General features: G+C 37.8%; 14 protein-coding genes and 2 pseudogenes across 23 annotated transcripts; 8 read left to right on the forward strand and 8 right to left on the reverse strand.

The window, feature by feature from the left end:
- Positions 1-5715: 5715 nt before the first annotated feature.
- Positions 5716-13842, forward strand: LOC121743913 (RNA-binding protein BRN1-like). Of its 3 annotated transcripts, none has more exons than XM_042137301.1 (13): positions 5716-5950; positions 6031-6113; positions 6184-6235; positions 6314-6439; positions 6577-6656; positions 7188-7367; positions 7522-7864; positions 7974-8117; positions 8197-8327; positions 8645-8735; positions 8917-8998; positions 9104-9148; positions 13590-13842. In XM_042137301.1, exons 1-11 carry the CDS (start codon positions 5806-5808, stop codon positions 8994-8996), a joined length of 1455 nt encoding a protein of 484 aa, XP_041993235.1. In that variant the 5' UTR covers positions 5716-5805; the 3' UTR covers positions 8997-8998; positions 9104-9148; positions 13590-13842. The 3 variants fall into 3 exon arrangements, with proteins under 3 accessions (XP_041993235.1, XP_041993233.1, XP_041993236.1); XM_042137299.1 differs by lacking the exon at positions 13590-13842 and adding an exon at positions 9307-9982; XM_042137302.1 differs by lacking the exons at positions 8917-8998; positions 13590-13842 and adding an exon at positions 9307-9435 and having other exon boundaries at positions 9041-9148.
- Positions 13843-27987: 14145 nt separating this feature from the next.
- LOC121745973 lies at positions 27988-28332 on the forward strand. Its single transcript, XM_042139921.1, has one exon. It carries the CDS (start codon positions 27988-27990, stop codon positions 28330-28332), a length of 345 nt encoding a protein of 114 aa, XP_041995855.1.
- Positions 28333-34868: 6536 nt separating this feature from the next.
- Positions 34869-35714, reverse strand: LOC121744103 (histone H2AX-like). The gene is made up of 2 exons (XM_042137543.1): positions 35428-35714; positions 34869-35180 (listed from the first exon to the last, which is right to left on the reverse strand). Exons 1-2 carry the CDS (start codon positions 35629-35631, stop codon positions 34959-34961), a joined length of 426 nt encoding a protein of 141 aa, XP_041993477.1. The 5' UTR covers positions 35632-35714; the 3' UTR covers positions 34869-34958.
- Positions 35715-39747: 4033 nt separating this feature from the next.
- LOC121745128 (protein SLOW WALKER 1-like) lies at positions 39748-41608 on the reverse strand. The gene has a single exon (XM_042138914.1). The coding sequence runs from the start codon at positions 41523-41525 to the stop codon at positions 39933-39935; it is 1593 nt and encodes a 530-aa protein (XP_041994848.1). The 5' UTR covers positions 41526-41608; the 3' UTR covers positions 39748-39932.
- Positions 41609-42151: 543 nt separating this feature from the next.
- Positions 42152-45418, reverse strand: LOC121745974 (annotated as a pseudogene).
- A 6612-nt stretch (positions 45419-52030) lies between these two features.
- LOC121745975 lies at positions 52031-54349 on the forward strand. The gene is made up of 2 exons (XM_042139922.1): positions 52031-53387; positions 53451-54349. Exons 1-2 carry the CDS (start codon positions 52031-52033, stop codon positions 54347-54349), a joined length of 2256 nt encoding a protein of 751 aa, XP_041995856.1.
- Positions 54350-58996: 4647 nt separating this feature from the next.
- On the reverse strand, positions 58997-59891 carry LOC121745545 (histone H2AX-like). The gene is made up of 2 exons (XM_042139499.1): positions 59618-59891; positions 58997-59354 (listed from the first exon to the last, which is right to left on the reverse strand). The coding sequence occupies exons 1-2, from the start codon at positions 59819-59821 to the stop codon at positions 59133-59135; spliced, it is 426 nt and encodes a 141-aa protein (XP_041995433.1). The 5' UTR covers positions 59822-59891; the 3' UTR covers positions 58997-59132.
- Positions 59892-71446: 11555 nt separating this feature from the next.
- LOC121745471 (LEC14B protein-like) lies at positions 71447-74433 on the forward strand. 2 transcript variants are annotated; one of them, XM_042139394.1, is made up of 10 exons: positions 71447-71711; positions 71832-72327; positions 72518-72637; positions 72755-72832; positions 72996-73172; positions 73305-73382; positions 73478-73653; positions 73748-73906; positions 74001-74061; positions 74135-74433. In XM_042139394.1, exons 2-10 carry the CDS (start codon positions 71914-71916, stop codon positions 74297-74299), a joined length of 1428 nt encoding a protein of 475 aa, XP_041995328.1. In that variant the 5' UTR covers positions 71447-71711; positions 71832-71913; the 3' UTR covers positions 74300-74433. The 2 variants fall into 2 exon arrangements, with proteins under 2 accessions (XP_041995328.1, XP_041995329.1); XM_042139395.1 differs by having other exon boundaries at positions 71909-72327.
- A 365-nt stretch (positions 74434-74798) lies between these two features.
- LOC121743645 (wee1-like protein kinase) lies at positions 74799-77920 on the reverse strand. Its single transcript, XM_042136974.1, has 10 exons — positions 77581-77920; positions 77437-77500; positions 77300-77366; positions 76716-76979; positions 76460-76527; positions 76267-76376; positions 76147-76187; positions 75918-76066; positions 75372-75725; positions 74799-75278 (listed from the first exon to the last, which is right to left on the reverse strand). The coding sequence occupies exons 1-10, from the start codon at positions 77745-77747 to the stop codon at positions 75180-75182; spliced, it is 1383 nt and encodes a 460-aa protein (XP_041992908.1). The 5' UTR covers positions 77748-77920; the 3' UTR covers positions 74799-75179.
- An 8778-nt stretch (positions 77921-86698) lies between these two features.
- Positions 86699-93800, forward strand: LOC121743737. Of its 4 annotated transcripts, none has more exons than XM_042137089.1 (28): positions 86699-86792; positions 86860-86926; positions 87013-87128; positions 87623-87745; positions 87832-87975; positions 88054-88330; positions 88439-88613; positions 88739-88860; positions 88950-89041; positions 89161-89356; positions 89440-89506; positions 89810-89958; positions 90052-90122; positions 90235-90408; positions 90520-90585; positions 90863-90961; positions 91046-91135; positions 91277-91352; positions 91442-91538; positions 91651-91720; positions 91825-92004; positions 92103-92225; positions 92314-92397; positions 92485-92669; positions 92759-92897; positions 93007-93066; positions 93150-93254; positions 93524-93800. In XM_042137089.1, the coding sequence occupies exons 1-28, from the start codon at positions 86733-86735 to the stop codon at positions 93635-93637; spliced, it is 3321 nt and encodes a 1106-aa protein (XP_041993023.1). In that variant the 5' UTR covers positions 86699-86732; the 3' UTR covers positions 93638-93800. The 4 variants fall into 4 exon arrangements, with proteins under 4 accessions (XP_041993023.1, XP_041993024.1, XP_041993025.1 ...); XM_042137090.1 differs by having other exon boundaries at positions 88442-88613; XM_042137091.1 differs by lacking the exon at positions 86699-86792 and having other exon boundaries at positions 86901-86926; positions 87421-87745.
- Positions 93801-95635: 1835 nt separating this feature from the next.
- Positions 95636-98792, reverse strand: LOC121743781 (caffeoylshikimate esterase-like). The gene is made up of 8 exons (XM_042137147.1): positions 98483-98792; positions 98295-98385; positions 97918-97950; positions 97129-97275; positions 96816-96946; positions 96539-96676; positions 96379-96477; positions 95636-96001 (listed from the first exon to the last, which is right to left on the reverse strand). Exons 1-8 carry the CDS (start codon positions 98501-98503, stop codon positions 95660-95662), a joined length of 1002 nt encoding a protein of 333 aa, XP_041993081.1. The 5' UTR covers positions 98504-98792; the 3' UTR covers positions 95636-95659.
- A 1021-nt stretch (positions 98793-99813) lies between these two features.
- On the forward strand, positions 99814-101093 carry LOC121743034 (60S ribosomal protein L22-2-like). Its single transcript, XM_042136213.1, has 3 exons — positions 99814-99912; positions 99994-100250; positions 100811-101093. The coding sequence occupies exons 2-3, from the start codon at positions 100015-100017 to the stop codon at positions 100953-100955; spliced, it is 381 nt and encodes a 126-aa protein (XP_041992147.1). The 5' UTR covers positions 99814-99912; positions 99994-100014; the 3' UTR covers positions 100956-101093.
- A 6073-nt stretch (positions 101094-107166) lies between these two features.
- Positions 107167-109125, forward strand: LOC121745502 (60S ribosomal protein L19-1-like). The gene is made up of 5 exons (XM_042139439.1): positions 107167-107324; positions 107960-108082; positions 108339-108652; positions 108767-108825; positions 108919-109125. Exons 1-5 carry the CDS (start codon positions 107213-107215, stop codon positions 108941-108943), a joined length of 633 nt encoding a protein of 210 aa, XP_041995373.1. The 5' UTR covers positions 107167-107212; the 3' UTR covers positions 108944-109125.
- Positions 109126-118419: 9294 nt separating this feature from the next.
- Positions 118420-125799, forward strand: LOC121744516 (protein transport protein SEC16B homolog). Of its 2 annotated transcripts, XM_042138081.1 has the most exons (15): positions 118420-118619; positions 118695-120187; positions 120263-120762; positions 120845-121162; positions 121841-121969; positions 122052-122174; positions 122274-122444; positions 122658-122783; positions 122879-123013; positions 123458-123585; positions 123655-123763; positions 123838-124149; positions 124258-124413; positions 124520-124809; positions 125057-125799. In XM_042138081.1, the coding sequence occupies exons 2-15, from the start codon at positions 118912-118914 to the stop codon at positions 125553-125555; spliced, it is 4272 nt and encodes a 1423-aa protein (XP_041994015.1). In that variant the 5' UTR covers positions 118420-118619; positions 118695-118911; the 3' UTR covers positions 125556-125799. The 2 variants fall into 2 exon arrangements, with proteins under 2 accessions (XP_041994015.1, XP_041994014.1); XM_042138080.1 differs by having other exon boundaries at positions 118421-118619; positions 118695-120762.
- Positions 125800-125972: 173 nt separating this feature from the next.
- Positions 125973-133252, reverse strand: LOC121744517 (asparagine--tRNA ligase, chloroplastic/mitochondrial-like). Of its 3 annotated transcripts, none has more exons than XM_042138084.1 (15): positions 132845-133252; positions 132686-132754; positions 131335-131445; positions 130624-130728; positions 129895-130032; positions 129107-129187; positions 128673-128750; positions 128467-128535; positions 128253-128327; positions 128064-128147; positions 127805-127891; positions 127611-127706; positions 127454-127528; positions 126971-127097; positions 125973-126319 (listed from the first exon to the last, which is right to left on the reverse strand). In XM_042138084.1, exons 1-15 carry the CDS (start codon positions 133217-133219, stop codon positions 126204-126206), a joined length of 1686 nt encoding a protein of 561 aa, XP_041994018.1. In that variant the 5' UTR covers positions 133220-133252; the 3' UTR covers positions 125973-126203. The 3 variants fall into 3 exon arrangements, with proteins under 3 accessions (XP_041994018.1, XP_041994017.1, XP_041994016.1); XM_042138083.1 differs by having other exon boundaries at positions 125973-126356; XM_042138082.1 differs by having other exon boundaries at positions 125973-126359.
- A 5463-nt stretch (positions 133253-138715) lies between these two features.
- Positions 138716-140579, reverse strand: LOC121744518 (annotated as a pseudogene).
- Between the last annotated feature and the right edge of the window lie 1165 nt (positions 140580-141744).

The raw sequence follows: 141744 nt of genomic DNA on the forward strand, positions 1-141744 counted from the left end.
AAATTTAATCTCGGTTCCGATCCATAGAAATATACCACTTAGAGCATCTCCAGGGGGAGAATGTATATAGAAAAGTTATATTATGTATTTACCTTCTTAAAAAGTGAAATATACATTTTTAAAAAGTAACACATTCCAAAGAAAAAAAGTATATAGAAAGGTAAATTATTTTTTAAAAATAAAATAATAGTATAAAATGCATTAAAAACATAAAGTGTAATACCTTCTCAAATACATTACTCCCTAGAGAAGGGGTTTTCATGAAAAGAAGACAAATATGGTTGTTATAGATTTGACCTCTCTGGGGAGGTAAAGATACCTCTTAAAAATGGAAAAATGTATAATACCTTCTCAAATTACCTCTTCCATTGGAGAATGATTTTTCATGAAAAAGGTAAATATGATAGTTATATTAGTTTACCTCTCCATTTACCCATCCCCTTGGAGATGCTCTTAGGGTTGATATGGATTTTAATGCATAATTAATAAGAATGATAAAATAAAAAAGTAGTTGAAATTGTGCAGTAGATGATGAGACTCATGAATAATAAAGTAAATGAGAAGAAAAAATATAAATTATTTTCATTTTGGTTTGTTTCCTAAAAATTGAAACTTTCTAAATTTTCTATTTTAGGAAGTGGATCTATTTTTTCTCTTATCTCTCTTATTTTATCCATTGTTCTCTCTTATTTTATTAATTATTCTTTTTAACTTTACCAATAATGTATTCAAATTCGTGTCGTTTCAAAAGTCTCTATTTTTAAAAAACGGAGATAGTATCAAACGAGTGATTAATAAAATTTTTTTTGAAACTGTTCATTGTAAATAAGTCATTTGTTCTTTTATTAGCCTCTTTTTTATTTCTACACTATTTGTTTATTATTTTTATTTTATTAACTCTCGATTTAACTAGCGAGACTCAATTACATAAATCAAGTGCTAAAAATTAGTACTGTAATTGTTTTAAAGGGAACTAATAGTGTAGACTTTATGAAATCCTAATTGGTTAAATAATCTCTAATAACAGTCGTAGTTTCGGAGTCATTTATCTTAGAGCATCCACAATAGCGCCTAGCCGAGCGCCGGCGCTAGGCGGTGCGCTAGGCGATCTATTGCAGCCGCCTAGCGCTCGGCGGTTCCGCGGCGCTAGGCGATCCGCTAGGCGCTATTGCAGCGTCCGGATCGCCTAGCGGGAATTTTTAATTTTTTTTTCCGAAACACTATATATACGCGACTTGCCTGTCATTTTCATTCGCACCACTTGTATTAACGAGTACTCTCTCTATCTAAATTTCTGTACAAGATCAATAACGGTAAATGGATCTCAACAACGAGCCTACTTCAGGGAGTAGCGGATCTCAAACTCCTCCGATCCCCGTGGGAGGTGGATGGAGTCAGATGCACCCATACTACAACATGTACCCGTGGCAGCAGATGATGCCCGGGATACCAGCGGGGGGGAGTCCGCCGGGGGCGTTTCCGGCGATGTCGGGGTGGGCACCCAGTGTCCAGATGCCGGGATGGGCACCCGGGATGCAGATGATGCCCGGGGGGTACCGGCGACGCAGGGGACGCCCGCGACACAGGGGACGCCGGGGGACGTCTATCGCCCCAGTTTTGATTTTTCTACTGGTTCGTCGCACAGATCGACGCCAACGGAGGCTGCGCCTCCGGCCCAGTTTGACACTTTCTCCTTCGATGACTTGGGGTTAGATCTTTCCGGTGTTCCGGATGCTCCCGTTCAAACGGGGGGCGCAGGGCGCCCCAAAGAAGAAAGGCAAGGGGAAAAGGGTCAGCGAGTCCTCGCAGCCGGGTGAGGACGACAACTCGGTATGGAGGAGGTGGACGGACGCGGAGAACGTCGCGCTGTCCAAGGCGTGGGTGAGTGTTTGCGACGATCCTCTCGTTTCGAACAACCAGAGGATCGTCAACTTGTGGGGCAAGATAGCAGCAGCCTACCAGAGGTTTTGCCCGGAGGGGAGGCCACACAATGGGGAGGATTGCCGGAAGGGGTGGGACCGAATCAGGGTTGCGGTCTCCCGATTTTCGGGCTTGTACACCAACGCCCTCCGCATGATGAGCAGTGGGCAAACGGAGGACGACTGTAGGAGGATAGCGGAGAAAGCCTTCCCCCTGAAGGGGGTGTACAAGGAATTCACCTACTGGAACTGCTATCTTGTGCTGAACGACTCCGAGTAGGTGTCGACTCTGGCTGGCTAAAGAAGCAACGGTTGAACTATTCCGGTGATTTCAGTGGCAGTAGCGGTGGTTCCCACGACCTCCCTGAGACGGCCCAGGAGGTCCCGACCCCTCGTTCGTTTGCTCGCCGTACTCGACCGGTTGGGCACAGGCGGGCTCAACGGGAGGCGAGGGCGGTCGCCGGGGGTTCACAGGAGGTCCAGTCGGCATCCCCCCTTGGCCAATCCACAACGGATCTCAAATTCTTCGCGCGTCAACAAACGCGTGCTCAGATGGTCAAGACGATGGTCGAATGGCGGGCGGCGGTGGACCCCGTGGAGAAGAGTTTGCTTCAAACATTGCTTCTGAGCATGCAGGAGGATTTGGAGGCGACACGGAGGGAAGCCGCCGGGAGTAGAGGCGGCGGCGACGGAGGCGGAGGCGGAGGCGATGGTGGCGACAGCGACGGAGGAGACGACGACGGCGACGAGGAGTGAATTATTGTACTTTTTTAAAAATTATTGTAATTTTTTTTAATTATTGTACTTTTTTAAATTATTGTACTTTTTAAAATTTTAATAGTATTATTAATGTTTCCCGTATATGTCTCGTAAATTAAATTTCGTATATTGTGTGATTGTTAATTATTTCATATTGTATATATTTGTTAATAGTGATGTGGATATTATGTGGCTAGGCTATGGCTGGGCTATTGCTGGGCTATTTGTTTGTTTTGATGATGTGGCAGGAGGATTTTTAGTGCTGATGATGTGGCAGTGGCTAGGCTATGGCTGGGCTATTCCTATTGTGGATGGCCTTAGACCATCCACAAACCACAATGCCGCCCAGCCGACCGCTCAGCCGAGCGTCGGCGTTGGGCGGTTCGCTGGGCGGTCTATTGCAGTCGCCCAGCGGGCGAATGGAGAGAGAAATCGCGCAGCGCTGGGGGGTCGCGTGGCGCTGGGCGGTCCGCTCGGCGCTATTGCAGCGCCCGAATCGCCCAGCGCACCGCCTAGCGCGAAATTAAATTTTTTTTTCCCGAAACACTATATATACGCGCTTTGCTCGTCATTTTTTTTTCTCAAAACACTATATATACGCGGCGACGACGGAGACAAGGAGTGAATTGACACTCCTTTTTATTATTGTATTTTTTTTAAATTAATGTATTTTTTTTAATTATTGTATTTTTTTAAATTTTAATATTATTATTAAACTTTTCCCGTATATGTCTCGTAAATTAAATTTCTTATATTGTGTGATTGTTAATTATTTCATTTTGTATATATTTGTTAATAGTGATGTGGATATTATGTGGCTAGGCTATGGCTGGGCTATTGTTGGGCTATTGCTGGGCTATTTGCTTGTTTTGATGATGTGGCAGGAGGATTTTTAGTGCTGATGATGTGGCAGTGGCTAAGCTATGGCTGAGCTATTGCTGTGCTATTCCTATGGTGGATGGTCGAACACTCAAATTTATAAAAAGGAAAAGGCAAAATTGAATAGAACTAATACAAGTCACAGTTGGCACGGGAACTGAATTCATTGTTTGTATTCTTGCCTACGTGGCTAGGCGGGACAGTCTGTCACGTTAGTGTTTTGCCCTCATCTTCATGTTTATCTACGACTTTGCCACTTAATAGCTGAATGTAGAATCTTATGCCTATGGCAATGGGTAAGCAAGTCCAATAATTATTGAACAGACAAAATTGCTTAAAGCTAGAACTCAAACAAAAATTATTCCGTTCGGAATTGCACTAATTTTTTTATTATATTTTTAATCGTATAATTCTAATAAATACTAATTAATGAATTAATTTGAGATTTTTCATTAATATTGACAAATGTTTTTATGATGAGGAAACATCTTTTTTAGTACATCAACTATCTCAACTAATTAAATTTGGTCCGTAATATTTCATAATATCTTTTGAGGTCCATTAACTATAAGTTAATATTAATTCAACTACTTTTTGACTATTTTCAATATTTTCATGACCAAAGTACCCATGAGGGGCAATTCAATCTATTTATTCATCCATTTTTTTCTTTCTTCTAATTTATTTGGGATTAAGTTTAATAGATCTTATACTATTATTAATTAATATAAAATATACCTTATTTGAATATTATGATATTACTTTCTAGTGCTAGTTAATACTTTTATATGGTTACATTCTCAATTATTTAGATAAAATTAAGATAAATATTTTATTTTAATGAATCTCGTAATTTTATTAAACTGAAAATTTAAGTTAATTACACTATATAATATATACTACATTGAAATAAAAATTTAATAAAGTATAAAAAATATGATTCACGAATAGCCGAGGGAATAGATATGAGAACTATGAACAATTTTCATGATGTTGTAAATGACCTAATGATAATATTAAGACGCGGCATTGTGATATTAAACAATTGATTTGCAACTATTGTTTTTTTATTTAATTAAACAGTCATAGATTTAAATTAATCATATATTCAAGTAAGAATATCATTATCTTTTTATTAAATTGATTATTGATAATTTCAACTAATATTTTTAGACTACAATTACTACATAAGAGTAGATAAAATAAAACTTAGCTCTTTTAATTATTTAAGATTCTATGTATGTTAATAAATTTTAATTTTTTTGTAATTATCAATTTTGTATTGCACTTAAAAATAGCATATTCTATGTATAGCTTTAAGATTGAAAAATTAATATTCCATCTAATAAATTGAATTAATTTTATATAATATTTACATATATTTATATCTAAGTCATTTCACTATTAATATTAAATATAATACAATGATTTACAATATTACAAATAAGTAAAACTAAACGTAAATAATTAATAGTAATAAAATATTAATATTATTAAGATACTTTTATTTTGAAATGAAAATTTGAGGGAAAAAAAGATACATCAACTATCCCAAATTACATATTTTAATGAAAATGAGAGGGTAAATAGATTGAATTGCCCTCATTGGCCCTTATGGGTACTTTGGTCATGAAAATATTGGAAATAGCCAAAAAAATTGTTGAATTGATATTAACTTATAGTTGATGGACCTTAAAAGATACTCACTCGGTCCGACATTAGGAATCCCGGTTAGACATTTCCATAAAAAGTGAAATAAAAATATTATAAAATAAAACACTAAAAACCACAAGTAAAAACACATCCAAAAAATAAAGCAAATAATAATGCAAATAGGTCACACATTCCATTATCACATACTCCAATTATTACATACTCAAACATTTCTTAAAATCCACACCCAATTCAACCGAGACTCTTAATGCCGGACGGAGGGAGTATTATGAAATGTTATGAATCAAATTTGCTCATCTGAGATAGTTGAATTACTTAAAAAAGATGTTCCTCTTTTATTATTTTACTGAATGGCACATCTCGTAAATAAGAAGAAATAGGAGGGCGGTTTGGCGACGTAAATCCAGAGACGATTTTCCTTGGAATACGACTCGGAACAAAAATGGAAAGGACTTTGAAAATCATCACAGATCACCGTTAAGCATTTTCCCTCAAACTGAGAGAGAGAGAGAGAGAGAGAGAGTTGTAGAGAGAGAAAGTAGCAGTAGCTGTAGTTGTGACGCGGACGGTGGTAATGGCGGAAGGAGAGAGCGTGAAGCTCTTCGTAGGCCAAGTGCCGAAGCAGATGTCGGAGGTTCAGCTCCTCCAAGCGTTGAGAGATTTCGCCCTCGTCGACGAGGTCAAACTCATCAGAGACAAAGAGACGCGCGCTTCCAGAGGTCCGATTCCATCCTCATTTGCATGTCTCTTTCCAGAATGCGATTTCTGTTTTTTTTTATTTAAAATTAGCTTGAATCAGGATGTTGTTTCGCCATATGCCCTTCTAGAGAGGAGGCAGACAAGGCTGTCAACGCGTGCCATGAGAAGATCACGCTGCCTGGGGTTAGTATCATCGCAATTTAGGCAATGTGGTTGTTTTATGTCGCTAGAATGATTTAATTTTCCAATTCAGGCGTCTAGGCTGTTGCAAATGAAGTATGCTGATGGAGAACTGGAAAGACTAGGTATATGTAGCTATTTTGTGTTAATGATGGTTAATAATAGTAGTATTATGAATTAATCACTTGTAAATGTATTATCAGAGAATAAATTGTTCATTGGTATGCTTCCGAAAACTGTTTCTGATGCTGAGGTGTCAGCTCTATTTTCGGTATATGGAACGATAAAGGACTTGCAAATTCTCAGGGGGTCTGGTCAAACTAGCAAAGGTTAATGGCTTGAATCCTCTTTTCTTATGTTCAAGTTGGCTTGTTTTGTGAGGTTTTCTTTTGCAATATACATATTGAAGCAAAGCAATGCGATGTTACTTGTATTTTTAAGCTAACATACATCTTCGTTCGAATAGGTTGTGCTTTTATGAAATTTGAGACAAAAGAGCAAGCACTTGCGGCAATAGAGGCACTTAATGGAAAGCATAAGATGGAGGTGTGTGTCAATTTAGCAGTTCATGTTTATATGAAATTTTAAGTATTCACTCAGCATGCTTTGATGCATCTACAAACTTGTTAAAGAGCCAAACCTTTTTTTGTGACATAAGCATGCTCTTCAGAGTAATCTAATAAGTATGTCGAATTCATGTCTTAAAAGGTTGTCTGTACTCAAAGTTGCAGTATCTGATTTATAATCGATATTTTCCGCACAAGGTTGCTTTAGTTTTCCTTGGAAAATTTTGTATTTCTCATATGTACTATGAATTGGACTGCTATTTGTATAGCAAGTTTCATTTGGTTATTCTTGAGCGTATGCAGGAAACTCAAGAATCCACTTCTCGCAAAATCATCTTTACTATGAAAATGGTTGTCTTTTTTTAATATTTTTCTGGCTTCTGAAACCACTCCTCTGTTGAATTTTGAAGCAAAGTTATTTTTTTTTTATGGTCCCCAGTAGAAGTATACATCTCCTATCTTTTCAAGAAAAAACATTCTTCTCCTTAAATTTTTAGTCTTACGGTGACAGGGTTCTTATATTCCTTTGGTGGTCAAGTGGGCTGATACAGAGAAGGAAAGACAGACTCGGAAAGTTCGAAAAGCACTTTTGCAAGCTTCGACTTTGCAAATAGCTTCTGGACAACAACAAGCCGTATATGGTGCTCTACCAATGAGTTATATGCCTGCATATAATGGCTATGGTTATCAGGTTTGTTGGATTTTTATTAGGAAAATGTCCTCTTCAGAAGTTTTCTTATTGTACAATGCAGTTTTGTAGCTAAAGGAGTACTGTTCTCCTTTGGTACTGCCGTACTGGTATTTAATTCTAAATGTTCATTTATATCAATTTCTCTTTTTTGTAGACACCAGGTCCTTATAATTTTGTGCGCTATCGCCTACCTCAGTTGCAGAATCGACCAACCTTCCCTAATTTCGTACCAACTACAGACCAAGGACGTTCTATACGTGGAGCCGTTCCTGATCCTTCATCCGGAGCTTCATCAAGTAATTATGCAGCGCCATCTGCAAACTACATAGGTTCTGCTTATCCAACCACACCAGGGGTTCATTATCCCTGGACACATCCTAGAGCAATCATGAATAATCAGCAATTTGGAGCTTCTTCAACTTTGTCACCATCTAGTTCTAGTAGCCAAGCTGTAGCTGCTTCACGTGTTAGACCAAGCTCTTTGGTTCACGTTGAAGGTCGTTGAATCTTCTTCACTCTGATTCTGCTGTCTTTTCCCTAGTTCTTTTGTTTTGTTGATACTCACATGTACTGTGTTCCTTCCTTGTGTTCCCTCTTGAAGACCAGGTCCTCGCGGAGCTAATCTATTTATCTTCCACATTCCCCAACAATATGGTGATGTACAGCTTGCAAATCTGTTTCTGCGTTTTGGTAGGGTTCTGAGTGCAAAAGTTTTTGTTGACAAAACAACGAATGTCAGCAAGTGTTTTGGTATGAACTCTCTTAAATTTTTTCTATCTGATGCAAGTTATATTTAATGGTTTTCCTTCTAATGAGCCGCTATCTGCAGGATTTGTTAGTTATGATTCACCAGCAGCAGCACAAAATGCAATTAATGCAATGAATGGCTATCAGTTAGGTGGTAAAAAATTGAAGGTTCAACTCAAAAGGGAGAGTAACAAAAAAAATCTGAACTTTGAGGTAAGTGATGAAGACAGCTGAATTCATCAAGTGTGAATTCAGAATCTCGGATTTGGAAAATGCTGCAATTCTGTTCAGTCCAAGAACCTTGTAATTTCCTCGTATAAATTGTATATTGTACTCGTAGTTTGTAAAACAGTTGTCGTACGTTTCACATTGAATTTATTTAATTTAATGTAATTTAATTTAATTTAATTTAATTTAATTTATATGACTTGTTTGTTTATGAGAAGTAACTAGACTGTTTCTGAAGTTATTTTATATTTTTAAAAATATCATCTAAAATTTGACCTTTTGATGTTCCCTACTTGTGTAAGATTCAACTGCACAGAAAGGTTGGAAATTTCTGCCATGCCGGCATGGAGCTTATAAAGCGCCCTGCAATCACCTGGAGGCTGGAGTGTCAAGGTGAATTCGTGCAAATTTAAATACTACTCTACTGCTGCAGTTGTTAATGTGACCAAAATTATCATATTGACTGTTGAAAGTTGAAACCATATTTTGCTCGTATTCTGGTGGTTTCTTCGACTTGTTAGTTGCTTCACTGCAACGGCACTTCCTAGCTGAAATATGTTTTATTTGATTTCAGGTTTTCACCTTTTGTTGCTTCTAACGTCTTTGGTCCAGTTTTGTCACAGATGCTTCCTGTTTATGATCCATTATGAATAAAGGTAGTCTCACTTGGATTGAAAAACTGTTTTTTATTTTTTCAGGTTTCCTGCATATATGATTGGTTGTTTGAGTACAATTCATTCTCTTAGTTATGACCGATGCAGGCTACTAAATTTCGTCGATTATTTCGGAAGACTATATTTTTTAAGGTCAGATACATTTACCATTCGAGTCACATGTTCGTTTTTGGATATATATATATAGAGAGAGAGGTTACAACCATATGCATCTTCACCTTCAACTAGAGTGAGAACATGGATTAACCTTGTATGTGATTGAGATCTTGATATCTAATTTATGCTTCTAGGCTTTGGGAGGAAATTAGGCTTTGCTCAAAGGCGGAAATTAGGCTTGTAGAATTCAGGTTTTGCATACATGTTAAGAAGAAAAGCCTGGAAACCGTCTCCGGAGCTTTGAGCTTTTCCATATTATTAAGGTACGAGCTCCAAGCATCTATAATACTAGGGGTCATTGCCTTGAACGGAGCTAAAGACTTGAACTCACTCTGCACAATTGTGGTAAAACTGTCTTGGTAGACAACAGAATCCATGAACAACATTAAACCGTTCAACAAACTAACCGATGTTCCTGCAATAGCAAAAGCATAACTAAAAAACTTACTGATTTTGGTAAGATGCCTTAAGTACCCAGTAGTACACTTCTTTGTCAACATTATTAGGCTTGGCTGTTATTCGAACCGGCCCGCTCGTTGAATGGAGACCACGCAGTGAGACTGACTTTCTTCAAACGAGTGCTTGCTTGATTCTTATCCTCCTGCATGAATGCACAATATGTTTACAACAAGTCAGAAACAACCATACGGGGTTAATGTAACATATGTACTAATTTAATGTAATCATTAAATAAGTTATTCCATACCACATCTCCATGTTCATCTATTTGGATCTGTTTTTTTTAAATTAGCTCTTATATAAGGGAGGAAATTACAAATAAACTCATATATTATAGATAGGAGGATTTTTTTAATTAACTCTTATATGAGGAAGGAAATTACAAATAAACTTTTTAAATTAACTCTTGTATAAGGGAGGAAATTACAAATAAACCTTTTAAATTAACTCTTATATAAGGGAGGAAATTATAAATAAACTCCTATACTATAGATAGGAGGAAATTACAACTGATTTTTTTTATTTTAAATTAACTCTTATATAAGGGGGGAAATTACAAATAAACTCATATACTATATAGATAGGAGGAAATTACAACTGATTTTTTTAATTTTAAATTAACTCTTATATAAGTGAGGAAATTACAAATAAACTCATATACTATAGAATAATGTCTAAGCTCCTTGCCGCTAGGACAAAGGCTCTGGACATCTATTTGGATCTGTTTAGCTTCCTTTTTCCTGCAGCAACCACCTTTGGAATGGCCAACTCTTTTGCCTTCCCGCCATCTATATAGATAGGAGGAAATTACTACTGATTTTTTTTAATTTCAAATTAACTCTTATATAAGGGAGGAAATTACAAATAAACTCCTATACTATAGATAGGAGGAAATTACAACTGATGTCAAGAGGGCTCGAACTCGGCACCTCATGCAATAATGTCTAAGCTCCTTGCCGCTAGGACAAAGGCTCTGGACATCTATTTGGATCTGTTTAGCTTCCCTTTTCCTGCATCAACCACCTTTGGAATGGCCAACTCTTTTGCCTTCCCACCATCTGCAGCTCCATCTTTTGTTGGTTGTGTTGTTTTTTCAACACAAATCTCAACGCCTTTCTACTTGGCTGAAGCAGGTATCTGATTGAAAAAAAACAAATTAAAATTAATGAGGGGAACCACCTATATAATGTAGCAATACATGCAGTAATACATGCATATGATGCACGTACAATAATGTGTGCAACTGTAGTCGCAATAATGTACCAAGACATGTATAATAATACTTGTATCATAAAATTTCAACCCTATGATATTACCAGTTTATAGACAATGCCCTTAAGATGTAAATACCTTGACACTCGCTATGGCTCCACCTTTTTTTGTGGCAGATATCTTTTCATGACTAATGTCAACTGCTTTGGCCTTTCTCTGCTCAGTCACCTGTAATACAAATGACAACCCATTGCATAATGACCATTTTAATGTACATTTGAACAAAAAATGCTAAAATGTAACAAACCTTGGCTTGCTGTTTCTGGGCTTTACTCTTAGCTCCTGCAGCAGCTACAACTTTCTTCACCACATTTGTATAATGTGATTGATCAATTCTTTTTTAAGACCCTTGTACACAAAAGCATCATTCGGTTGGCAATATTTGAAAACAGGTTAATAATGTACAATTGATAGAACACTAAAAAAAATTGTCAATTAAATACCACAGTCTTGTTCATCTCTCCCAAACCAGCCTCAATATCTAGTGATGTCCCACTTGCACCTACTGTCGTATGCTTTTTAGATGGTTCTTCAAGTTCGGCTCCACCATTATTGTTTGATATATGACATTGAAGAAATCATCTTCTCTTGACTTGTGCCTTGGACCGGTATCCTCCACATCATCTACTGGTTGATCGTCTATTGGCTCATCATGTACTGGCTCATCATTATTGTTTGCCTCACCTCGACCACTACCTTTTGCCCCATCGGTTACCTGTGTAGCAAATGGTCAGGACAATCGAAGCCCTCTAAATTGAACGACGACCTATTGAAGATGTTATTCATCGTCTTCTTTTTGTCGTACGCCACCATCATCTTCTCCATTTCTGCAATCCACTCAAGACTGTACTCTTCTTCATCTTCCCTACCCTGAGTCAGTGTTGTTACAATCTCATCATCGTCTACCACATTGTCATCTTCGATTGTCCTGACCCCTTTGCTACACAGGTAACCGATGGGGCAGAAGATAGTGGTCGTGGGAAGGCAAACAATAATGATGAGCCAGTAGATGATGTGGAGGATACCGGTCCAAGGCACGAGTCAAGAGAAGATGATTTCTTCAATGTCATATCAAACGATGATGGTGGAGCCGAACTTGAAGAACCATCTAAAAAGCATACGCCAGTAGGTGCAAGTGGGACATCACCAGATATTGAGGCTGGTTTGGGAGAGATGAACAAGACTGTGGTATTTAATTGACAATTTTTTTTAGTGTTCTGTCATTTGAACATTATTAACCTATTTTCAAACATTGCCAACAAAAAAATATGGTGGATCCGTAGTGAGTGTCAAGGTATTTACATCTTAAGGGTATTGTCTATAAACTGGTAATATCATAGGGTTGAAATTTTATGATATAAGCATATTATTATACATGTATTGGTACATTATTGCGACTACAGTTGCACACATTATTGTACGTGCATCATATGCATGTATTGCTATATTATATAGGTGGTTCCCCTCATTAATTTGTTTTTTTTCAATCAGATACTGCTTCAGCCAAGGGGAAAGGCGTTGAGATTTGTGTTGAAAAAACAACACAGCTAACAAAAGATGGAGCTGCAGAGGGTGGGAAGGGAAAAGAGTTGGCCATTCCAAAGGTGGTTATGTAGGAAAAGGGAAGCCAAGCAGATCCAAATAGATGAACATGGAGATGTGGTATGGAATAACTTATTTAATGATTACATTAGTACATATGTTACATTAACCCCGTATGGTTGTTTCTGACTTGTTGTAAACATATTGTGCATTCATGCAGGAGGGTAAGAATCAAGCAAGCACTCGTTTGAAGAAAGTCAGTCTCGTTGTGCGGTCTCCATTCAACGAGCGGGTGGTTCGAATAGCATCCTAGCCTAATAATGTTGACAAAGAAGTGTACTACTGGGTACTTAACACAACTGACCAAAATTAATAAGTTTTTTAGTTATGCTTTTGCGGGAACATCAGTTAGTTTGTTGAACGGTTTAATGTTATTCAGGGATTCTGTTGTTTACTAAGACAACTTTACCAGAACTGTGCAGAGTGAGTTCAAGTCTTTAGCTCCGTTCAAGGCAGTGACCCCTGGTATTATAGATGCTTGGAGCTCGTACCTTAATAATATGGAAAAGCTCAAGGCCTCAGAGACGGTTTCCTGGCTTTTCTTCTCAACACGTTCATACGTGAGTGGAAAATTTTATTATGATGTTTACAAATTACTCTGATAATTACAAATAATTAACTAGTTAGCCCAAAATAATTGTACAAACACACGGTGGTGGACACACCACTTGATTGGGGAGAACAAAGACTGTTCGACACGTACTGGACTCTTCTTTTTGAGCAAGCGTTGTGTACATGTATCTTTCAGTGGGAGAACTATGACTTGGTAACTGATGTAGGAATAATGTATATGATGCCGTTAATGATGTGCAATATAATGTACTTTTGATTGTGTAGTTTTTCTTCCCAATTTGGTGTAGCAGCCAAGAATACTACTATGTTTCGATCTTCCTGATGGTAAAATGAATATCATTGGCCATAGCCTGGCTGAATCTCATGGTTCATTCAATGCCAAATACCGGGAAACACCCTCAATGCTGGAATGTAATGCACCTTTTTTCATGTCTATGTTATGTTACGTTGCATTATATTCCTCGGAAGTTACATTATTTGGAGTTCTTAGCCAATTTATTTTTTTATGTAGAAAAAGTTCCAAGGAGATGCACTTTGTAGGTTTCAAAAATGGAGACTCAAATCAAAAAAATTTAGTAGTCATGTGGTAACAATGCTGTGGAGGAATAATATAGCCTCAATGGAGACGGGGGTGTATGTGATGCGTCATATGGAGACCTACTTTGGCGAAAGGGAAAAAGAATGTGACTGCGGACTCAGTGCAAAGGGGACAAAGAGCTTAATAATGTTGCGAATAAAGTTTGCGAATAAACTGCCGCCGCCAGGAATTGGAGAGAAAAGCCGCCAAAGTTCAACTTTGATAAGTGGTTCGACGAATATGGGATGAAGTGATCGTCTGGATACTGAATGGGTACTTTGTTTTGAACCAAATCAATTGTGCTAAACTTGTTGGAATTGGAATTATATTTTGGTATTAACTTATGAAATCATTAACTCTCAACATATAATGAATATAAGTATAATGCATGGTTGTTAGTGATACAGTTTTAATGTATCGAATGACTAAAATAATGGACAAGTATTTTGTAATGTACTATAAGGGAATAATAATGTACTATAAGTTAATTGCTTGTTAATAAATATGTTTGTAATGTATTATAAGGGAATAATAATGTACAAATTAGTGAATAATGTAAAATAAGGGAATAATAATGTACTATAAGTGAACAATAATGTAACTGATGTCAATATCAACCAGAGATGTATTATTAGAAACCAAACTGAAACCCAAGTAAAGGGAATGTATTGAATAATAAAACAAATGCGAAAAACAAAACAAATAATGTAGTTTGCTAAAATACATCAACATTCTCATTGCAACACCCATGCATTCAACAATATATGACTTTAATGTACTGTAAGGGAATAATAATGTACTTCATGTGCATAATAATGTGCATAATAATGTACTATAAGTTAATTGCTTGTTAATAAATATGTTTGTAATGTATTATAAGTGAATAATGTAAAATAAGGTAATAATAATATACTTTAAGTGAGTGAATAATGTAAAATAAGGTAACAATAATGTACTATAAGTGAGTAATAATGAAACAAAACAAATAATATAGTTTGCTAAAATACATCAACATACTCGTTGCAACACCCATGCATTCAACAATATAGGACCTTAATGTACTATAAAGGAATAATAATAATAATGTACTTCATGTGAATAATAATGTACTATAAGTTAATTGCTTGTTAATAAATATATTTGTAATGTATTATTAAGTGAATAATAATATACAAAATAAGTGAATAATGTAAAATAAGGTAATAATAATGTACTATAAGTGAGTAATAATGTAACTCATGTCAATATCAACCAGAGATGTATTATTAGAAACCAAGCTGAAACTCAAGCTAAGGGAATGTATTGAATAATAAAACTAATGCGAAAAACAAACAAATAATGTAGTTTGCTAAAATACATCAACATTTCCTCTTGCCCTACCTCAGCTCATTCTCGTTCCCCATCTCTTTAAGCATTTGACAGTTTCTAAAGTCGTGGTGTCCCATCTCATCGCAAGCATTACACCGTCGAAGAGGCCTACTAGCCTCCTTTATAGCATTTTGTCTCTTGGAAATCAGACGGCTCGTAGAGCTGCTAGTGTGGCCCTTTGTTTTGACAACATCCGGAGGATGGACCTCAACTACTTCGGGTCTTACCATTCCATAAAACTCTTCAATCATTCTCCTCTTTTCTGAGGCCGACGTTGTAGGAGTTCCAGATTGAAGAGAATTACCAAGTTCTTCAACACCACCTACGAAAGCACGAAGCACATCAATGTCCGTCTCAAATCATCGAAGAAACCCACATAACATCGAAAACCCTTGATTTGAAACAATTTGTCTATCGTCAACAATGGATCTGGTAGGTAAAGTGTCATCAAACTGACCATGGACAACCTTGGCTAACGGAGTCTTCATCCATCTGCTTTCGCAGTATTTCTCAGGAATTTTTTTCATTTCATTGTTTTTGAACAAAAAAAAGATATGGTTGCACATATATCCCTACCTACCGAACAGTTTGCATTCGCACGAGTATGACTCATCAGTCTTATAGTGTCTCACAAAATACGAATTGCGATTGATGTCCTCAAGTTTGTAGGAGTCAACCATATCTGTAGATGAAAAACCCAGAACGCGGCATCTATCATTACCCTCAACAATTTCTTCTTGTATTTTCTTGAACATACTATCGGTGTACAGCGTCGAATCATGTTTCTCGAATGGCAAGGTAGTGGCCAATATGGGCAGGGCAGTTGTATTGTGGTAGTCCAACTTTGCTCTAGCATTCAGCTGAAATTCCAATGCATTGTTGAAATTCAAGTAGAATTCGGCAATGTTGGAGCGGGGCTTCAAAAAGTTTTTATAGAAGTTGTTCTCCGACTCAGATATGGATATCGTCCTAATCATCAAACCAAGTGAAAAATCTCTGAAGTATGCAGGTATCCAGAATTTCCTATAGTCGAACAATGTGTTGAACCAGTCAACGTCTTCCAGACCATGACGTTCCACTACTCCACTCCACTCTTCTTCGAACTGGTCAAGTTCAAGCAGGTCGCACCAAACATAGGCATTGAATTTTTTCTTGAAATCTTCATCCTTTAGTAACCAGTTCAGAACCTTGGTTGCCAACTTATACATAATATGCCACAAACACCATCTGTGTCGAGTGCCGACAAGAACCTCTTCAATAACTGATCTCATCCCCAAATCTTGGTCTGTTACAATCATTTTTGGTACAGCACCAATGCACCAAAATGTTTGATCTCAGAGCCTCCAATCCTTCCCCTATCTACACTTCCTTCCATCTCATCTTCCACACTTAAATTCCTCCACCTTCCATTGGAGCGGAGCTTTGCAGATCCAAGCAAGAGAAGACTGAAGATTGAAGATTCAACCTTGGTTTTTTATCAATTTCTTTCATGTCTCGTACTTTTATTGTTTTTACTATTTGTCTATGAGTAGTTAAACATCATTTGTAGATTTTTGGGTGAAGACTATTGTGAACATGTTTTGATTTATTGAACTGAACCTTTTCCTTAAAAAAAACAAAATGTTTAAATAACCAAGCAAATGCCCTTGTTTTCTCGTTGCACACCAACCCAACATCGAAAGTTACAGGTTTTCCATGATTGTCCTTTCCCGTGAATGGCGTGAAGATCATACAATACTTGCGTTTGACAAGCAAAGAAATACGTCATTAGCTATGAATAATGTATAGGACAAGCGTAGTAATGTAGTACTGTCCCGACTGTGGGCTGTGATTATCTATAAGGTGTCGCAGAGAGTAATGTACAATACAAGCCTTGTAATGTAACAATAAGTAATGTAGGGTAATAAGTAAATAATGTATACATGCAGGGGCGGGCGCAAAAATTTTCGATAGTAGGGGCTAAACTATATTCTCTCCATCCACAATAAAATATGCAATTTGAGAACGGCATAAATTTTACATAATTAATAAAGTAAGAGAATGAGAAAAAATATAAAATAATATACTCCCTCCGTTTTCGGTCACTTTTTGCGCACCCATTTTATAAAAAATGACAATAAATAATTAAAGTGGAGAAATGGTAAAGTACGAGAGAAAATAATGTTGAGAGGATTATCATTTTTGTAAAACGAGTGTGTAAAAGTGACTGAAACTCTTAAAATTGGACGAAGAGAGTAATAAATAATAGAACTCATAAATTAGAAAAGTAAGAGTGAAATAGAAAATGTTTCCATAAATTAGTGTGCACTCCTAAATAAAAAGATGAATTTAATACGATGAACTTTTTAAAGCATCAGTTTTATTAAAAATACATTTGAATTTTCGGTTGGACTTTTAATTTAAAATAACAAGCTAATAAGTGAAATCATTTAATGCAGCCGGTGCTTTATTAATAATATTATATTTTAATTTTTTAAAATTAAGTCTCTTCCTCAACAAGGCACAACTGCCATTGTTCTTTCTTTCTACCGCTACAAATATTCAGTTCAGCCCCTCTTCTTACTCAATTTCTGATGATTTACTCTTCAATAACCTAAATTTGGTGAGGGATAATGACCGTTTTAAAAATAATTACAAATTTTAGAAGTAGAGAAAACATAAAAATAAGAATTTGGGGAAGGGCTTAAGACCTCCCCTTCCCTTTACTGCGTCCACCCATATATACATGTTTGTGTTGTAGGTAGAGTCAAAAGCCACAATATCACCAAACATATGGTAATTCTTCTTTATCAAACCATCGCACCGAAAGAGAGCAACCAACTGGTTAATACCGTTAACTTCATAGTGATATGTGAACGCCTCCGACAGTTTCTTCTTCTTAGCCATATCATCCAACACCATTTATACGTCAAACCCATGTGCGTATGCTTTGATGTCTCGAGAAGAGTTCCTGATATCCCCGACAGTGCAACCAATAAGTTCAAACCCACCGAGAATTTCCTTCAACTCCTTGAAGGTAAGTGTGGGGCCTATATTAGCCTTCAAACAGTCAAGGATGAATTTGTGATGTACGTCATCCAACTTTCGATTAAGTGCCATAAACTGCTGATGCTGAACCTTAACCATGTAAGGCATATGAACCTCGTTGAACTCCTGAATAATATAACCTTGAAGTCCTCCTTCGGAGAAGAACTTGAACGATATACTCGCTTTACAACCACAACGCTTGAATAACCGTCTGCATTTCATAGAAAAACCAATACATGCATTCATTTGGTCATCCTCGTTTGACTTCTAGTTGTCTTTCCTATTGCATACAACATAATACCAAGTAGTAACACCGTCCGTCTTTCTTATTCCTTGTTTGCGTGTATCAAATCCAACAGCGCGGGCATACACATCGTAAAACGTGAAAGCAAAATCTAGTAATTGGAACTTTTGACCGATGGCGGGCTTCAAGTGTGCAGAACTTTCAGGTACAACCAACACTATATACAATAACAACAAATTGCAACAAAACATCTCAGAAAAATATACATTACAGTACAATCATCGTACATTACTAAGTAAATAAAATACATTAAACTAAAGTATTTGTACATTAAATTTATCGCTTAACACTACTTCCTATCTGAGATGATAACTAAACCCTAGATGAATGACTGAAACTCGTGGCCTTTGGCGACGTTTGTGCTACTTAGTTCGTACTACATTCTAGCCCCAATGATTGCTAGACCCTTGGGGAATATATTTAACTTGCGCCAAACAATCAAAAACTGCCAATCTTACATTACTCGAAAGGGAGAAAATACATTACACTACCATTATGGTACATTAAAATTCGTTTGTAAGCTACCAAGACTTGCACAATAATTAAATTCGAGGTGTGGTGCGGTAATACACCCTAGCCCTACGTCGAGATTAACCCTACGAGATTCTAACTCAATTAAGGCTATTGTGGTCTAAAACTACAAGTAAACCCTACTGGAATTGTACATTACTGACCGCAAATTCACAATAGGTATTTCATAAAATTATACAACACAACCAAACAATACATACAGTAAGTTTCTGCAATGAACTATTACTCCAACTAATCGGTATTTTAGTGAACAAATCGGGTTTATAATCAATGAAGGAAAAAATTAATTACCTTCTTCCATTGTTGAGAAAAATGAAAGCAATGAACGAGTGCTCCAACTAATCGGTATTTTACGAGAAAAAAAATAAAGAACCGGACTTCTTCAATTGGGAAAAATCGACAACAATTTAGGGAGAATGTCTTCAACGGAGAAAAAAAGATGAACGTTTAGGGAGAGAAGAAAGATTGTAGCGACAAAAACCGCTGTGATCTTTGATAAAGATAATCAAGGAAATTACCATAACAAACTCATTTGTGTATACCAAAAATGACCTTTCGAATTGTTTAAATATTTTAATTAAATACATGTGGCATTATTTTTGGCCATCAAATCTTCTAATTGTGGGACTGTGATTTAGTTTGAAGAATGAACAATAATTGGCCCGTAATGTACATTCATATAATGTTCATTATATAGTTTTATTCATTACAAATACATGAAATGAATGTTCATAATTTATAGTAATACAAAAGAAGTGTTGTGGAACTGTTACGGACGTCCTCCGTAACGTGACCGGCTATCTATCTTCTCGGACGGATAGGGGCTGGGAAATAATTTGGGGGATACGGATGAACGAAGACGGAGGATGAGCTCTCAATGAAAGCACCAGTTGTTACGGACGTTCTCCGTAACGAGGCCGGATGGCTAACTTCTCGGAGAGATAAGGTGATCGAACCTTCGACGTGCTCGAAGGAAAGCTCACGAATTGCTGATTTTCGGACTTTCTCCGATGAACAACAATTTGGAAACGAAATATGATATTCTTGTTACTCAAGACAAGTTTGTGGAAAATAATATATTCATTGAATGATTGAATGATAACAAGCTCTGCTATTTATAATACTATAATACTACTACCTAACTTATTGAACAAGAAAACAAAGATATGGAAAAGATATGGTGAAATAAAAGATAACTAAATAGAATAATATCTTAAGGATATTCCCTAATAATATGTAGAGGATGATCGTATCAACTCCCCCACGGTTGAAATCCACCTTGTCCTCAAGGTGGGAACCACGAACCATTGACGAGAGTTGAAAGCAAAAGCTTTAGCTAGGCGTCTCCTCCCGGATCAAACACATATCGAACAGCTGAATGTCTCCCTTTTTCACCCTTGTCAAAAATCAACAAAGGAGACCCAATGTTGTCGGCAGAATTCCATGCCAAAATGAAAATCTTGTTCACGCCTCTCAGAATGCTCAAACATGGCGTGTCATTGCGCGGAGGGATCAACCTTGCATCGGTATCGAGCGAGGTTGATCGATGAATCATACTTGTAACCTCACCTACATTCCAACCCATATAGACACAAGCCATTACGGGCAAACTCGTGTAAGAACCATCTCCTTTCTTACCCACTTCTTTAGACTTTAATCTCAGCTCATCCATTTCTACTATAAGGTCCGATTTTGTTGTCTCAAGTGCAGCCTTATACTCAACTATAATATTCTCAATCTCCATCATCTCTTCTCCTTCTTGTATATTTGTTACCCATTTTTTCTTCATTGAGCTCGGGATAGCAGCTTGTGGATGCAGATTAGACACCGCAAATGGTGTTGTCACGGGCAGGGAGTGCAAGGGCTGGAAAGGTCCCGGAGCGGCGTAGGGTAGCAGCTCCAAAGGCGGTAAAGGACTCGGCCGCTGCAGCTGGCGATCTGATTGGGGCAGCGGCGGCGACGGTTGGTAATTTTGGTTGGGCTGCTTTGCCGAAATGGTTGCTGTCAGAGGTGATTCCAAACATGAAGGCTGGCGAGTCGCAGGTTGATCCGATTGCTGAAATACGAGCGGCCGTCGCTGGATCGATGGGTTTCCCTGAGGTGGTTGGAAATCCGGCCTAAGATTTATAGACTCGGTGGTGCTGTGTCGCGGTGGAGCCAATGAGACATTGGGGTATAAACCCGACTGCCCACGAGAAGCCATAGTATTTCTCGATGGAGGGTATTCTAGCGTCCGGTGCGACGAAGAAACAACTGGCTCATCGGGCTGCGATAATGATCGGAATTTGCTCACTCGGTCATCTGTGGCATCGACATGAGTTTCCTTCCTGTCCCATACGTCCAACAAGTGATCTAACTCTGCATTAATCGGTTCCTCCGCTATGATTGCTGAACGAGGCTGCCGAGACGCGGGCCCTCTAACGGAATACCTTCTGGGAAAGGTGTACAGCGGCGCCGCTGTGTCACGCGCCGTGTAAGGTTGATTCCGACGTGAGTTAGGGACATGGGCCAACGGCTGATCATACACCGAGACCTCGTTGAAGGGGCGTTGCCTTGGTGTCTCTCGATAGACAGGTGGGTCCCAACAGGTAGGTCGGCGCTTGGGCGGTGATGGCGAGTACATATCTAGCTCGTAGGATGAAGAATGCTGATATGCAGTGGTCCGACGGGTCCATGGTGGGTCCCAGTTGTCGCGACGACGAGTCTGCCTTGGCTCCCGGTTGAACGGTTGCCGTGCTAAATTGTCCACCCGTCGATCCAAGTTGTCGAAGCGAGCATTCAACTTTTCAAACCCTAAAGTGATTGGGTCGACAGAAGACTTCCCGGATTGATCTCTTTGGTCCGGTCGATAGTCGCCGGTGTTGGGGTGTCGCAGCGGGCAGATCTGCAGCGCCGGCGTCGCCTCCCTCGTCGGCAGTTCCGACGTATATTGGCCATGGTGTGTTGACGTCATGAGTACGGTGGAGTGGATTAGATGCGGTTGTGATGGTAGTGCTGTGGCTGAATTTTTTTTTTTTTTTTTTTTTTTTTTTTTTTTTTTTGGGAAAGCACCAGTTGTTACGGACGTCCTCCGTAACGTGACCGGCTATCTATCTTCTCGGACGGATAGGGGCTGGGAAATAATTTGGGGGATACGGATGAACGAAGACGGAGGATGAGCTCTCAATGAAAGCACCAGTTGTTACGGACGTTCTCCGTAACGAGGCCGGATGGCTAACTTCTCGGAGAGATAAGGTGATCGAACCTTCGACGTGCTCGAAGGAAAGCTCACGAATTGCTGATTTTCGGACTTTCTCCGATGAACAACAATTTGGAAACGAAATATGATATTCTTGTTACTCAAGACAAGTTTGTGGAAAATAATATATTCATTGAATGATTGAATGATAACAAGCTCTGCTATTTATAATACTATAATACTACTACCTAACTTATTGAACAAGAAAACAAAGATATGGAAAAGATATGGTGAAATAAAAGATAACTAAATAGAATAATATCTTAAGGATATTCCCTAATAATATGTAGAGGATGATCGTATCAGGAACATTTATAAATTAATTAATTGAATTACTATATTATAAATTAGTTTTATTTTTAGTTATATTATTCTATAGCAGTACAAAACAAGTGATATGCAACATTTATGATAAATTTTCACATTGTTTCGAGCTTAACTCAAAATAATGATATAATCTTCAATAGAAAATTTACTTTTTTCTTAAATTTGTAGATAATTAATTTAAAATTATAATCTTTTCCTAAATTGTTATTTAGAATGATTAGCATATAATTTAGTTTAAGTTAATTCATATTTATAAATTAATTTTTAATGTAAAATATTTAAAATGTTCAAATGTACATTTTTATGTACGTTTGCCACTACCCAATAAATAAATACGTCTCTATACAATATTTTTATGGCACTCGTGAAAATTTGTAACTCATAAAATTCTCAATTTTATAAATGTAATAGAAAACGGCAGTCTTATTTTGCATCACTCTCACCGCAATTCTCAATTTTTAGGGCACTCGTGAAAATTTGTAACTCAGAAAAATGAAGACGTCAGCTACTCCGGCGAAGCCCAGCGGCGGCGAAGTATTTAAAAGAGAAGAAAGTCTGAAACCTCAATTCCGGCTGGCCAAAGACGATACGAAACCGGCGCTCCGAGACCCCGTAAGAATCGCCCAATTACTTTCACCTCTGCTTAATTCAAGTCCAGGCCTCCTAATTAGGTTTTTGTTTGGGGATTTGATGCTCCATAGATTTTGAGATCCGATCCAATTGAGACTGAGGAAGCCGTGCTGCGATTGCCTCCGCTACCAGATAACATCACATCCAAATAAATTCAGTACGTATTTCTCCCAATTTTTTTCCTTGTAATTTTTCTCTTCTTTTGTGTGATTTATTTATGAATTATATTTGAAATGTAGTAATGTACACTGTGAATCCAGTCACTTCGAATTTATATTGTCATCTTCTCCTAAGTTTTGTATCACAAAACCGAATAATGTGATTTGATGCTTGATATCTTGTTAGGAAAGTATTCGTTTTATTTTTGTAAATGGAAATGCTCAAACTACAAGTGTGGTGAGCAGAGTTTATATCTGAACATGGCCCATCAGCAAAAACCAATGAAGATACAGAAGGAACCGAACATGCAACACAAAACAATAACTTACCCATCGATAGCCGAACAACGCCAAGACCGAGGAACAAGAAATGAGCATAACAAAACATAACCTCCATTGGCAACACAATACCTTAGTCAACAGTTCAACAAGCATTGATTGCTCAGAGATATTCCAGTGCCCATCTATCTTGTATCTCTATTATCGAGCGCATCTTCTTCGCGTACTCTTAGGGACCGTTCATCCTCTAATCACCAAATATTTATTCTAAAGCTAAGGTGCCAAAACAACCATTTCTTCTCTAAGGAGTACCAAGCTAGGAACGAAAACACATTGACGGTTGGCTGGGGATACAAACGGATATGTTCCACTGATCACAATAGAAGTTACACAAGCTACTAAAGATTTTGCAGCCGAAGAAGAAATTCTCAATAGGTTTCAGCTCTTCTTTGCATTGCACACACTTGTCATCACCGATATCAGTCACTCCAAGTTTGAGCAAACCCTCTTTGGTGTTATTGGCGAAAACAACCTCTCTTTGGTGTTATTGAGGAAAACATTCATTTAGCTCTAGCTAAATTGCTATACTTTTATACTGTATGACTTTGTGAAATATAAAATTTATTTGGATTCCATTCCCCCAAAAGAATATTTGAATTCCATTGAATGTTTTATAATCACACTTGTAAGAGCATCCACAATGGACAGGATTAGTGGCTGGAATATAGTCTGCCACATCAGCATTTCTTAGTCCGGACTATCCTCCTGCAGTGGTGCAGACTAGTGGTTGGACTAGGGTCCGCTGTTTCAAATTTATATTTAATTTTGCTTTTTTTGTTCTCAAGTACTTCCTCCGTCCCTTAAAATTTGTCACATTTTTCTATTTTCATCCCTCCCACGAAATTTGTCACATTTTACCATTTTTGGTAGTGAACCCCATATTCACTAACTCATTTCATCCCAACTAAGTTGATACAAAACTTTTGGATAGAGATTAAGAAATTGTGTTGAAAAGTAAGAGAGATGAATAAAGTAGGAAAGATAAAGAGAGAGTAAAGTAGGTGATGTAATAGAGTAAGAATGATTGGATGTTTTGTTTTTGCCAAAAAAAGATGACTCAACTTAATTGGGACATCCCAAAAAGGAATACGAGTCAACTTAGTTGGGACGGAGAGAGTATATAAAAGTAGGACTCATTCTCCACTAACTCTTTAACTCACTTTCCATTACATTTCTTAAAACTCGTGCTCGGTCAAAGTGTGACAAAATTTAAGAGGCGGAGGGAGTAATAAATAGCAAAATACTCCCTATGTTCCATAGTAATAGAGTCATTTTGCCATTTTGGTACGTTCCATAGTAATAGAGTCATTTCCTTTTTAATAAAAGTTAACACATTTCTCCACACCTACTTTACTCTCTGTTACTTTATTCTCTTTTCATCTCTCTACCTTTTTCATTTTCCACTTCATACTCCATTTACTTAAGTCACCTAACACAATTTTCTTAATCTCCGTGCCGAAAAGAAACGCCTCCATTATTATGGAACGGAGGGAGTATAATATATAAAACACAATAAATTTAAACAAAACACCTACATTACTTAAATTAAATTTACATTATCATAAAAATATAAACATGCTTATAGGAAAAAGTATGTATAAAAACAAAGAATCGAATGAAATGAGAAAGGTATAATAGAAGTCAAAATAAAAATAAAACGTTGAGTTTGGTGTTTGAACACACAACCTCTATGATTTTTCAAGACACATGTACCATTAGACTAAGCATAGTTTTGTGTTGAAATCAAACAAATTTATACATAAAGCAACAAAAACAATATTTTAAGTATAAAACTAATTGTCCCACATCGAAATCACAGAGAAACTTGGAGTTGAAAACCTATCTATAAAACAACCATTTATCTCACATCGAAGTAACGATGAAAGTTGGAGTTGAAAACCTATCTATAAAAGGTTTACTCAAGCAATGCGAAATTTGCTCATCTAGTGTGAAGGATTGTATAATGCAAAATATAATCTTGCACTAATTACATATTCGTCTTTTTTGTAGGGATAGTTGTGAAATTATAGTTTTTTTAATTTTACAATTGATTTTTTAAATAAAATTTGATATTTTAAATTAAAAATTAATTTTTTTTATCTCCGGACCTATCGTCCAGGCCCTGCAGTGGTCGGATGATAGTTCTGACGATCCAAGGACACCCCATTGTCCGCTGACGAAAGTTCATGCGTGGTGATCGTCCGCCCGCTCGTCTATCCGCATGCAGTGGTAAAGTTGGGCGGACGATCAGCCGGACGAGTGCTCCACTGCAGGCCGATGGACGAGCAAGCGGACGAGAGGTATGCCTGAACTTTCGTCCATGGATGAAGCGTCGCCCGTGTCTCGTCCAACCTATCGTCTGGCCACTACAGGGCCCGAACGATAGTTTCAGAGGATAAAAATTCAATTTTTAATTATAAAAAAATAATTTATTAAATTAAAATAAACAAACTATAATTTCACCACGATCTATACAAAAAATAGATTCGTGAATTAATGAAAGATTATATTTTGTAGATTAAAATCTTTCCCGCTAGATGATCAAGTTTTGCATTGCTTGAGTGAACCTTTTATAGATGGGTTTTTAACTCCAACTTTCTTTGTGATTTCGATGTAGATAGATAGTTTTTTAACTCCAAGTTTCTTTGTGATTTCGATGTGGGACAAGTAGTTTTATACTTAAAATAGAGTTTTTGTTGCTTTATGTAAAAATTCGTTTGATTTCAATACAAAATCTATGTTTAGTAATTAGTCTAGTGGTAAATGTGTTTTGAAAAATCATAGAGGTTGTGGGTTCAAGCCCCATACTCGACATTTTTTTTATTTTGACTTTTATTATACTTTTCTCATTTTGTTCGATTCTTTTTTTTATACTTTTTTCATATAAGCATGTATATATTTTATGATAATGTAAATTTAATTTAAGTCATGTAGGTGTTTTTTTCAATTAATATAAGTTTTATTTTTAAAAAAATTTGTTGTGTTTTAGTACTCCATATTTTATATTTTGCTATTTATTACTATTTGAAAACAAAAGAAATTAAAATTAAATATAAATTGAAAGGGCATACGGTAGTCCGCACTGCAGCGGGAGGTTAGTTCGGATTAAGAAATGCTAATGTGGCGACTGTCCGGCCGGACAATTGTGGATGCTATAATGGAGATGATAATAAGTTGAGAGTTGAATTGAGTAATTTTGAGTTGGTCAGATATTTTAGGTATGGGCCTTTTCAAAATTAAAAGCGTGCGTTACATGATAAAGTATTGTGTAGCTGGAATATAAACTATTCGTAGAGAGGACAAAAAAGAATGATCCAAATTCAAGAACTTGTCACAGTCAAACATGCATGTCTTAATTAAGCTCATTTTTATGTCTACACGATTTCACCAGAACTTAGCATGATATCAAATTCCAGAATTTTAAAACACAAACTTATACTAAAACTATACACCAGTGTACAAATCAAAATCAAAATCAAAATCAAAATCAAAATCATTTGTGTTAGTGTTTTAGTTATTGTTACATGTTCTCTTCAATTTCAATAATTTGTGATTTAGTATAATTTCACAACTAGGATACACCAATCCAATTATAATGTTTTTATACTTCATTCGTCTCTGAAAAGTATGAACTCTTTCTTTTTTAGTCCGTTTATGAAAAGTATGAATATTGTATTTTTGGAAACTCTCTTCTCTCTAATGACGTGGGTCACATTCCCTACTAATAAATTTTAAAAACTTTTTTCTATTTCGCTCTCTTACTTTACCAATTAAAACTCGTGCCGAACCAAATATCATATTTTTTAGGGACGGATGAAGTATTTAATTCTCCTTTTTATTTTTACAATTAGATACATAATACCACCGCCGTTTACCAAAAACAGACATAATTGTATATAACACGAGTTTTAATGCGCAATTGATCTAGTAAGAGAAATGGAGAAAAAGTAAGACAAAAGTAGTGTTTGTAGATCGTGGGGTCTATATTATTAGTAGTATTCAAATATTTAAGACTTTTTATATTTAGAAATTGGTCTAAATTTGATGGACGGTCCAAAGTAATAATACTGATCTATTTTTTTTTTGGACAGAGGTAGTATTTAAGAATTTAATTTTTTGTGATAAGTTTTTAATAGAGGATTCAATGATATTAAGAAATTGCGAGTAGCTAGTGGTCCATTACTCCAATCCATTGTGAAAGCAAGAGAGAAGAGGCCCCCCAATTCCTTCTAGAAGTAAGGGTGGCGTGTGGCTGTAATATAGCCAATTTTGTACTAGGAAGATGAAATCAACTTACAAATACCAAAAATATAAATGCATATGTCGGCCCACAACATTTCCTTACAGCATTCCGGCTAATGCAACTATAAAGAGGGAGAGTTGTATTTGTTATTTGTAAACTGTACTAGTATGGATGCCATTTCTCCAACCATGGTGGGTGAGACAGTGTTGGTTGATGCATCTTCATTCATGTTATTTGAGGCGAGTGGCGATTCCGAATCCCAGTATTACGACACGGGGGAGCAGGCCAAATCCACGGCTGAGGACGATGCCGAGTCCTGCACCTGCACCTGCACCTGCGCCTTTTTATCCCGCACTAGCGCCCCGGCTCGTATTGACGATGATATTGATGATGAGGACGATGGTTGTGCAGCTGAGCTGGAGGATGGAGTGGTTGATCAATACAATTCTATTGCCACTAAAAACCGAGAGGAGACAGATAGGCTATTTTGGGAGGCTTGTTTGTCGTCGTAAATAGTTTTACTTTAATATCAGTTTCAAATCGTTATCGTGTCATGACAACTACAATTATATTGTTGGATTTTTTGATATGACATGAAAATTCTACACGAGCACGCGCGAATTTAATGGGTTTTGCAACAAGTCTTATTTGGTCGAATCACTAATAAAACTGATGATTTCGAGTTGGGTTTCAGTTAAACCGTATTGTGTTGGATCGTTGACCCAACAATGACCCAAGCCTCGTGATTTGTAAGCCTAAGTTTTGACACACATATATATACAAATGCATTATTTGTCATTTATATTACGGCGAGATAATAAAAATACACATTTTTATGATAATGAATCAAATAATATCAATAAACAACTTCAAACTTGACTTTTTATTAACTCAAATTTATTGGCGAGTGGAATCAAATTGAAGGCATGTACAAGTCGCTTGATTGTAGCTTAAGAGAAAATATAAGTCCCTACAATTTTCTTTAACAAGATTGCCTTCTTTGGGACGAAAATTAACTTGTATACAAAGACCGACTTTAATAAAAGAAAAACTTTAATCTTAAACTTCTAGATAAGAAGAATGTTTAGGTTGGATACATATTTTCATGGGATTGTAGTTCAATTGGTAAGAGCACCACCGTGTCAAGGCAGCAGTTGCGGGATTGAGCCTTGTCAATAAATACATCAATTCATTTGTCCATCTTCATTCCCAATAGGGATCCTTTTTTCCGTTTTGCAATTCTCATCAAGGTAGGGCTGGCAAATCGTGCGGATTGGGTCGTTATCGGGTTGACCCGATAACGACCCAACCCAATAAGGTCAAACCCGAACCCAACCTGTTAAGGAAACCTCAAACCCGAATACGAATCCGACCCGCCACCTCCGAACCTGGACACGACCCGGACACGACCCAAACACGATAGCGACACGAACCGCTTTGGGTTGACCCGACACGATAGCAACACGATATCAACCTGAACACGATAACAACACGAACCACTTTGGGTTGACCCGACGCGATAACAGCAAGACAACAACCTAAATGCCATATTTTTTGGGGTGAGCTGCGAACGGCTGGAACCGACGAGCGGCGACTCTGGAACGATGGAGGCGGCTAACTGCGACGCGAATCCAGCAAAGCGGCAAAGAGACAGCAGCGCTCTCCCTCCCCGAGACCGGTGGTTGTTCGAACCCGAGCACAGCAACAAGACAGTTGCGCGATTGGAGCCGTGGTGGTACGTCGGCGTGCTCGAATGGAATGGAGTGAGAGGGAGGCGAAGGCAGCGGTGCTGCGTCACTCGCAAGGGATTTAATTTGGGGATTTCTCCTGTGTGAAATTTTAAATTGAGGAGATGGGGGGACCGATTCAATGCAGGTATGAGAATGGGGAGGGGGGAGAACGGAGACGGTGGTGGTGCGTCGCTATGAGAAACGAGAAGGTGTAGTGAGGCGGAAGAAAGAAAAGAGAGATAGGGATTTGCTCTAATTTTGGGGATTTTGGGAAGATGGCATAGTGAAACTGTGAAAGTGACCTACTCTATTTTTATTTTTTTTTCAAAGTGACTAAATTAAATTTAATAAAAAATAAAAATAATAAAATATTAATTTTTAACAGGTTACCTGCATCCGACCCGCATCCGACCCGAATTTTTCGTGTTCTTATTGGGTCAACCCAATAATGGCCTGTATCCAATAAGACTTGATCCAAACCCAATTATTTCGTGCAGATTCGTGTCGGATTATCGTGTCGTGTCAAAAATTGTCAGCCCTATATCAAGGGGCATTTTTCATTACTTCAACTATAATTTAGTTGTTTAGACAATTTTCTTTTATCAATTGATTATAGCAGTCATCACTATAGGCATAAATGAGAAATTATTATCAGTTTTTGAAAAGAGAAAATAAGATAGATAAATTTTTTTATTAATGACTTCAAAATGTTTGTAATGGGTAGCTTAATAATAGTAAAACACTAAGAGCATCCACATCGGCGAACACAAGCTTGTCCGTCCGTCCATGCCAGCGTTCTTGCCGCTGGCAAGGCGCTGCTCGATGCATCGAGCACGTCCGTGCCACCGAGCAGGCGACGTGGCAGCTTCCTAAGCCGTTGGCAATTTATTTTTTTTTTAAAAAATGGATTTTAATTAAAAAAATCTGATTAAAAATAAAAAAAAAATTTTCCCACTTCCCAAAAAATTATATCCGTTTTCTACCCACTTTTAATTTATTTTTCAATTTTTTTCCCAAAAATACACATTTTCATCTATAAATACCCACTTCCACACTAAAAATTCACACTACACAATTCTCATCTAAATTCTCTCATTTTCATTCTCAATTCTCAATCTTTCTTTCACTCTTACTCTTACAACAAAACAATGTCTGGCCACGGCGATCACCCCCCGCTCCCACGGTTGGAACCCCGATTGGTTCGGTTCACAACCGTTTCCTAGTCCGAAAATGGAATATTCGGCCCCTCCTCAAACCCAAGGTTCGGAAGTTTCGGGTGGCTACCGGCCTTACCCGATCAACGACCAAGATGCCCCCGAAGGGCAATACGGGTGGACACCCGAGCATAGAGCGAGGTCGAGCGACACCTCCCAAACTCTGACTCCTCCTACTCGCGGTGTCCGCACACTATACACTCCGGCGGAGATGGAGCAATTGTTCAAAGCGTTCTTGTCAATCTCCGAAGATCCGGAGGTTAGCACGAACCAATCCGGCGATCATTATTGGTGGCGCATCTGTCGCCGGTACAATGAAAACCGACCGGCTGGAACAATCGAGCGCAACGAGAGTATGGTGCGCAACGCCATATACAGAGCCAACGAAGAAATCCAAAAGTTCCACGGGTATTACCTCCAAGAAGAGCGGCCGGAGCGAGGTCGCCATCATCAGTTCCGCCTTGTCGACCTACCAATCCATGAACTACAAGCCGTTCAAGTACCTCAACATTTGGTAGGAGACGCGGTCGCATCCAAAGTATAGGGGAGGCGTAGCATCCTCCTTTAGCGGCTCCTCCAACGGTCAAGGTCGGTATCCCTATCCGACGTCGGCTCCAAAGACGTGGCTAGCCAACTTTCCGGAGCTAACTTGGGTAGCCCCGACGCCGGCCCGGGCAGTTCCCAACGCCGGCCACAAGGAAGGAAGAAGGGGCGGCCAATCGCCGCCGCGCCGCGACTCCATCCGCCCCCGCTCCCGCTCCCGCTCCCTTTGTGCCACCTCAACCCCCCATCAACTCGTTGTAGGGGGTTTTGGCCCAACTCAATTTGGCCGATAGGTCAAATATGACCCCCGAGCAACTTCGGTCGCATGTAGCGATGATACGGGGTCTCCAAAGAACGTTGGAGTTATTGCCGGATGATGACTAGTCTTACCCGGAGGCATTTTTACGCTTAAATTACATAATTTTATTTTTTAGGAGTTTAATTATGTAATTTTTATTTTTTAGGATTTTAAGTATGTAATTTTTATTTTTTAGTATTTTAAATATGTAATTTTTATTTTTTAGGAATTTAATTTTGTAATTTTTAATTTTTTTGTAATTTGTAATATTATTCCGGTTATTTTTAATGTATTTTAATTTTGTGGAGATTTTTTTATTTAAATTGAATAATGGAATGGTGGGACTCTTGTGCTCGTCCTTGCAGAAGAGCACGGATGTGGGTGTTGTGCTCTTGCCTAAGAGCAGGCAGAAAAAGTAGAGTCGGGCCACATCTGTGCTCGTTGGCAAGAGCACGGATGTGGATGCTTTAAGGATGTGTTCGCTAATGAGATAAGGAAATGCCTGGATTTGTATCTTGGGCAGATTTAGGTTGGTAGGGCCCTCAGATTTGGTTAGGCCATCCACAATAGGAATAGCCCAACAATAGCCCAGTCATAGCCTAGCTACAAACTCCTCCTCCCACATCATTATTAATAAAAATCTTCTTGTCACATCATCAAAACAAGCAAATAGTCCAGTCATACCCCAGCCATAGCCTAGCAACATCACTAGCCACATCACTAATAACAATTATATAAAAATGAAATAATTAACAGTCACACAATATACGGAATTTAATTTACGAGACACATACGGGAAACATTAATAATACTATTAAAATTTTAAAAAGTACAATAATTTTTAAAAAGTACAATAATTCACTCCTCGTCTCCTCCGTCGCTGTCGCCACCATCGCCTCCGCCTCCGTCGCCACCATCGCCTCTGTCGCCACTGTCGCCGCCGCCTCTACTCGCGCCGGTCTCCCTCCGTGCCGCCTCCAAATCCTCCTGCATGCTTAGGAGCAATGTTTGAAGCAAACTCTTCTCCACGGGGTCCACCGCCGCCCGCCATTCGGCCATCGTCTTGACCATCTGATTGCGCGTTTGTTGACGCGCGAAGAATTTGAGATCCGCTGTGGATTGACCAAGGGAGGATGTCGACTGGACCTCCTGTGAATCCTCGGCTGCCCCCCTCACCTCCCGTTGAGCCCGCTTGTGCCCAACTGGGCGAGTTCGGCTAGCGAACGAACGAGGGGTCGGGACCTCCTGGGCCGTCTCGGGGAGGTCGTGGGAACCACCGCTGCTGCTGCTGAAATCACCGATATAGTTCAGTCGTTGCTTCTCCGCTACTCGGAACTTCTCGGAGTCATTCAACACAAGATAGCAGTTCCAGTAGGTGAAGTCCTTATATAACCCGGGCTGGGGGGAAGGCTTTCTCTGCTATCCTCCTGCAGTCTTCCTCCGTTTGGCCACTACTCTGCATGCGGAGGGCGTTGGCGTACAAACCAGAAAATCGGGAGACGGCAGCCCTGATTCGGTCTCACCCCTTCCGGCAATCCTCCCCGTTGGTCGCCTCCCCTCCGGGCAAAATCTCTGATAGGCTGCTGCTATCTTGCCCCACAAGTTGACAATCCTCTGGTTGTTAGAAACAAGAGGATCGTCGCAAACACTCACCCACGCCTTGGACAACGCGACGTTCTCCGCATCCGTCCACCTTCTCCGTACCGAGTCGTCGTCCTCACCCGCCTGCGACGACTCCCCGACCTTCTTCCCCTTACCCTTCTTCTTTGGGGCGCCACGACCCTGCACTGCTCCCCCCATTTGAACAAGAGTATCCGGAACTCCGAGAATATCAAACCCCAACTCCTCTAAGGAAAAAGCATCAAATTGCGTGAACTGCGCATCCGTTGAGGTCGATGTGTGCGAAGAAGCAGTCGAAAAATCAAAACTGGGGCGATAGACGTCCCCCTCCCCCGGCGTCCCCTGCGTCGCCGGTACCCCCCCGTCGGGGGCTGCATCGCCGTCCCCCTCCCCCCCGGGGCATCATCTGCATCCCGGGCACCCCCCCCGGCATCATCTGCATCCCAGGCGCCCACCCCGGCATTTTCTGCATACCGGGTTGCATCCCCGGTACCCCCTGCCACGCCGGCATACTCCCCCCAGGCATATTCCCCCCGGCTGTCATCCCGGGCATCATCCCCTGCCACAAGTACATGTTGTAGTACCCTGGCATCGGACCCCATCTACCTCCCACGAGTACCGGGAGAGTTTGAGACCCGCTCGTCACTGGAGTACCTTCATTGGTGTTCTCCATTTCTCGATGTTCACCATTTCGGATGGCCTTATACATGTATGCGTTTGGTTGACAAGAATTAGGTCCAAAAATAGAAACCAAACGAGAACTCCAAATATTTTCATAATTCCACACCATACCCTTCAACCTCCTAGAGTTGTGGCAAATGAAAACAAGTCGAGATACATACTCCGAATTGGATATAACTCATTGGTGTTTCAGCTGCTCGTGTTCGAAAATAATGGTTGCCAATGGTGAAATCGCTGAACTTGATGATAGGTCAACGATGAGGTGTAGGTGGCAGAGTTTAATCACAGATGCCACCGTCTCCTCCACACCGCCCCTGCTCACCAATGTCCGGTGGCTCAGATCTGCCCCCTCTCTCTCAGCTCGATTCAGCACCATTAGTGCCTGAATCACGACACTTTTGTGAATTGAACCATGCAGGCTTGACACAAATTCCAGTGCTCATGAGTCTAAAAACAGTGACACTGAACATGTTGATTCGGCAAGAATTGGAGCCATTTCATTCCAATTCTTGGACAGTGAACACGTCCCGACATTGAATCATAAGCTCTACTCTATGCAATTCAATGATTTATGGATCACTCTGAACTCATCCAAAATGAATGTTAAAATCACTAACCATTTGATTCACATCAAAGATTATGTCACTATCACATCAGTAGTCGTTTATATAAGCGCTCATCAGATAAAACCACATTGTTTATAAACGAAGAAATATAGTTTAGTCGAGTAAGCTCTTGAGTTGATGTGCGTTGGTTACTATTTGGTTTAAAATGGTCAAGTACTAGTACAGTATTTCTCTGGTTGCATACAAATGAATGCTGCTAAGATGATATTCTTTTAATTTTTTAGTAATTATTATAGGTGATCAAAATATAAGACTCGTTTCCAACTAAAGTAGGTTCCAACCTAATGCGATAGTTTAAGAACAGAGCAAAAGAAATTTGGTAATTAGGGAGGCTTGTATATGGACCGACGATCCAAACCATTACCATTCCAAAATTCCTAAACCACAACCCATCCAAATAACAGAATTTAATTCTCAACAAAAACCTTAAAATTCCTGCGACGCAGAACCGATCTCTTTGTCCCTTCCACCAGTCTTCTTCGGCAACAGAGTCTGGTGAATATTCGGTAAAACACCTCCATTAGCTATTGTCACATGCCCCAACAGCTTGCTCAACTCTTCGTCGTTCCTCACTGCCAGCTGTATGTGACGCGGAACAATCCTGTTCTTCTTATTGTCTCTGGCAGCATTTCCAGCAAGTTCCAACACCTACACAAATCAATAGATTACAGTATTCACAATTTCATTAGAAATTTGGGGGAAAACACAAATCTAGGTTATCACATTTTTGGGTAATCGAAGAATTGCAACACTCAATTGACGCGATTTGATGCAATCGGAAGTGTAGTACAAATCTAGGATATCACATTTTTGGTGAATCGAAGAATTGCAACACTCAATTGATTCGATTTGATGAAATCGGGAGCCAAATGCAGCAGATCTAAACGGTAATTACCTCAGCGGCGAGGTACTCGAGGACAGCGGAGAGATAGACGGGGGCGCCGGCTCCGACGCGCTCGGCGTATTTACCGGCCTTGAGGAAACGAGCGATTCTGCCGACGGGGAACTGGAGGCCGGCTTTGGAGGAGCGGGAGACGGATTTGGAGGCCTTGGGCTTGCCTCTTCCGCCCTTGGTGGTAGATGCGGCGTTGGAACTCATTTTCACTGAAGCGGTTGATTGGTAGCTTTGGAAACCCTTGGACTGGATTGAGGGATTTTGGAGAGTGGCGAATGATTGAAAGTGCGAGGGACGTGGGTTTATATAGGGACGAATGGTGGATTCTGATTGGCTGGAGGGGTGGGGCGTGGATTGCCACATTCGCATCGAGAATTAATGGAGCGAGGATTTTGAATATGTTGCCGCAATTGGAAAATTATTTTGGCGGGAGTTATGCGCTATCGGATATTGGGTTGGGCCGGACTAAAACATATTGGGCCGTAGGCTGAAATATCTAATCCCAAGCTATTCCTTCCGCCGTCTAATTTTGCCCTTTTTGTCCACCGACTAATAAATATTTCATTTGCTTTTTTTACTATGGATCACACATTCGCTATAAAATTAATACTCTTTTCGTCCCAAGTTATTTGAGTCGTATTCCTTTTTGGGTTGTCCCAAATTACTTGAATCATTTCTCTTTTTGACTAAAAACAAAACTTATAATCACACATACTTTATTTTTTCTTTTACTTTACTTTCTCTCTTCTCTCTTACTTTATTCTGTCTTCTACTTTATTTTATTTTATTTAACTCATTAAACACAATTTTCTTAAATTCCGTGCCAAAAAGAAACATCTCAAGTAACGTGAGACGGAGGGGATATATAAAAAAAGACTCACTTTTCACTAATTTTTCCTATTATTTTTTACTATGTTTTTTAAAACTCGTGTCCAGTCAAACTTGGTCTTGTAATTATGAACGAAGGAAGTAATTTTAATTGATAGGAGTATTATTTATATACTCACCCGTCCCATAAAAATATGAACATTTTCCTTCTCCACCTGTTCCATAAAAATATGAGTATTTTCGTCATGGAAAGTTGTCTATAACTCATTACTCATATACATCAAATTATTTACAACTTATACCATTGGAGCCCAATATTAAATATTAATAATATTATGGGTCTCATTATCCACTAATACTATTTCAACTGTTTTTCTCCGCATATCTCTTACTTTATTAATTGTGTAATAATTTGTATAATATCTTAAATGTTTATATTTTTATGGAATGGAAGGAGCGATAATATGCACGTATCACCAAATCAAATTTGCAACAACTATGATTATCGGACCGGAGTGAAACATGCTTGTAATGATTGTTCCAAAATGGTATGCCATGTATTTATGTACGGATGGTTTTTCCAAGTCCAAAACCGTTGAAGTGTTTTGTTTAAACATTCATATAGCCCGTTTATATTTCATAGAACATCCACAATAGCAATGACTTCCCTACGGACTAGCACTAGGACTTCCCAAAAACATCTTTTATCACATCATAAGGACTTCCCACCCCAGTGCCACATCACTAGGACTTCCCACTGCATAATAGTGGACTAGCACTAGGGCATCCCAACAATACAATTTCACATTTTTATACGGAATATAATACGAAATTCAAAATTCAACACGAATACGAGGAAAATGCAATCATAAGTTCATTATAAATTAATACAATTTAAAAAAAAACAATTACATCATAAATATCAACGTGCATTCTTCCGCGCCCACAACTCATCAATTATATCCTACTGGAGTCGAATATGAGCTTCTTGTTAGCGCATGTCGGCATGAGCTTGGAGCCGCCCGACGTCATCATGAGGTATCCCCATGGGTACATTGGCGGTGGCCACGCCGTGGCTTGGCCCGACGACATCTTCATTGGTCCAATCAGATAGTTCTGGACCTTCTTGTTCGACAATCATGTTGTACAAGATAATACACGCGTACATGATATCAGCAATGCAGTCGCCATACCAAAAACGGGTTGGTCCCTTCACCGCCGCCCATCGAGCCTAGAGCACACCAAATGCCCGCTTCACATCCTTGCGCGCTGTCTCCTGTCGGCTCGCAAAGTAGACCTTCTTATCTTCGAGCGGATATCTGATCGTCTTCACAAATACGGGCACCTAGGGTATATCACATCCACCAAATAGTAGCCTATATGATGCTGGTTGTCGTTGGCGACAAAACTAATGGTCGGACCAACGCCCTGGCACTGCTCGTTGAAATGAGGCGACGACTGGAGGACGTTGACGTCGTTGTTCCCTCCGGCTACCCCAAAATATGCATGCCAAATCCAAAGTCGGTAGTCAGCTACGGCTTCGAGGATCATCGTCAGATTCTTACCTTTGAAGTCGGTCGTGTAGGGACCCTTCTAAGCGGTAAGGCAGTTCTTCCACTCCCAATGCATGCAATCTATACTGCACAACATCCTAGGAAACCCGTGCACCGTCCCGTGCATATCCATCAGTTCCTGACAGTCTTGGGGGGTAGGCTTCCACAGGTACGTCTCCCCGAATATTTGAATGACGCCGATATGGAGGTACTCCTCTAATATGTCGGTCGCGCCTCCGTAAGCCAACTGCCTAATTGCAACAGTGCACTTCTGCATAGGCGTGTGTCCGGGTTTGCCACTCGCATCCCTCCTGAATCGGAAGTACTTGTACCGACACTCTAAAGCGTTCACGATACGCATAAATAGATCTCGGTGCATCCTAAAACGCCGCCAGAAGAAGTTGTCCCCAAACCGCGGCTGCTCGCTGAAATAGTCCTCAAACAACCGTTGGTGTGCAGCGACGTGGTCCCGGGGTACTACAGCTCTATGCTGGATGGGGCGAGGTATCGTCGGCTACTGCTGCGAGACCGCCTTCATCATGCGGTTTATCTCAGCGGACGTATACGCCCGTATCTGTTCGCAGATTTGCCGCGATGCTTCACTATCCCTGCCACCATCGCCCGCACCACTACCACTGTCACCCGCACCACTACCATCCGCACCACCACTACCACTAGCTATTTCGGGATGTCGAGAAATATAGTTGAAGAAGAGAAACTCGTTAATACAAGTGATGCGAATGAAAAAGAACCGAAACGAGCCGTATATATAGAGTTTTTAAAATATAAAAAATCAAAAAACCGCTAGTCCGTCGGGTGCCCGCAATAGCAGACGAGACGGCGGACGAGCTGACGGACGAGCGAGATATACGACGGATGAGGGGTCGTCCGCCCGACTCGTCCGTGAGCGTCTCGCCGATCATAATAGTGGACGAGCGGCTCGCCGGTCGCTCGTCCGTCGGCTCGTCCACTATTGTGGATGCTCTAACTAAAATTAGTTGGTAAAATTATAAAAGGTATTCCCTCTATCCCTTATTTGTTTATTTGTCAAGTGATTAATATTCTTTTTTCTAGGACATTTCAAGTTAAGTGAGTCATTTCTATTTTTGACATTATCAGTTGATATTTTAATATCACCATATTAATATTTTTAATATACTATATTGATGAGTTAGTAGGGTTAGAAATTTAAAAAATTAGCAATATATAGCACCCCTACACATGTATCTATGATTTATAATTTAGTTGTTTAGACATTTTTCTTCAGTCTATTAGAGCATCCGCAATAGAGGCGAGCGCACCGGCTCGCCGATTTTTTGCGGGCGAGCGCAATTTTGTTTTTTTTTTCGAAATTTTAATATTATTATTAAATTTTCCCGTATATGTGTCGTAAATTTAATTCCTTATTTGGTGTGATTGTTTAATTATTTGTTTTTAGTGCTGATGATGTGGCTGGGCTATTGCTTGTCCAGTTGCTTGTCCTGCTGATGTGGCAGGAGGAATTTAGTGCGGCTGATGTGGCGGAGGAGTTTGTGGCTGGGCTATTGGTTGTCCACGAACTATTGTGGATGCTCTTAGTTAGAGCATAAGTCACTATAATAAATCATTATTATTTTTTATAAATAAAGAGAGAAAATAAGATAAATAAGAAATTTATTAATGACATCGAAATGTCTGTATTACAGACTCTGTAATGGGTAACTCAATACTAAACTTTATAATGATTTATTGGCTGACATGGAATCATAAGCTCTATTCTTATAGACCACTCTGAACTCATCCAAAATACGTAATTGTTAAATTCACTAACCATGTGATTCACATCTAGGATGAATTTGCTTTAACTGTCACAGTTGGTGGAGAAGGAACCAACCAAGAAAATATTTTTTTCGCAATAGAATTGATTCTCTAATGTCTTGAATCCAAGAAACACTTAATGGAAAGATCAAAGTTAAAACTGTTTTTACTATGTGAACCAGAAATGATTCTGTTTTTTTTAAAAATTGACCTTGGCATCAAAAAGGGAAAACAAACAACAATATAATAGAGATCAATCCTATCAAAAACATGACTCCCAACTCCAACAAAATCTTAGTAGATCAAACAGAACTCATCTCACTAACTTCACCTTCTAGCAGCAATCAGCAGCATTGGTGAAATTATCCCCTGTATTTCTAGCAAAGACTCTTGTATTCTCATCTCCTCTTCAACATCTCTCTTCAGATTTCTGATAGAATTTCTTAGTTCATCTGAAGATCTTATATCCTCTGCCCTCGACTCAACGACCTTCCTCGCCAACCTCATCAGCAGCCCTGCATATCGTGGCATGGTGGAGTACTTCTGCAAAAACACCAACAGCAACCCGAGCTCCTCCACGTCCAAATTGGCTACACATTTCATCAACTTCCTGCGCGCCACCAGCTCCTCCATCACAGCCACGACACTCTCCGGATTTCTCTTGTTCAAAGCAGCTACCAGCGCCTCCCTGTGCCTAAACTTCCTCAACAGCTTATCGAACTCGGCCATCTTCACCTTCTTCGCCCTCTTGATCAAGTAATCCCCTTCCGAGGGCTTCACGTTCTGCCCTCGCTGGAAGTACCTAAAGTACGAAGGCCTTAGAACCTTCCTCCCCGGCTCATCATCCACGATTTTCCAATGCGAATTAGTAGCTCCTACTTCCTCGCTCTCCACCTTCGCCTTCCTTCTCCCGATATACAAGTTCCCTTTCGACGTCCCTATGACACGAGTGGAGCAATCGGGCGAAAATTCAACTGAGAGAAGCGGCTCCGGGAACCTCATGGAGTGAGTGATCTTCAGCTTTGCATAGTCAAACACCTTCATATATCCATCCAATGCAACACTCAATATCCTATTCCCCTCGGCTTCTTCCTCTCCGCCCCCTCGCGCGACCTTCCCCATACAGAGGGCGGTAACCGTCTTGATATGGCTCTCCATCGAATACAGCAGCTTCCCACCGCCAATCACATCCCATATCTTAACGAAATTCCCACCGGCCGTGGCGATTAGGCCTCCGGAGGGGAGGTAAATCACACTCTCCACAGGCTTCTCGTGATTCAATTCCAACACAGAGCCCGAATTCGACACGCGCACATCCCAAACCCTAACCCTATGATCGTACGATCCGGAAACGAACATTTCATCGCTAATCGGGGAAGCATCGCCGCAGCGCACATAATCCTTGTGCCCTAGCAGATTAAACACGCATTTCTCGGTCGCGACATCCCAATACTTGACAACGGAATCGTCTCCGCCAGAAAAGAGGTGGAGCTTATCTGCGGCGCGAGGGTAATTCACTGACCGGACGGCGGCGGCGTGGCCTTTCAGGCGGCGGAGGTGGCTGCGGGATTTTGCGTCGAACACGTGGACGGTGCCGGTCAGGTCTCCGGCGGCGAGGAGTTTTCCGTCGCAGCGGAAGGAGACGGCGGCGGCGGTGTCGGAGAAGGAGGAGATTGGGGGTTTAGGCTCGAGAGTTGTGGCGGAGAAGATGGAGACGCTGGCGGAATGCGTGGCGACGAAATCGTGAGGGGCTGTCGGCGAAAAGGCGATGGAATTTATTGGGAAAGTGAAGGATTTGGAAGGTGTGGTTTCGATATCTTTGGGGATTTTGAAGGATCGCCAGTACTTGGCCTCCGGGGTGGGAGTGAGTTTGCTGGAGGTGGGGCGGAGCTTCGGCTTAACAGGGAAGGATTCCGCCATTGTTGAACGGCGGGTGATTAGGGTTTAGGGAATTGGGGAAGAATTGCTGCTCAGAGAGGAAATAGGGTTTATGACCTCGTGTATATATACACAGGTCACTATTTGAAAAAATATTAATCTTCTTTCTCTCTGAAAAGCATGAATAGTGGCATTTGAATTCGTTCTGAAAAGTGGCATTTGAATTTTGGAACAATTAAAACACATTACTCATTCACGTCATTTTATTACAACTTATATCCACACTATACTACTTCTCTGTCGACAAAAAATACATACATTTTACCATTTTAATTGTCCACTAAAAAATAATCTTATTTCTATCAATACATTTAAACCACACATTACTCCTTATCTTTCTTATTTTATTCACTTTTTCTCATTTTCTCTCTTATTTTATCAATTTCTTTTTAAAACTCGAATCATCCACAAATTAAACTATATTTTTTGGACGAAGGGAGTAGTTTTTTAGTCACAATTAAATTGAGGTATTTTTTAGTTGCAGAGTTTAAAAAATTAAGTTAAATTGATAAAATAAAAGTGATAAAGAAAGTAAAAATAATTCAAAATCATTTAAGGAATACTATTTTTTCGAGTTCGTAACATTCGTACTTTACAATTTTGAGTGTGTTTTCAGTTTCACTGAGATTTCTTCAAAAATGAAAATAAAAAATTTAAGTGGTTTAGTTTGATTTCTTCTCAATCTTTGTATTTCTCTTCTATACACCAGTAATCCTATTCTCATCTAGTAATAGTACATTGCTTTGATGGATTGAGCAATTTTTATTATGAGATCATTCAAATACTCAATCCTATCGATTCTCGAATTTAATCTATCCGCCAAAATATAAACGCCTCGTATCTGGAATGGTAATATGAGGATGACTTGAATCACTACAAGCATACCACAATAATTGGTTGCACAGAAAAGGGTGATCAACTGGCCCTGGGCAAATCGTTCGAATCCATCCATCACCCACTCGTGACCTCTTATGATAAGCTGCAACTTGTTCTTCTTACAGAAATCTGTGACCCGATCAGGCTGTAGGAAATAAATCGATAAGCAAACAGTATGACAAGACATCGGGACAAGAATAGAATGTCGTGATGAAATCGTGAAACAGCATACCCCAAATGTCACAAGTCCAGGTCCTCTAGCATTTGGTCTCAAGCCCCTCAATACTATCATTTTCAATCGGATCCGACCTGAGGAGAAATGTGATAAGCACGAGATGCCCCTGGATATAAGCTGAATAGGGCTGTGAAGTAAAATATAGTACCATAACAAATCCATTAGCACTGTCGAACCAGCAGCATCCATTTTTATGGGCCTCTCCAGATTCTCTATCTGTTCGACTGAATGTATCGACCTCCCTATGCCACCATGCATGCAAATGATCCTTTTCTCAATAAACGCAGTAAGTGGGAGATAATTAAACAACTGGTTGAATCGTGTCCAAGCCCAAATCCCATCACTTTCCCCCTGCAGGAATGTCAATCAGCCTCTATCGAAAACGTGTTGACGGGGAATATTTTGTATACTTGAGGTATATACCATTCTTTCAATACATTCGATGTGAAAACCGAAAAGTGCATTGATGTCTGCAGTTTCATGATTTCCTCTTATCAGGTGAACATTCTCTGGGTATTCGATCTAAGGCCCATGTAAGTCAACAGTTAAAAATAGGCAAAAAAGCGAATATGCAACTGACGACAACGTTCAGTTATTAGTTCAAAACCTTGCCTTAAGAGCAAGGAGCAAAGTTATAGTTTCCAAGCTGTGCTGTCCACGATCGACATAATCTCCCAAGAATAAATAGTCTATGTAACTGAAACGGAAAAGATACAAATTAATGTCAGAGCAAATGAAGAACTTGTCATTTGCAGAGTGAAAGAGGTACAGCCTCCACAAGCTACAACAAGAAACTTACGTAATGTCTCCAGCAGTTGAAGGAAATCCATATTCGTCAAAAAGCCGCATCAGATCACCAAACTGTCCATGAAGGTCACCGAAAACTTTTACAGGAGCTTTCAATTGAAGCACTGTTTGCTCCTGCATGAAAATCTGCTCAGCAGCATAACAAAGCTCACCGACTTCGTAAGAGTCCAAAAAGAACTTTCTATTCACAGGAGGCTTCCAATTCTGAGGCCTCAACAAAGTTGATATGATCTGCATAAACGATAATCAAATTAGTATTAGATGACATTTTCGCATGTTGAGAAACTTTTACTTTAAAGAGACAGAAGATAACTGAAACCCAGCGAAGCTTGCCTTTTATGCAAGCCTTGAGGAGACTTCTGCCTTGCAAACTTTTTAGTAGGATTTGATAGGTCATTACTCATTATGTGATGGTAGCATTCGCCTACTTTCGTTTTCAAATTGATCCAAGGATAACTGTCGTACCATACCCCCAAGTTTCCAACAGTTTCTTTTGCTATTACAACGTGCAATATTGGAGAATATAAGCTTTCGTTGTTCCCATCATCCCTATACAGTATACTGCTGTGCAGAAAAAACAAGAGCAAATCTTACGGCTCTAGGATGAAGGCGGACATCAACTTCGGTGCCATACACAAAAAGCTCAAATTAATCCAAGCCAGATCGAACAAGGGAATTTGGCATAAGTGATAGATGTGTGCCAATGGAATTCACAATGCTTACGGCAGCTAAGGCAGAAGTTCACTTAATTAACAGAAACCACTAGACAATCTCCCAAAAATTAACAAATTTTTCAATTGAAGCTTGCAATAACATCCGGTGTCTTTTCAGATTATCGGAAACACAATATTCTTCACTGCTATCCATGTAGTAATATCCCTCGTTTTGTGGTGAAAATAACTCCTAAGATATCATTCAATCAAATATCATAATGTGTATTTTTTGTATAACGGAAAGCTTGCTAGCACTCACCATCATTGCCACTAACGGTGACAAGATATCGTTGTGCGACCAAGTCCATGACATGTCCGTATCTAGGCCCGGGCCCCTGTCCTTGAACTACAACACTGCCTCCCAGAAAACAGCGTAGCAAGTCAAACAAAGCTCATGCACTGAAAAACCAGATAAAGTAAATAGGCAACAACATTATCTTTACCGATGCCACTTGAACTTGTCGTTTGTCAAATCAAGCACATAAAGGTCATCTGTCGAATGCCCCGCAGGACCTATCCCACCCTGGCAAAGGACAGACCCTAAGTAAACAAAATCTAAATTTAACAGAGCATAGTTTTTCAACCATGAGAAACTCCAATCACCTGAAACACAACCATGGTGCCAACAGCTGCGGCGGCGTGTGCAGCTCTAGGTGATGGTGGCTCTCCAGCTGGTCGAAGCCTGATCAAATCATTACTGTAAGCAAATCTCATCAACAAAAGTAGAAACTAAAATCCTTCTTTGGAATTCAACTTAAACAACACACACACAAAAAGGAAGACAAACCTGGTTCATTTTCTAGTAAGTACATCGTAAGAATGTATACAATTCGTCACTCCATCCAACCCTAAAAAAACACATTAGCTTAGAATTTCAACAACTAATCAAATTCCAAACAAAAGAAAAACCAGAAAATCGAAATCAAAAGAGAGAATATTACGAATGCCAGAGGCGTCACCGCTGCCACTGTCAATGGCGATGGCGGTGAGAGTGTGGCCGCAGCGGGGACCCGGCGCGTCCTCATCACTGTCCCAATAGCTCTCTACATATCGATATTCCGGCGCAGGATGCAGCCACGGCTTCGATCCCATTCACAAATCAATCAACTCAGCAGAAACGCTGGATAAAAAAAATCACGCGCAATTGAGCAAATTAGCTCAAGAAATCCACGAAATTGGAACCCTAGAACTGATTAAGCACAAATCCAGAGAAGCAAACTGGACTCTCCTTCACTGAGAATGGTTGCCAGATAATTCAAGTTCAAATTTTTCGAAAGGCAAAGAACCGTTTTTTATACATGGATTCGGATTGTATTATTGATAAGTACACTTAGAGCATCCCTAACCGTCCCTTAAAATAACATTACAGCATAAAATAATAATACAACTTAAAATTTTAAAAAAATATATAATTAAAATCTTAAAAAAATAAAAATGACATAATTTAAAACATTCAAGGATGTCTCTATAAAAGAGAAACAACTAAGAATGATTTTGTCTCACATCGAAAGTGAAATATAAAACATTCAAGGATGTCTCTATAAAAGAAGAACAACCAAGAATGAGTTTATCTCACATCGAAAGTGAAACATAAAACATTCAAGGTTGTCTCTACAAAAGAGAAGCAACCAAGAATGACTTTGTCCTACATCGAAAGTGGAACATAAAACATTCAAGGTTGTCTCTATAAAAGAGAAGCAACCAAGAATGACTTTGTTCCACATTGAAAGTGAAACATAAAATATTCAAGGTTGTCTCTATATAAGAGAAGCAACCAAGAATGACTTTGTCTCACATCGAAAGTGGAACATAAAATATTCAAGGTTGTCTCTATAAAAGAGAAGCAACCAAGAATGAGTTTCATAAATTCGCAAGCCCATCAAATATATGTGGGCTATTACGAATTTCTTGTATTTATTTATTTGTAAAAATTGTTTTTAAATATAAAAACAATTTTTATAAATAAAAGTATTTTTTTAAAATTTGATTTTTTTAAAAAAAATTGATTTATTGCATCATCGTGACGACGCCCACTCGCGGGCCGGCGAGTGGGCGTCACGCATGGCGCAGGGGCGCGCCACGTCGCCACGGCGCGTGGCGTGACAGCCCGTCCCGTGTCTCGCAGGCACGGGGCGGGACGGGACGGCCTGTCGCAACGCGTCGCGCGAGCGTTCCGTCCCTGCGCGACGGATCGCGGGACGGTGGCGCGCCGCGTAGTGGATGCCCTTAACAAATTTGAAATTAGAGAAAGGGTTTCATGGATTGATGAATGAAGATGATAATTGGAAGATTTATTGGCAAGAAATGAAGAAAACCCACTCGCCAGAGTCAACCGTTATTACGCTTTTTTTCAAAAAAGATCCCTTTTTATAGCATGTCAATTTTTGGCATATTCAAATTTGATGAAAAAAAAATGTAGTAGGACATATTTTCAAATACACATGCTATTATTAATTGGGCACAAAATATCTCTATCTAAAACACATAAGTGATAAATGTGCTAAATTCTACGTACATAACTGAACATTTTAGGTATTTTATATATTAATTTTTTTATTAATTATAATTAATTTAAAATAAAATAGGAAAAGATTTAAATTTTCAAGTTAAATAATGCAGATTTGGAAAAAGATTAACATTTCTATTGTAAATATTAAAGCATCATAAATCCTCTAAATTATTCGTTCAAATTAAATGTTGATCAGCTCTTATGCATTTTGACAAATCATTCAAACCAATAAATTGAAAACCAAATTATTCCCAGAATATGGAACGAATCACACTGAAATGATTGAAGATGTAAAGCACGAATAAACTTTTGGGAAACAAGAACAAAAATAACTGTGAATTCTCTTTTATAATTTCCTAAAGATTTCTTAAATGTATCAAATTATTTCTGAAAAAGTTCGAGGAATTCGCAGTAAAAATACGAAACATGAAATGATATTTAACACCTTAATTCAATCGAAAAATAACCAAAAGATTATACACGTGATTTACCCAAAACAAACTTATTCAATTATTTTATCAAACTCGTTATGTTCATATATTTCATGTAGGAGTGAGCAAAAAAAAATCCAAAAGACGAATATTTGAATCGATTCAAATTGAATTTTAAATTTTGGTTCGATTTTATTCCGATTTAGGCTCCATTATGTTTCATTTTTTTTTTAAAATGTCAGTTTTTAATTCAATTCGGTATGAGATATAAAAAATGCAATAAACCTTTATTAAATATTATTATACTCCATTCGTCCATGATAAATATGATTTTTTGGTGAGCACGAATTTTAATATAAAATTGATAAATTATGAGAGATAAAAAGAAAAGATAATAAAAATATTGCTAGCAGAAAATGGGATCCACATTATGTAGGATTAATGTGTTACTTAAATGTATCCTAAATTAGAAATTTCATAATTTCCAGTAATTGACTAAAACAGAAAATAGATCAGAACAAATGAGAGTAGTATACATACAAATATGAGAGTATTATGAAATTTTGAATTAATGTGTGACGCACTTTATTATGATAAAGGTTATGACGTCAAAGTATATTTCAATCATAACTAGTTGTATGTTAGGTTTTAAATAAATGAAATGACAAATAGCTAGAAATCAAATTCTCATTGTACAATTAATAATTTAGTTAATATAATTAATTGGAAAAATCACAAATAGCACTATTATAAGAGTTACTAACAAAAAATATAATAATGGAATAGGAAATTTCATTTATACTCTCTTAGTCCACAAAAAATAATTTCATTTGTGAATGACACGAGTTTTAATTAGAAATTTGTAAAGTAAGAGACTAACAGAGAAGGAGAAAAAGTAAATAAAGCAAAAGAGATGGAAAGAGAAAAGTGAATAAAGTATGAGAGAAAACATTCCATTTTCAGAAATGGAACTATTTTTTGTAGATGTTCCCAAATGACAAAATGAGACTATTTTTTGTGGTCGGAGGAAGTATAATGAATAGTTTTGACGCTTGTGCAAGAGGGTCTAGAACCGGTTTTCAAGGTCGTCCCATGGGACGAAGGCAGTGAAAGCTAGCCGTAGATGAGGACATACCCAAGCCAAGCGTCCCCCAAGATCCACCCCTTCCCCCGCCTCCTAATCCGAGTATTTTATTCGAATATTTGTCCCATACACCCAACACCGACATCGACCGTATGAATTTGTAACAAGTTGTTCATGACTAGACGATTGAAGCCAACATAATTTTTAATTTTTTAAGATTTAGTTATACTCCCTTCGTTTCCTAAAAAATGGAAATTCTTTTCTTTTTAATCTACTCACTTCGTCCCAGTTTAAGAGTCATATTTAAAATTTACCATATTTGAACATAAAATTTAACCTCAATGTTGATGAAATTTACACTCAAATGCCATTATTTTCATAAAAATAAAACAAAAGAAACACATTTTACATACAAAAAGTCAAAAGGGTCCCACTTTCCACTACCCCACTTCAACTATTACACACGACAATAATTTCTTAAAACCCGTGCCCTAACTAAATTGCACTCCTAAATTGGGATAGAGGGAGTATTACCTAAAAATAGATACTTTCCTTTTTAAGAAATGGATCTCACTAATTCCACTACTCTCTCTCTTTTGCTTCCCATTTTTTCTTTTCCCCTCTCTTATTTACCAATTTTGCATTAAAGTCTGTGTCATTCTAAAATTCCTATGTTTAGGAAACGAAGGGAGTATATTTTTAAATTTTTAGTATTTAAATAATACAAATTTACTTTTTAAGATTTAATTATATAAGTTTTAATATTTAGGAATTTGTAATGTCATTTTTGGATTTTTTTATTGAAATTTTATTATCAATAAAAATGTCTTTATTAATTATTTTTTTAAGATGAAGAATGGAATAGTTTGACCTAAGATGTTATAGGTTTTGTCTCTTAATTAAAAGATGAAATAAAAAATGATTAAAAGTAATACTTCCTCCGTTCTATAGTAACGGAGGCATTTCTTTTCGGCACGAATATTAAAAAAATTGTGTTAGTTGAGTTAAATAAATGAAAAATAAAGTGAAAAATGAAAAATGTAGAGAGATGAAGAGAGAAAAAGTAAGAGAGAGTAAAGTAGATATGGAAAAATGTGTTGAGTTTTACTAAAAAAGGAAATGACTCTATTACTATGGAATGTACCAAAATGGCAAAATGACTCTATTACTATAGAACGGAGGGAGTATATGACTTACAAATAGTTAAGAAATATCTTTGTATATTGTTGTGGATACTCCTAGAACATCTTCAAGGAAAATGGTAAATGGAGAAATAAAAAGAAATAAATACCATATTTACCTCTTCCTTTTCTTGAAATAAAAGATAAAAACTACTTATTTTTATTTGCCTTTTTAATTTACATTCTTTCCTTAGATTCTATTAGTACTATTTTTTTAAGAAAGCATAACTACATTTTTGAAAAGATAAGTAAAAAATATACCCTATCAATTGAGGAGAGACTATTAAGAAAAATTAATAATGAAATACTACTAAAAAAATTGATTATGTCATGCCACGTCGGTAGACGTTTATAAAATTGCTTAGCAGATTAAACCCCATTGTTTATAAACTAGGAAATAGTAGTATCCTCAGTGGTGCGGATGTCTCGGTGGACATCCCAAAAACGCCTCATGTCACGTCATAAAGACTTCCCACTGCACTGCCACGTCATAAAGACATCCCACTGCACAGTGGCAGACATCCCTAAGGACATCCCGACGGACTTCCCACAATAATAAAAATTCACAAATTCACCAAATTAAACAATTTACAGAATTAAAATTTCGACACAAATACGGGGAAATTGCAACCACTTTATTTAAAAAAACATACATAGCACAAAAAAACATACATAATTATTAAAAAAATTTACATAGTTAAAAAAAAATACTGTCGTCTCACTCCTCGGATTCCCCGCTGCCAGTACCCTCGTCGTCCCCGCCGGTAGTCCCCTCGTCGCCACTCTCTACCATGTCTCCCAACCCCAAATCGCGCCGCATACTGTTGATGATATCTGATGTAAATCAAATAATGCTAATTTTACTCCAATATTTCTCCTAATTTTTATATTAAATCATATGTCAATTAATCATTAAAGTAATTATTATTTAGTAGTTGATATATGTGTGTAAGTTGGAGAAATTCGTACTGTACAAAGTGTAAGTTAGAGTTTTATTTGTTTTGGTCAGCAATTATACACGTGGGTCCCAGCAAAGAATTAAAAAATAATAATAAAGTGGTTGAGGATTTCGAGGAAAGAAGGCGTGACATGGGCAAGAAGAAAAAAGAAAAGATATAAAAGAGAGGGAGAAAGGCAGCAGTGGGGGGACGGCACTTTTGAGAGCAGACACACGGAGAGAAGAAATTAGATACTTCCATTGAGCAATTGAGGGGACTGTTCTGGAGGAATTCGGCATGAGAAAGAGAGAAGAGAAAGGAGAAAATTCCAGTCATCATCAACTCCAAATTTACTCCATGGTTTCTAGGGTTTTATCTCCATTTATCATTGTTCTTGGTTTAATTATGTTAGGCTAAGAATCTTGTGTTACTCCAAACACGTAGTATGACATTTTGATTTCGTGATTTATTCTATGCTCGTTTTTATCTCATGTTCGTTATTACTACTTATTTAATTGAATGAATTTATTACTTTAGGTGCATCTTTAGTGATAATTCTATAGTCTTGATTTGATGCCTCTTTAGCTTGAATTGAGATGGATTGTGGTGGTAATGAATTATCAATTGGAATTGTTTAGATGACAACTTGATAATGGATTTTGATCTTAATTGCAATTGTACTTTGAATCTCGCGCTTCCGTAGGGTTCTTAGGATTATTGAATTTGGTTTAAAGAGTAAGTGTTTAGCTATTTTTTGACTAGTTGATGTTTAGTGCTTGCAAGGTGAATAATTTTAAATTTTCCCGAACGTATGAGATAGAATTGAATGCATAGGATTAATCCGTGTCTTGTTTACAAGTGTTTGGAGTAACACTTGTCTCGCTTGTGTTAATTTGAATTCAACTTTATTTTTCATTATTTTCAGAAAACAAACTTCAAACAAAACTTTAATCTTTATTGTTATTTTTATTTATTTGGAGTTAAACGAACTTACTTTCCCTGTGGATCGACACCTTAAATTACTATACACGAAGTTGTACTCTTGCAGTGAAGTGGTAATATTAGGGATAATTTTGTGAACTTGAGTGCATATCTATTCTGATTTAAAAAGACCTAAAATTACACATCAAGTTTTGGCGCCGTTGCCGGGGAAGGCAATAGGTTGTTTAACTTTCTATTTTATTTTTATTTTTATCTTTTTAATTTTATTTTATAGGTAGTTAATTCGTGTTCTTACGCGTGATAATCATCTACCACGTCTGGACTCGATGACGAAGGAGTGTTTTATTTGTGGTAGTATCTTTCTAACTCCTTATGTTTTTTTTCTTTTTTCTTTTTTCTTTTTTCTTTTTTCTTTTTTCTTTTTTCTTTTTTCTTTTTTATCTTTTAAAGTTTGCTAGTACACATTCAAGCACACACTTTTTCAAAGACTAACCCCGAAGTTGTCGAGATGTCTCGCTTTCGGTAGAATTGGATATTTGAGTTGTGCTTGGTTTCTTTTTGTGTTGTGTAGGTGTTCTAGAAAATTGAAAAAAAACAGTGGGTGCGAACCAGATCTAAGGGTACACCACAATTTGGGTTATTGATACATCATAGAAGAGGACAGAATTCAGCTGTGATTGATACACATCAGGACTATCAGAGTCCAGTGGGAGAAAATCCAATTTTGAAACAAATTTTGAGAGTAGTAACAGTGATTCAGAAGCTGAGTCGATGGCCGAAAACAATAACAATGTTCATCCTGTGGAAAAGTTTGGCGATACTGTCAGATCGGGAGTTGATCACCCGGGAAATTTTGCCTATGCTACGGATAACATAAGCATCCCACCTCACTACATCAGCTTGGTGAATGGTGGCATCTTGTTCCATGGTCGTGAAGACGAAGAGCCCATAAGCCACCTCAATGCATTCTATGAGTTGACCATGAACCACAGACCTGCGAATGTGCCACATGATAATATCAAGAGAGCTCTCTTTCCTTTTTCGTTGAGAGACAAAGCACTAGAGTGGTACGACTCACTTCCAGGGTACAATGTGGCGACCTTTGAAGATCTGAAATCCAAGTTTCTTCTGAAATATAATTCACCAATGAAGACCGAGAGATTGAGGGATGCCATCACATCTTTTCGGCAGCAAGATGATGAATCTTTTGCTGAAGCATGGAAAAGGTTTACTGAGATGTTGAGAAAGTGTCCCAGCCATGGTCTTGCTCCTGGTCGTGATCTTGTCAAATTTTACCAAGGCTTAAACAATGAAAGCATGAGAGTTATAAATGCAAGTACTAGTGGAGATCTTGATAATAAGACACATGAGGAAGTGAGAACCTTGTTTCAAAAACTAGCAGATAATCAAAGAAACTGGTACAATCCAAGGAGAGTGGTTGAGAAGAAAGGAAATACCTTCGGAGCTTCAATAGAATCTGAAAGAATGACTGCAGTTGAGGCACAACTAGCTAATATTAGCACCCAAATGACATCGGTGGTTAAAATAGTATCTTCCATGCAGTTGAACCCACAACCTCAAATTTTTCCAATGGTTAGATGTGGACTGTGTCAAGGTGGGCATCACACAGATCAATGTCAAATGATCCAATCCCAAGAAACAGTTGAAGATGTGAATTACATAGGCAATAACCGCCAAGGTTTTAGCCAAGGGGATCAATTCAATAACAATCATCAGAACTGGAAGCCTCAACAACAAGGGAATTGGAACCAAGCTGTGTCAAGTAACAATGGTGGGAACCAATGGCGAAACAACTCCCAACCCCCTGGTTTTGATAAGAAACCTTCACTAGAAGATCAGATGGGACAGATATTCGCTTTCATGTCAAAGAGTCAAAAAGAGAATGATTTCTTCAAAGAGAAAACAATTGAGAAGTTTGGACAACTCGAGGCTTCTATGAGGAATTTGGAAACACAAATAGGGCAGCTTGCTACAGCTTCTCATACAAGAACTCCTGGCACCATTCCAAGTGATACAGTGCCCAACCCCAAGGGAAATGAACATTGCAAAGCAGTCACCCTGAGAAGCGGAAGAAATTTGGATTCAATGCCTTTAATGGACGACCAAGGTACTTCCGGCATCTCGCACGCAGGGGCGGATGAGATGTTAGGCTTGCATTCCTCGCACGAAGGGGCGGACAAGGCATGTAATGGAAGTCCCGTGCAGGATGCCCAACATGGTCAAGAACATGCTGCATCCGGCAGCAAGGAACAAGGTGATGAATCTAAGTTAAATGGAAGACTTACAGCAGGAGAGAAAGACAAAAAGGTCAATGAGACAGAACCTAAGAAGAGCAAGTCCAGTATTCCTAACGACATTCCACCGCCTCCATATCCATTCACGAGAAAGAAGAGAGTGCGGCAAGAAAAGAGTTTTGAGTGGATGATGAATGTGATTAGAAAAGTGAATGTAAGCATCTCATTAGTGGATCTTTTCACCAATTTCCCGAGATTCTCCAAGTTCTTCAAAGACATGATGGCGAACAAGGAGAAACTTCATGATGAGGGGATTGTGGCATTGAGCACGAATTGCTCACAACTGATATCTGGAATCATGCCAACGAAGATAAGAGATCCAGGAGGTTGCATCATACCATGTGAAATTGGTAACACGATTTTCACAAAGTGTTTATTGGACCAAGGTTCAGGGATCTCACTGAAGGCATTGAAAACTGCTCGTGCCATTGGTTTGGAGGAAAGAATGGAGCCAATTGACATCGCTCTACAATTGGCTGATCACTCCATAGTGAAGCCCACTGGAATTGTTGAGGATGTTTTGGTTAAAATCGATAAGTTCATCATTCCCGTTGATTTTATTGTGCTTGACATGCCAGAAGATAAAGAAGTGCCCATTTTGTTTGGTAGACCATTTCTAGCAACGGGAGATGTATTGCTTGGAGCAAAGGATAACTCTGTTACATTCAGAATTAATGGTGAGCAACTGACTATCAATGTTGAGAAAGCCTATGTTGGTGGTGAAAGTGGTAAGGAAGCAAGAGAGGCGGTCACACTAGAGAGTCCGAAAGTGTAGGCCGAGGATGAAGAAGGTCGAGCCAACGGCTATAAAAAAGGGTACTGATTGGGAGGCAACCCAAGTCTTTTATTGTTTTTTTTTTGCTTTCATATATTGGGGGTTTTGTTTGCTCAGTTCTTTCCCTCAATATTTATTTTGAATTGAGCATTTTTTATTTTTATTTTTTGCTTTTTTGTGTAAGAGTGAAGATGGAGGCCGTGTCTCTGCTGTTGGAAAAAGAGTCGCCCAACCCACCCACCCATGAGCTTCACAATGACAGGAGAGTATCTTTATACCTACCTTATATTTGTCTTCTACCTTGGGGACAATGTAGAATTTAAGTTTGGGGGAGGGTTGAAATTCTGAATTCTGTGTGTGCATGTTAGAATAATTTCCTATGGATTGTTACTTGCTCATACTTGTTGGGAGTCACTAAGTGGACTTAGCTTTTCCTGTGAACTTGTGCTATGAACTTAGTTATCACTTACTTACTTCTGGAGAACAAGGAGTCTTACTTGTTAATTTAGGAAAGATTAGTGTTTTTTGGTGTCTGATTTCTTGAGCTAAGGAGAGAGAAGTATTTCGGTTTTGAAAAATGAGTTAAAAAATCTATATGGTTAATTTGCATAATTTGAGTAGGACTTGAATATATTTTGTTGATGTCGATGCACAAAAATGATCTAGGCATTAGGACTAAAAGCCTCATAAACCCCTAGCGAGCCAGTTTGAGCCTTATAGCCTAATTTCTTTGTTAAAATTTTGAAGTCACTATATTAGCCTACATGATATATCCTTTTGTTATCCCTTCTTTTCAGTCCTTGTCACAAAAATTGAGGTGCTAGCACATTTTTGGGTAGTTGCGGTTGGTGGCAAGAAAAAAGGTCATAAGTTTAGATGCTTGTTATGTGATATCCAATTTATGTTTGAGAAATAAAGTGCAAAGTTGTTAAGTGAAAAAGAAAAAAGAGGCAGCATGTTCATAGAGAAAAAGCCAAGGCTAAAAAAAAGAAAAAAAACTCAAATTAGTGCTCGAAAGAAAGAAAAAAAGTAGCTTGACTTGATTTGTTATGTTGAAAAATCTTAAGTTTGGGGGTGGTGAGCTGTGGAAATTTCATGCTTAATTATTATGAAGCTTTGGGAGATGTTGTCCTATGGGATGTGCTAGTATTCTTGATTTTGGTTGAATGAGCTACTAACCAAATTTGATATCCTACCTTAACCAAAAGCCCCATTACAACCACAAATAAAGACCATTTGATTTGTGCAAAGGTATTGACATTTTGTTGATGAGTTCTACTTTGAGTTTTGTGGAAAGACCTTATAGATTTAAAATAGAGAATAGCCGAATAAACTTCTTTTGACGATTTAGCTACGATGGTTTGAGACACTAGAGTCATTGCTTGGACTTGGATTGCTTGTTTGATAACTAGATCTTAGGGAGCTGGTTTGTGTTCATACTTTCATTCTAAGTCATGTTCAAAGGAGAATGTGGAGTTAGCTTAGGTAATCTCTTGACTTGTGAGAGTTTTTATGATATGAATTTGTGGATTTCAAGAGTCTCGTCATGAATTGAAAACTTTGTGCTTGATTGCTTATCTTACTCGAGGACGAGCAAAAACTTAAGTTTGAGGGTATTTAATGTAAATCAAATAATGCTAATTTTACTCCAATATTTCTCCTAATTTTTATATTAAATCATATGTCAATTAATCATTAAAGTAATTATTATTTAGTAGTTGATATATGTGTGTAAGTTGGAGAAATACGTACGGTACAAAGTGAAAGTTAGAGTTTTATTTGTTTTGGTCAGCAATTATACACGTGGATCCCAGCAATGAATTAAATAATAATAATAATAATAATAAAGTGGTTGAGGATTTGGAGGAAAGAAGGCGTGACTTGGGTAAGAAGAAAAAAGAAAAGATATAAAAGAGAGGGAGAAAGGCAGCAGTGGGGGGACGGCACTTTTGAGAGCAGACACACGGAGAGAAGAAATTAGATACTTCCATTGAGCAATTGAGGGGACTGTTCTGGAGGAATTCGGCATGAGAAAGAGAGAAGAGAAAGGAGAAAATTCCAGTCATCATCAACTCCAAATTTACTCCATGGTTTCTAGGGTTTTATCTCCATTTATCATTGTTCTTGGTTTAATTATGTTAGGCTAAGAATCTTGTGTTACTCCAAACACGTAGTATGACATTTTGATTTCGTGATTTATTCTATGCTCGTTTTTATCTCATGTTCGTTATTACTACTTATTTAATTGAATGAATTTATTACTTTAGGTGCATCTTTAGTGACAATTCTATAGTCTTGATTTAATGTCTCTTTAGCTTGAATTGAGACGGATTGTGGTGGTAATGAATTATCAATTGGAATTGTTTAGATGACAACTTTAAAATGGATTTTGATCTTAATTGCAATTGTACTTTGAATCTCGCGCTTCCGTAGGGTTCTTAGGATTATTGAATTTGGTTTAAAGAATAAGTGTTTAGCTATTCATTGACTAGTTGATGTTTAGCATGTTTAGTGCTTGCAAGGTAAATAATTTTAAATTTTCCCGAACGTATGAGATAGAATTGAATGCATAGGATTAATCCGTGTCTTGTTTACAAGTGTTTGGAGTAACAATTGTCTCGCTTGTGTTAATTTGAATTCAACTTTATTTTTCATTATTTTCAGAAAACAAACTTCAAACAAAAACCTTAATCTTTATTGTTATTTTTATTTATTTGGAGTTAAACGAACTTACCTTCCCTGTGGATCGACACCTTAAATTAGTATACATGAAGCTGTACTCTTGCAGTGAAGTGGTAATATTAGGGATAATTTTGTGAACTTGAGTGCATATCTATTCTAATTTAAAAAGACCTAAAATTACACATCAATATCCTTCAGCGACAACCTGTAATGGCGATCGGTCGATGTCCGCCATTCAACCATTGCACGTAACAGGGTTTCATGTTGCGCGACGTGGGCGAGTGAGGGGAGCTCGGGATCGTTTTAGGTAGGAGCTGCTGATTGGGCCTCGGCAGACCCGCTGGCGCTTCCACTCGCCATCCGCGCCGCGGACTTTTGCCACACCGGGCGACGGTGGCGGGCCGACGATGAAGGTGTCGGGAACTCTGCCTCGGCGGGGGGAGTTCGTGGAAACCAGCACTGCTACTGTACTCCCCGGAGGCGCTGATCTTCGTCCGCTTCGGCCAGCCAGATTCAGCACCAGCAGTAAATTTGACCGAAGACTGCACCACAAGATACGCCTCCCAATATTTGAATTCCCCGAATCCCGCCGCAGCATCTGTGAACTGATGGTGAGACAGAAGCTTCACATCCTCGGCAGACATGCCGCTGGTTGCCGAGCGGAGGTTGTTTGTGTAAATGCCGGCAAATCGGCTGAGCTGCCTCTTCAGCCGCTCCTACTGTTTCCGGCATTGCTCTCCGTTGTGAGGCTTCTCCCCTGGCGGTTTGAATTGGAGGTAGCTTTGGCTAATGCGCCACATCCTGTCGATATGCAGGTTAGCCCCGATATCTCCACTATACTGATCCACGCATTCGCAAGCGCGATGCACTCTTCTGTGCTCTAGACGGTCCTCTTTTTCCCGCTGGATCCCTCTCCCACCTCAGCGGTCACCGCCGCAGGCGAGGTAGTGCCCCGTCCCCTGCCCCTCCCTCTCTCTGTCCTCCCCCTCCTCCCCGTCGTCGTTGGTGCGTCTGTGGGAGAATCCCGGATCGGAGATAGCCTTAACTCCTCCATCGAAAACGTCTCGATGTCAGTGAACTGAGTCTCGAGAAGAGTACTCGGGGGGTTTTCCATCGACAGTAAATCCATATAGGGGCGATAGACATTGTCCACCGGTGATTGGGGGACCCCTGCTGCATACTCCCCCCGCAGCAACAGACGAGCCTTGCATCATCATCACAAGCATCTGGGGCGACATCATCCCCGGCATTAGGGTCATTCCAGCACTCACCCCGGGCATTTAGGGCAGCATCCCATACCAAGGCGGGTACATGTTGTAGTACCCGGGCATCATCACCACCGTCATTTGGGGTTGGGGCATTATCCCCGCCATTCCGGACATCGTGGCAGACATTAGGGTACTTCCGCCAACGGGAAAGATCGGTCCCTGTGACTCGCTCGTGGCAAGAGAATCACTATCGTAGTGCTCCATTTATCTTCGAAAGAAAAATATTTAGAGAGAGATACTCGTTAATATAAGTGGGGCGAATGAAATGAAATTCAACAAGCCGTATTTATAGAATTTTCGAAAAAAAAATAATCGGTACGTCCGCGCGGACGTCCGTGGGTCAACGCAATGGCGGACTTCTGCAAGGACGTCGCCACTGACGTCCCGGGAACACCGCAGAACTCCGCAGCGGACGTTCGTATCCGCGTCACCTTTGCACAATGGCGGACGTCCGAATGTCCACAAGAACAGGCGCCATTGCAGATGCTCTTAGTCGAGTAAGCTATAGAGTTGGTGTGCGTAACTACTCTGTTTAAAAGCAAGAGGCTTGTTGCAAACAAATGAATGCTGCTTAATTTGTTTTACAAATTAAATGATACTTACTATTCTTTTAATTTTGATATGCATTTAGTAATTATTATATGTGATCAAAATGTATGACTGATTTTGCCTAAACCAAAAGTTTAAGAACAGAGAAAAAGAAATCTCGAAATAATCTTCTTGACAAACGACTATATATTCAATCCAAACAAAAATTAGGGAGGCTTGTATATGGACCAGCCATCCATGCCATAACCCATCCAAAACACAGAATTTAATTCACAGCAAAAACCTTAAAATTCCTGCGACGCAGAACCGATCTCTTTGTCCCTTCCGCCAGTCTTCTTCGGCAACAGAGTCTGGTGAATATTTGGCAAAACACCTCCATTAGCTATTGTCACATGCCCCAACAGCTTGCTCAACTCTTCATCGTTCCTCACTGCCAGCTGTATGTGTCGCGGAACAATCCTATTCTTCTTATTGTCTCTAGCAGCATTTCCAGCAAGCTCCAACACCTACACAAACAAATAAATTGCATTATTCACAAATTCAACAGAAAATTTGGGGGAAAACATACAATACAGATCAAAAATCAATTCATCACTGCAGAAATAAAAATTAAATCCGACTAATCTAGGATATCACAATTTTGATGAATCGAAAAATTGCTCAATTGACGCGATTTGATGCAATCGGAAGTGTAGTACAAATCTAGGATATCACATTTTTATGAATCGAAAATTTGAAGACAAATGCGGTAGATCTAAACGGTAATTACCTCAGCGGCGAGGTACTCGAGGACAGCGGATAGATAGACAGGGGCGCCGGCTCCGACGCGCTCGGCATATTTACCGGCCTTGAGGAAACGAGCGATTCTGCCGACGGGGAACTGGAGGCCGGCTTTGGAGGAGCGGGAGACGGATTTGGAGGCCTTGGGCTTGCCTCTTCCGCCCTTGGTGGTAGATGCGGCGTTGGAACTCATTCTCACTGAAGCGGTTGATTGGTAGCTTTGGAAACCCTTGGACTGAATTGAGGGATTTTGGAGAGTGGCGAATGATTGAAAGCATCAGGGACGCAAGGGTTTATATAGGGATGAATGGTGGATTCTGATTGGCTGGATGGGTTCGGCGCGGATTGCCACATTCGTATCGAGAATTAATGGAGCGAGGATTTTGAATCGGCAAATTATTTTGGCGGGATTTATTGTGGCGCAATCGGATTAGGCATGCACAACGGTTCAGAATCGCCAGTTCCGGTTCATGAACCGGCGGTTCACGGTTCATCATATGCATGAACCGGAACCGGCCCGCCAAGGGTCCCGGCGGTTCCGATTTCGGTTCAAAAAACCGGCGATTTACGTGGCGATTCAAAACCGCCGGTTTTCGGCCTGAACCGCCGGTTCGGCGGTTCGGCCAATTTTTTTTTTTTTTTGCACTTATCAATTAAATTACTACTTCATCGTGTAATATTTATTCAATTTAAGATTAAATTACATTTCACTTTTCAAAGTTGTACGACTCCAATAATCAACGGTTATTATAGTTATAGCTACTGTAGTTTCTGCACCTTTCAATAGTTTGATTGCTTGGCGTAGCCGCGTAGGGTTATGATATTTTGTAGATGTTGCAGAATTGAGTGATATTGTTTCTGATTTATGATTTTTGAGTGTTCCTTGCTTTGTGTCGATTGATTTTACTATAAACATTTCTAATTTAACTATTGTAGCTTCAGCACTTTCAATAGTTCGATTGATTTTTTTTTGCATTATTTTTATTTGTTTATGTATGAAATGTGCTTAAATAAAATTTAAAAAATACGATTAAAGTTGCAATTTTATTGAAATTACATGTTTACAACAATTACAAATCGAAAAAATCTTGAGGTCTTGAAGTCTTAAACAAAAATTTTAATACAAACAAGACTACTAGTCAACAACGAAGCTAATTACAAATGACAAAAACGACGTAGAAGTTCTTATAAAAAAACTTATAAGTATATATACTCTTAATCGGCGAAGGAGATCTTTCTACATAACCAAATTAAGGACATATTTAGCAATTCAACTTTAAATGTTGAGTTTAGTCTAACAATCAACAATTATAGTAGAATTGTCAAAAGTTTCCCGGATTTAGCCGTATAGAGAAATCTACTTCATCGACTAGAGTATATACAAATACAATTATGTAATTGTATTTGCATATTTTTAAAGTAGGAACAAATGGAAAAAAAATAAAGGAAAGAGGACTTGAGCTCAACTTAAATTTAAAATTTAAGTTGAGATGCCTACGTATCCCCAATGCTCATTTGCATTAAGGAATCAAAGCCCACATAGTTCTCTTACCTTACTTACCTATTTGGCTTGGCCGGCGGCGGTTGACGGTTGGCCTACGATTCATCTTGTGATCCCTCCCGACGATCATCCCAATCATTTTCTTGTTCTCGGACGGCAGCTTTGGCCCAATCATCAAGTAACATCACGGCTTCCATATTTTCCGCCGAGAGCTTACTTCTTGATTCATCCAACACACGCGAGCCAACACTAAAAGCGGACTCGACGGCGACAGTGGAAGCCGGAAGAGAAAAAATCTCCTTGGCCATTGACGCAAGGATGAGAAAATCTTTCTCGTGGGTTCCCCACCAATCGAGGATGTCGATTTGGGAGGGAGGAGTAGGACCTTCATCACCAAAGGAAAACAGTGAATCGAAATATAAATCTAATTCACTTACCATACCTGAGGACCTTCCGCCGGTGCTGTAGCTGTATAGGTCGGCTAGTTGGGATTGCGCGTCGGGGTAATCATAATCGGCTTGAAATGCAAAGCCATAGTTATGTTGTGGATGAGGGAGGGGTCTTTTGACTTGGTGGGTATTTTTATACTTGGTTTCATATTCGGTGTAGAGAGCGCGCAAGTTAAACTCGAAGGTTTGTTGGATAATGGACCGGTCTGGGAGGGTTATTTGAAAGGTTTAGTTCCCGCTTTGCTTCAGGCAGGCACCCCCTATAGAATGCTAGGACTTGATGCATCGGATTCAATCCATGGTTGGGGCACCTCTTCATCAGTCCCTTAAATCTTTCCCAAGCTCCTCGAATACTCTCTTGGGGAGTCATCTCAAAAGAAATGATTTCTGACTGCCTCTTCAACGCCTCACTCGGTGGGTAGTATTTTTCTAAGAACTTTTCCACCATTGCCTCCCACGTATGAATGGAGTTGGGCTCCATACTGTCCAGCCAATCCTTGGCATCATCCTCCAGAGAGAAAAGAAACACCCTTAGTCTGATCTGCTCATCTGTGACTCCATTTATCTTCGTTGTGTTGCAAATCTGGATGAATTTAGTGAGATGCTTGTTAGGATCCTCGGTGGATCGGCCTCTGAAAGCATTGTTCTCAGCCATCTGAAGTAGTCCTCTTCTGAGTTCAAATGTGTTGGCATTGACCTTGTTGCCAACAGTTGGGTTTGCCACCCCATGATATGCATACATGTTTTGAACAGGTACCACATTCTGCCTTTGATTTAACTGCCTCTGCAAGTCTTCGAGCTATTGTTGAAGTTGAGCATTCGTTGGAGGAGGCGGTGGTGGAACATTATTCTCGTCTCCGTTCTCCATCAGAATAGGAGATTGTGGCTCAAACTGAATAGGGGAGTGAACTGGTGACGGAGTAGGTGACGGTGATTCTTGAACCGGTGAAGGTGATCGTCTATGGACCGGAGAAGAGACTCGGATCCTTTGATTTAGCCTTCTCAAAGCGTTTCTCCTTCTGTTGGATGCTTCGATCTCAAGATCGATAGGCTCTAAAGGTAGACCTCTAGAGCGTGTGTGCATACAACCTGAAACAAGAAAACTCAATGTGAGAGCTCAAAAATAAAATAAAAATTAAAGCAATAAAGTCTAAACTAGTAATCTCTATCTTCACCACGATATTGAGCTAAATTAACACAAATTGTCCCCGGCAACAGCGCCAAAAACTTGACTCAACTTATTTTAACACAAGAAATTCCCGCAAGTGTACGGGGCTAATGTAGCACAAAGCAAGCAAGAGTATCGTATCCCACAGAGACAAAATGTGTAAACTCAAGTACCACAGACCGATTTCAACTACTATCTAGACAAAACAAAGGTTTGGTTTTGGTAAATAACTAATGAACATAAGCAAAGTAAAATAAGAGACAAAAGATAAAGTTTCAAATAAGAGAACGAGGTAGAGCTTTGGATCCGACTACAATACCCACAATGTAAACAACTCAACAACTTTGATTACCCGTTGAAGTCTCTAGGATTAGAAGGACAATCGCTATTCTAGGCTAAGCCCCCTCTCGAGTGCACTCTACCTGTTGATTAACTATTAATACTGAAGTCTCATTCTAATACTTCACAATTAACTCATATACTCAAAAGATTCAAGTCCTCACCCTAGAATTCCTTCTCTCGAATGCAAATTATCTAGGTGTTGTTCATTCTTTTATCAATACTAAATAGGTATCTCTCGATTACTCCAAACTAGGTCAATATATCCAATTGGTAGCTAGGCAATTGAATTGAAAGGCACAAGAATGAAACAAAATAATCACAAGCGCATAGGTAATCAAAAGCTATTGAATCAATCACAAGTATTCATTGTAGTCTTCACCAAAACTCTACAAAGGATTTAGCTACTCATATCCAATTCAAAAACATAAAAATAATCCATAGTCATTGAATTAAACATGAAAACCAATGAAAATACTCCCAAGAATGGATTGAATGGCAATTCGTCTTCGTCTTCAATCTTGTTGAAGATTGGGACTCCTTGTCTCACAAATCCGCTCTCAAAACATTCAAGAACTACAGTTGGGCGTGTATGATGTGTTGAGGTCGAAAACCTAGGTCTCCTTTTATACCCGGGGCGGAAATAATAGCAATTCAATCTCGCAGAACACATCGCCCGGCCGGGCGATTTTAAGTCGCCAAAACGCCCGGTCGGGTGAACTTTCAAGAGTTCGCGACCAAAACGCCCGGTCGGGCATTTTTCCCTTAAAAATCGTTCGAAAGGGCTTCGCGTGAGTATCTTGCACGCCCCCATCGGAGTCCGGATGAGAGAGTTATGGCTATTATACGAAAGTCGCGCATTGAAGCGCGCCTGGTCAGGCGATTCTTCCTTCAAGCTCGTTTTCAAGTCATTTGCACCTGTTTTAGCTCCAAACACTCGACAAACTCGTCAAAACACTTATGTAGTGGATAATGGATGTAAACTCAAGTAGTATGCTACAAAAACACTGAAATGTTCACGTTAAACATCCAAAATACTTGCTAAACCACAAGTTTATCAATAGCTGACTTTTGATGGATTAATCTAACTGCAGTTCTAATAGGAGAAACATGCTTTTGCCATAATTCAAGCGCATCTTATACACATAAATTTAAAATATGACAAATACATCTTTGATGAAAATACTTACCTCCAATTACCGGAGCACAAGCCGCAATCAAATCGCTAATACTTGCGGTGTTAGCAGTTGCATTATTAAAACCAATAGAAAATATCTTGTTGCATAATTGAAACTCATTCAAAACTTGTATAATCAAAGAAGCAATTTCGGGTGCAGTGTGTGGAGTTTCAAATTCTCTAAAACCTATTAAACACTTGTTTAAAGTTCAACTATTGTCCACAAAGTGAACTGTAATGCCAATGTGTGAATGGCGGTTAAAATAATCAGTCCACACATCTGAACAAATGTTCACTTTGTGGCCCAGGTTAACTAAATAACGTGATAATTCAACCTTTTTCTCTAAATATTGCCTAACGGTAGATCGTTGAACGATCATTCAACCTATTCTTTTGATAGCTACGTTTAAACCACTTTGCATAGTAACCTCATATTTTTTGTCGTCATAAATGTTAAAAGGAAAATGCTTCATTGCCGCCCATCTAGTCAAAACATCAGAATTTTTTTTTTGATCATGTTTAAAAAGAGGCGTACATGACGAACCCGAGCCACCGGGTTGGAAGTTTAGTTGGGTTTGGGTAGAGGTAGTGCCGCATTCTACCGGATGCTTTGTCACCAAATGGCGACGGAGGGTGCCATATCCCCCACCACGCGAGAATTTGTAGACTTTATCGCAATAGTTGCAATACGCATGAAACGCCGATGTCTCTTCTTGAGAGTGCGGATCATGAGGACTTGGAATCACCACCGGGACCTTCTTATAGTGTTTGACAAAAATATCAGATTTCAAAGCTTTTGCAGTGTTAGTGGGTGGAGGGGGATGCATCTCCGCATTTCCGCCGGTGCTAGACGGAATACGAGAATGGGATCTATCCTCATTGTTGTCCGAGTCTGACGATGTAGCCACGTCGTACTCGTCATCTTGTTGGGAACCACCTCCCCTACCCCCACCTTGTTGCATTTCAGCGAGTAGCAAGATGGTCCTATGATCTTCTTCTATCTATAAATATTATATAAGTTGAAGTTATAAGTATGAACACAAAAAAAATTTATAAACTCAATTTTATGAAATTATGAAATATGAATTGTAAAAATAATTTTTCATTACTTACTTGCATGCGTTCAGCCTGCACTCGGGAAACCTCTTCCATAATTTCTCGACGACTAGGTCTCCTTGATTTTGAGGGATGACTAGTACTTTGATCTTGGGCAATTCCCTTGCCCCGATCACCACGTCCCGGTCCACCACGAGAAGAAGACATAATGATAAATGAAAGTAGTATGGATGGAATATGTATGGATTATGGAATAAGTGGTAAATTACGAGCACAACAACAAATATAGTAGTAAGTAGAAACTAGTAAACAATTGAGCAATTAGAGAGAATGAGGAGAGAATAGAGAAATGGAGATTGAGAGAAGGAAATCCTTGTTAACACAAGAATGGGGTGAGTATAAATGAGGGGAAAGTGGGGTATTAATAGGAGTAAAATTGGAAGAAATAAAAAACAATTTGAAATTTCAAATTCGGCAGAAACCGCCGGTTTACCGCCTAAACCGGCGGTTCAACCACAAAACGGTGGTTCAGTCCACAGTTTTCTGACGGAAACCGCTGGTTTCTGACCGAAAACCGGCGGTTTCTGACCGGTTTTCAAGCTACGCCCTGCCACCTGAAAAGTCACCGGAATCGGCGGAAACCGCCGGTTTTCTTCAACCCTAGCCTGCACCCCTACGGACCCTAGCCCAGAATGCGCCGTTGGAACCGTTAAACCGCCGGTTCACGGTTCAACAATACCTTGACCCTTAATCGGCCCGTCTGAACCGGCAACCCGCCAGACGGTTCAAACCTCCGGTTCCGGTTCCGGTTCATGAACCGGCGGTCCCGAACCGGCGATTAACCGCCGGTCAGTTCGGTTTATGCATGTCTAAATCGGATATTGGGTTGGGCCGGATTAAAACATATTAGAGCATTAGCAGTGGCGGACGTCAACGTGGAATTCCCACCGGCGTGCGGGAATTCCGTGGCGGACGTCCGCCATTGTGCGTGGCATACACGGATACAGAATTTCGTCGAGGAATTTGCCGTTCCGCGGCGTTCCGCAGGGAATTCCGTGCGGACGTCCGCCATTGCGTTGACTTGCATGGACGTCTGCGTGGAATTCCCCGTATATTGCATTAAATGGTTTTTTTTCGGTTCCTATATATACATCTGTTGAACTTCATTTCATTCGCACCACTTGTATTAACGAGTATTTCTCTCTAAAAATACCTTTCTTTCGATAAACAATGGAGCACCACGATAGCGATTCCCCCACTTCGAGCGAGTCACCGGCGCCGCATTTTTCCATCGGCGGGAGTCGATGTCCACTGCGATGTCTCAAATGCCTGGGATGATGCCCCAATCTCAAATGCCACCGGGTATGATGCCCCAATACTACAACATGTACCCGCAGTGGTATGGGATGATGCCCCATATGCCCGGGGCGAGTACCAGAATGATGCCCCAGATGTCGGGGATGATGCAGGGATCACCTGTCGCTGCGGGGGAGTAGGCAGGGGGTCCCCCAATCGCCGGTGGACAACGTCTATCGGCCCTATATGGACCTACTGTCGACGGACAACCCGACGAGTTCTCCTCTCGAGACTCAATTCACTGGCAATGACACGTTCTCGCTCGAGGAGTTGGGGCTTTCTCCGATCCGGGATTCTCCCACCGACGCATCACCGGCGACAGTGAGGAGGGGAGGGACCGGGCGAGGGAGGGGCAGGGGACGGGGCGTCCCGGTGTACGATGGTGAGGTGGGGGCCGCTGAGGTGGGGGAGGGAACCAACGAGAACATATCTGATTCTTAAACTGGACTACCTCACAAATGAAGAGAAGAAAACAAATTCTTCTAAATCATATGCTTTGTCATTGGCCAATATTAGTGGTTGACGATGTTATTCTACTACTATTAATTTTTGCATTTTGTACAATATAGTTACAAAAATAGTATAGATATTCTGGAGGTGACAGTAATGCTAAAAAAGACAAGCTGATTCAAATTTATGACTTTTCATGTCAATAAAATAAATTGTCATAAATGGACTCCATATTCTATTAGCTCATTTCACTTGCAATAATTATAAAAATAATAGTAGTATATAAAAATATGACTCACATATTTCATTAATTTTTCTTCTCATTTTTTTTAACAAAGTCCAATAATTTACTAAATCTCGCACCTTAAAAAATGAGGCAACTATGGGAACAAGAGTGAGTGTGATTTTCGGGAATCACTAGTTTACTTTTTATAGAGTAGTCATTCTTTCCATCTACTAAGATAATGATCATTTCATTTTATTTTAATTTCTTCTTACTATTTAAGATAAAGTGAACTAAATAAAAGGGATCATGCATATGATAATATTAATTTATGTACCATCCTCACAAAATTATATATTATGAATGTGTCCATCTTAAAATTAAAATATTACTAAGCCTTATTATACAAAAATATTTACATCTTAAATAATATTATAAAATATTACTAAGTCTTAACTGTTACTATTAATTAACGTCAAAGCAATTAAGATAAATGGAGAGAGAGCAACAAAACAGTGCATATATTATGAATTAAATGGTCGATTTTGAGTTAGAAGAGCCCATTCAGAGTAACTTTTTACGTGTAAATTCAATGTTTTTTCAAAATCAAAAAAATTAAATGATTCAAATAAAGTTCTTCTCTATATACATTTCGGATTGTGAATATAGGAAAATTAAAGTACAATAATAGGTATAAGAAACTAATACTAACCAAAAAACTATAGATGATTAATCCTTCCGGCAGAAAAATCCCTTAGTTGTGGGAGATGCTTTGATAAGGGAAAAACCCTTATCAAGTGAAAAAGATAAATAAAGTTGCAGAGAAACAATCGTGCTCTGTCGACAATCAGTCTAAACGAAAAACTAAATAAAGATAAAAGACAAATAATTATGATTTCATTGCTTCATTCCAAAAGATAACAATAGCTCATATTTATAATGCTAGTAACTTAGCGAACAAGAAAAAAGATATCCTAAAAATATGATAAATCAAAGCTAATTAATTAATAAAGATAAGAGAATCTTCATATAGATATGCACGTATCATGCTTCACCGCTGGCAGGAATGTCGGATAGGGCGGCGGCCCAACGACGAATGCTGAGGGTCCTGACCGTCTTGAAGCTGTGCGATCGCGGCAGCATGGAGAAAAGGTTTGACGATTTTGATAAAATTAGATAAACGAGGCCTTGAACCAAAAAGAAGAGCGTCACCTTCACCACAATGGTCCCATCCATTTCAATGATTAACGATGTAAAATTCACAAAGTTATTAAACAGAATTTATCAAAAATTATTTAGTTATCATTTGATTACACCCCTATATATAATAGACGCTATTTGAAAATGGGGTAGTTTTATTAAAAGAGTAATACATATTTGGAAATCTCACAATCAATTCTTTAAAAAGTTTCCTCATAGACATGACACTCTTTACCTTTTCCTTTTCCTAAAATAAAAACAATGATAATCGGATGTTTTATGCGTTTTGTTTAGACTAGAGAGAAAAGAAGGACGAAAATTGCATGTGAAATATTGTAGCAAGTTCAATAATAATAATGTTTATGGCATTTTGCCTACTTTTATTGATAGAGTAGTGGAGATAGTTTGTGTGATCTGGATGGATTTTGTAGTAAGCTTCCATAAGTATTTATTAAATTTATGGTTTATTAAATTTTGATAGACGATGATATATTCTAATTACAATATATTAACAAAATCTAGTTGGAAGTTTGAATAGGAATTAAAAAGTTCTGAAAGTAATAAATCAGTCCTACTAGTTACAATTAACAAAATTCAATACTAATAATGTGAGTAGAATTTACAAAATCCTTACTAGTCTCTAATTAATCATTAATTGCGTCCCTGCATCCACACACTAGTATTTAGCAAATGGGTTTCCCTTCTTTTCCAAACACACTAATTTATTTGATATTACTAGACGTGCACGGTTATAATCAGATCGATGGTTAACCTCTAGTTCTGAGTTGAAATTGAAACCGTATTCTCATCGTTCAACCGTAATCATGAGTTATTATCTGAGTTGTTACGATTTATCAATAAAGTTGCACGTGTCACAGAAGCTCTTCTATCGGTGAAGATTCATTACTATATAACCAAGGCAAATCCAGATACTCCTTATTTAAGGGTCAACAGTTCTGAGTTGCTTACCGTTTGATGTCACGGAGGGAGTAACGTTGTTCTCGATTTTAGTAAATATATATATATATAGGGATGTATTCATTTCATTTTTTATCTTTTGTATATATATACTTTTCATGAACGCATGATTTGAGTTTAACTATTTAATATTGAAAATAAAATATAATTTATATACTATTATTTGTTATTCTTTATAACTTCTAAATCCAATCTATATCGACATCCCAAAATTTAGTAAATGCTACGCTCCATGATATTCATATAATACATTTATAATTAGAATGATACTAAAATATGTAAATATATATAAAATGATGTCATAGCCCTCCCAAAAGTTTTATAATTTAATTCATTTTAATTTTTGGTGTTTATCTAATATTAAAAAAAATAAAATTCAGTGAGTTTTATATAAAGTAGAAATTAAAAAATGAAAAATATAGAAAAATCGGGACAGCTCTCGCTCGGCGCACAATAGTCTCATTTATTTTTTCCCATTTTAAATAGGTGGTGGACCCATCATTTAACCAAATCATTACACTCAATATTCTATTAATATATTTTACTAATTATAAATTAAAATAATTTATAAAAATTCATGTCGGATCAAAATAAAATTATAAATGGCAGAACGATGGAGCAGGACTAGTATAATTGTTAAGGGTATCCACAGTGGTGATAGCCCAGCAATAGCCCAGCCACAAACTCCTCCTGCCACATCATCAATACTAAAAATCCTCCTGCCACATCAGAAATAGCTCAGCCATAGCCTAGCCATATCATAAATAGCCCAGCCACATCAATAGCCACATCACTAATAACACAATATACGGAATTTAATTTACGAGACATATACGGGAAACATTAATAATACTATTTTAATTTAAAAAAAAGTACAATAAATTTAAAAAAGTACTAAAATTTTAAAAAGTACATTAATAATAAAAATTACATTAAAAAAAGTACATTTTACAAAATTACATAAATAAAAAAAAACTAACTCCGAGCAGTCCTCCGCGCCCATAACTCTTCAATTAAATCCTTTTGGAGTCGAATATGAGCTTCCGTTTGGCGCATGTCGGCATGTGCTTGGAGGAGGCCGGCTTCATTGTGAGGTACCCCACTCCGTGCGTTGGGGACGGCCACGCCGTGGCTTGGACCGACTTCATTATCGTCGTTGGCCCAATCCGTCAGTTGTACACCTTCATCTTCGACAATCATGTTGTGCATGATAATACAGGCGTACATTATATCAGCAATGCAGTCGACGTGCCACAAACGCGTTGGACCCCTAATCGCCGCCATCGAGCCTGGAGCACACCAAATGCGCACTCCACGTCCTTCGTATAGGCGCTGATGTGCAGCTACGTGATCACGATCAATCGCTTGTCGGCGATGGACAACTGGCCGAGGTCGAGGTACCGCCGGCTGCAAGGCTCTTTGCATCCATTGGTCTATCCCGCGGTTGGTATATGCCTCAAACGCTTCGGCCATTCGACGTTCGTACTCCTCAGCGTCCCCCCCACTACCTCCACTACCATCTCCCGCGTTACTCATTTCTCGGTGTTGATCTTGTATAGAAATTAAGATAGAGAGAGTACTCGTTAATACAAGTGGTGCGAATGAAAATGAAGTGCAAATCGCATATATATACTGTCTCGAAAATTTAAAAAAAAAAAAAATAAAAAAACCGCTGGGCGATGCGCTGGGCGATCCCGACGCTGCAATGGCGCTGAGCGGATCGCCCAGCGCCCGTCGACCGCCTAGCGCTAGGCGATTTTTAATTCCGAAAAACCGCTCGGCGGTTTTCGGAAGCTGCAATGGTTCGCCTAGCGACCGCGTAGCGCCGGCGCTCGGCTAGGCGGTGCGCTAGGCGCCTTTGTGGATAGCCTAATAATGTTTTCTGGGAAACGACAATGGATAAGGTTTGAGAAATGTAAAATTAAAATCATTAGCAAGGAGCAGTGATGCACTGACTCAAAAAAATTTTAAAACTCAAACATATCTTCTTCTTTTCTAGCTGCACTTTATAATTTTTGGCCTGTGGGTTCTTCTGTTTCGATTTGTGTTGGGTTTATTGTTTTCATTTTGCTGTTTGAGATTTTGCACAAATTTTCTTATATTTCGTGAAATGGGTAATTCTTGATTTTCTGGGATGTTATAATTCTGGGCAGTTCTTGCTGATGCAACTCTAAGAAATCAAATTTGTAAGTTTCCCTGATTATATATGTATTCTATTCAATGACTGCAAGTTGTATATTGTTTCATATTTCTCTAAATATAAGGAAAGATTACATTTTTCATGTGTTCATGATTGATTTTGACAGGTTTATTCATCTTGCACTATGATTATTAGAATTCTATTACCATAACAAGAAGAATTAAGAAGAATCAATTGTGGTAGGTACAATGTTGTCTGTAGCTGAAGATACAGATGCTGATAGCACCATAGGCTATTATTTTGGTAAATTGGAGATTGAAAATGAGCTTTCTTATGGCTCAAGTGATTATTTGCCTAGTCGAAGAAAGTGTGATTCATTCGATCAAGATATAGCTCAGCTAACGAAGCTTCAGTCGAGGCCAAACGAGCATTTCAGCTGCGTTTCACCCGGGAACCGTGAGTTTCCTGTCTCGACTTTGAAGATGTTGGCAGGCCGAGAAGCTAATCTCTCGGGAAGAGGAAGGTTCTCGTTACCAGATTGTCGTCATGTTTTAAGTAGATATCTGCCGGTTAATGGCCCTTGGATTGTAGACCAGATGTCTACAAGGGCTTATGTGTCTCAGTTTTCCGATGACGGTTCCCTGCTTATCGCTGCTTTTCAGGTATCACCACTTTCGAAATGCATGAGGCGAGTTTGTAGCGTATCTCAGAGTTGTTTTAAATGTGTTATAGGAGTATAAGATAAGAATTGGTTTTCAATTGAATGGATTGTATGTGTTATGTTAAATTGTTAATTATGATGCTTGTGTTATTTCATGATGCAAGATCTTCATATTGAGTTTTGTCGAACAGGGTAGTCAGATTAGGATATACGATGTTGAAAGGGAATGGAAAGTTCGGAAGAACATTTTGGCCAGAAGCCTAAGGTGGACCATCACGGATACTTCCCTTTCTCCTGATCAACGATGCCTTGTGAGTTCTCCATGTTACAGCGATGATTGGTTCAATGGTTATAACTTTCATAAATGATGATCTCTGAATTGTTGGTCTTAATCTTGTTGTGTTTGGAATTGGAACTTTTTTTTGCAGGTCTACGCTAGCATGTCACCCGTCATCCAGATTGTTGATGCTGGATCTTCTACGTCTGAATCTCTTGCTAACATCACCGTAAGAAACATTATTTTCTCGCATGTCAAGTTCTTAGTTATCGAACAGGCTGGGACCTATCCATTTCTTTTCTCCCCCCAATGGGTTTGGAAACGACTCCTGTTTGCTTTGAGGTGGATTTTTGTGGTGATATGTTGCTTGCTGTGGCTTCTGTATCGTGCAGGAAGTCCACGACGGTTTGGATCTCTCTTCTCAGGATGATGGGGGATACTCTTTCGGAATCTTTTCTCTGCAATTCTCTACTGCTGGCCAAGAAGTTGTGGCTGGAAGCAGCAATGGGCATATACACGTTTGTGACCTCAACGCGAAAAAAGTCTCTCTTCGAATATCTGCACACACGGTTCATACTTTCCCTTTGAATTCATTTATACTCTAATGGCTATTGGAATTTCCTTTCCCTGTGAGATTAACATATTATCTTTCTTCTTTTTCTTATTACTTGTTGATGTTGATGCTTATGTCATGCTTGCAGTCTGATGTCAACAGTGTATGTTTCGTTGACGAGAGTGGCAATCTCATTTGTTCTGGCAGCGACGACAGCTTCTGCAAGGTAATTCCTAACGAGCTTGCCAACCCTAATCGTTGTGATCAAATGAGAGGTTTTACCACAGAAACTAAGTAATGATACCATCGATTTTGTTCTAGGTCTGGGACAGACGTTGCTTTGCAGGGAGCGGGAAGCCAGCTGGGGTGCTAATGGGCCATCTCGAGGGGATTACCTTCACTGATAGCCGCAGAGATGGCCGTTATTTGATAACCAACAGTAAAGATCAATCTATCAAACTGTGGGATCTACGAAAAATGTCTCCTAACTCTGTTTGGTATGATTCCTCTTGTCCACTACCTTGACATATACTCCCTCCGTTCTACAGTAATAGAGTCCTTTCATTTTTTAAACTCGTTTTATTGTTTCAGCTATCGAGGATACAGGAACTACGAATGGGATTACAGATGGATGAACTACCCTCAACGAGCAAAAGATTTTAAGCATCCACACGATCAATCCGTAGCTACGTATAAAGGCCATTCAGTCCTGCGCACACTCATCCGTTGTTACTTCTCGCCACAATACAGGTAAACTCTCAACAAACGCCCGCCTAATCCATATTTTTTGTTCATTTTAACATTGGCTAACGCGCTTGGTGTGTGTTCTTCCCATAATTGGCAGCACGGGGCAGAAGTACATCTACACGGGATCACACGATTCCTGCATCTACATTTATGATTTGGTAAGTATTCAATATATTCGATTCCATCTTACTATAGCATTCCCCTTCAACTGCATTTGATGAATGTGGACAGGTGAGTGGCGCGCAAGTGGCCAAGTTGCAACACCATGGATCTACGGTGAGGGATTGTAGTTGGCACCCGACCTACCCGGTGTTGGTTAGTTCGGCGTGGGATGGTGAAGTGGTGAAGTGGGAGTTCCCTGGAAATGGAGAGTCAACAATCAGCAACACCAAATAATAGTATGATGCAAATTCGATAATTTGTTGTATCACTTGTATATAGCAGATTCAAATCATCATACACTAGTACTGAAAATGATACAAAGTAGTAAAACGAGTAATTTCATCCCATCATATTCTTTCCAAATCAAATTTCTTCTTGCTTCTTAGTTGATTGCAAACGAGTTTCCATCCCGTGGGCAAGTTTTTCAAATCGTTTTCGAGCTGATTTTCTTTCACTTCATCGTGAGGCATATTCCGATCAAAACAAGACGTCGTTTACTCAAAATACAAAGCTAAGAAATAAGGGCAATCACATTATTTTTCTACTCCTGTAAATATATATATATATGGCTGGAACAAAATAAATCGTTGAATGAGCATTACATGGCCAAACTCAACAAAAAGAAATGAATGAATAAAATCACTAGAAAGCAACTGATGCATCCGTCGCCTTCCTCCTAAACGGCTTCCACCAAAAAAAGGACACGGGAGCATCCGTGCCCTTGAGAGCGACGCACTATCTGGAGAACACATGGATGCCCAAGTTGTAATACAGAGAGAGGAACCAATTCACACTGAACAAGAATAGTAAAAGCATATACAGCTATGGTTGGAGAGAGAAGACATAATGTAATAATGAGCTTATTCAAAAGAAGTTTGTTTTTTTTACATAACTTGCACCCATCACATTTTTGGTACAGTTTTCCTTATCTCATGCCCTTCATCTATATTATATTGCTCCATAAGCCATGCACCGTCACATCGGAAAATCTGGTGCTCGAAAATGGAGTCAATAATGTAGATCATTTCATTGTCATTCTCTCAAGTCCTTTTTCGTATTTATTTCCCTCTACCATGGCCAGAATATACAATAGAACTGATTGGATGCATTCAATTCAGATGCTTTTTCTGATCTTTTGAAGCCTCCCAAATATTTGATTTTGAACTACTTCTCTAGCAGATGGTCTCCGAGCAGGATTAGCATCCATCATCGCCTGAAGATTAAGCCAGAAAATGTGCAATGAAACTTGGTATAAAACTGTGGTTACATTTGTGCTGCTAATCATCAAGAGAGTTAGTTAATATACCTTGATTAAATTCTGGAACTGTATTGAGTGGCTTGGAAGAAGAGGTAGCCTTCCTTCCCTGAGATGGAGAAAATGAGGGCCTGATTCAGGTAAGGGCGACCCCTTCACGAGTTCATACATGGAAGCTCCTAAGGAGAATATGTCAACTTTGTCTAGACTATCATAGTTATCGTTCAGAATTTCTTGGGGCATATAGCGTGCATCGCCCTCTTCAACTGGCAAGCTTTTATCAATCATAGTTGCACAACCAAAATCACCAAGTTTATAAACTCCCTCTTTTGCATAAATATTATCTGGCTTTACATCTAAGTGAGCTATGCCTCTACTGTGTATAAACTGCAATGCTTTTGCAATCTGCAAAATGTAAACAACTTTATGATCACAAATCTCCACAAATAAATTCATAGCAATGAGCAACAATTAAGAAGGATGTTCATGAATATCCATGACACACATTCATCAGAACCTTCAAATCACTTATCCATCGCACAAAAGAAGCTAATGAGGAGAGCTTTGGAAACACCAAAGAGAATTAGAATTATTCACCTGATACATGACATCTAAAGCTTCGACCTCTGTCAATGATCTGGATAATGTATTGACAGAAAGGCTGTGATCACACAACTCCAACTGGATGTAGAGATGCTCGTTCTCGAACCAAGAACAGTAGTAGGTGACTACATTCTCGTGGTACCCTGAAAGAAATATGATTCATATATTAGTTTGAGAATCTCTGCTTTTGCAGATATTTAGGAAAACATTTTGTGCAGAAAACCTAAGGCTGCCAAAGCTTGAACTTCCATCAAAGCCTTCTGCCTGCAAAAAAAAGTATAAAAGTAAGTATGGTGAACAACAAGTATCCTTAACCCAAGTAGATGAACTATTAATATTGCACCTTTCTGTTTCCTGATGCAACTGTTTCATGCTAAGTTTCACCGCATACATGCAACCTTCGATCCTCTTCAGCACTTTGAAAACATTATTGAAGTTTCCACTGCCAATTTTCTAATAATAATAGTTACAGTTAGAAATGGATAACAAATTCAATCAGTGGAGACGGGAGAGCAAGGCTATGTTGATCTCCTAACCTCAATTTCATGGAAATCTGTCCGATAGCGTGAAAGGCCATCACCACCAATACCAGCAGAGTAATAACCTGGAGGCAACACATACAAAATGTTACAGAACGACTAGTTTAAACTTGGAAAATAAATCAGTTGGCTTTCTAAGATAAAAGGTTGCATCACAATGGTATAAAATGTCCCTCATTCCCAATAATAAAATAAAACTAGATGTTTCACTTAAATTTTCAAAAGAAAGGCTACTGAATAACAATGTCTGCACCTGCACATTTGGATCTTTGATTGCTAAAAGGATCAGCATAAAAGTCCGAAGCATTCTTGACGTATGGATTGCTTACGCATGGAGGAGGCATAACTCTGCACCGTAAAGCCACTACAGATTGTGAAACATAACCACCACGGCTATTTTGTAACTCAACCGCTGTTCCTGTCTCCATTGCATCAGTCCTTGAAGTATCATTTCCAAGATCTTCACATGGTTGATGACCAAAATCAGTTGATCCAAAAGATGTTTTGAGATCAACATCTGGGATAGCAGTCAGCAGTGCACATCAAGCATCAGAAAAATTTAGAGCACATAATTGAGCTCTCGTGTCATTCAATAAAAGGACAAGAGAGAAAACATCATTTAATGGAACAGAAACATCTCGTTTCCAATGAGATAATATAGCCCTATAAAATCTTTGAACTAAATAAGCACGGTGATATTGGGGATTTTGAATCAGAAAAAACCCTAATTGGGAGGAAATGTCATTTTTCTTTCATTTGCTTTGTGTACATAAATCTTCAAACCTAGTAAAAGGCGCAACATTTCTTCAATGCAACATTAGAGATCACAGCACTAACCGATTTTCGGGCGCTTGCTCCTAACAGTCTTAACTTTCTCCGGCGATTTGGGGCATTCAACAGTTTCCTTCAACACAACACGACGCTACGATATTAGCACCTCAAAACTCGAAACCAACAAATTGACAAAATCATACCTTGCTCCGATCCACGCTGCTTCCAATCGGCGGAATCATCTCAGGAGTAATATAATCAGGGGTGCTGCAAAGAAGAAAAAGAAATTGAATCAACAAAAGAGCTAGAGAGGGGCAGAGGACATAGCGATGGAAGAGAAAAAAAACCAGAAGAAATCCTGGCTAAGGATGAAATCTTTCTCGGGATCGAAATCGAGAGGCATGGAGTCGGAATGAGCTGCTTCGGAATCGAGAAGGCTCTGGAAGCGGGAGGGATTAAGCGAGACTTGATCGAGGTGCACCATCAAATGATTGGAGAAGGTGCCTTTCACCATCACGCTGCGATTGCGATTGCGATTGCTACCTCTTCGATTTGTTGCTCCGTTTCCCTTTTAAGGTCGGAGCTTTTCTCCTCAATTCATCAACTCTCTCTCTCTCTACGATGAGATTTCGAATTACTGTTGAAAAGAGGGCGAAATGAATTCAAATTCACGCGCGTTGGGAGAAAGGAGATGCGCCACTGAAGATTTGGTGGGAAGATTATATATGGAAGATTATTTTTAATTAAAATTAATATGAATCGAACCATATATCCAATTCAATGTGCAAGTAATTAATAACTACTACTACTACTTCGATATGATTCAGTTTACTTTGATTTTTCAGATTACAAATATTTTGTCGACCTCTAGTCCCAGTTGTCTACTTAATTAAATTATGAAAAATGTTTTGGAGACATAATGTCTAAGACATAATGAGGTTAAAGTAGTCATTTTAGATTTTTTTATATTTTTATTTAAATAAATGTTTTGTACATATACCATACTACCCTTGTGCATATAAAAACATTTTTTTATATTTAAGAATTACTTGCTTAGGAAAGTTGTGTGTATTTATATGGATGGCTTGCTTTAAGCAAATTATACTCAAATTGTATGAAGTGTATTAAATACTCCAATGATGCTAAGTCACGATTTTTAAAAAATATAATTTTAAATAATGAATTTAAACTTTATTTAAATAATACATTATAAAATTATATTTTTTAAATTCTAAACTTATAGGTACTAAATAGATTTAACAATCAATCTTAATTTTATCATTACAAAACATTATTGAATCTATAATTTATATGTATAAAATTAATAAATCAATTTAATTGCTTGAGTTCTTAGAGCATCAAAATTAAGATTTGAAATTTATACATGTTTTAATTTATTAATGGACAAAATGTTAGGGAACAACAATTTAAATTTGTATACTAGAATTAAATTGTTAGATAGTGTCAAAATAATTTAATTAAGTAATAATTTCTATAGCTAAAATAATTTAGCTATAGAAATTTAATAGTCATATTTCACAATTAAAAATTTTCATTTTTCATGCACAACCCTTTCTTTCATGAGATCATAACAAGTAAAAAATTAAGTATCTATACATACATCTATTTACTACTAGTATTTTAAAATTTAGAATTTTAAACATTATTAATAACAAAAAAAAATAATTGGACGTGAATGACTATTACTATTTCGTTGGACGATAACACTAAGAAACTAAGTATATATGCATGTAGTCATTTTTATGATTCAGAATTTAAATAATAATTTAATACTAATAAAATAATTTGATGAGAATGACTATTACTATTTCGTTATACTAGTCTTTTACAATATAGAACTTTAACGATTATTTAATAATAAAATACTTGGATGCGAATGAATATTCCTATTTCGCTGGGTAATAACACTAAGAAATTTAGTATATATACACATGTAGTCGTTTTATGACTTCAAAGTTTAATAATTACTAATAAAATAATTTGATGCAAATGACTATTATCATTTCACTAGATGATAACAAGTAGAAATTAAGTATATAACATATTTATACTACTACTATTTTAAAATTTAGAATTTTACACATTATTTATAGAAAAAAAATAATTGTATGTGAATGACTATTATTATTTCGTTGGATGACAACACTAAGAAATTAAGTATGTATATGCATGTAATCATTTTTACGATTCAGAATTTTAATAATTATTTAATACTAATAAAATAATTTGATGAGAATGACTATTACTATTTCGATGGATGATAACAATTAGAAATTAAGTGCATATACACATGTAATTATTTTTATGACTTATAATTTTAATAATTATTTAATACTAATAAAATAATTTGATGCGAATGACAATTACTATTTCGTTGGACGATAACACTAAGAAATTAAGTATGTATATGCATGTAGTCACTTTAATGACTTAGAATTTTAAAAATTATTTAATATTACTAATAAAATAATTTGATGAGAATGACGATTACTATTTCGTTGGACGATAACACTAACAAATTAAGTATGTATATGCATGTAGTCATTTTTATGACTTAGAATTTTAACAATTATTTAATATTACTAATAAAATAATTTGATGAGAATGACTATTACTATTTTGTTGGACGATAACACTAAGAAACTAAGTATGTATATGCATGTAGTCATTTTTATGAGTTAGAATTTTAATACTAATAAAATAATTTGATGCAAATGACTATTACTACTATTTAGTTGGACGATAACACTAAGAAATTGAGTATCTATATGCATGTACTCATTTTTATGACTTTAAATTTTAATAATTATTTAATACTACTAATAACATAATTTGATGTAAGTACTATTACCGTTTCGTTGGATGATAACACTTAGAAATTAAGTATATATATACATGTAGCCGTTTTTATGACTTATAATTTTAATAATTTTTTAATACTAATAAATAATTTGTTAAAAAATACAAGAATTTTTACTTTTTGAAACGTTATAAAGTTAATTTTCTAAGCATAATTTTATAGAGTCGAAGTCTAACTAGTAGTTGTCAATCAAAATATAAAAAAAATATTACATGTGATAAAAGCTAAGAAAATTAATACAAAAATACAAAAGATAACGCAAACAAATGATTCATCATAATAACTACTACTATTATTTAATCATACAATTCAAATTTGAATAAGAAATTTAACAAAAAAAATAATAAAACCGGCTGTGAAAGTATAACATAAAAAAAGAAAATAACTCATAATTAAATTATCAACTGATTAGATAAAAATTTATTTGTAAAAATAATAATATATGAAGTTATCAAATTATTTTATTATTAAATAGTAATAATTTAGTATGTATTTTGATAATTAATACTATAGTAACTAATTTATAATCTAAATTCATGATTTTTAAATAAATAATATAGTATAAAATTAACATGAAAAATGATATGTAAACATACAAAAAGTTTCGAGGTTTATCTCTAATCATATCAATAAATATGCATTTAGATAAAGATATTTAATTTGATTTAATATTCCTTAAATAGATTTGTATCCATTTATTATGATATTGGGTAAACTAGTCATAATAAAAAATATATCTATGTCAAAATGCCATAAGGGTATTATGGCTTGGAGACATTATGTCTCTAAATCACTACCCTTAAATTATATCAAACCTAAACATACCTACTATGGTGTGCGATGATATTTATTTGGATTTTTTTAAAAGGAGCGGAGTACGTATTATTTAGTGTATTTTATTATTTAGTGTTATGATTTGATTTACTTTCTTATTTTTATCTCAATACGTATATTTTTTTTCTTTTGCTTTGGTAATTTTTTAAATTTTCAAAATGACCTTCTTCATCTCTTATACTCCATCCGTTCACGAAAAATAGGGCATTTTGTGACTGATACAAGTTTTAATGTAGAATTGGTAAAATAAGAGAGAAAGAAAAAAAGTAAGAGAAAAGTAGTGTTAGTGGAATGTGAAGTTCATATTTTTAGTAGGAGAGAAGAGAAAAAAGTAAGAGAGTGGTAGTATTAGTGGAATGTGGGGTTCATATTATTAGTAAGAGAATTGAAAAAAATAAGACAGAAGTTGTTTAAATTTTTTTTCCTTTTTTGAAGGTGCCCTATTTTTCGTGGACAGCCAAAAAATATAAATATGCCCTATTTTTTGTGGAGGGAGGGAATAATACTAAAGCATTTGAAGAGATCATTGGAAGTTGATGATGAGAAGGGGCTAAATTTTAAATTTGAAACTGCACATGAAAGCAACAATGGCTTCAAACTAGTGTGAGGAAGAAGGGCAATCTATCAAAATGTAAACAAGTACTCCGAATTTTCTCCATTCATAAAAAATAGATTAATTTTAATATTTTGGAGTGTCCACTAAAATTAGATCAATTCTAAATATGGAAAATTTTTAAAAAATACTAACTTGTGCATCATGCTAAATATGGACCACAAGATCCACTAATACTACTTTCGCTACATTTTCCCCCTCTCTCTCTCTCTCTTTTATTTTACTAATAACATATTAAACTCGTGTCATCTATATTTTTTTTTGGTTAGGACAAAGATAGTATAACAGCATTACTATAAATAAAGATAGTATTGGCCCTATTGGGTATTGGGCTTTTAAGGGCATCCATAGCCCCAACTCGGATTCAGACTCCAAGTCTCCTCCACGTCATCATTCCCCTAAATTTCAGTCGCAGACAGAAACCTTCTAACCCTACAGGTCTCATCTAGGCCCCAACTATTAAATTGCACTATTCACAATTCCTGTCACACCTCAACCTCTCTGACGTATACTCGTTTAATAAATAAATCTCTTATCATAAAAGCAATTATAACACGAGAAATTCATTTTCAATTCAAAAATAATAAATTATAAACTAGAAATTAAAAAAAATTGATCTAAGAAAATCAATATAAGAGCTCCACTTTCAAATTTCCGACATATAATTATAAATTATACTATAAATTAAAAAAAATGAAAACATAAAAAAAATCAGCTCCCTCTTCTGTCACCCCTCTCCCTCTCTTCTTCTTCCTCTCCCTCTTCTTCCTCTTCCAAACTAGAAAAAATTTGAAATTGAGGCCTGGGTCCGGCCCGGGACCCACCGGGGCATGACCCCGCATCCTCCAACCCCGAGCCGGGCCGCAACGGGGAGCGGCCCGGGCCTCAACTGCGGCACCAGGCGCGTCCTGGGCCGCTCCTCGCCATCCTCCATTGCGCTAGGCGGCAGGCCGGGACCCGGGTGCGGTCCGGCCCACGTCGTTAAGGATGCTCTAAAGTGAGATTTTGGACACTCCCGTGAAAGTATTGAGTGGAATAGGAGTAATTTTTTGTAGAGATCTTGACTAGATAAATATAAGTGTATATTGAGGGCTTTTTAAAAATAGAGTTCTACTTTTATTTTAAAATATTAGTTGTTGAGACAACTTTCCTCTTGTTAAATTTTGTTGGTAATTTTTAGTTTTATATTTACTCTTTTCTTTTTAATTTAATTACATAAATAATTATTTATATATTTACTTGGTAAAATTGAAATATTATTAGTGAAGAACAAATCTTGTCTTATTAGGGAGAAAATATTTCCTAAAATAGAAACTTTCTATTTTTAAAGAACTATAAAATGAAATAATTTCTATTTTCAAAGAGCGGAGTGTGTGTAATATATATGTATATCCCCTACCAAAAATATTTTCTGCGTCCGCCTCTGACAGCACATATTATAAATATGTGTGGAGTTTTTTATTGTTATTATTATGAAGAATTAATCTCATTCTCTTCTCTGGCACTTCAAGTCTTCAACTATGGTTGTTCTCTCTTCTCTCTACAAATTCACATTAATCTCTCTCACAAATAATTCACCACGCCTCTTTCTAGTGATTTACTATTGTAACACCATGTCCGCCGTGTTGTCAATATCTCCTCCTACCCCTTGGTTTTATAGTGTTAATTAATGCTGCCATTTCGTAAGTAAATAATGTGTAGTTATTTTGATCTTGCTAATAATGTAAAATACAGTTATTTAGTGACCACTAAATTTAGACGTATCGACTACCATTATGAACATAGAAATATTATGTACTAAGATATATTTGTAATCAAAGTTGCTCAATAATCTATAACTATATAAAGTGACAGTTGTGGAGATATTAACAGAATGCCACTGAAAGCAGTTTGTGCGGGAAAACAAGAGTCTATTAATTAGGAGTAAAATATTCATCATCTCGAGAAATGGATTGACTGCAAATCTGCTGTCATAGAGCAAAAGTGGTTTCTCTCTTCGTGCTCTCCGTGTGTTTGCTCTTCCTAAAAAGAGTTGGCTTACCAGAAAAGTTTGGTAGAATTATTTATGAAAATGAACACTTATTACAACCAAACATCTCTCCCTCACCCTAAAAAATTATCCGCCGCATCAGTTCGTCTGCCTCGAGACCTCGCCTCCTCCGCTCTCCTTACTTTCTCAGTCCAGAGGCTGCACGCAGCGCCTGACCGCCTCCATTGATGGCGCTCTGCCACTGCCTCGCGAACTCCGGTGCCGCACCGTCGTTGCGTGGGTCACCGCGGCTTGTTGCTGTCAGTGTCGTCGTCCGGGTCGTTGTGCGACTACTCGCTGACAGTCCCACCCACGAAAGCTAAGCATTTTATTTTAAAATCTTGCTTAAAGTTCGACTTTTGAAAATTCAAACATTTGGTTATTGATTTGAAACTTTAGTTTGGAAGATTTAGATGGTATTGTTAGTTGTGTGGAGTTTCCCATGAGTTACATATTTTAACATGCTCATGCTCAGAATTTGAAAGTAAAGAACTTTTACCTCCGTTGAAAAAAAGTGGAGAACTCTTTTGACTATGGTTATCTTGATTTCTGCCAAAATCATACGAGCTTGATTGTAAGAGAAATCTACCTTGAACATGATTCAGACTAATATAGGAAGTGTCGTGCTCCTTCCTCTGCACTCTCTCCTTTTCTTACTCTAGACATTTTTTTTTAATTGTGAAATGTGAAATTTGGGATAAAATTCTTTATAGATTGCGAGAATCGGCTGAGTATAGACCGTGGTGTAATGTAGAAGGGGTTAATTTTGGTATAATTGGTATTAATGGGCATTAATTTTGTTTAAATTAGTTTAACTGTCAATCAATGGTTTTATTTGCTTATATTAATCATGAATTGATTGTAGGTAACGGTTGGAAAAAAAAAATTATGAAGCAGATTGGTCATGATAAATCGTGAAGAACTCGCCGGCGACACCAAAGGAAGCAACCCGCCTGCTGTGGTGGGGCTGGCAGTGCTGTGGAGACTGTGTTTTCCGTACGGGACAAGAGGGTAGATAAGGAGCTCCCACAAGTGGGCTAAGTCGGAGGACATTGTGAGGGAGTTGCGGAACTTCCACCGCCAAGCTCTGCCAGGTTGCTGATGCTATGACAGTGGAGATGCACGCTGGTCTAGATTCGGAGGGCGGTAGTTAGCTAAGATGCTCGTAAGTTATGCTGACAATCTTCCCATAGGGTGTGCTTTTATATATGATTGTGCACAAATGTGTTTGTGTTTCCTGGTTGTATTTGATATGCTTCTGTATTTATACTATTTGACTTGATTTTAGCAATAATCTTGCTCAAATCTGGTACATTTGGCCCTTATTCGAAATCCCAACTGCCATTAGCTAATAATTCTTGATTTCAGACACAATAAACTAGTTTTTATTTCAGATTGGAGGTATGAGGAGTAGGCCGATGGTAACATTGATTTGTATGGTGGGGTTTGTACAGCTTTTGGGTTTTCCAACTACGTAGTAAAACTTATTTGTTGATAACTTTTACTTTTAGTCACCGACATTATGATTTCTGATTCTGTTATCTTGGTATATGTTTATTGAGGAGCTATGATTATTTTTTATTTTTAGGATGTCCTTAATATCTCATTTTGATTGTGTTGTATACAATAACACTATTAATAAAAGTCAAGGTTAATCACTTGCTCATGTTGGGTTATATGTGAAAAATATGTGTTGTCATGGACAATTAATATTTTTCTAAATGTTACGTATAAGGAAGTTTTTCAAAATATATGAACTTCATTTACTTCTGTATGATTTTTAGTTTTTATGCTTTTTCTCTGGAAAAGCATTATAGAATCAACACATTTTTTTTAAATTGACAATATTGGCTTACGAAGGAAGTTTTGAAGTATTACTCCCTCTTTTTCTAACTAAGTTGAGTCAAAACTTTTAGGCACGTAGATTAAGAAATTGTGTTGAAAAATATGAGAGAAAAATAAAGTAGAAATAATAAAGAGAGAGTAAAGTATGTGATAGAATAAAATAAGAGTGATTGGATGTTTTGTCTTTTGTCAAAAGAGGAAATGACTCGACTTAGTTGAGACATCTAAAAAAGGAATACGACTCAACTTAGTTGGGACGGAGGGAATAATTAATAGACATAATGTGATTTTTTTTCCTATGACAAAGTTGAAATGCCATGTATTGTGATTTATGTGAACTAGGAGTACTTGCTTCTGTACCAAAGGCTACACCTACACTAGGCAAACTTGTAAGCGGCTCGGGGCGATGACGCAGAGGTGGATGGTTGCAGTGGTCGACAACTTTGGAGGAATCGGAGGGAAAGTGGACCGCAAAAACAAAGAAAGGTGACATAGAGAGGATTTTTTTCGGCAGGAATTGACTAGATACAAATAATTCAAGATTTAAGCTTCCAAACATCACTTTAATTGGTGATTTAAAGGGAGAAATTTCTCGGCTGACCAAAAAGAAACCTAGAGGAGACGATTATATTATGTTATCTCTCTTTTTTCCATCTATGTGTGTATATATGTAGGTGTGCATAAAAGGGGTTTTGCGATGAAAGGTGGCAACAACGATGGCATTGCCGGTGGTGGATGGCAGCTTCGGACAACCGAGACCATGGCGAAGAGAAAACAGGAGAGATGGAAAGGAGGTTGATTGGTTACGCCACCTTCAAGCATGTTGATTCGCTGTCGGTGGCTCATAGCGATTGAACGCTGGACGTTGTGAAAAAATGTTATTATTCTGTTCGAAAAATATACAAAACTCTTATAACCAACATTTCTATGTTACTTTAATTTTCAATTTATTTAATTTTACATTTGTAATGGTCTAAAATAGTGTTATTAGTAGTACAATTTTTTATATTTAAAGTCCACAAAATAATACTCATTTTCATTATTTTTTATTTATATTAATTTATTGAATGTGTAATCATTGAAAATTATTTGGCCCGTGCATAGCACGGGTGATAGCATTAGTTTAGTAACTAATCGAGTCGAAATGAAATCCCATCCAACCAAAACTAAGCATTATTGAAAAAAATAACCGTTCCTTATATTCTACTCTTATAAATTCAAATTCAAAATCAGAAGTATGCAATTCATTTCCCGCAATAAAAAATAATCAATCATTTTGAATCTCTTCCCAGAATCCATGGTGAAGCGCACTCCATCTGATTCCCCCCCTCCTCCGCCCGACGCCAAGCGATCCAAGGTTCAATCTCATATGATTCTTTCATTCGTTTCTTGTGTTTGATGCCAATTTTGAATTCTGCATACAGCCGGCGTCAGAGGGAGAAATTGACGGGGCGGCCAAAGGTGAGGATGCTAAGGCGCCGGCGGCCAAAGGTGATTATCCCCTTCCCTTCTTCCTTTCTAGATTACTTTACAATTCTTTGCATATGTTGGAAATTTAGTGAATTCTTGAAAATCAGATGCTGCTAAAGGGAAGCCGAATAGGTTAACCATAGTACACTCACGGGAAGGGCTGGTGCTGCGGCAGCCGGATTCTGGGAATCCGTGGGGAAAACTCATATCTCAGTGTTCAGAGGTGTGTGTCTGCGTGTTTACTCTTTATGTCACTATCTTGAAAAGGCTAATAAATAATTCAAATTAATGTGAATCTTGGAATGAGATTCATGACAATTATGTTGTATCGACTGTGTCAATTTGGGATATCATATTTTCTGAATTTTGATTTCATATCTGGTAATGTAAAAATGGATAAAGTATTTACCCGATTTCTATATTTTAGGTCATGGAAATAACTTTTTTAATCTCAATATGGAATCAGAAACAAGGGAGTATTATGCATTCCATACTAAAAAGTTTAACTTGGACAGGTCCGTTGTTGGAAGTGACGGGTACAAGACAATGTTGCTTGTCTCATCCTGATAAGTGATGTTTAGGGGGAATACTTCAGTGTTGCTAAGCTTTAAATCTAGCACGGCTATCAATGAGGGTTTAGTGACTCTTCATTCACATGCCAACATCTTGATTACCTTTCTTTATCTTAATTTGTTTCGTGCACTTTTCCTATCCCAGAATTCCCATGTTATTCTGCATCTCCCTACTTTAAGTGTTGGTAAATCCGAGGAATGTGGCTTGTGGGTCATAGATCCAGCAGTCGGTAAGTTGTTGTGTAATCTGAAGCACATTGAAACTGAGGTATGTTGTGATTGTCAATGTGGTACATAAGGCAGGGATTCCAACTATCATGGTTACTGATTCTATGCTCATTTCCCAATTCACAGAGAGGGGTTTCGGAAACATTGCTTGAAATCGTTGGGAAAAAAGGAGCTGTTCAAGTTAATGGAAAGGCTTACGTTGAAAAATCCATCATCTTTATAAATGGAGGTGATGAGATTATCTTTAGCTCAAAAACTAAACAGGCTTATGTATCCTATTGTCTGTGGTGTTCTAAGAGTAGTTTCTTCATCATATTGTACCTGTTTATTTCCTTGACATATTACTAGATTTTCCAACTCCTTAGATCGAAAACTAGCGTGCACCCTTCAGTAAGTAGCTTAGAAGCTCATGGTGGATCCAAAAATGGATTGCGTATTGAGGCTAGATCAGGTGAAACTTCTGCAGTTGCCGTTGGGTCAACTCTGGCCTCCCTCTCACATCCTACTGATGAATTGTCTCTTACTCCACCATCATCTCGGAATGGCGAGGAGGTGGAACAAGGGTCTGAACTTCCATCAGTGCCTTCTACTTGCAAAGTGTCAGACAATTGTATCATTGATACCGGTATGGAAGATGCTTTTTCCTGTAAAGACGATGTTCTGTAGTAGTTATTAAGAATACTGGTGCTCCATCTTCTGGTATTGCCACCGATAACCTGTTTTACATTTTTAGCAGGCCCATCAAAAATTCTTGATGATCATAACAAACACAGAGATCAAATAAAGGGTTCTCCTCCTCTCTTTCCACAGTCTCCAGGACGTCAAAAATTTATAGAGGGCTTACGGAAATGTTTTATAGATGTGAAAGATCTGGGTGTTTCATTTGAGAAGTTTCCCTATTATCTAAGGTACTTGCTTATTGTGTACCACATCACCTTTACCACTGATAAACTCTCTACCCTTTTTAATAAATAGGATAGATTATGCATTTACTATGCTGGCTTCCTACTTGAATGCTCATTTTTGTTAACAGTGAGACCACCAAGAATGTCCTTGTATCTTCGTCATACATATATTTGAAGTGTCCGAACATGGGGAAGCTTATTTCAGAACTCCCTGCGGTGTGCCCAAGAATTTTGTTGTCAGGTCCAGGAGGTAGTATATCTCCATACTCGAATATTTAAGTATGTTTTTCCTACTTTATTGGCAGATCTTGACCATCGCATTACGTGTTTTCTTCGCAGGTTCAGAAATGTATCAGGAAGCATTGACTAGGGCAATTGCTAATTTTTTTGGCGTGAGACTCCTTATAGTCAACAAGATTATGTTATCTGGTGTAAGTTTCCACTGTAAATGTTTAGAAACTTAAATAGTGTCCGTTTTCTTTCATCAGTTAGTTCTATTGCTCGTTTGTGCAATTATATTTTCTGATTTTTGATTTAAAAATTTGTTTAGGGGGGATTAACTAAGGAAGTTGAATCCCCAAAAGAAAGTTCAGAGCCTGAGAGAGCTACTGTGTTTGCTAAGCGAACAACTGTTGATGTACACCTTAGGGAACTATCGTCGAGTGTGGATGCTGCTATAGCCTCTTCTGCGCAGTCTAAGGATGAAGCATCTACTGCTACGTCAAAGAACTACGCTTTCAGAAAAGGTATACTTAGCTTTTTTTGCCTGTTTGTCTAAATTTAGATTTCGGATTTTTTTATGTTAAGTGGTTAAAGTGGAATTTGGCAGGTAATAGAGTAAAGTTTGTTGGCACTTTAGTAGCATTTGGCAATTCTCCCGGTCAATTTCCAATTAGGTAAATTATGGAATTTGTTGTTCAAATTTACCGATGATGTTTATCTGTTTCTTTCTCATGTACTCTCGATATAACCTGTCACTTTATTGGATGTTGGTGGCATGAAATTGCACAAGTTAAACATATTATTTGCTAAATATCCCGTTTTGATGTCACCTTGTGTTTGGATATACATGCTGTTAGATCATCTAAAATATTATGAGAATGTGGGGTTGATGAGCTGTACCAATTGCTTGTATGATTGTATCAATGTGTTGTGGGTTGTCCTTATTTGTAAGTCCGATAACATACGATTTTGTGCAGGAGTCCAAAATATGGTTCCAGAGGCAAGGTGGTTCTTGTATTTGAAGGTAATGGCTATGCTAAAATTGGGGTTAGATTCAATACAGCAGTTCCCGAAGGTAATGACCTCGGGGGCCTCTGCGAACGAGATCATGGTTTTTTTTGTTCCGGTAAGACTTAAGAATTTGCTTAACTTGTTTCTGTTCCCTTGTCTTATTTAACTTCTATAACTAGAAAATGTGATTATTTTTCTCCATGTGCAGCTGGCTCACTAAGTCTTGAGAGTCCAAATGACGATGACATTGATGAGCTTGTCATTAATGATCTCTTTGAGGTCAACTTTGTTGCTATGTGAAATTTGAAGTATTTATCACACTAGAATCCATTTTTTTATTTTGCATGATTGTGGTTTTTAAAAGTAATGTTTACATGTAATGATTCTGTAGGTTGCTTCCATGGAAAGTAAAAAGGGTTCGTTAATTTTGTTTTTCAAAGACATCGAGAAATTGGTGATTAGGAATCTGGAAGCATTTAAAGCCTTTAAAATGAAGCTCGAAGCTTTGCCAGAAAATGTTGTTGCCATAGCTTCACATACTCAGATGGACACCCCAAAGGCAAAAGTATGCGATGATCTTTAATTTAATATTTCTACATAACAACACACACGCTGATACTTTTGTTTATGTATAATTTTGTGAGTTGTGACACTGTAATTCACATTCTGGATCCAGCCTCCACCTCTCGTGCTTCTCGCAAAGTTAAACCAAACAGGATTCTTGGACATGCGTCCTGTAGGGGTATGAGTTAACTGCACTTGTATACTCTGTGTTCTAAATTTGTGTTCACTTTTAATTTAGTTACATGGATTTTGTCATTGATGTGTATGAAAACAGTCTTGACATGCATTTCCCCTTTATTGAGATGTTCATTAAGATCGATTTGAATGGTGATTCGCGTACTTCATCATTTCTAGCATACATGCGAGTTATGCAGTTGGTTGACATGGTCATGAAAATGACGACATTAGCGCATGTACAACTTCTCTTCATAAGACAGCATTTTATTTTTTGATAGGATATGGGTAACTTGCAAGACAAAAACAAAGAGGCCCCAAAAAGTACGAAGCAGCTCAGTAGTCTTTTCCCAAACAAAGTGACGGTACAGATTCCTCAGGTAATTATAGTTTTTGGCTTCCACATGATGCTACTTCGATTATTTGAAGAGAAAGAAGTACTAACTGCTGCTAAAATATGACAGGATGAAGAAATGCTGGAGGACTGGAAACAAATGCTCGATCAAGATGCCAAGACAATGAAATCACAGTCAAATATTGCCCTTATCCGCTCGGTTAGTCTTGCTGGTCCATCACCCCTTCAGAAGTATCTGTCTCTGGACTTTGTTGCAAATTGCAATATTGATATTTGGACAAACTTCTTGTATCATTTTTTGGCCTAATATTTTGTGTCTCTCTTTGTCAATATATTTCAGGTTCTAAGTCGGTTTAGATATGTTTGCCCTGATTTGGAAACATTGTGCATCGAAGATGAAGCTTTGTCTGCTGAAAGTCAGTCATACAATTTCACTTCATATCTCTAAATGAAGTGTCGTGATTCTCAATTGGATAATCCTTTATACTTGTTCTAATGATGACAGATGTTGAAAGAGCTATCGGATGGGCTTTGACTCATCGCTTCATGTACTACACTCTACCAAATGTCACAGATACATCAATTGTCATTCAAAGTGCAAGGTAAATAAATATGTGTTTACTATCCTGTTACCACTGATTGGGGCTTGAGAATTGAGTAGTTGGTTTCTGATGACAGTCCCGATACTATTCTTCTTTCTTCTCTATATTGCAGTATCAAATATGGGCTCGACATTCTACGCGGCACCAAAGACGGAAACCAGAGTTTAAAAAAATCTCTCAAGGTGAAGTGTGTGGAGTTTCGATCTTTGTGTTTGTTGTAAAATGAACTGTTCCACTGGACTGTTTCACTTAATTTGGTACATGAAAATAATTTTTAATGTTTTAGGACGTGGCTACTGATAATGAATTTGAGAAAAGGCTCCTTGCTGAGGTCATTTCACCCGGTGACATTGGTGTTAGTTTCGACGACATTGGAGCATTGGAGAATGTGAAGGAAACTTTGAAGGAAGTAGTGATGCTACCTCTGCAAAGGCCAGAACTGTTCAACAAAGGACAACTTAGAAAAGTAAATGCTATTTGTGCTCAAAGCAAATCAGAAAATTGAGCATTCTTTTCATTTGTCATGAAATCGATACCTTCTTGTACTAATTGTGTCGTTTGCAGCCTTGTAAGGGAGTATTGCTCTTTGGGCCTCCTGGCACGGGTAAAACAATGCTTGCAAAAGCTGTTGCAACGGAAGCAGGTGCAAACTTCATCAACATATCTACGTCTAGCATTACCTCAAAGGTGGGTTTTTTGCTAGCCTTGAACATTTCTTAGTTATTCTCATCTGTTTATCCCTATCTGTGGTTGATTGTAATTATTTTGCACTCAGTGGTTTGGTGAAGGGGAGAAATACGTGAAAGCAGTCTTCACTTTGGCCAGCAAAATATCGCCCAGTGTTATATTTGTTGATGAGGTCAGTCTAATCATCTGTTAGTTTTTTTCGTTGTGATATCATTTACTATGGTCTTCTCGATAAAGATTTTGATATATGTCGCCACAGGTTGACAGTATGTTAAGGAAACGGGAATCCCAAGGAGAACATGAGGCGATGCGTAAAATGAAAAATGAATTTATGGTTAACTGGGACGGCTTGCGTACAAAGGATAAGGAACGAGTGCTAGTACTTGCTGCAACAAACAGGCCTTTTGATCTCGATGAGGCAGTAATAAGGAGGCTTCCCAGGAGGTGTTATCATTGCCCTTTCGAACAGATTTTTCAATTATCTAAAGAAGCATTCCTCGTCAGTTCTCTTGATCTATTTATAATTCGACCAGGTTGATGGTCAGTCTGCCCGATGCTCAAAATAGGGCTAAAATCTTAAAGGTGATATTAGCCATAGAAGAGCTAGGTCCAGATGTGGATCTCGAAGCAGTAGCTCAAATGACCGAGGGGTATTCAGGAAGTGATCTAAAGGTTTGATCGTTTTTTCTGCATGAGTTCTAAATAGTTCGGTTTTGGCTTGTAATCTCGTCAAAATTCAATTTATTGACCCCTTCATTTGCAAAACATGTCTGTTTCTTAGAATCTGTGTGTGGCTGCTTCATATTTCCCGATAAGACAACTTTTGGAGAAGGAGAAGCAGGTACATTCACATGATTGAAGCTTTCTTCTCATCTTATGCCATGTTGGTTTTCACTTACAATAGAATACCGTGCAATTCTATAGGAAAAAGCCTTGGCACTGGCCGAGAACAGACCATTGCCTTCATTGCATACCAGTTCAGACGTTCGGTGCCTGACTATGGATGACTTCAAAGAAGCACATGCACAGGTGCATATACTGATGAAGATATATGCTCTGATATAGAATGGTTCAAAATTAATTTTTTTAAAGTCAAAATATAAGCTTGTTAACGAAACGAACTCCTTATACCTCTGTATGTTTCTTTACTAGTTACATAATCTGTTCTCCTTAACATTTTATTTGTGGAGGTATGGACAGATACATAATCTTGTTTTCTTGCCTTCAAGTATGGAATTTTGTCAAGTTTTCATTGCCCTGAAATAAGAATGACATTGGTGAGTTGGATGGAAATGTAGGTATGTGCAAGTGTTTCATCGGAATCACAAAATGTGACCGAGCTTCAACAGTGGAACGAACTATATGGCGAAGGCGGAACGAGAAACAAGACACCACTTAGCTACTTCATTTAGAGGAAGAAACTACATTTGTATATGAAGGAGTATAAAACATCTAGGTAGGTTTGTTTTTTTCTCCATCCCTAACCTAATCATGTGCATAATCATGTGTATAAATTCATTGGTAATTTTGTCACCAATAAAAAGAGTAATTCTACTGATTTTTCCTTCATCTTTACCTGTATATTCTTGTTTGATTCAATAAATTCCAAATTTACTTCACTTCAGATGAACATAAGTATATAGATGAATTGTGATCATGGTATAGAGAGTGATTGGTTTTATGATTGAATAAATAAACCAAACTCTTGCACCTTTTGGTTTGGTTCCTTTTCCATTCCATTTTCAGCTTGATTTTATCTACTGGAAACAGAAGTCAATAAGAAAAAGCAAAACCCCAAAATTGGCTAGTACTATTATGCAATCGATTAGGTGTTATGGTTACAAACTTACAACTTGGGTTCCCAAAAACAAACATTTATTTTTAGTTATTTAACTCTTCTCTTTAGAGTATATTTTGGTTAAAATATATAAATCGTACATGTCTACATACTTTGATATGAATATCTATACTATACCCAGTAGAGGAATTCAAAACAGAAATGGAATAACAAGTGATATGCAGAAGCAAAAACAAAACTGAAAATATTAGTCTCAGCCCATAGATGAACCATTTCTCATAAAATTCCATAATTGGCCATTTTGAGCCTTATAAACCTATTTTTATTGATGAGCCAATATTCAAATAGAAATCTCCGCTTCATTGTAATGAACATTGAAGAAAAGGAACATATTTTGTATCATTAGTTGAGATTGAGGTATAATGTTAGGATGCCTTGAATCATTACTGTTTGCCGCTAGCCAAACGGGGGTCTCGCTGCCCGGTCAGCGAGTCGGGGGTCAAGGGGGGCGACGCTATGATATGTTTATGTTTTTGGCCTTAATTGTTGTATTAGGCCCAGTTCGCCTCTTGTACCTATTTATATAGAAGTAGGGCACAAAAATTAGGTATCTGTAACCGCAGTAATAATACAATTAGTTCTCCGTTCTTGCCCGTGGATGTAGCCAACACAACGTTGGTGAACCACGTAAATTATGTGTCTCTTTACGTTCTTTCGTTTGTCGATTACACAATTGCCCTATTTGTCATAACACTTAAATTTGACAATGTGAATTGTGATATTATCAAATGGTTTTAGGATAAATCAATGTGATAGATGTGTTCCAACTAAACATAAATAACAAATAAGATGTAATGTATCTTTACATTGATGACATGTTAATCATGAACAACATGAAAAACATGTTAAAGAGAAACTTTAACATTAAATATATGAGGCTAGATGATAAGATTTTAAGAACATGTCTTGTCACACTCTTATTTTGTGGAGAAAGTGCTCAAGAAGTTCAATGTTTATAATTGCTTGCCGGATACGACCCTGATATAACTCAATATTGATTTGAGCAAGAATTGATGTATGCCCATTGAACAAGAAGATTATATACAAGTGTTTAATGTATCTTATAAATTGCACTCAACCCAACATAGTTTGCGCAATGAACAAGGTGAGTTGTTACACGATAAAACCAAGTAAGGTGAGTTGACTACCAATATGAAAACAGCTCCAAAAACCAATCGACCACTTTTAATGTGAGATATATATCGGGCATTTATTCTGAAAGTATAGACCCGCCCGTAAAAGGAAGGATTTCGGACGCAAGCAGATCTATACCATCAAAACTTTTAGTCAGCTAAACCATCCAAAAAAATACTCCCTCCGTCCCGCACTACTCGCACGTATTTCCTTTTTGGGCGTCCCAAGTTACTTGCACTCTTTCCATTTTTAGTAAAAATTTTCACCTACAACCGTCATTTTTGACTTTCATATACACTCATTCCTTAATCTCCGTGCCGAAAAGGAAATGAGCGAGTAGCTCGGGACGGAGGGAGTATTTGTTTAAAAATTGAGATTATAATTATCATGATAATTCCAATGAATTGCATCCATTTATAAGTCCAAAGCCAATTTTTTCATGTTACATTGCTGAATGAAATAAGCAACGACCTTTCCATCCACGTGAATTCTTGGCGTTGCACTCATTCTGTTCGCTCTCTGTGGCAGGCGACGTCGAAGGTTGACTGAATTTGGAGAAGCGAGCGCTGTCATCTCCCGATCGCTTGTCCAGCCATGCCAAGATGTCTGAGAACACGATCTTGATGTTGTCGTCTGGCTCTCCCGCCGTTAGCCCATGCCACATCCCGGCATACATCTTCATCGTCTTGTCTGCGCTGCTGGCTTGCTCGTACAAGGCCCTGCTAACTTCCGGGTCCGTCACCGTGTCGGCTTCACCATGCAACACGAAGAACGGCAGTGTCACCTGTCGAATGATAACCAAAATATGAGTTTCTCATATAACATGGAAAGAAATGCAACATGAAAATGTAAGCCAACTAGAGGTATCATGGCGAGGTAACAGAGGAAACGAGTACACAAGGAATCCAACCTCAAAGATCTAGATTGCATCGACAAAACCAATTGAAAGAATGAAATCGAAGCACAGAGATATGAATTTAGTATGTTGCGTTGATCGTGTGCATACTATAATCTCAAATTCGTCGAGAAGAGCAGATGATTTAACAAACATAGAGTATGAAAAGAAGTACTCTATGTCAGAGGCACCGATAATAGTCAAAAACAAAGAAACGAGCTCGTGAAATGGAAGAGGAAAACAACTGAATTAGTATAGGAGACAACCTCATTCAAGCTGTCCTCGAGGTTCATGCTAGTTCTGAGAAGTTCAAGAGCCGTCTTTAACCTTGGTTTCTCTTGATATATCAACTTGTTGCCACGTATCTGCGTGAAAACGTTGCGGCGTTCGTGATTGTACCACAAAACTATATCGAGACAAACTCACCTGTTCTCGTTTTACAGGATCCTTGAAGGCTGAATCAATGACGTCCTTTGTTGGAACAATCTTCCATTTAGGAATGACGTCTTCCACCCTCGTTAAAAGGCTGATGATTATAGGGTGTGGCTTCACCTTCTCCGATATCTAACAATTTCACATCAAAAACGGAACCAAAATCAACACAAGTGATTCTCTGCTGTATCTCGGTACACAGTATTAGGACATGGACCGAGCACTAAAGTTACGATATCTCTTATTGACAAATTGAAATGCAGTGCACGACCTTGCACATAGGAGCGACTAGAATGGCACCATCCCAAAAACTAGCATCTTTCTTGTGTATTAGCAGAGCAACTGCCCCTCCCATTGATTCTCCGTACAAGAATCTTCTCTTTCTCTTATACTCTTCCCGTGCTGAAAAATTCAAGAAAACCATTATTGCTTAGTACTATTGAAGAGGATTCTCATGAATTATATCAGATCTATTTGCCAGCTCTTGAATACAGCAATCAGGTTCGTTCCATATATCTCTACAAACTAATCAATTCCATCCTCCGTGATTCATGACTTTTTGCCACCAGAGTTCGGTGACTCACCACAGACTGACTTGAAATATTCACTGCAGTCGTTAACAATATTGTCGAAGCTCTTGATGTAACATCGAGCACCTGAGGACTGCCCGTGGCCTTCGTAATCAATTCCAAAAACAGCATAGCCATGATTCGACAGTTCAACCCCAACACCTAATAATCAAAAGAAAAAAAGATAAAATATTCAATTGGAACTTAAAGTCTCAATTCATGTTCAAAGTTCTAATACAATCACTACTAGAGTAACTTTACACCGATACAAGTCGTAAGGAATCATATCCTGGCATTGCCTAAATCAACAAGTGCGGCTAAGATGAAACAGTGAACACACGCCAAGGTTTTCCTCTAACCAGATTAACGTGCCTCCATAAATATATCGGCAGAGAACATCATCTAGGTAAACCTAATAACCAAACATGCCAACATGAAAATTTCTTGGTGAAGTGGCAATCGACATTCTAACCTCGCACTAATAGTAGTACCTTTACCGTGCAATAAATGACTGAAATAGATAACGGCGAACAAGCATCCTATCACATCCTCGAGATCGGTCTTTTGGCACATAAATGACTAACCAGTTCTTGCACTTATGATCAAGATATCCATCGAGTATATACTACATTTGCAACACAATATGCAAGTTCATCCAAGTTTAAGAAAAATACCGAACAAACAAAAGATTCAAGCAGAATTCTATGATGGAAACAAACAACAGTCACATGCTTCTACACACATCATTCAAGAATGAATATTGACTGTTTTAATGTGAGATAAAATTAAACTTCATGAAGTTACCTTTCATGAAGTTACCGCATTCCATGCCATAACCTGCAATCCATTCATTATCATCATTTCAAATGAAAACCATTGATGAAAAAAATAGTACTCCCACATTCCCACAATAAGAGTCCTATTTTGCCATTTTCGTCCATCTCACTATAAGAGTCTTATGTCACTTTTACCATAAATGGTAAATAGGCCTCACATTCCACGAACTTATTTCACTCATATTTTATTACTATAAAACTAACTTTTCATCTCTTTCTATACATTTCTTAAAATTCGTGCTCAAACAAAATAGGACTCCTATTACAGGACGACGCTTAAAGTACTAGTAGTAGTACATTAGAATGAGTGTGTGTGCGTGTGTGTGAGAGAGAGAGAGGTGAAACCATGGCAGAGAAAAACCAGAGCTTTTGGAGAAGAAATAGGCAACCATTTGCAAGTAAATAGCTCCACCCCTCTAGAATTCGTTATATACTCCTAAAATTCAACACAAAAACAAGCTCATGTCAACAAAAACCTCAAAATTCTAGAAGCATTTAAACAAAAAAAAAGACAGAATCAAACAAAAGGCCACCTCACAATATATAACATCCATCTAGATCCAACTTTACCGGATCAAAACACAAACATTTTTTTGACTTAAGACTTGGAAATAAGCAAAATTTTGTTTCAACTATGAAGAAACTGGATAAGGCACGAGCAAATGAGGCGGTTTGATTGATGTGGTTATGATTTATGGTTTTGGTTAAAAATGAAGTTGGAAAAAGTTCCAAACTCTGTGCTTGGGGTTACGTGTAGAGGAAACTGGCGATAATACACGTATAAATATAATTATATAATATTATATTTATATGATGGGGATGCATGTGGGGTGAATCATTGGAGTTGAGGATGAAGATTCAGACACCCATTCTTCTTCATCCTCCTCTCGCTCTCTCTTCATCACGCTTCTCGAAATTTATAGTCATCGCCCATCATTCTAGCGAAGCCACGTGTGTAGCCATCATTATATTTTATTTTTATTTCTATTTCTATTTCGACTAAATTAGGATGCATCCTTTTTAATTATATTTCGCGTAATTTACTCCGAGTAGTACTAATTAAATTTAGGCTTCCAAATACAGTACCTCATTGCTATTTTATGACTAAACTCTTTTTATATTGCATGGAGATTTTCATTTTTAGACTTTATTCATACATCAAAGGGATAATAAGGCATGAATCATGATTCCACATTTCCACCCACTTAGTCTCAAGTTTGCAACTTCTTTTTTCATGAATTGAGTGTCTTGAGATGATGATCCATCTGAAGTTTGTACAATGCTGATGTAACCATATGCTCTCTTCATCCGAAAATAAGAGTTTTAGTTGTCACTTTCCAAGAAATTATTTGAGTGTGCGCTACTAATTGGAGTGTGATAGTGAAACATACAACTCATATCATATGCATAGTTTACTTTTTATTTTGAGATTTTTTAACTTTAATAATTTTAATTTAATTTTTAGTTTCACTTTGTTTCCCTTTTCTTATTTCCTTTTTTGAATATTCAATTTTATTCCCTTTGAAAATGAATTGGTACACCGACGTAATAAGGAATGGTTTTGTGTGAAATGGAGAAGACGAATACATCGTTTTTTAATAATTTATTTACATTTTTATTAACTTTGCATTAGAATATAGTTTAACTTTTTAATTTGGTCAAAATGCATTTAATCCTATTTTTCCAAAAAAATAACCATACGTGGTTCAAATTATGTTATTTATAACCAAAAGCTTAATTTAGAATTTTTATTAAAAAAAAAAGACTATCAGAAAAACTAAGTCCAAAAAATTGGGTCCAAGGCCCATAAACTGAAGCCTGCTGGATTTCCAATCTCAGTCAGATCCAAAATTTTAACCTAAAGCCCATATCAACCAACTCAAGAAACCCTAATATATCTGTTTATCTCTATTCCTCTCTTTCTAAACGCACAGTTCACACTCAGCCGTTCGATTCAACACCAGTAAGCAAAATTTCTTCCATTTTCACTATATTAATCCGTCGTTGTGTTGTAATTCCGAAGTTTCCTCTTAATTTTTTGTAGGCGAAGAAAAATTGTGCGAAGATGAGCAAAGGCACGGCGGCTGCGGCGGTGAAGGGCGGGAAGAAGAAGGGCGTTACCTTCGTCATCGATTGCTCGAAGCCGGTGGAGGATAAGATCATGGAGATCGCTTCGCTGGAGAAGTTTTTGCAGGAGAGAATTAAGGTCGGTGGCAAAGCCGGTGCTCTCGGCGATTCCGTTACTGTCAGCCGCGACAAGAGCAAGATCACCGTCACCGCCGATTCCACTTTCTCCAAGAGGTGTGTTAATTAAGTTTTGCTCATGTGTAATGTTGTGGATTTCGCTATTTGAATGAGCTGATGCGGAAATGCTGAATCAATTAAAATATTTTTTTTTCAATTGTGTAATGTTGTGGATTGGCCTATTTGAATTAGCTGGGAATGAATTGCTGAATCAACTAAAATGAAGTTTGTTTCAACTGTGTAATGTTGTGGACTGGCTTATTTGAATTAGCCGATAATGAATTGCTGAATCAACTATTTTTTTCCAATTGTGTAGATTGGCCTATTTTAATGAGCTGATAATGAAATGCTGAATCAACAAAAATGACTTATTTTCAATTGCTCAATCTTTATATTGGTGAACGGTGTATAGAAATAGTAAACCATCTATTAAGCTAGTTTTGACAACTGCATTGCCTTGATTTGAATAGAGGGGATTTCTTGAATGAAATGTCAGTTATGCAGCGTGGAACCATAGGGCTATGTTGCATCGGTTTGTACTGAAATGTGCATTTGCACTTTCATTTGTTGGTAAGTTATTTTTGGATTAAAAGATTGTGACTCTTGTTGATGTCCAGGTATTTGAAGTATTTGACTAAGAAATACTTGAAGAAGCACAATGTGAGGGATTGGCTTCGCGTGATTTCATCCAACAAAGAAAGAAACGTGTACGAACTTCGCTACTTCAACATTGCCGAGCAAGAGGGCGAGGAGGAAGACTAAATATAGAGAGATTAGTTTCATGTTCCTTTTATGCTTGGACGAAACCTCTTTTTTGGATCAATTGTGTTGTTTGTTTGGTCTTCATTCTAATATTTCTGAGACTGTTTATTACTACTATTAGATTGAATTTTGATGTCATCATCTGCTTTCCTTACATAGTTACACATTTGTGCTATAAAACATTGATCTAGGATAGTAATGCAGGTCCAGTGTCGTTGCTTTGATTGGTGGTTTAGGTTGTTTTCAGATTGGTGGTGCATAAAAGGATTGGCTTTTCTTGTACTTCAATGAGTTCCTAATCTTCAAGTTTGTCATCTGGTGGTTCGCTTATGGTGGGGAGGGAGTACAATATATGTGTATGAGAGAGAGAAAAGTAGATGAGTGAAAAGAATAAAGTAGGTTTAAGAGAGATATTTTTTTGCTTATAAGGAAAATGACTCACTTATGGTGGGACATTCCATAAAGGAAAGTGACTCGCTTATGATGGGACGAGGGTGTATATTTTGCATTCGTAATCTTTGTGTTCTTTCATAAAATAAGGATGATCGACTTGATATAGATCCATGAAAATATTCAAGATTATGCCACAAGTGTAGATCTACCAACAAAACACAAGTTGAAATAAAGATAGAGCGGATCTAGTCACTAAAACTAGATCCAAAATAGAGAATCATGGAAGATAAGAAATGAAAACGTGTGTATAAGATGAGGGATTAGAATTACAACCATAGGACATTGACCAAAAGAAGGTAATTTTCATCAACTCTAATCACTCATTGGCTCCACTAATCAATGGATACACTTCCATTGATGCATACCTATACTTGAATCTATCTAGGAAAGAGACAAGCAACCTTCAATGAAGGAATTTGGACACTCCTCAAAGAGAAAACTCACTTGGGTTGTAATTTTTAATTCAGCAAAATCCCCCATAAAAAATGACATCAAAAGGTATTTATACTAATGGTCAGAAATTCAAGAAAAGACCCACAAAATCTAAGGGTTGTGTCACTTCACCCGGCCGGGTGAATTGCGAGGTGCAAAACACCCGGCCGGGTGTTCTCTCTAGAATCGGCACCATTTCGCTCGGTCGGGAGATTTTCAAGTGCAAAACGCCCGACCGAGTTTTCCTTCTGCCTCGACGTTCCTTGCTTCCCCGGTTGTCTTCCATTCTTCAACTCGATCCCCATAGTCGGCTCCTCTGCCTTTAAAGACTCCTCCTGCATGGTCCTTTGAATGAAGGTGGAAAGCCCCTCTCGTATCCGCCTCGCCATGAACCTCGCCGTGGATCCTTCATGTGGGGTCGCATCACGACTTCATCAAAGAAAACCTCTTCTACTAATATTTACCTAGCAATTGCTCTATGAAAAGATAAAGAGAGAAGATTTATTTGGAATTGAGTTGGAAAATTGAAAATTCGATGCTGCTCCTCAAAGAGAAAACTCACTTGGGTTGTAATTTTTAATTCAGCAAAATCCCCCATAAAAATGACATCAAAATGTATTTATACTAATGGTCAGAAATTCAAGAAAAGACCCACAAAATCTAAGGGTTGTGTCACTTCACCCGGCCGGGTGAATTGCGAGGTGCAAAACACCCGGCCGGGTGTTCTCTCTAGAATCGGCACCATTTCGCTCGGTCGGGCGATTTTCAAGTGCAAAACGCCCGACCGAGTTTTCCTTCTGCCTCGACGTTCCTTGCTTCCCCGGTTGTCTTCCATTCTTCAACTCGATCCCCATAGTCGGCTCCTCTGCCTTTAAAGACTCCTCCTGCATGGTCCTTTGAATGAAGGTGGAAAGCCCCTCTCGTATCCGCCTCGCCATGAACCTCGCCGTGGATCCTTCATGTGGGGTCGCATCACGACTTCATCAAAGAAAACCTCTTCTACTAATATTTACCTAGCAATTGCTCTATGAAAAGATAAAGAGAGAAGATTTATTTGGAATTGAGTTGGAAAATTGAAAATTCGATGCTGCTCCTCAAAGAGAAAACTCACTTGGGTTGTAATTTTTAATTCAGCAAAATCCCCCATAAAAAATGACATCAAAAGGTATTTATACTAATGGTCAGAAATTCAAGAAAAGACCCACAAAATCTAAAGGTTGTGTCACTTCACCCGGCCGGGTGAATTGCGAGGTGCAAAACACCCGGCCGGGTGTTCTCTCTAGAATCGGCACCATTTCGCTCGGTCGGGCGATTTTCAAGTGCAAAACGCCCGACCGAGTTTTCCTTCTGCCTCGACGTTCCTTGCTTCCCCGGTTGTCTTCCATTCTTCAACTCGATCCCCATAGTCGGCTCCTCTGCCTTTAAAGACTCCTCCTGCATGGTCCTTTGAATGAAGGTGGAAAGCCCCTCTCGTATCCGCCTCGCCATGAACCTCGCCGTGGATCCTTCATGTGGGGTCGCATCACGACTTCATCAAAGAAAACCTCTTCTACTAATATTTACCTAGCAATTGCTCTATGAAAAGATAAAGAGAGAAGATTTATTTGGAATTGAGTTGGAAAATTGAAAATTCGATGCTGCATTTAAGAACAAATTTTTTATCTTAGTAACTTAAATTTTACTCCCTCCGTCCCGCACTACTCGCACCTTTCTTTTTGGGCACGGAGATTAAGGAATGAGTGATAGACAAAGTCAACAATTACGGATGTAGGTATAAATTGTTACTAAAAATGGAAAGAGTGCAAATAACTTGGGACGCCCAGAAAGGAAATAAGTGCAAGTAGTGCGGGACGGAGGGAGTATTTCATATATTGCTCTGTGTATCTATCGTGGATCTTAGTATTGCTTTGTGTATCTATTCGAGGATCTTAGTACTCTCTTTGTCCGTCATTAGGAGTCTCATTTGAGTTCGACATATGTTTTAATGAAGATAGTGAAATGTAAGACCTATTTTTGTAGATTACTTATAGTTTTATAATGAAATGTAAGTGAAATATTGAGTTAGTTGAATATGAGGTGTACCTATTTATAGAAAAAATGAAGTGGGACTCCTAATGACCGACAAACTAATCAGTAAATAGGGACTCCTAATGGCGGGCAAATGGATTACTAAAAAGTTTTGATGAGTATAAAATAGCTTTGACACCTTATGTATTGTAGATCATGTTGGCGGGTATTAGGGGTGTCGAAATGGGTACCCGCGGTGTAGATCATGATTTACTTTGTATCCATGAATGAAATAGAATGGAAAAATAAAAAATAAAATACACGATATATGTTAGCTTGTGGGTTGGAATAACAGAAAATGAAAGAAACGCATGTAGAATAGAATACTGAAGAGGAGATTTAGAAAATAAATTCTACATAAACTAAAATGCTCAAATTAATTGATTATAAATTAAAAACCCCTAATCCTATAACAATCGGGTATTTCGGGTATACCCGTTACCCGCAAAATCCAAAATTATAATACCCGACCCCGACCCGTTTCCCATTGTCGTCGGGTAGCGGGTACCCGATATCCTCCGGGTATCGGGTCGGGATGGGAATTACCCGTTACCCGCTACCCGTTTCGACACCCCTACCGGGTATTATTATACTATTTGGCTAGATAACAATAGTTCAGTTTTTTTTATCATTCAAGGGAATATTTATACTCTGGTTTCTCCAAGACTAAATTAGCACAAATAATTTGATAAAACAATCCAAATATCTTGATTTGAAACAATACTAATTCAAAAATACTTTAGCTCAAAAAGACATAAGGTGATATTAAATCAAAAAGTACATTCAAGGTATGCATCGGGTATGCCTCCAAAGCTTAATAAATAGTTAGAGAGAGAAAATAAATTAAGAGAGAGAATAATATGGAAGAGACTCTCTTCTACATTATTCTTTCTCTTACTTTACTTTTCCTCTATTTTAACTATTTATTGTGATTTTTTCAAAATACGTGTGAAAAATAAAAGGGGTCATCTTAAATGGGATAGAGGGAGTATTAGTGTTGCAAGGCATTCAAGCCATGCATGAGGTGTGCATCCAAAGCATTGTATAGTGCTACTAGACATAAATCTCATTGACCTTGATCTCGATCTCGATCTCTACAACGATAATAACACTAGACGTGGCTCCGGAGCTTCGTATAGTGCTGCAAGACTTGTAAATCAAATACACACAAACTATTAAACTTGACTTACTATTGTTTAGGATGTGTCTGGTTGGTTATTTAGGCTCCCTAATTGGGCCTTATCTATAGCTATCACATGTTTGGTTAGTCAGTTTTCATTTATAATGGGCCCGAGAATTAGGCCAAGGCCTGGTGAATTAATGCCCATTTCTTTAGTTAACCAATCTTTCCAAAATCTTGAGTTTTCGTATCTGCATAGGTGAGTAAAGCCATTATTTCTCTGAATTTACCTAAACATCTCCATTTTGCCTCATTTTCGAATCAATTCACAAATACACATATCTTCTCTTCATTCACCTCAGACCTTCCAACCGTGACCCAAGGAGAAAGCTCACCGGCAAGGTCGGCCATATCCAAGCTTGCTATGCTGTGCTGCAACGATATCTTTTTCACTGATCCAACAATGTTTTGTACCCATGCCTTTTTCAGAATTAGTTTGTTACCTACTCATGATTTTTCCTCATTCCATTAGGCAAAACCAAATTTTGATGAAAAGGATTGAAGATGATCAATTCTTGGACCTTCTGACTGTGAAAACTGTCAGAAGTTCTCTATTTCCAGGTTAATGGCAATCTTGTCTCCCCAACACATATGCTTGTGAATGCTGAAGTAGTGGGGATCATAACATATAATGTCAGTTCATTTGTTCACACTTCTCTCTATATCTGCCTATACTTCCCCTATTCAATGTCACCGCATGATATCATGCATATTATTGTCTCGTTAAGTTGTGTGTTGTGCCTGTCCCTAGCAGCCACTTTTCATTCTCATTATGGAACCACCTTATATTATTGCATTATCCACAATAGGATAGGGTGGTGTTCGGTTGCCAAGAAAATACAGTAGGGATCGGTGGATGAGATGAGCAGAGTGTGAAATGAATGTTTTTGGTGCTTGTATGTATGCGGGGGATTTCTCGATCCATTTATAATGTTTCAATCTCCTATTTTATTTAATCACAATGCTTGCACCAAACGAGCTTTCTGTTGATCAAAAAATATCTGTCGTCTCGTGTCTTGTCTAAAACCAAGCTGGTGTGAGTTACAGCTCTTCACTTTTTTATGACTTCATATCGCCAAACTTACAACCCTTCCCATAATTCCACATCTTTCTCAATTCTATAGTCAACTCAGTCCCATTTCTTAAACCACTAAGGCCGTGAGATTTTCATTTTTAACATTTGGATAATTAAATTTTCCAAGAATTGAGCCATAATTAGCCACATATATAATTCTTTTCCCCATTGTTTAGTATCCTTGATTTGGCCAAAATATTACCCAAAATAAAGACTTTGACCTAATAGAATTATTTATTGACAAATTTATCCCTCCAAGTGGAAAGGTAGGGCAAATGTGTAAAGCCAGGTATATTTTTTGATGTATTTTTCAATGTACAAACAAATCTTACTTATAAGGCAAGATTTCAATTCTTCCTCAATTGATATGAACAGGGCGGATCCCACCTCAATTGTAAGTGCCCCAATAATTAATTAGTGGAAGGTGAACAACTATAATTCCTTCAATTGGATAAAAAATTGCCCAATTCTTACATAGTGAACACGCTCTAAGTCATAAATTATTGCAAATCTCCCATTTCTTTTTGAGTAAAATCATAAGCTTTTCGTTGGCAAGTGGAAGGAGTGTTTATAAATGCTGTAATATTTTTTATTAGCACTAAAATAAGATTGAAAGTGGACAATGTTAAGTGTAAATTAAGGTGGTGTTCGGTTTCTAAAATAAAAGAATACCAAGATATAATCTAGGATTGAGTTGTGAGATTATTTTAGGAATAAAGGTTAGCTATGACTAATTATCTTATGATTATCTATCTAGGATTGAATTGTTGGATTGAATCTCATTAACCAAACAAACTACATATTTAATCTCGGGATACAATATTGCAGACCGAATACACGCCTAAGAATACGCATAAATAACGTATTCCCATGGACTGATGATTAGAAATGTAGATCGAGAAGGCCCAATTAATATAGGCCCAAACTTTATTTAAACTCGAACTAATTTCACAAATGAAAGCCCAATTATATTACATAACCCTAATCCATCGCGTTATAAAATTGCATCTTCTCCGCTCATCACTTTTCCTCCTTTTGCGAGATACAGAAATGGTGTCGCTAAAGCTGCAGAAGCGGCTATCCGCCAGCGTCCTCAAGTGCGGCAAGGGCAAGGTCTGGCTCGACCCTAATGAAGTTAACGAAATCTCCATGGCTAATTCTCGTACGCTCTCGAACCTTTTCTGCGATCTGTGCGATTTGTTTCTATTGGCGCTATGTCTAGCTGCAGAATGCTTAATTTAAAATTTGGATGTTAATATTAATGACTGTGAGGGGTTTCATATGTTTCGGATTATTTTAGATGGAAATGCACTTTTTGTTGTTGGTTCATCGCTTAATTGATTAATCTCATTGAGCTTGTTTGATAAACTTTTCATTGGATAATTTCGGATTGCAAATAATTTGTGTAAAACTTTTAGCTTTTTGATATGTCGGTCAGTTATGCTTCGTATTTTACCTAGAGTCGGTTATTATGTATCAGTGTGTTTCTGGATGCAATTGTGAAACGCTTTAGCTTGTTCAGATCGGTAGCACAAACTAGTGAAAGCTCTACTGCCGTGTCAAGATTTTTTTTTGAGTCTGACCTAATTTTTGTTGTCTATATTATGACTAAAAATCAGCTGAATCTCTTTGAATGAAAAAATACCATTTTATTCATTACTCTTAACACTATATATCGTCTGTTTTTTGGTTCTACTCACTATTAATCTTTTAATTTCCTAGCATTTATAATGAGTTTCTACCAGTGATTATTTCATTGCTCTGTTTTGTAGTTGATGTTCTTCCTTTTTGATGTAGGACAAAACATTAGGAAACTGGTCAAGGATGGTTTCATTATCAGGAAGCCCACCAAGATTCATTCACGATCACGGGCTCGTCGGATGAAAGAGGCCAAGAGGAAGGGTCGTCACTCTGGATATGGTACAGTCCTGCACTTCTTGTCTAGCATTTAATGTATATTCGGATCACTCTGAAGTTAATTGAGGGTCCTGTTCGTTAATTAGATTAAAAGTCTAAAGATTCCCATTCCATTTTCTTTTTTATGTCAACATGCATGGTGTCGAGACTCTATATTAAGATGGATTTCATAGAATGGATTCATTTGGTTTAACCCACTTCAGATTACTATTTTACTTTTGTAGTTTATAAATATTTATGAATTTCTGAATGAATACAGGTAAAAGAAAGGGTACCAGGGAGGCAAGGCTGCCCACAAAAATTCTTTGGATGAGGAGAATGAGAGTGCTAAGACGTTTGCTGAGGAAATATAGGGAGGCGAAGAAGATTGACAAGCATATGTACCATGACATGTACATGAGAGTGAAGGGTAATGTTTTCAAGAACAAGCGTGTTCTCATGGAGAGCATCCACAAGTCTAAGGCTGAGAAGGCTAGGGAGAAAACGCTGTCTGACCAGTTCGAGGCTAAGCGAGCTAAGAACAAAGCTAGCAGGGAAAGGAAGTTTGCAAGAAGAGAAGAACGACTAGCACAGGTAACATTGATTGAATTTTTTTCCTTACTAACTCTCATGTATTAGAACAAGCACATATATTAGAAAGCAGCATTCTACACCGGATTTTCTTAATTGTTTCTTGTATGATTTCAGGGACCGGGGGAGAAAGTAGCACCACCACCGGCTGCGGCCACTCCTGTCCCTACATCTCAGTAAGTGACTGAAATGTATATTTGCCATTGCAATTGGTTTATTACCATGAAATCTAGTTTGACTAACAGCCTTAAAAATTATCTGCGATGCAGAGGTACTAAGAAGGCTAAGAAGTGAGATCTCAGATGACCGCTTTTGTGCTCATGGTAGTGATCTACGCTCTCTCGATGGTTTTGTTAGTATCACAACTAGTATCTTAAATTGTTTTGTCGTCATCACATAACTATGCTCTCTAATGCAAGGATTTATGGTTTGTGATATTCTAGACAAAGTTTGTGATATTCTAGATCAATTTTAAAGTTCATGGCCCAAAGTTTATGGTTTTAGGGATCAATATCCTTTTTAGAAATGAGACTATTTTTTGTGGATATTGCAAAATTGCTAAATGTGACTATATTTCACTGATGGAGAGTGTACTATTCTTGCCAATCATCCACAAGAATTTTCCATTACTTGGAGTTGTTCAAAATAGAGTTGGTTTTGGCATTCCGAGCGATCCATCAGTTTATGGGCACGCCTTTAGATCAGGATGAGTGAACTCGTCTACCCTTTGAGAATGTTATAGTCTGACTTATTGTTCTTCCTTTCTCAAAGCCAATTAATGTCGAACCATTTACATCATTCCTTATTTTTTGAAATGATTTTTCCTCAAATCCTAAATATTTGCTTTTTTATCATGACCAAAATACTTCATTATAACCCAACTTAGTAACTTGTATTGTCTCGGTAAAAAAAAATTGCAATTTAAGTGCACATACTTTTTGTTGCTGAAACAAGCCCACTCTTTACATTGCTTGAACATCTAGCATAACTGAAGTGAGTTTTTATTAGCATTAAGATTATATGCAAGCTTGCGTACATTGATTTAACACTTCTTATAATACTATCGGACCGGGACGTGGGAGACTTTAGAGTTGAGGTTTCAACCTTTTTGTATGAATAGTCTAACTAAAGGTAAAACGGAATATTGAACACATGGACGAATAGTCAATATGAGTACTACAATAAAGGTTTATGTACTAGATCTCAATTTTTTTTTTAAATAAATAATATAATTGAAACAAAATACGGAGTACTATTTATTCTATAGATAAAATTGGATAAATTTGAAACCAACCGATAAAATTGGAGAAGTTTGAAGCCAAATCAATACGGACCCATATGTCGATTTAAACACTTTGAATCTAGTATTTGAGACTTTTAAATTGTACATTGACAAAAATTAATTTAAATAATAAATTATTCATTATTTTCAAAATTTATATGTGAAGCGAAGAATTTTGTATTGTGTAGGTGTTGACCAATAACTTTTTGCTTTTTATTCTAGCCAATGATTATATTTTCCTGAAAACTGGGCAATCGTGTAAATAATCTTATAACTCTTTTCATTATATTAGTATAGATATAGAATGCGTATTAAAACTCGTATCGTTTCAAAATTGATCTATTTTTAGGAGATGATTGAGTAACACTCAATCATTTTTTTGTCTTTTCACTTTAAGTTCGTGGCCTACTTGTAAAGTTTTAATTGTAGCATCGGCTAATTCAACATATTTATGCTGCATACAAAAAGTATAATATTGAAGAGAAAATACAATGAAATACAGTATAATGTATAACTACATTTCTAAGCTCTAACTCTGAACACTTAGTTAAATCTCAAAATGGTGGAACATTTGACTTGAACTACCAAAGCTGGATAAAGCATGATAACTTGAGAATGTTAAAATGCAATTTATTTTCGATTAACAAAAAAATACCAGTTAAAATTTTTAGACAAGTAATACAAATATTTCCTTTCTTTTAGAAATTATATTTCAGAAGTCTTTTACTACTAATTTCCTTATACTATCAAAGATTTTTTATATGCTTTGTTCTACCTCATATATTACAATAAAAGAATAAAATATAAAGAATATAATTTTAACTTTTACCATTAGTTTGTTCAAGATTCCAAATTCAATATTGGCAACTATCATTTAACACTATAATTCCATTCAAACTAGATAAGTAAGGAACAATTAAAATCCGTTTCCATTTTGTCAACGAGAATTCTGTTCAATCACATTTATGTTCATGTTTATATTCTTATATTATTATTATAGTCATGCAAAGGTTCGTATGTTCACTTCTCATAGACTTATTTATATACTCCATGTTCCACGTTACTTTGACTAATTTCATTTTTTTTCACTCATTTTAAGAAAAAATAATAATACTAATAAATAGTTAAAGTGAATAAATAGTAAAGTAAGAAGAGAGTAATATAGAGGAGAGTATTCTCGTTTGTATTATGTTTGTTACTTTTCTCGCTCTCACTTCAACTATTTATTAGTACTCCCTCCGTCTCGGGCTACTCGCTCATTTCCTTTTCGGCTCGGAGATTAAGGAATGAGTGTATAGGAAAGTAAAAAATGACGGCTGTAGGTGAAATTTTTTACTAAAAATGGAAAGAGTGCAAGTAACTTGGGACGCCCAAAAAGGAAATAAGTGCGAGTAGTGCGGGACGAAGGGAGTATAATTTTTTCAAAACGAATGCAAAATAGAAGTAACTCAAATAACATGGAACAAATGGAATACCATATGCACTAAGTTCAAAATTGATTTTATTAGACATAACTAAGACCTATTATAAGCCATCAGAAAATGGATGACGAAGATCGTGAAGTGTGCATTGTTGGTTTTAGATGACTGACTATGATACAAAGATACACTAACCGAGCGTAATACAACCCAATGAAGAACGGAGAAACTAAACGGAAATAAACTGAATTGAAATAACAAATTAGAAACTATAAACCGTAGATATAATTTGTAGGCAAAGTCGAGGAGTCCTCCTTCCGCAAGACGAGATACGCCCCGGTAGTGCTCTCGGTTTGGCGTGTCGTCCCCAAAGATAAAACGGCTTCGTCTCTGAAGTAGCAGCACCGCTAGCAGCAGAGCTCCAACGAACGGGAGTAAGGCGAGGGCAGAGCTTTGAAGGGAAGATTATGCAGAGAGGGAGAGAGCGTGTATGCAAGAATGTGTTCAATCGTATGCAATGCATGGAGTGAATGCCTATTTATAGGCCAAGTCCACCCATTGGGCATTGATAGAGTCAGCAGCCATTATGTGTGCCATGATGGCTTGACTGTAACCGCCGTGGGTTACTGACTGGTGCACTAGCCATTGGGAGCTGAAGAGACACGACGCATTTGGACACACTACACGACGGGATACACCATGGACCGTCGGGGTCCATCGGGGACCTTTTATCTCCCGTTATGCGTCGGGGTCTAGCGGGGACCTTTTGTTTCCCGTTATGCGTCGGGGTCCAGCGGGGACATGACGTGGACCAGGACCACCATGAGTCGGGGTCCGTCGGGGATAGCGTGGAGTTTGAGGTGGTCTAAAAAGAACAAGTGGGGCTTGAACCACGCTCAACGACCAGCTCTAAAGAGCAGCCCAAAGACCACCCAAATACCAGTTGCCAAGATCCAAGGCACACGACGCCCGGTGCACGGGTCACGGTGCGTGGCTCGCGGGCGGACGGCGGAGCGTGCGCGTGTGGGCTCTATCACCCATCTTATTCCACGATAATTATTACACATAATAATTCATCTTATTAAATACTTCATCAAAGAAGTTTATCATCCCCGATGTGGGATAATTAACACTTAGTTAATTAATCCCTTAGTTTTTCTCATAGCTCATTTCTAGCTTTATTGTGGCCAACTTTAATATATTATTTCTCACTCATCGGGAATTGGATTTGAGAAAATGAATATACTACGGTCATCTACTCGGAACGTAGATCGACGCTATTGCATTTAATTTCACAAAATTAAATGTCTTGTAACATTTATTATTAGTCAAAGTCGTTTGACCAAGCATGATTCCAACATGCATATCATTACAAAAGTTTGGAAATATTAAAAAATAATCATAGAAAAATATAGCGGTTAATCACGTAACAAATTAAAGCTAATCACTTTTTTCTTTCCTAAAAAATCTCTTAATTTTAAATTTCACATAATTCTCTATTTAAATTAATTTTTATAAAACATACTCTCTCTTACGTTACTTGAGGCATTTCTTTTTCACAGTCATTTAAAAAAAATTAAAGTGGAGAAAAAGTAAAGTAAGAGTAAAAATAATGTAGAGAAGAGTCTTCTCTACATTATTCATTCTCTTACATTACTCATCTCCGCTTTAAATATTTATTATCATATTTTCCTAAAACAAGTGCAAAAAATAAGTTACTCAAGTAATGTGGATCGAAGGGAGTATATCAAATGAAGTGTCTCATAGCAAAAAATTACATCATGCTATATTTTTGAGTTTATCAACATAATCCTTACATAATGTAAAAATTAACGACATGATTGACTAAGTGTATTAAATGACGTCGTTTGAATAACTAAACTGTTCGTTCGCATGATATTCTTCGTTTGACAAAATCATACTATATAATTTTCTTCAAATCATAGACTATGGGACAATTGAAAAAAACATATCAAAATTATAATATAATCAGCCAATTTTAAAAATTATAAGATAGATCAAAATTTGATTAAACTTTATGATTTTTTTCTATAAATCAATCTATTTACCCTTATAGAAATATGATTTGTCCCCATTCTATAAATCAAGCTTCAATCAATGTTTATGCTTATATTCAAAGTTTTGATGGTATTAGAGCATCCCCATCTGTGCTCTTGCCAAAGAGCACGGATGTTGGCTCAGACCCATTTTTATTACTTTTTTACTCTCTGCTCTTAGGCAAGAGCACAACACCCACATTCATGCTCTTCCGCAAGGACATGCTCAAGGGTCCCACCATTCTATTATTCAATTTAAATAAAAATATTTCCACAATATTAAAATGTATTAAAAATATCCGGAATACTATTACAAATTACAAAAAAAATAAAAATTACATGATTAAAATACTAAAAATTAAAAATTACATAATTAAAATACTAAAAATTTAAAATTACATAATTAAAATCCTAAAAAATAAAAAATACATAATTAAAGGCTAAAAAATACCCCCGTGGAAGACTATTCCTCTGGCCCTATCCCCAATGTTCTTCGGAGACCCAGTTTCATTGCCAAATGTGAATCAAGTTGCTCGGGGGTCATATTTGACCTATCGGCCAAATTGAGTTGAGTCAAAAGGGTCCACAACGAGTTGGTGGGGGTGTAACACCCCGAAAATTGTGACTTTTTTTATTTTTATTTGATGGCTTATTTTATTTTAATTAATGTGGATGTTGAATGAGAATTTCTTTTGTGAAAATTGAGTCTCTATTTGTTTGAGTTAATTATGTGAAATTAGTTGTTGTGGGTTATGTGAGTTAATGTGATTAAGCTTCCAATGTGTGAATTAAATTAAGTGGGATCATGCATAATCATTCTAGCCATTTAATTTGAAATTTTCGGCCCTCCTATTTATTGGAAATAATACTTTCTTTCTTGGATTTAATTAATTGCTTTGGGATATTTATCCAAATTAAATCCAAACCAAATTATGCCATCCCTTGAGATTTTTGAAATCTCCTAATAATTAGGAGAATGAATTATTTTGTGGATTTAATTGGTATCTTGTTTATTTCCTTCCTTGAATTAAAATCCAATTAAATCTTACCATATCTTACCAAATTTAAATCCTATTCCTGTTTGATTTGAGGATTTAAGTATTTTTTTCCCTTGATCTCTCTCATTCCACACGCCTACTTTCATTTTTAATTATGGGATTTTATTTTATTCCCCCATAATTTAATTATTTTATTTAATTGTGGGATTTATCATAGACTATAAATTAAAAGAACCCTAACCTTAGCCCTCATATTTTTCGCCATTATCTTTCCTACCGATTGTTTTTGAACAAGAAAGGTATATTTGAATTCTCTTTCTCATCCTTTCCATTGAACCCATGTTTCTTGATCCCCTCATGCATATAGTGAGTGTAGAAATCATAGATCTAAAAATTAATCGGTTGGGATTGATGTTTTTCATGAGAAAGTATGTGGATATGTGTTTATGTATGTGTATGTGTGAGGTTGTGGATGATTCGTTGGTGAATGATATGTGAATATATGAGAACTTGGTTGTGAGATCTTTTTGAAGCATGGTTATGTGTTGGAAGCATGAATATATGTGTTTGGATGAATGATAGATAAACCCTAATTCGAATTTGTGAAGTATGAAAACTGTGGTGTTCAGACAGTAGATTCCGACGTGTGTTTGACACACCAAACGGTCTTATTTTGGCACGAATTTTTAACTGAGTAAAATATGAGATGTCTTCTATGTTGTGTATAAATTTCAGCCTCTTTTGACAAAATATGAATTTTAAATGATTTTTTAAAATTAACTGCGCAGTTTTGTCAGAATTTGTATTCTCGTCCAGTGAGTTTCGTTTTTGATTTGACCGACCTAAAGATGTGATTTTGATGTGAAATTTTAACTAGATGATCCTTGCTGTGTCTAATGTGTTTTGATAAAATTTAAGCCCCAACGGAGGTCGGATGGATTTTTAATGATTTTTACAAAACGGCTATGCAGTTCTGCCAGATTTCTGTCATGTTAAAATAATACTTGTTGTCAAGTTTTGAGTGGATAAATGATACATGTGTGAATAAGAAACGTATCCTATGATGTGTCTATGTATTACACGTTGATGTATGCTTGAGTGTTCGTTTCGTTTTTGTTGATGAACGTTTGGGGATGGGCAATCTAAGAAAACGATGAAAGGAATGATAGGGCATGCATGAGTAACGTGTTGATAGAAAACTGATTGTGTTGTATTATGTGGTTATAATGTTTATAAGGGTTGTTGTGCGTATGTGGGTACGAAGAGCAAGGATTTCAATAAAGTTGTGAACCGTGTTTGTAAGCAATCGAGGTGGGCTTTCTTTTACAAATCTCTTTACCTTTCGAAAATATGATGTGGTGTTATAAGGGTTGTTTAACTTGTTATGTCATGCCATGTTGTTTTTGTTTATGAGATTGTTGCCTGATGTCTAGTTCGTCTGAGCTTGCTCCGTTAGGCTATATGGCTGTGTTGTGAAACGAATTCGGGTCTGAGTAGGGCCGCAAACCCTATCCAGCTGTGTACACTGGTGGGATCGTGAGCCGTCCTTGCTAGTCGGCCAGTCTCGTGGGCAAATAGTGTGGCCACACTTTCGTCGCACTGTGGAATGATGATTTTGATTGATGGATTTATGAGAAAATGGGGAGATTGTTTGACTGGTCAGTCTATGAAACGTTTTTATGTTCTCGATGATATTTCTTAACTACATGTAAAACTCGAGATCACTGGTATGGATGACATAACTGTTAAAATGTTTTCGGCATGAGCCCATTGAGTACAACAAGTACTCAGCCCTGCATATGTTTTCCCTATGTGCAGGTTGAGCGGGATGTTGCGATGGATGTTGAGTCGGCCTATGAATTTTGGATGCGTTGTGTCCTCATACATAGGCGTCATCCTATGACTCTCTTGATAACCTATTTCCGCTGCTATTATTGAAACTGTGACGCAAGAATTATTTTATTTCGTACGATTTTTGTCTTGTCAAATACTTTGAGACTTTAACCCGCTGCTTCCTTCGTTACTCTGAAATGGCTTTCGTAAACAAAAACAAATGTTCTTTTAGGAGCTAATTGGATTTTTGATATTTATTTTTCCGCTGTTTTCTTTGAAAAATTGTTTGCTAGAAATCTCCGCACTATTTGATATTGTAATTATGACATTAAGTATTTTGAACTAAAATCCGTTGCTTAACTTTTCAATGAACTAAAATATTCTCCTTCTTAAGTTAATTGGGTCCTTCATATGAACTGTCGTCCTTTAAATGTTGTCCTTTATTGCTTTCTCGTGGTCACGACCTCCTCGTTTTATTATCCGTAGTATGGGCGGTCGTGACAGGGGGGTTGAGGTGGCACAAAGAGAGCGGGAGCGGGGGCAGATGGAGTCGCGGCGTGACGGCGGTTGGTCGTCACCTTCTTCTTTCCTTGCGGCCGGCGTTGGGAACTGCTCGGGCCGGCGTCGGGGCTACCCAAATTAGCTCCGGCGAGTTGGCTAGCCACCTCATCCTCACCGGCGTCGGATAGGGATACCGACCTCGACCGTTTGCTGGAGGAGTTGAAGGAGCTGGAGGAGGATGATACGTCTCCCCTATACTTCGGATGCACATGCACCTCCTGCCAAGCACTGATGTACTTGAACAGTTTGTAATTTATGGATTGGTAGGTCGTCAAGGCGGCACTGATGATGTCGAGCTCGCTCCTACCTCTCCCCGCTGACCGCTCTTCCTGGAGGTAATTCCCCTGGAACTTTTGGATTTCTTCGTTAGCTCTGAATATGGCATTGCGCACCATACTCTCATTGTGTTCGATGGTTCCAACCGGGTGGTTTTCATTGTACCGGCGAGAGACGCGCCACCAAAACCTATCCCCGCTTTGGTTCGTGCATATCTCCGAATCTTTGAAGATAATCAAATACGCTTTGAATAATTGATCCATCTCCGCCGGAGTGTACGGGGTGCGGACACCATGAGGAGTAGGAGTAGGAGGAGTTTGAGAGCTGCCGCCGCCGCTCCCTCCCGATCTGGGTTCGAGTGCCCACCCGTATCGCCCATCGGGGGCATCTTGGTCGTCCACCGGGTAAGGCCGGTAGCCACCTGGAACTTGAGAACCTTGGGTTTGAGGAGGGGCCAAAAATTGCGTTTCCGAACTAGGAAATGGTTGTGAGCCGAACCATTCGGGGTTCCAACCGCGGGAGTCAGAGGGGTGATCGCCGGAGCCGGACATTTTTTTGTAAGTAAGAGTGAAAGATTGAGAATTGATAAGAGAAGATGAGAGAATTTAGATGGGAATTGTGTAGTGTGGTGTGAAATTTTTGGTGTGGAAGTGGAGGTATTTATAGATGAAAACGTGAATTTTGGGGAAAAAATTGAAAAATAAATTAAAAGTGGGGAAAAAACGGATATAATTTATTGGGAAGTGGGAAAATATTTTTTTTATTTAATTCAGATTTTTTAAAATTAAATCCGATTTTTTAAAAAAAGAAAAAGAAAAAACAAAATTGCCAACAACATGGACGTGCTCGATGCATCGAGCAGCGCCATGCCAGCGGCAAGAGCACATCGGCGAGCAGGATCAGCCGCGCTAGCGGCACATATGCCGTCCTTACCGGCGAGCACCGCTGCGGATGCTCTTATGTTTATGGAAAGAATCTTTGGAATTGTATAAAATCATATAAATTCCATGACTGTGCCACTAAATACCCCTGTTTTCGAATAAAAAGAAATGCAAAATATATTTAAATGACTGCATCAAATTCTAGCGAAGGAATATTTTTTATTTTACATTTCTTTTATTAATAACAAAGAATTAACGTAAAAAACCATTTTCTTAATTTATAATTGCAATTAGTTTTATTATTTATTCACTTTCCGAAGTAGATCCACCCTCTATAATTTATAACAGCTAATTAAACCGAAGCTGATTAATTTAGACAAAAAATTACTATGATGAAAAAAGTCAAACTAAAATTAGATAAGAAGTTAAAGAGTGATTTTCAGATGTGTTTGTGAGTATATTTATATAATTAGGGGTAAAATAGAGGAGGTTTTCGGTGGGTTGTTGAGACCTTCGGAGCGAAATCGAGGCTTTGTCTTCTCTTCTGAGTTTACAGACAGTCTCTCTCTCTCTCTCTCTCTCTCTCTCTCTACACATATATACGCACAACCGACACGTATGAATAGGCGATTCCTTCCGTTTCCTCAATTTTCATTTTTGATCTGTAAGTCGAAGATTTTCTGCATCAATTCTGTAATTATTTAGGTTCTATGTCTTGAATTGATTCACAATTTTGCAGAATTTTGCGTGTTTTTGCATCTTCGTGTACCGCGTTTCGGATATTGGTGGACTTGTAAAACCCCGGATCTTGTTCGATTTGGATTGTTTCGGGTTGTATTTTGTGGAATTAGGCGGGTTTTGTTCCTGGATCTGTGTGTTTATTAACTAGCTCGGATCAATTAGGGTTTTAAAATTTAGGGGTGAGTTTTGTGGAATCTAAAGTTAGGTTTGATTGAATGGCTTCGAATCCTCCATTCTCGGTGGAGGATATTACAGACGAGGATTTTTTTGATAAATTAGTGGATGATGACGACGATGTGGACTTTAAAGTCTCCCCATCGGCGGAATCTGGAGGCCATCATGTCGTGACGGACGGGAATGAATCTGACGAGGCTAAGGCTTTTGCCAATTTGAGTATCAATGAGCTTGATGATCACGGTGAGGTTAATGTTGAACAAGTCTCCAGCAGTGATCGTAGCGTAGTTGATGATTTAAGTGCAAAAGTGGAGACAGCTGAACAGATTAGCAAAGTGGAAACAGGGGGTGAGCATGGGATTCCATTGGTGTCAGCTGATTCATTTGAATTTGGTACCGTGTTACAAAAACTGGAAAATGAAAATGGCGGTGCTAATGTTTCGGTCAATGCTGACAGTGGCAAGGCTGAAAATGTGGGTGTCTCTGACGTGCCAATGCTGAGCAAGACTACTAGTGGTAGCGAAATAGGGGCTCCTGGAATTAAAGAAGTTGCCTGGAGTGCCTTTAATGAGGAGTCGGTTCAGAATGATAGCAATGGCTTTGGATCGTACTCAGACTTTTTCACCGAATTTGGTGGGGAAAATCCATCTGAAGCATTTAGCAACACAGTGGGGCTTATTTCAAATAATGGGTCGCAAGATGCTGTTGGAAATGATGTACATGGATCCACTTATATGGATACTGCAGACAATTACGGGCAGTACAATCATACACAGAATGATAGTATTGCAGCAGATCAGAGTTCATCTGTTCAGGATATGAGTAGCACCCAGTACTGGGAAAATCAATACCCAGGTTGGAAGTATGACTACGGTACTGGAAAATGGTATCAGGTTGATGGCTATGATGGGGGTTCTAGTGTGGAAGGAAATGCTGACTCTAATGTAACTTCTACTTGGGGAGGGGCTGGTGGTCAGGTTGATCTCTCTTACATGCAGCAAACTGGTCATTCTGTATCTGGAGCTGTAGCTGAGGCAGGTAAAACAGAGACCGTTTCTAACTGGAACCAGACCTCTCTGGCCAGTGATGCTACGAAAAAAACAAACTGGAATCAGGTGTCAGAAGCGAGTGGTAATAGCAGTGTGGTTTCATCAGACTGGAATCAGGCATCTAATGATAATAATGGTTACCCAGCTCATATGGTATTTGATCCTCAGTACCCTGGGTGGTACTACGATACTATTGCCCAAGAATGGCGTGCTTTAGAGTCATACGCCCAATCTGAGCAGTCTACTGCTCAAGTCTACGATCAGACGAGTAAGGGTGATTATTCATTTACTGATACATTTTCTCAGAACAACACACTGACGGCAAGCAGTTTTCATGATCAAGGTAATAATTACAATCCTCAAATCTTTGGCAGCCAAAGCCCAGATCAGAATTGGTTGGGATCAGTCAACAACTACAACCAACAAAACCAAGTAACAGAAAATAATTATGCACAGAATGTTTCTGCAAGTCTGCATGGAAGTCAACAAAGTAACATTCATTATGCAGTAAAGGATCCATATTATGAGAATCTAAGCCAGCATCAGAACAACAACTATTCTATGCCTTCCCAGTTTGTTGGCGGAAACTTCAGTCAACATTTCAATGACTCCAAAGTCAATCAAAATGACCAGAAATACTTTTCAAATGACTTTTATGGCAATCAAAACGCTGTAAACTTCTCCCAGCAACAGATTCAAAATACTCAAATGACATACAATCCTGCGTCGGGGAGGTCATCTGCTGGTCGTCCTGCTCATGCTTTAGTTGTCTTTGGTTTTGGTGGCAAGCTCGTTGTGATGAACCATAACAACTCTAATGAAAATTTGAACTTTGGAAGCCAGGTATGTGTTTGTGCCATTCTCATAGGTTCTGTTAATAACTGGCCTTGTATTGCATGCTTATAAAATTTTATTTTTCATGAAGAATCCTGTGGGTGGCTCAATAACTGTTCTCAACTTATCAGAAGTTGTGACTGGCAACATTGATGCTGTAAATCATGGAAGGGGCGTAAGCACTTATTTCCAGGCTCTCTGCCAGCATTCTCTTCCAGGTCCTCTTACAGGTGGAAGTGTGGCCACTAAGGAGTTGAATAAATGGATTGAGGAAAGGTTAAATTCTGAGCCTGCACATATGGATTACAGAAAGGCTGAAGTGTTGAAGCTGCTCCTGTCACTGTTAAAAATAGCCTGTCAGTATTATGGAAAACTTCGATCTCCTTATGGCACAGATGCTGCGATGAAGGTAAATTATTAAGTCATAGAAGGATGGATTTACTTTTGTTTACTAAGAGCCATTCTTCTTTTTTGTCATCAATATCTGCTTCAAAAATGTGGTAGCCTCTTTTTGAAAATTACCACTAATTCCATGAAATATACCTAATAACAGCTACCTGACTATAATATTATCTTCTGTATGTGTGGTGTATCTTATGCTATTCCCTTTTCTCTCCGGGTATGTCACTCGTCTGATATTTATGTAACAGAATAGTTTTATACTTAACCACTTTCAAACATAATAACATATAAACAAATAAAATCTTAAGCCCTGTCATGTGAATAATATTCAGCTACTCAGTGGTAGGGTCTAGGATACCATGTCAGCTATAATTTCATTCCATCATCCTGCATGCCTATGTTGCTTATGGCTAACCACTGTAACTGTTATAAACTATTGTGCTGGCTAAGCCTTATGCAAACTGAAGATATTAATCTTCTGTTTGAATTTGTAAAAGTACATAGCCACTGAATCAAATATTCTAGTAACTTGATAAGTTGAGTGGTGGATATCAAGTTTTTGTTCTTGTAACTATTGTTCTATTACAGTCTACAGAAATTAGTTGCTTATATATCTGCGTCCTTGGTACTTGTCATTACCTTGATTTCTATGTCCGTATTTTGATCATTTATTTTTTTCAAACAGGAAAGTGATGCTCCAGAATCGGCGGTTGCCAAACTGTTTGCTTTTGCTAAAAGAAATGGGTCACAGTTTAATCAGTATGGTGATGTTACCCGATGCTTGCAGCAACTTCCATCTGAAGGACAATTGCAGGTACTCAATCATTTACCGTGCAATAGCATGTTAAATCTTTTAATAAATAATTCTATATATGACAGATAAAATTCTGTTTTAGGCCACTGCTGCTGAGGTTCAAAATCTTCTGGTTTCCGGAAGAAAGAAGGAAGCTTTAGAATGTGCACAGGAGGGACAATTATGGGGTCCTGCCCTTGTTCTTGCTGCTCAACTTGGTGATCAAGTTAGTTCATCTCAAACCTGTTTCCGGTTAATAAAATTTGAATCCTCTCTTGGCCTATGTATCTTTATTATAACTTTGTTGACGGAAAAACATGTGCAGTTCTATGTTGACACTGTCAAGCAAATGGCACTTCGCCAGTTAGTGGCTGGGTCACCCTTGCGAACACTATGCCTGCTCATTGCTGGCCAACCAGCTGACGTCTTCTCTGCAGATACTACAGCTGTTAACAACATGGCTGGTTCTATAAATGTGCCTCAACAACCTGCACAGGTGTGAAGTAAATGCTTTGAAAAACTTTCTGCTATTTTACCAGATGTTGTTTTAAAAAATTTAGCTAAAATAGTTGTTTATAAGGGTTGAAAATGTGCTCTATGCATCACTAGAGGATCTAGTTGGATATTCTCTGTTTCCTTCTGTTTCTTAATTTGTATGTTGTTAGATTTGGGCAGCATGTTAAGTTTATCTCCTCTGTTAACTACCCAGTTTGGAGCCAATTACATGCTGGACGACTGGGAAGAAAATTTGGCTGTGATAACTGCAAATAGAACAAAGGATGATGAGCTTGTGCTTATCCATCTCGGTGATTGTTTGTGGAAGGAAAGAAGTGATGTATGTCTAGTTTCGCTCGAACTATTCCTTTTTTTACGTTTGGTAGTTCCTTCAGTCCTTCCTAACTCGTGATTTAATGAATTACTTTTGCTTAGATAATTGCTGCTCATATATGCTATTTGGTTGCGGAAGCTAGCTTTGAGCCGTATTCAGACAGTGCAAGATTGTGTCTCATTGGTGCGAATCATTTGAAGATGCCGCGGACGTATGCAAGTCCAGAAGCAATTCAGGTTTGCCAGAGTTACCATTACTGGCCAGAGCAGTCTTAACCTTTTGAGAACATGTAATCCACTGCCTAGGGTACTGAGTCTGAATTTCAATCAGCCTGGAAGAAATTCTATATGAAATACACAAATATCATAGTTTATAGTCCACTTTTTCTGACATTTTTCTTACCTGAGAGTACGTAGTATTATCCTTTAGCACTCTCCTTGTAACTGCTCCAACATTTTATCAGTTGGGTCAACTATTTGTAGCATATAACTTACATCCACTTCGTGTTAACAAATATGAATAGTATTTTTCTGTGTGGATAGAATTCTTCCAAGGCCATATAAACTGTGGTTGTGTCTTGCAGAAGCATAATAAATTAAGTAGTTTTATTGCTGGCTTGTATTTAGTAGTACATTGATATTAGCCCCAACTGAATATGTGACCTTTGTGTATTTTAACAGAGGACAGAGATATATGAGTATTCAAAGACACTTGGGAACTCTCAGTTCGTCCTACTTTCATTTCAACCTTATAAGTATGTATATGCACTCATGTTGGCTGAAGTTGGGAGGACGTCGGAGGCATTAAAGTATTTATCTTATACCTAAAACATCTTTTGTGGATTCTTGTCTTTGTTTTCTAAATTATTATGATGTAGGTACTGTCAAGCGGTACTAAAATCGCTTAAAACTGGACGAACTCTGGAGCTGGAGAATCTGAGGAATTTAGTTTCATCCCTTGAGGATAGGATTAAAGCTCATCAACAGGTGAATTGTGCTTCCTCTAATTTGCATCATTGATTTTTAGTATATTCTTAGAACTGGAACCTCTTTTGATGCAGGGAGGATTCTCTGTAAACTTAGCTCCCAAGGAATTTATCGGTAAATTGCTAAACCTTTTTGACAGTACTGCCCATCGTGTTGTTGGTGGGGGCCTGCCACCTCCTGCACCGACAACAGGCGGTGCTGTTTATGGTAATGAGAATCATTACCAGTCGGGTGGACCCAGAGTGTCCAGTAGTCAATCAACAATGGCTATGTCTTCATTAGTTCCTCAATCCATGGAACCTATAAATGAATGGGCAGCTGATAACAAAAAGATTATGCACACAAGAAGTGTTTCAGAACCTGACTTTGGAAGGAGTCCGATGCAGGTTTCTTTCAGCCCTTTTATATGCTATTTTGCCTGAATAGGCTCGTTCAATATGTTGAATTATGTCATATGTGTAAATAATGACATGATATCTTCTTTTGACGTGTAGAGTCAGGCTGATCCATCGAAAGAAGCAACTTCTGCTAGCACACAGGACAAAGCATCAGCAGGAGGTGGTGCATCTCGCTTAGGTCGTTTTAGTTTTGGATCTCAGCTCTTTCAGAAGACTGTTGGTTTAGTACTCAATCGTCAAGGTGGTCGCCAGGTATATTTACTGAGCTCCCTGTTTTCCAAAAACATGCCTTAAATTTACTTTATAATTTGAAATATGCATTTATTGTTTGGTTGATCCTGTTTGTACTTGTTCCTAGGCAAAATTGGGTGAGACAAATAAGTTTTATTATGATGAAAAACTAAAGAGATGGGTGGAGGAAGGTGTCGATCCTCCAGCACCAGAAGCAGCTCTTCCGCCGCCACCCAAGGCTTCAGTTTTTCAGAATGGAGCATCAGAAATGAATTCATTGAAAAGTGAACCTTCTCATAACAATGGGAACCTAGAATTTAAAAGCCCAAGCACTATGGATAACAGTCCAGGAATGCCACCACTTCCTCCGACAGCCAATCAGTACTCGGCACGTGGAAGGATGGGTGTTCGCTCTAGGTAAATTCTTTAAACTACTTTTATAATTCGTGTTGCTACTTGGATGTGGAAACAAAACGTTTGTGTAATAATGCTGAGGTAAGGACTTGTTTGGTGCTCTTGGGTCAGGCATCAGGGATTGAACTTATATAAATTTCTCAAGCTTTACTCCCATGAGAACTGATGTTGCAACTGTTTGAAAGAGAAGTTATCAATCAAATACTAATACTTAGCTCTTATCTGATTAGTTCCCTCTTTTAATGGCCAGGTATGTTGACACTTTCAACCGAGGTGGTGGGAATGCAGTAAGTGGGTTCCAGTCGCCTTCTGTACCTTCTGCGAAACCAGCAGGTGGCATCAACCCAAAATTTTTCGTTCCCGCACCAGCATCCCATGCTGAGCAGCTTGTCGTCGAAGAAAAGCAGAATGCTTCCACCACTTATGAAAATGCTTCTTCCTCTCCTCCTAATGACTCGTTCCATTCACCAACTCCCTCATCTTCCATGGCAGCTATGCAAAGATTTGGAAGCATGAGTAACATATACAACAAGGAGGCAAATGATAGCTCGTTTGCGTTAAATTCACGGCGAACTGCTTCATGGGGTGGGAGCTTAAATGACTCAATGAGCCCTCCAAATAGGACACAACCTCCGGGAGAGCCACTGGGCATGCGTCCTCCATCTTTCAGGCAAAGTGACACTTCGCTAGCAGATTCCTCAGTGAGTGGTGGCAGTTACGGAGAAGAACTACAAGAAGTCGAACTCTGATATCCGCAAGATGTACATAACAAATTTATCCATACAGCCAGAGCCTGTTCAATTCATAGATTGTCTGCAGCAAGTGATGGAGATCGACAAATTTTCTATCCTTTTATTTTCCTTCTCCATTTCGATATAGCCCCTTTTTTTATTTTTGTGGCACGCAATTCTCCAATTATATGTTTCGTGTTTTTACTATTGTATTTTAAATGTTATTTAGTATACTTTATAGAGGTTTGCTCATCATTCAAAATGAAACACTGTTCTGGTCGTGGGAAAGTAATAGCGCGCGAACTGTACACATTCGAGCAAAGAATAGGAATGTTGCGCAGAGGATTTTGATAAGTTATAAACAGTTGAATAATTTGTAACATTTTGTTTCATTTGCTAAACGCCTGGTTTTGAACGTTTCATTTGCAAAATCACTGATAAAAACTAATGTTCTTGAAATATTCTCAACAGTGATACACCAACGTTCCAGCATATATATGGCACAACTGGCACTTTTTCCAGTCTTTTTATGACGTAAAGATAATGAATGAATTATTTTAGATACATTCACAACTAAACCAAGTACACGATTGCGACATTTTACAGAAAAAAAAAATCTAACTGCGAAATTTGGTGTTCCAATCGAGGGCAGTATACTCTGAAATGTCAAAAATCAGCTGATCCAGGTGCTCGAGGGAAGGGTATTGCATCTCTTATATTGTCGACCCCAGTAGCAAACTGCACAAGCCTCTCGAAACCCAACCCGAACCCGGCATGGGGAACTGTCACACAAGAATAGCAGAGGGTGCATTTTGAGTCCTGCTGGTAGCAGTAGTAATCCCATAATTAAGAGGGAAGACTTGGTCCTATATACTTCGAAAGTACGCAATTTCTGTACATTTTGCCAGAAACCGCCTTTTGATACTAAAGCCTAAAATCCTATACCAAATCATCACATTAAACTTCAAGATTGATTAATCAATAATGAAACGCAAAACTTGGGGGGCTATCTCTAGTGTCAAAATATGTAAGAAGGTGCCTATATGGGGATCCACATATAATTTCTTTGGTGTTTCAATCAAGATAGGGGTACTGGCTTGTGGATCTTGACCCTTGATGCGGTCTCACACAAGACCCCATAATGAATATATTTTTGGAAGACCCCATAATGAATATATTTTTGGAATAATGCACTAAAATGTCGATGGCAGTTCCAAAATCCTGAGGTGTTTGGTAAAAATTACATTTCTGAATGTTTTTGGGACTATTTTGCCACCACTCCTTAGATTAAAGATGCCCCTCTCCCAAGTGTAACACGAGTAATATAGTATTTCACCCTCAATTTTAAGATACTTGGTACATATTCAGCATCAGCTATAGTGCTTGAACTCGATAAGATAGGAATGAAAAATTGGATGAAGTATAAGCCTCACCTGAACCATAACGCCGCAGGTCAAGGTACCACCAGTAGCTCTCCTTGTTGAGCTTTAAATCATCCAACCTTTGTTCCAGATAAGCAAGGCGTTCTTCTCTTTGGCTTCCACCAATGAGTTCACCAATCTGAAGAATGGTAGTTTAGAACACAAGAAAATAGAAAGATAGTACTTCAAATGCAGAGACCATGACTTTTCTGCATGCCTAAGTAACACCTTAGAAGGAAGTGGTGGGTTGGTTTGGTGGAGGTGGGGTAGGAAGGTGGCATATGCAGATTGCATGGAGTCTGAAGATAAAGCCAAGCAGATTGAGATGGAATACTGTGCATAATATTATCCAAATGTATCACAACAAGCAAATATTGTGCAATCGATGGAGTAAAAGGAACTTAATGCAACGCAATATGTGTGCAGAACTGCATACTATATTTGTCATCACATTATATTATCTGATAGATAGAATTATGGTTCTGATATATTTACCCGAGGAACCAACATATCCATGGCTGCAACAGTCCGCCCATCATCATTTTGGCGCATGTAAAATGCCTTGATATCCTGAGAGTTAAGAGAACAAAATCCAATCCCCAATCTGTAGAGGAATATAATGCAAATAGGCTCAGGAAGAAGATATTCTTACCTTCGGATAATCTCTTACAATGACAGGACATCCACCAAAACCTTGCTCAGTTATATATCGTTCATGCTCACTTTGAAGATCACATCCCCATGTTACCTATAAACAACATATAAAAAAGGTCAAATGGTTAAATAGGCTGTCCTAGTTGAAAAAAGAAAAGAAAAAATTGAAGTGCTGGGCCATAAGACAAGCACCGGAAATTCAAATTTCTTCTTTGCTTTCAGGAGAAGTTCAACTGCATCAGTGTATGTCAGCTGGACAACCTTTTTCTCAACTACATCCTGACATGTGTGTTTCAAAATGAGACAATAATCAGAAAATATAATACGAACATATAACAATTGGCATAAATAGTACGGAGTAGCAGAAAGCTAAAGTTAGCATGATGGAGACTAAGAAATGCTCTTAAAAGTCAAGGAAAGAAGGCCCAAACGACTGAGTTAGAACCCATACACTTAGCCGGTCGATGATTCCTTTCTCAATCCAAGTATTGAAGAAATCCATATCTTCTTTGCAGTTTTCAAGAACGTATTTTACCTGTCAAACAAAACAAGAAAGACAAGCCAGTGTTAGAAACACAGCACAAATTAAAGGATGTTGATAAAATCATAGAAGGACAATAGGTTTGTACGGGTAACCTACTACATACTGGAGATATGCAGTTGCACAAGCCATGTCATCTTCTAGATCGGCAAATGCAAGTTCTGGTTCTATCATCTTGGGAAAGAAAAGCAGTAGTCAAGATTTTTGCGACAATATAAATGCACATAAACACTAATTCCTGGAAGGAAATAATGGAGAACAGAAAACAAATCGGAAGTATCCAAGTCAGTAACTTAGTAAATCCTATGTATACCCAAAATTCAGCCAAGTGCCGAGATGTATTTGAATTTTCTGCTCTAAATGTAGGACCAAAAGTATATACCTGGCAGAGAGCAAATAAAATATTAACAGACAATATACACAGCAAGTAAATAAGCAACTGTAAAAGTTCCAGATAGCTTTAAATTGCTAATCACTAGATATGGTAAGTGCATATTAATTGACAAGCAAGAGTTTTACATCCGTAAGAGCAGTAGCATATGTTTCAGCATTCAGTTGCCCAGATACTGTTAGAAAAGCTGGTTTCCCAAAGAAGTCCTGCCCAGACAATAAACAAAGAACACGTCAAACATTAATTTGTTTTCATTGCTTTTACATAAGAATGCATAAGTAGTAATCTATCACATGATATCTGCTACAGAAAAAGACAGCTATCAGCAGAGCATCATTCGAAGATATTGCTTAAATGACTGTAACCTGAGGACCACCCCAAGAAAGCCTACTCACTCCAATTGAGACACAGAAAGCTCACAAGGAGAACAGAGAAAAATTAGCACAGCAAAATATAAATGTTGTAATGCCCCAGCAATTAGCACAGCAAAATATAAATGTTTTAATGCGAAATGTCTTTCAATGTAGTTGATTTTGACAAAGGAAAAGCAACAGAACCTTGCCTTGGACCAATCGACTGAACCATCCTGTGTTGTGGGGATGGCATTAACTGGAGAATGCACAGCTTCACTGGGGTTTGAAAACTGTTCAAGGAACAAATGTTATCACGTTAACCAGCATAAATAGAACATACTTATACTTCCTCGTGATATAACTGATAATATAAGTAGAAGCAAACATGTGACAATGGCAGAAGAACTAGTAAAGCTCCACCATAATTCCTCAAACAAATAAAACAAGAAATCAGGGTAAAACCAGTGAATAACATGGATTTGTGATTGTTTACTGGGACATGCTGCATCGTAATTTATCTCCCTTGATTAACTATATATGGTGTGACTTTTGAAATACTGTTTCCAACAGGAAATTAGACCTACTAATCGTGCATATTAATATTTCAAAACCAGATTAAGCTGGTGCCATTAGTGGGGTCAGATGAGATGTTATAAGAGAAAATCGAAGGGAATGCATGGAGGGGTCAAAATTTTGCCCCTATATGAGGCACGCAACTGGGATGGGTCCAGAGGTATAGCTTACTTGAAAAGCTGAAACTGAAATTCTCTATGGATGCAAAAATAAGAACTGAAATGAGAAGGAAATAAAAAACCAACAAAGAGAGATAACAATCTTGAATGTGCCTAACAGAAAAAACTGGAGAATAATTTGCAAAGGTGCAATCGAGCTATCAAGCTGCTTGTGTGATGAATGCCTAAACGTTATCCAACTCAATTTAAGCATGAAAGCAAACTATGTCGAACAAAGTTATATCAAGAATACAGGATAAACATACCAAGGTTGTTACACAAAACTGTTCACCAGCTCCTTCACAATCTGAAGCAGTTATGATTGGGCTGGAAAGCCAAAGAAAGCCATTTTCTTTAAAAAACTTGTGTGTGGCATAGGCCAAAGCATTGCGCACCCTTGCAACCTAAGCCAAGAACAGATTTGTTTAGCTAACAAAAATAGCCATACACTGATTAATACTATCCAAAGAGCACTGCCAGATGATGTTAGCAAAAGAATGAAATAAACAAATATGTATGGTGGCAAGAAGAATAATATATATCTGAATCTGATCACAAGATCAGGAAGAAATGTTATCTTTCACTTTCATGTGGACAATAAACTGTTCATGAATGAATAATTTTTTACAAAAGCACAAATGGCCATAGCAAGGCAATCGCCTACAGTTTAGACGGGGTCGGGGAGATAATAAAACTTCTGAAGATGTTAAAGCTATAATATGCTAATCGACTTACTACCAGAAGCGTTGGTAGAGCTAAAAGAGAGTACATAATCTGGCATGGAATGATTCACTGACTTTTTACCAACTAGCAAAGGATGCTCACAGGGATCTTACAGAAGGCCAGGATATGATTCTTTTTCTCTGGTCGAATCAATATTACTGTTTTGTCTATAGAATATTAAAAACCATTGGGGTGGAGGGAAGGATGGTGAAAACCAGAACTTATAACTCAATATTCAGTTGCTCCGTTTGGAAAGTAAAGATGAGTCTTACCGCCCCAAAAGTATTTGTACGTGGACGCAAATGAGCTTTAGTTCTTAAGAACTCTTTGCTGACCCTTTTCTTCTGGATTGGGAAAGAAGGATCACTCGTACCAACCTACATAAAAGGTTGATGGTTGAATATAAATCACAACATCAGCATATCTGAAGAAAATACAACAGAAAGTAGAGTACACAACTTTCTATTACATTTCTTAAAACCTGTGCCGGGTCTAAGTGGGACACATATTGGGGGCGGAGGGAGTAAAATTGATTACAAAATTTGAAAAAAAAAAAATTAATTAATTTATTCCGTTAAGTACTTAGTTAAGCAGTAATTAATACACTAGTCGGGTTGACCGTCAATCTTTAACGACTCTGTCATTTTTAGGAAAAAATGTACCAAATCGAGAAGTTAAGGACCAAAAGATATCAAGCTTAATGTTCTGGATCAAAATCGTAACACGGACATATATTTAGGACCATAAATAGACTTTAGTCAAAAATTAAAGCAGAAGTAGATATGCATGATCATGGAAAAAGTTAATCAACGGTAGCTTTATAGACTTCAATGGTCCACTTACTCGCTGGACCAACATGAAGAGATTTCTTGATGAAATAACCATTATCATTCCTAATTAATGCAATATAAGTCAAAGAAACTACAGTATGGAAAAGAAAAATTATAAAAATATAAAGATAAAAGTAAATGAGAAGTATTTACCGTAACAAGTTTATCCACCTTCAATTCTACTTTTTGCTTTGACCCTTGACTGGCTACTACAGTTCCTTGTATCCACACTGAAGCACCAGTAGAAATCACACCACTCTCCACCTATTAATTGGAATTGATGACAAAAATGATGAAACAGATCCACCCAGTTCATATTAATGTAGATGAGGTCCAGAAATAAAACAAACGCCCAATTCAACAAAAAATAGGATTTAGAAAAAAGGTTCTTATATCATTCGTCACTAGCACATAAATTTGATCCAGATAAGCCCAAGTATGACCATCACTTGGTGAGGATTTTTTTCTTGCGACGCAAGTTCACGAGGTAGGTACATCACATAAAAGTAGAAGTTGCTAAAAACTATTTACATCAAATGAAGAAGCTAAAGGTAAATATTAACTTCACTTGTCCAAGTGCTCTAAGTTTTTTTTGCTCCAAGTTATGAGCACAAAGTATCTAAATTCTTAAAAATGTAGAAATTACAGCATCTGAGAATGGTTTATCCAAAATATTCAATTGGAATAATCTCTAAAATTCCTTGATGAAGTCTCATTAACATATGTATAAACTATTCAATAAATCTTGATGCTTTGTATGAATAAATAAAATGTACAAGTAATATATTGCTTCAATTCCCCTTTCTTTTAAATGCTTCTGCTAAAACTAAGTTTTCATTTGTAATACTGTTTCACTTACTATGAAACTTGAACTTCCATACATCCTGATTTTGAGTAAATAGTTTCTCTTATTTTAATAACGTCCAAGCAATATATTGCTTCAATTCTCCTTTCTTCCCCGCTTCTTAAATCCTTCCCTAGTCGCGATCAAACCGTTCTTGCTCTCCTTAGCAAGGGGTAGACATTTTCATTTTATCTGTGTACAATAAACTTCTAGACTTTACTATCAACACAAGGATTGAGCTAAACTATTATGTAGTTTGAAAATAGAATAGAATAATATCAAAGTGGAAACAATAAGAAAATAGAGCTCGAGAGGAGGTATTCTATCCCATTATAAATGCAGGCTAAGAACTCACACTATGCAGAAGAACAAGTTTGATGCAGTTTATCAGATGAAGAACAAGAGATGCCAAACAAAGTGAACAAAAAGTAAAGTACGGGAACAAATCTCTCTATACAGAAAATACTAGATTTTGTGGGCCATCTAAGTGGTTCAAAAAATCAATAAACAGATTGCAGTAAGTTTCTCAGAAAGAGAGAGTAATTCACTGGTGCAGGTCGATCATAACAATTGAACTTGTCTGTGGATCAATCACCCAACAAAACAGGCATAACAATGAAGCATACAAAAAAGAAATCCAATTAGCATTATTAACTTTACCTGATCATAACCATCGGCATCAGAACTCATCACACATTGCATGTTTGAAAGACAAGAACCGTCATTAACCTAATCACCACAGATAAAATTATTCAACAATCAAAACAGAAAATGTCAATCAATCACAAAGTAGTAGTAGAAGAGAAATTGGAATCGCACCTCGATAAATGTGACGCTGCTCTGAGCCCTAAGCGTTCTAACCCATCCCCTGACTACAAGAGTCTCCCCCAATCGATCCAGCCCCTCGTCATTTCCTCCTTTAATGTCCACAATTTTGAGCTTCCTGCGGAATTCGCGGATTTTCGCGCCTTTTTCTGACTCGATTGGCTCGGCCTTGGTAGCCTCGCCGGAGGAGACGCTGGCGGAAGCCGCGGTGCAGAAGCTGCAGTGGTGGCGGGAGACCGCGGCGGAGGAGAATAGAAGCAATGGAGCAACCGAGCGGTTGATTGCGGGATTGTTGAGATGAGCCAATAGAGGGGCGGCGGCGGAAGATAACGGTTTGAGGAGGCGGAGAGTGGTGGCGGCAGCCGCCATTTTGAAGGTTGAATGTGTGTGAAGTGAGTGTGAGAGCTGAGGTTTTGGATATAACTGATTAGGCCTATCAAAATGGATATCGATTATTGGATACCCGATATCCAAACCCAAAAAATTGGGAAATTGGATATTCGAAATCCGAAAAATCGGGTTTCGGATCGGGATCGGGTAATGAGAATATTGGATTTTCGGGTATCGGGTCCGATCGGGTATATCTGAATTATTCAATTTTTTAAAATTAATAAATTATACTTATTCTGAAATTATATATCCTTTGACCAGTTTGCTAGTGCTTGCATTTGCTAAATATGATAATTAGATAAATGTGTAAGCCATTTATATATTTTTAAAACTAAATGGTTGTTGCCTGTTAGTTAGAGCATCCGCAGCGGTGGCGGTTGGCGCCACCGCCGTCCGTGCCAGCGGCAAGGCGAAGGACCGCCACCGCTGCAACCGCGCCGCTGGCACGGCGCTGCTCGATGTATCGAGCACGTCCGTGCCAGCGGACGCACACGTGGCGGTCTCCCATTCGCCAACGGCATAGCCGTTGGTTTCAAACATTTTTTTATTTTTTTTTTAAAAAATCGGATTTTTATTAAAAAAATCGATAAAAAATAAAAAAATAATTTTTCACTTCCCCAAAAAATTATAACCGTTTTTCCCCACTTTTTAATTTTTTTTTTATTTTTTTTACCCCAAAAATACACACTTTCATCTATAAATACCCCCAATTTCACTCCAAAAAATTCACACTTTCACTACACAATTCTCATCATCAATCTCTCATATCCATTTTCATCTTCCTCTCACACCCTACAACACCACTATGTCCGGTAACGACGACAACCCAAGCGGCTCTCACGGTTGGAACCCCGAATGGTTCGGTTCGCAACCGTTTCATAGTCCGGAAACGGAATATTCGGCCCCTCCTCTCACCCAAGATTCGGGCGTTCCGAGTGGCTACCGGCCATACCCAATCGACGATCAAGGTGCCTCCGATGGGCGCTACGGGTGGACACCGGAGCCTAGGCCTCGCGCCCCTTCCCAAATGCCGAATCCTCCATCTCGCGCCGGTGTCCGCACACCGTACTCTCCGGCGGAGATGGAAAGATTGTTCAAGGCGTACTTGGAAATCTCCGAAGATGCGGTGGTTGGAACGAACCAATCCGGCGATCACTTTTGGTGGCGCGTCTCTAGCCGGTACAATGCACACCGGCCGCCGGGAACGATCGAGCGCAACGAGAGTATGGTGCGCAACTGCATCGGCCGAGCCAACGAAGAAATTGGCAAGTTCAACGGCTATTTCATCCAGGAGTCCCGGAATGCCGGGAGCGGCCGAAGCGAGGTCGACATCATCACCGCCTCGCTGAGCACCTACCAATCCATGAACGGTAAGTCGTTCAAATATCTTAACGTTTGGCAGGAGACGCGGACGCACCCGAAGTATAAGGGAGGCATAACATCCTTCTCTAGCGGCTCCTCCAAACGCTCACGGTCGGCATCCCTATCCGACGCCGGCGAAGAAGTGGCTAGCCAACTCGCCGAAGCTAACTTGGGTAGCCCCGATGCCCAACCAAGCGGTTCCCGACGCCGACCGCAAGGTAGGAAGAAGGCGGCGGCCGAACGACGTCGCGCCGCGACTCCATCTGCCCTTGCTCCCGAACCCGCACCCTATGTTCCACCTCCACCCCCGAACAACTCGTTGTGGGCCCTTTTGGCCCAACTCAATATGGCCGATAGGTCAACTATGACCCCCACGCAACTTCAAACGCACGAGTCCATGATATTGGGTCTCCAAAAACAATTGGGGTTGGTGCCGCCGGATGCGTAGTCTTCCTCGGGTTATATTAGCCAATAATTATGTAATTTTTAATTTTTAGGAGTTTAATTATGTAATTTTTAATTTTTAGTATTTTAATTATGTAATTTTTAATTTTTAGGATTTTAATTATGTCTTTTTATTTTATTTGTAATTTGTTATTTTTATTGTGATTTTTTTAATGAATTTTAGTATTATGAAAATGTTTTTGTGTAATTGAATTTTATATTAATTGTGCTCGTCCTTGCGGAAGAGCACAGTTGTGGGTGTTGTGCTCTTGCCAGAGAGCAGGCATGAATAGTACCGCCCGGGCCCACAACCGTGCCGCTGGCAAGAGCACGGTTGTGGATGCTCTTATGCTCACTTATGCATATGCGCTTCGAGTTCGATTATGAAAATTAAGCCATATCAAATTAAGTTAGTTTTGATATTTGAGATGCCATATAGTTTTAGAAAACTAATCGTGATATGATTCAAGATACTTTTGCTTATATATGGCACGGTTATGGTTTTCAAATTTTTTTATATTTCAATTAATTTTAATTTATAGTGAATTTAAGTTCATTATTTAAAACAAAAATATGGTGTATTTGGTAATTAGTACTCCCTCCGTTTCACCATAGTTGAGGCGAAACTTTTCGGCACGAAATTTAAGAAATAGATGTTGAGTGTGTTGAATAAATAGAAAAAATAAGTAAAAGAGAGAAAAAGATGGAGAGAATAAAGTAGAGAGAAAAAAGTAAGAGATAGTAAAGTAAGAAAGAGAAAATAATTACTCCCTATATATGAAAATGACTCAACTATGAAGAAACTTCTCAAAATGAAAAAATGACTCAACTATGAAGAAACGGAGGGAATACTATAGTTTAGTAGTACTGCATATGCACATATTGATGATCGAGATTCGAATAGTATCACATCACTAAATATGCAAGTATCAGATTAAATACGTTATATATTTAGCCAGATCATTCTTGGGGAGGAATGAATCAACCGTTACATATTCAATTAGGTCGTTACGGAAAATTATTGGCTGGAATAACTATTTAATCAATAAGCATGTTCAGTGAGTGTAGTTAATTTTCTAAAAAAAATCAAAATCAAAATCAAAATCAAAATCAAAATCAAAATCAAAATCGGGACTAGATACTCGATTATTCGAGACTGGGTACCTGAGTCGGGTATCCGAAATAAAATTCGGATCGGGTATCGGGTATTAGATTTTGGGAAATTCGGATCGGGTATCCACGGGTACCCGATTTGACAGGCCTATAACTGATATACTCTCCGCAACACTTGTATATTTCAGAGCTACATAGTACTCCCTCCATTCCATAGTAATGAAAGCGTTTCTTTTCGGCACGAAAATTAAGAAAATTATGTTAGGTGAGTTAAGTAAATGGAGAATAAAGTGGAAAATGAAAAAAAGTAGAGAGGTGAAGAGAGAATAAAGTAAGATAGAGTAAATTAGGTGTGGAGAAATGTGTTGACTTTTACTAAAAATGGAAATGACTCTATTACTATGGAACGTACCAAAATGACAAAATGACTCTATTACTATGGAACAGAGGGAGTATTTTTTATTTACTCGTATTATTTTAATATTTAAGTATTAAATTTAAATTGTGTAAATTGTCGATCAAAACACGAATTTTGGGTCTTTCTTAATTCCTTGGTCGCAAAATAGGAGTTCATAGTTGACTAGACATGGATTTTAGAGAAGAGTGAACTATATAAACAATACATGATCTTTCACTTTCGTACATAAATGGTACATGGTCTTTATTTTATACTCCCTCCGTTCACGAAAAATAGAGCACATTTGCCATTTTTGGGTGTCCACAAAAAATAGAGCACATTTAAAAAAACAAAGTTTTCAACAACTTCTCTCTTACTTTTTTCCCTTCTCTCTTACTCCCTCTGTTCCACAGTAATAGAATCATTTCATTTTGAGCACTCGTTTTGAAAAAATGATAATAAATGGTTAAAGTAGAGAAATAGTAAAGTAAGATAGAGAATAGTGTAGAGAATCTACCATATTCTCTATCTTACTTTACTATTTCTATATTCTAACCATTTATTATCATTTTTCCAAAACGAGTGCTCAAAATGAAATGCCTCTATTACTGTGGAACGGAGAGAGTACTAATAATATGGGACCTACATTCCACTAATACTACTCCTCTCTTACTTTTTTCCTTTCTCTCTTACTAATAATATGGACCCCACATTCTACTAACACTACTTCTCTTTTACTTTTTCCATTTCTCTCTTATTTTACCAATTCCACATTAAAACTCTGTCATTCACCATGTGTCCTATTTTTCGTGGATGGAGGGAGTATCGTTTTTGGTATCCCGTGACAAAAATAACCCTAGGTACTAAATATGTGATTTTTTTGTTATGGAAAATATTTTTGGAAATTTCAATTAAATAGTAGTATCAAATATGTGATTTCTTTTTTCTTCCTTTCTTATTTTTTTCTTCTTCTTTCTTTTTTGGATTTTTATCTTCCTTTCTTTTTCTCCTTAATTTATGTTCCTTTTTTTTTCTTTTCTCTTCTTTTTCTTCTTACTTTTTAGTATTTTATACATACATCTAATTAAATTCATAATATAAATCAAGAACAAAATACCTAATTAAATTAATTATTTAAACTAATTAAATCAATTGAATATTTTTAATTAAATTATTTTATACTCATTTTAGGGTTGAAATATCTAACTAAAAATATTCAATTGTTTATACCATTATGCATACAATTTACAATTTAAAATATTTATTAAGGCTATATTGATTAGTTATTAATTTAATATAAAATAATAATAATAATAGTTAATATTATATGATTCATAATTTAAATAATTATACTATAATTATTTATTAATTAATACTAGTTTTTAGTATTATAACAATAATATTATTATAATAATAATTAAATATAATTATAATTATGATTTTAATTAAGTATATTTGAATAATATTTAAAAAATAAATAAATTATTAATTTATGACATCACAATAATAATATTAATATTGATTAATAATAATATTATCACTTTTGGTACTAGTTTTGTATATGCCCAAAATATCCTCAATGACACAAATGGAAAAATGTATTTGTTTAGAGGATATTTTGAGGTGAAAATTGCACTAGGTACAAAAAATGTGATTTATAGGTACAAAAAATGATATAAAAAAATCAGGTATTATTTATGTGCAAAAGTGAAATATAATGTACTATCATTTATGTAGTTCACTCTTTTTATTATTATTATTATGTATGATTTTTAAGTGAGGATCAATTAATGTAGCTATAGTGATAGTTCTGTTATTGGATAATGTAAATGGAGTAAGAGTTAGTTCCATATACCACAATCAATTTTATCCATTTTACAAGTAGTTTAAGTAATGATAATGATTTAAAAATGTATTGCGCGTGGAAAAAGTGGTAGACCATTTTTTAAAAAGTACTACTAATATTTTATATAAAATATGTTCGCATGATAACATCTATAAATATAAAGACATTAATTTTCGCAGAATGGAAGATATACATCTCAATATAGGCTACTTTGTACGTATATATATTGGCCCAATTATGGAGTGCTTAAGAGTTAAGAATAAGGTCTAATGTTAGTATTTTCTAGGCGATCACTATATATAACAAAACAATATACTAATAAAAAACATTTATTAGAAATATCATTTATGATTTCTACAAAATTAGCCTACACATTCGTTGGTAAAAGTTTCAAAACCATATCAAATACACTTTCATTACCTTCCCTTCCCTTCCCTTCGCAGAGGTTCACTCAACATCGAAATAGTGGTGGCGCCAAGTGTGCATCCCCCTCTTGCAATCATCTCTTTCAATACAAGAATCACATCGTCCATCTTGTTCCATTTGAGAAGACCTTGAACGAAAACATTGTACGTCTCACTATTGGGCAAACAACCCTCGTTCACCATTTGCATCATCAGCCTCTCCCATCCGCCCTTCTTTGCAGAGTGCACCAACAAGAATTGTACATGTTACAACATCAGGCTGCAAATTTTTGGAAGGAAGCTCGTCAAACACGTCCTTTGTCCATCTGAGTTTACCATCTTTGCACAATCCATCAATGAGGATATTATAATTTCCATGGTATGCAACATGGAAAAAGCTTCGTCAATACGATGAGCACTGCACAAGCCACGTAACAAGATAGCGTAAGTCAATACAGTTGGATACACTTGTAGAGCTTCCATCTCTTTCAGCAACTTGAAGCCCTCAAATTAAGACCTCTAGCATTATGTTATAAGAAATCACATTGCACTCTAACCCTTTCCTTCTAATCAAGGTAAATAGGCGATAAACTTCATTAACTTGTCCTAGTTTACAATACCCGTTCATCAAACTAGTGTAGCTTCTAACATTATGCTTGATGCCCGATTTCACTGCTAGTTGGAAAATGTTTCTAGCTTTTGCCATTTGTCCTAGCAAACAATATCCATTCATCAATGCAGTGTATGTTAAAATGTTAGGTTGGACATCAATTTGCTTCATACTAGTTACCAACATATGCTCAGCCTCTTCCATCTTTCTCTCTCGGCATAGAGCATCTATAAAAATAGTACAAGTGACCACATCGGGGAATACCTTATTCGATATCATCTTCCTCAAGATGTCTTCAGCCTCATTACCTCTTCTATGATAGCATAACCCCTCAATTACAGTATTATATGTCACAACATCCGGTGAAATCCCCTTATCACCCAAGGAGGAGAAAAGTCGAAGAGCTTCGTCCACCTTACTATCTTTACACAGAGCATCAATAACTATGGTGTAAGCATAAACATTAAGTTTGCTCCTATCTTTTTCCAATCGATGAAGCAATTCAAGCGCCTCAAGAGTACCTCCGGCTTTGCATAACCCGTTAATCATAGTACTATATGCTTGTTCATCGGGATTGCAGAGAGCTGCTCCGCAGACAACTTCCAACATAGCTTTGCTGCCTCTGGGATCCTTCTGACCAATAAAAGCCCTTTGACGAGAGTGGTAAAAGTTACCACATCAGACTCGTATCCACGTTTGAAGAAAATGCCTAAAATCGCAAACCCAAAATCAGGTCTTTTCAATCGGCAGAAGCAATCGATTGCAATATTCAAGGTGTAGTGATCAATACGAGCACCCCTTTGAAGCATTTCGTCGAACAGGTGGAGGGCGAGTGAGTACTGCTGCATCTTGACCACCGCACTCAATAACTTGGTGAAATCAATAACAGAAGGGGGAGACTGCATTCTCATCATATCCCGGAATTGATCGACGGCTTCATCGGGATATCAAATCTGGGATAAACCGAAAAGCATCGAATTTGGTGGCTGGCGTTGATGAATGAGTGATATTGGAGGGGTCTCAACCAACAATTTGACAAAACTCTTCTGAAGATCATTGCTTTCTGGAAATTTGGGTAGATTTCTCTTTCAGCTAAAAATATTGGAATCTGGGGATGCGATCATTTACCATCAATAATTGTTCTCTTTGAACGGGATGCGATCCATTGCTAAATAATACCAATTTTTAACTATTAGATTAGGAGATTTAGTGGTTAATATAATGCTAATAGATTATATTTTAAATGTAAAGAATTATTATATAAAATTAAAAGTTATTAATGTCAATTCTCTCTTATTAAAATTATCCAAAAATTTTAAATTTATGTAACTCACTCGATTTAAATTATTTTTAAAAAAAATATATCAATTTAAATGTAATTTTATAAGGATTCTAACGAGATCTCAATTGCATATGGTCCGACGACGTTCGGATGATGGAATTTTATAATTTTTATTTCAGTTTTCGTATATGTTGATAAACAGATTTTTATCAACGAATACATCAAAAATATCAATATAATGCATGTAAAATATCAATATAATGCATGTAGAATCTCAACATAATACAAGTAAAATTTCAATAAAACTGTGTTGATATTTTCGTGTACTTGTTTTGAAATATTCATGTCATTGTGTTGATATTTGTAATACACTATGTTGATATAAAAAAACACGAAAATTATGATATGATAATAGAATGACGATCTTATCATTTTGTTGATATTTTGTCTACTATTTGTTGAAATTCGTAAGATTTAATCTCATCCACTCATTTTGAAATGTAATGGTGAAGATTTGGTCTTAATTTTAGATTATGATATTATAAGTAATAGAAGATGACCCCTTTTTGAACAGTTGTAATTTTACGCATACCATCAAATATATTTTTTACAAAATACTACTCCATATAGGTATAAAAAAACTAAACTCCGACTAATATATAATTATAGATTAAGTTTTAATTATTAAATAACAAATGGAAGCATGAAATTAAACATACGAGACCATTTTTGGATACCTATTAATTCATTTTAAGATTGTTTTAGTTCATTCAAAAAGTATAAACTCCTAAAAAGTATGAACTCGTACGAATTAAAATAATTTAAAAATAACCTCTACGTAATGAACTAAATCAATTAAAAATTGACCTGATTAATATCTGAAAATGATCTTCATTTAGTTATTTGGTTAGTTACTACTCTTTTAACTACCCTGTTTAATGGTCTTGAGTTATCTAATGCATCTTAATCAATATATATTGAGTATTGAGTATATATTGAATATATATTGAGTATTGAGTAAGTAACATTTTAATAAAACAAATATG

Source organism: Salvia splendens, chromosome 8, assembly GCF_004379255.2.
Source record: "Salvia splendens isolate huo1 chromosome 8, SspV2, whole genome shotgun sequence".
NCBI classification, from domain to species: domain Eukaryota; kingdom Viridiplantae; phylum Streptophyta; class Magnoliopsida; order Lamiales; family Lamiaceae; genus Salvia; species Salvia splendens.

Excerpts from the sequence above, each read along its gene's own strand:
- LOC121745502 (XM_042139439.1), top strand. The coding sequence starts at position 107,213 with ATGGTGTCGCTAAAGCTGCAGAAGCGGCTATCCGCCAGCGTCCTCAAG. Across the intron at positions 108,653-108,766 it reads GAGAAGAACGACTAGCACAG|GGACCGGGGGAGAAAGTAGC; the intron begins GTAACATTGATT and ends GTATGATTTCAG. Across the intron at positions 108,826-108,918 it reads ACTCCTGTCCCTACATCTCA|AGGTACTAAGAAGGCTAAGA; the intron begins GTAAGTGACTGA and ends TCTGCGATGCAG.
- LOC121743913 (XM_042137301.1), top strand. The coding sequence starts at position 5,806 with ATGGCGGAAGGAGAGAGCGTGAAGCTCTTCGTAGGCCAAGTGCCGAAG. Across the intron at positions 6,657-7,187 it reads ATGGAAAGCATAAGATGGAG|GGTTCTTATATTCCTTTGGT; the intron begins GTGTGTGTCAAT and ends TTACGGTGACAG. Across the intron at positions 8,118-8,196 it reads GAATGTCAGCAAGTGTTTTG|GATTTGTTAGTTATGATTCA; the intron begins GTATGAACTCTC and ends CGCTATCTGCAG.
- LOC121744517 (XM_042138082.1), bottom strand. The coding sequence starts at position 133,219 with ATGGCGGCTGCCGCCACCACTCTCCGCCTCCTCAAACCGTTATCTTCC. Across the intron at positions 129,188-129,894 it reads AGTTTTGTGTAACAACCTTG|TTTTCAAACCCCAGTGAAGC; the intron begins GTATGTTTATCC and ends TTCCTTGAACAG. Across the intron at positions 127,098-127,453 it reads TGGATATGTTGGTTCCTCGG|ATTGGTGAACTCATTGGTGG; the intron begins GTAAATATATCA and ends ACCATTCTTCAG.
- LOC121743737 (XM_042137089.1), top strand. The coding sequence starts at position 86,733 with ATGGTGAAGCGCACTCCATCTGATTCCCCCCCTCCTCCGCCCGACGCC. Across the intron at positions 90,586-90,862 it reads TGGACATGCGTCCTGTAGGG|GATATGGGTAACTTGCAAGA; the intron begins GTATGAGTTAAC and ends ATTTTTTGATAG. Across the intron at positions 92,898-93,006 it reads ATTCAGGAAGTGATCTAAAG|AATCTGTGTGTGGCTGCTTC; the intron begins GTTTGATCGTTT and ends TCTGTTTCTTAG.
- LOC121745128 (XM_042138914.1), bottom strand. The coding sequence starts at position 41,525 with ATGGCGGAATCCTTCCCTGTTAAGCCGAAGCTCCGCCCCACCTCCAGC.
- LOC121745471 (XM_042139394.1), top strand. The coding sequence starts at position 71,914 with ATGTTGTCTGTAGCTGAAGATACAGATGCTGATAGCACCATAGGCTAT. Across the intron at positions 73,654-73,747 it reads ATGTCTCCTAACTCTGTTTG|CTATCGAGGATACAGGAACT; the intron begins GTATGATTCCTC and ends TTATTGTTTCAG. Across the intron at positions 73,907-74,000 it reads TACTTCTCGCCACAATACAG|CACGGGGCAGAAGTACATCT; the intron begins GTAAACTCTCAA and ends CATAATTGGCAG.
- LOC121745973 (XM_042139921.1), top strand. The coding sequence starts at position 27,988 with ATGGATGCCATTTCTCCAACCATGGTGGGTGAGACAGTGTTGGTTGAT.
- LOC121745975 (XM_042139922.1), top strand. The coding sequence starts at position 52,031 with ATGGCCGAAAACAATAACAATGTTCATCCTGTGGAAAAGTTTGGCGAT. Across the intron at positions 53,388-53,450 it reads GCCTTTAATGGACGACCAAG|GGGCGGACAAGGCATGTAAT; the intron begins GTACTTCCGGCA and ends CCTCGCACGAAG.
- LOC121743781 (XM_042137147.1), bottom strand. The coding sequence starts at position 98,503 with ATGGATGTTATATATTGTGAG. Across the intron at positions 98,386-98,482 it reads TGGATGTTATATATTGTGAG|GAGTATATAACGAATTCTAG; the intron begins GTGGCCTTTTGT and ends GTTGAATTTTAG. Across the intron at positions 96,677-96,815 it reads TAGTCGCTCCTATGTGCAAG|ATATCGGAGAAGGTGAAGCC; the intron begins GTCGTGCACTGC and ends TGAAATTGTTAG.
- LOC121745545 (XM_042139499.1), bottom strand. The coding sequence starts at position 59,821 with ATGAGTTCCAACGCCGCATCTACCACCAAGGGCGGAAGAGGCAAGCCC. Across the intron at positions 59,355-59,617 it reads TCGAGTACCTCGCCGCTGAG|GTGTTGGAGCTTGCTGGAAA; the intron begins GTAATTACCGTT and ends TTGTTTGTGTAG.
- LOC121743645 (XM_042136974.1), bottom strand. The coding sequence starts at position 77,747 with ATGGTGAAAGGCACCTTCTCCAATCATTTGATGGTGCACCTCGATCAA. Across the intron at positions 77,367-77,436 it reads GCAGCGTGGATCGGAGCAAG|GAAACTGTTGAATGCCCCAA; the intron begins GTATGATTTTGT and ends GTTGTGTTGAAG. Across the intron at positions 75,726-75,917 it reads CTTTAGATGTCATGTATCAG|ATTGCAAAAGCATTGCAGTT; the intron begins GTGAATAATTCT and ends TACATTTTGCAG.
- LOC121743034 (XM_042136213.1), top strand. The coding sequence starts at position 100,015 with ATGAGCAAAGGCACGGCGGCTGCGGCGGTGAAGGGCGGGAAGAAGAAG. Across the intron at positions 100,251-100,810 it reads GATTCCACTTTCTCCAAGAG|GTATTTGAAGTATTTGACTA; the intron begins GTGTGTTAATTA and ends GTTGATGTCCAG.
- LOC121744103 (XM_042137543.1), bottom strand. The coding sequence starts at position 35,631 with ATGAGTTCCAACGCCGCATCTACCACCAAGGGCGGAAGAGGCAAGCCC. Across the intron at positions 35,181-35,427 it reads TCGAGTACCTCGCCGCTGAG|GTGTTGGAACTTGCTGGAAA; the intron begins GTAATTACCGTT and ends TGATTTGTGTAG.
- LOC121744516 (XM_042138080.1), top strand. The coding sequence starts at position 118,912 with ATGGCTTCGAATCCTCCATTCTCGGTGGAGGATATTACAGACGAGGAT. Across the intron at positions 121,163-121,840 it reads GCACAGATGCTGCGATGAAG|GAAAGTGATGCTCCAGAATC; the intron begins GTAAATTATTAA and ends TTTTTCAAACAG. Across the intron at positions 122,784-122,878 it reads TGTGGAAGGAAAGAAGTGAT|ATAATTGCTGCTCATATATG; the intron begins GTATGTCTAGTT and ends ACTTTTGCTTAG.